This window comes from Ambystoma mexicanum, chromosome 12, assembly GCF_040938575.1.
Source record: "Ambystoma mexicanum isolate Mex_15411 chromosome 12, UKY_AmexF1_1, whole genome shotgun sequence".
NCBI lineage: Eukaryota > Metazoa > Chordata > Amphibia > Caudata > Ambystomatidae > Ambystoma > Ambystoma mexicanum.
The window spans coordinates 640,279,638-640,423,816 of NC_090936.1; the positions used below are offsets into that span (position 1 = coordinate 640,279,638).

Consider the following 144,179-nt stretch of genomic DNA (forward strand, 5'->3'; position numbering starts at 1 on the left):
GGCAGGATACATACCTGGGACTACTTGAAAGGCTATTTAAGCCATGCCTAGACAGCAAACCACTCTTCGCGTTGTTCTGCTCATAGCAGCTGGACGCTCACCGTGCCTGCTCCTGCTCCAGTCCTCGACCACGCCTCCCAGCATCCTGGAAACACCTAAGGATAGAAAAGGGAAGAAGAAACAGGTGAAAACAAACCTTACCTGTTAAAGCTGCATTCCGGATTCAGCGCGCCAACGTTCCTGCAAAAAGACATCATTTTAAATACTCACCGCGTCGCATACATCTCGGCGCACTTCTCTTACCTGCACGTGGCGCCTTCGGCTCTGCGACGCCCATCCGGATCTCCTGCAGCATTCCAGCACCTACGGGGAGATGAAGAGAAGAAAGCAAGGTGAGAAGGGGAAAATAACCAAGAAGCACTTACCTGCCAAGCTAATTCTTCTTACCTTCGGGTCGATGCCATTCCTTGGGCATTTCAGCACCCCGGCCCCTATGGGGAAAAAGCAAACATCACATTAGTGAATGCAAGAACCGTAGCAAACAAACTATTTAAAACTTACCTGCGTACAGGTAGGACTCAGCTTCTGCTTCGTGCCGGCTCCATTTCTTCGGCATTCTCGAACTCCGGCCCCTAAGGAAAAAGAGACAGGAAAAAACAGTAGTGGACCTACACCAAAACTCACCTGAAATCAGGTTTTCGACGGAAACCGCCCTCAGCCCGGAATCTTCCATTACCTGCAAAAGAGAAGAGGAAGAGTTTAGACTCAAGCTTGCCATAAACATTTACGGTACTTACCGGAACAGACAAGCGAACTCGAACTTACTATCCAGTGACGTAACTGGATCCCAACGCGCCCCTGAATCAGAAGCAGGATGGAGAGCTCGCCTTTTCAATCCCTAAGGTGAATCTCCACAGGGAATTACAGAAGGGTTGCAAGGAGGGTGAGAAGGGGAACGGGAGATCAACACAAAACCCGTCGAGTATTAACCCTTCCTTTTCGCTCACAGAAGGTTATTCATCCGAGCCAGACAAGCCAGATTTGGGAACCCAGCCCACTCCATCTTCAGGGTGCTGAACATCTCCTTCGAAGTGACCACTGCCGTCCAGACCACGTCCGCGCCTCCGTGGTAACCAGGTGAGCGTTACACTAGCATTAGGCAGAGCGCTTTTTGGCTAATCAACTGTTTATATATATATATATATATATACATATAGCGTCCACAAACCTGCACTCGGCGGAAAGAACGCACCCCAGGAACCACATAGCAAAAAACACACATGGTGTTGAAAGGGAAAGAAAAGTATATCCACTTTATGTGTTAGCCAAAACCTCAGGGAGGCGATAAAAAGGAACAGCAACACATTTCGCACTGCTTGGTCGCACAGCTGATACCAACTTCTGCATATATATATATATATATATATATATATTGCACTGCCACGATTGTGGCAGTGTAGTTATGGTTAAGTTGCTGTTTCCATAGGAAGAGCACTTTTTGGGCGGCTTATAACTTCGCTCCCCCTGGACGAATCCTCACCAAACTTTGCAAAAAAAGTATATGGCCCACTCTGAATTTTGTTTTGCAAAGTTTGGTGAGGATTCGTGCAGAGGGGGGAAAGTTATAGGGGGGGTCCCAAAATTTCTGTTTTTCCCATAGACTGAATGGGAAAAAATGTTTACTCGCGCCTACAGCCCAAACCGCTGGACGGATTTTCACCAAATTTGGACCAGGAGCAGCGGCTTGGTCCCGAAAGCGTGCTTTTGCAAATTTGGTGGAAATCCGTCCAGTAGTTTTTTTAAAAAGACAAAAGAGTAGGGTAAAAAAATTAGTGACATCTGGTTCGGTCCGCGGACGGACTTCCCTGTTCGCTCCGCGGACAGGACGGTGATTGGGCCAGCAGCTTGCGTGATGTCCGCGGATATCTGACGTGCTCTCTCATTGGATGCGGTGAAAGCGTGCAGTGCGCCTGGCTTCAGAGACGCCTGCCATCTTTCTTTCCCGCCTGAGAGGCTTTGTCAGGTCAGCAGGGGCGTGTCTGTTTCCTGTTCCTCCCACCCCCGCTCATGCCCCGTGTCTGCCCCACCCCCCGCTCATGCCCCGTGTGTCCTTCCTGTCCCCCCCACCCCGCTCATGCTCCGTGTGTCCCCTGTTCCTCCAGCCCCTGCTCATGCCATCGCACACGGTGGCCAGCGGAGGGCTGAGGAGCGAGATCTGCCGCACGAACTCATGTCCGTGCGGCATGTCCGTGTTTTTGTTTGTCCTCCCCACCCCCCGCTCATGCCCTGTGTGTCTCTTTCCCTCCCCCCACCCCCTGCTCATGCCTCGTGTGTCTCTCTTACTCCCCCCAACCCCCCTCTCATGCTCCGTGTGTCTCTCTCCCTCCCCCCACCCCCGCTCATGCCCCGTGTGTCTCTCTCCCTCCTGCCCACCCCCCGCTCATGCCTCGTGTGTCTCTCTCCCTCCCGCCCACCCCCCGCTGATGCCTCGTGTGTGTCTCTCCCTCCCCCCCACCCCCGCTCATGCCTTGTGTGTCTCTCTCCCTCCCCCCACCACCGCTCATGCCCTGTGTGTCTCTCTCCCCCCACCCCCGCTCATGCCCCGTGTGTTTCTCACCCTCCCGCCCACCCCCGCTCATGCCCCGTGTGTGTCTCTCCCTCCCCCCACCCCCGCTCATGCCCTGTGTGTCTCTAGATCTCCCACCCACCCCCCGCTCATGCCCTGTGTGTCTCTCTCCTCCCCCCACCCCCTGCTCATGCCCCGTGTCTCTCCCCTCCCCCCCACCCCCTGCTCATGCATCGTGTGTCTCTATCCCTCCCACCCACCCCCCGCTCATGCCCCGTGTGTCTCTATCCCTCCCACCCACCCCCCGCTCATGCCCCGTGTGTCTCTATCCCCTACCGCCCACCCCCCCGCTCATGCCCTGTGTGTCTATCCCCTCCCGGCCACCCCCCGCTCTTGCCCTGTGTGTCTATCGCCTCCCGCCCACCCCCCGCTACCCCGCTCATGCCCTGTGTGTCTATCGCCTCCCGCCCACCCCCCGCTACCCTGCTCATGCCCCGTGTGTCTCTCCCCCTCCCCCCACCCCCCGCTCATGCCCCGTGTCTCTCTCTGCTGTTGCCCCCCACCCCTGCTCATGCTCCGTGTCTCTCTCTCCTGTTACCCCCCACCCCCTGCTCATGCCTTGTGTCTCTCCGCTCCCCCCACCCCCTGCTCATGCCCCGTGTGTCTCTATCCCTCCCACCCACCCCCCGCTCATGCCCCGTGTGTCTGTAAACCCTCCTACCCACCCCCTGCTCATGCCCCGTGTGTCTCTATCCCTCCCACCCACCCCCGCTCGTGCCCTGTGTGTCTCTATCCCCTACCCCCCCCGCTCATGCCCTGTGTGTCTATCCCCTCCTGCTCACCCCCCGCTCATGCCCTGTGTGTCTATCGCCTCCCGCCCACCCCCCGCTACCCCGCTCATGCCCCGTGTGTCTCTCCCCCTTCCCCACCCCCCGCTCATGCCCCGTGTCTCTCTCTGCTTTTGCCCCCCACTCATGCCCCGTGTCTCCCTGCTGTTGCCCCCCACCCCTGCTCATGCCCCGTGTCTCTCTCTCCTGTTACCCCCCACCCCCCTCTCATGCCCAGTGTCTCTCTCCTGTTACCCCCACCCCCCTCTCATGCCCCGTGTCTCTCACCTGTTACCCCCCACCGCCTCTCATGCCCCGTGTCTCTCTCCTGTTGCCCCCCACCCCCGATCATGCCCCGTGTCTCCCTGCTGTTTCCCCCCACCCCCGCTCATGCCCTGTGTCTCTCTCTGCTGTTGCCCCCCACTCATGCCCCGTGTCTCCCTGCTGTTGCCCCCCACTCCCTGCTCACACCCTGTGTCTCTCTCTCCTGTTACCCCCCACCTCCCTCTCATGCCCGTGTCTCTCTCCTGTTACCCCCACCACCTCTCATGCCCCGTGTCTCTCTCCTGTTGCCCCCTACCCCCCGATCATGCCCTGTGTCTCCCTGCTGTTTCCCCCACCCCCTCTCATGCCCCGTGTCTCTCTCCTGTTACCCCCACCCCCTCTCATGCCCTGTGTCTCTCTCCTGTTACCCCCCACCCCCTGGTCATGCCCCGTGTCTCCCTTCTGTTGCCCCCCACCCCTCGGTCATGCCCCGTGTCTCCCTTCTGTTGCCCCCACCCCCGGTCATGCCGCGTGTCTCTCTGCTGTTGCCCTCCACCCCCCGGTCATGCCCCATGTCTCTCTCCTGTTACCTCCACCCCCCCTCTCATGCCCCGTGTCTCCCTCGTGTTCCCCCCACCCCCCACTCATGCCCCGTGTCTCCCTGCTGTTGCCCCCCGCTCATGCCCTGTGTCTCTCTCATGTTACCCCCCACCCCCCGCTCATGCCCCGTGTCTCTCTCCTGTTGCCCCCCACCCCCCGTCATGCCCCGTGTCTCCATCCTGTTGCCCCCCACCCCCCGCTCATGCCCCGTGTCTCTCTTCTGTTACCCCCCACCCCCCTCTCATGCCCCGTGTCTTCCTCGTTTTCCCCCGCCCCCCGTTCATGCCCCGTGTCTCCCTGCTGTTGCCCACCACCCCCACTCATGCCCCGTGCCTGTCTCCTGTTACTCCCCACCCCCCGCTCATGCCCCGTGTCTCTCTCCTGTTACCCCCCACCCCCCCGGTCATGTCCCCTGTCTCCCTTCTGTTGCCCCCCACCCCCTGGTCATGTCCCGTGTACCTGCTGTTGCCCCCCACCCCCCGCTCATGCCCCGTGTCTCCCTGCTGTTGCCCCCCACCCCCCGCTCATGCCCCGTGTCTCCCCTGTTCCACCCCACCCCCTGCTCATGCTGTGTCTCCCTCCCTTTCTCCCCCATCCCCGCTCATGCCCCGTGTTTTCCCTGTTCCCCCCACCCCACGCTCATGCCCCGTGTCTCCCCTGTTCCCCCAACCCCACGCTCATGGCCCGTGTCTCCCCTGTTCCCCTCCACCCCTCGCTCATGCCCCGTGTCTCCCTGCTGTTGCCCCCACCCCCCTCTCATGCCCCGTGTCTCTCTCCTGTTACCCCCCACCCCCTCTCATGCCCCGTGTGTCTCTCCTGTTCTCCCCACCCCCCGGTCATGCCCCATGTCTCCCTGCTGTTGCCCCCCACCCCCCTGCTCATGCCCCGTGTCTCCCTCCTGTTACCACCCACCCCCCTCTCATGCCCCGTGTCTCTCTCTTGTTGCCACCCACCCCCGGTCATGCCCCGTGTCTCCCTGCTATTGCCCCCACCCCCTTCTCATGCCTCGCGTCTCTCTCCTATTACCCCCACCCCCTCTCATGCCCCGTGTCTCTCTCCTGTTACCCCCCACCCCCTCTCATGCCCCGTGTATCTTTCCTGTTGCCCCCCCACCCCCGATCATGCCCCGCGTCTCTCTCCTATTACCCCCACCCCCCTCTCATGCCCCGTGTCTCTCCTGTTACCCCTCACCCCTTCTCATGCCCCGTGTATCTCTCCTGTTGCGCCCTACCCCCGATCATGCCCCGTGTCTCCCTGCTGTTTCCCCACCACCGTCCTCACATGTCCGTGTCTCTCTCCTGTTACCCCCCACCCTCCGGTCATGCCCCGTGTCTCCCTCCTGTTCCCCCTACCCCCCGCTCATGCCCTGTGTGTCTCTCCTGTTGCCCCCCACCCCCGCTCATGCCCCGTGTCTCCCTGCTGTTGCCCCCCACCCCCTGCTCATACCCCGTGTATCCCTGCTGTTGCCCCCACTCATGCCCCGTGTCTCTTTCCTGTTACCCCCCCACTCCCCAGTCATGCCCCGTGTCTCCCTCCTGTTCCCCCCGCCCCCGCTCATGCCCTGTGTGTCTCTCCTGTTGCCCCCCACCCCCGCTCATGCCCTGTGTCTCCCTGCTGTTGCCCCCCACACCCCGCTCATACCCATGTATCCCTGCTGTTGCCCCCTCTCATGCCCCATGTGTGTCTCCTGTTACCCCGCACCCCCTCTCATGCCCCGTGTCCCTCTCCTGTTACCCCCCACCCACTCTCATGCCCCGTGTCTCCCTGCTGTTGCCCCCCACCCCCGCTCATGCCCCGTGTCTCTCCCCTGTTACCCCCCACCCCCTGCTCTTGCCCCGTGTCTCCCTGCTGTTGCCCCCCAACCACCTCTCATGCCCCTTGTCTCTCTCCTGTTCCCCCCACTCCCCGGTCATGCCCCGTGTCTCCCTGCTGTTGCCCCCCGCTCATGCCCCTTGTCTCTCTCCTGTTACCCCCACCCCCCGCTCATGCCCTGTGTCTCCCTGCTGTTGCCCCCCACCCCCTGGTCATGCCCCGTGTCTCCCTGCTGTTGCCCCCCACCTCCACTCATGCCCTGTGTCTCTCTCCTATTACCCCCCAGTCATGCCCCGCGTCTCCCTGCTGTTGCCCCCCACCCCCCTCTCATGCCCCGTGTCTCTCTCCTGTTGTCCCCCACTCCGGTCATGCCCCGTGTCTCCCTGCTGTTGCCCCCCGCTCATGCCCAGTGTCTCCCTGGTGTTGCCCCCACCCCCTGCTCATGCCCCGTGTCTCTCTCCTGTTACCACCCACCCCCCTCTCATGCCCCGTGTCTCTCTCTTGTTGCCCCCCACCCCCGGTCATGCCCCGTGTCTCCCTGCTATTGCCCCCCACCCCCTGCTCATGCCCCGCGTCTCTCTCCTATTACCCCCCCACCCCCCTCTCATGCCCTGTGTCTCTCTCCTGTTACCCCCACCACCCTCTCATGCCCCGTGTCTCTCTCCTGTTACCCTCCAGCCCCCGCTCATGCCCCGTGTCTCTCTCCTGTTCCCCCCGACCCCCCGCTCATGCCCCGTGTCTCTCTCCTGTTCCCCCCGCTCATGCCCCGTGTTTCTCTCCTGTTCCCCCCGACCCCCCGCTCATGCCCTGTTGTGTTCTCTTTATACACCCGCCTTCCCTTTCCATGGTGGCCATCTTGGTAAAAGATTTTCCTCCCTGCACTGGTTTGGGAAGAAAAATCTTTTTTTTACCACCTGGGGTTCCCACTTTGAGGACCTAAGATGCTAGTGGTCTTCATCTATTGAAAAGGATGTTATGGTGACGTTGCACTAATAAAAACCTATGAAATGCAGTAAAAAAAAATTGTGTTACAGGGACGTTATGGTTAGGTTGCACTAATAAAAACCTATGAAATTCAATGAAAAAACTTTGTTAAAGGGACGTTATGGTTAAGTTGCGCTACTAAAAACCTATGAAATTCAGTGAAAAAATGTTGTTAAAGGGACGTTATGGTTAAGTTGCGCTACTAAAAACCTATGTAATTCAGTGAAAAAACTTTGTTAAAGGGACGTTATGGTTCCAAGTAAAACCGAAAAACCCTTGAAATTCGCCAGTTATGGTAAGCTAAGCACCCATAACTCGCGCCACCACCGTGCACTGCTAAGACTAACACCCACGACATCAAAGATGACATCACAAATGTCATTGATGACATCACTGATGACATCACATGTCTGGCTCACTCTTTTTTCTTTTGCTGACATATCTAGGCCACATGGTTTTCTTCAGTAACAGTCAGAAACTAATAAATGTATTTTATTTGTAGACGTATCCTTCAAGTAGGTTCTTACAGTAATTCCCTTAGAGTCCAGTCACATCATATGAAACATATACATAGGGGAAGACACAAGCTTGAAAGACAGCAATCCTTTTTGTGCATAAAGATAATCAATAGACTTATCAGCACTTTCTGATAGTTCTGTTGTGTTTTTATGGCTGTACATTCCCTGTATATGGTCATATTTGTATACATTGTACTCACACTACTTTCCTTAGGGTCCAATCACAACAAGTGATACATATACATAGGGTAAATAGCAGCTTTGAAACAGCAATCATTTATTTGCATGAAAATAATCAGTTAGGTTATGAATTGTTTCTGCTACTACTTGTGCTTTTTTGCTAACTTCACTTTCCCTTTATATACCCATATTGGTATGTGTTCTTGTCTCTTTGTGTTTTGTCTATAGTAATGCAATTATGTAATACATGGGTTTTATTAGCTACCTATTACATATTTCACAGTACACAAAAATCTATTAAGAAAACAATTATCATTTCATTATTCAACATATTAACATTACAAATTGTATACCTTCATCTTGTACGCTGCACACAATGCTATGTTTCTGCATGAGTAGCTTAGTATACTAGATAGAACCCCATAATAGAATGCTATTTATATCAATGCATCGTTCAATGCACTAATTAGGGTATGATATTTATTGCAATGATCCTTGACACTTTTTTCGCAACATTATAATAAGAATCCCTTGTACACATATTTCATGAAAAGTACATACACATGTGATGTCATCAGTGATGTCATCAATGACATATGTGATGTCATCTTTGATGTCGTGGGTGTTAGTCTTAGCAGTGCACGGTGGTGGCGCGAGTTATGGTTGCTTTGCTTACCATAACTGGCGAATTTCAAGGGTTTTGCGGTTTTACTTGGAACCATAACGTCCATTTAACAAAGTTTTTTCACTGAATTTCATAGGTTTTTAGTAGCGCAATTTAACCATAACTTCCCTTTAACAAAGTTTTTTCACTGAATATATATATATATATATATATATATATATATATATATATATATATATATAAATATATATTGGTGCTTTGCGGCAGAGAGGCTTCTCAAATGAAAACTGCCTTTTTTTGTTGTTGCTCAATGCGATTGATTCCCGCGATATTACCAGGAGAAGACGCAAATGAAAGAATTCAAAACGTTCAAATCGCTATTTGGAGGAGGAAAAATTATACCATCAAACTTTGGAATGAACTCCCCCCACGACCTTGCAAAGTCTAATAACGTTATCGACTTCAGAAAGAGACTCAAAACTCTTCTGTTTATGTAGTCACTCCTAAGGGAACACTGATTGTTTTGAACCAGAGCGCTTAGATGGGCTGGCCGTAGGCACTATATAAATACAAATACCAATAGCAATTACATCAGGCTAGAGGTTGGCAGTGGGAAAGAAGACAGCACGGCCGAATTTGTGGGTGGGTTGGGGAACCAGTTATGTGTAGAACCTTTTCGGTTTATCAAGGGACGACTGCAGTAATCTCAAGCGCCAATGCCGTAATATGCGTTCAGAATAAAGTGTGCGTCACTGAAGCAATGTGATGGGGAATAATGGGAGAGGGTTAGGGAGGGAAAAAGCAATTGAATGGAGTGAGGGGATCTAGAAAAAAGAAGGGGCACAGATGTTAAGTGCTTCCGAGAACGTGAAAGACTTTTGAATTTTGAGCAATTTTTCCCATCATCGTGGGAATCAGTGAACCGCTTCTCTACGACAGGAATTTCTGTTATTGGAAATGTTAACTGCTAAATTATCGCGGGAATGAGGAGCTCGAAGAAAAAAGTGTTTGGTAACAAATTAATTGTTTGTCATGGCTAGTGGCCAGGCTAGTGGGCCCAAAATAATGATATTGTTGCAACGCGCACAGAGGACACAGCCAGAGCCATAGCTAGCGAGACCTCAGACTATGCAACATGTTCGACCATGGCTGAAGGCCATCACCAGCACTGCACGAAAAGAATGTTTTACACGTTTTATAGGGTACAACTTTCATGCATCGCAAGTCATTTTTTCGATGGGTTTTTGCCGATTTCCTTTTCCTCGAAAAACATAGGGGTGTGTGGGGAAGGGAATAAAGGGGGTGGAGGGGTCAGGAATTAGTTAATTTAATAGGGGGAGTGGGATTGGGGGAACCCCCAAAAAGAAAACACACTTTTTCGATGGGTTTCTTAGAGAGAACAACATTGGCAAAAAACCCATCGAAAAAATGAACAGAGAACCGTTTTATAGAATCTTTAAACCATTGCAAAAACCATACATTACAACATTTTACAGCAATATTGTAAACCAGCTGTAAACCTGCAGTTTATTTGGTGTTTACACAGCAGGTCATTAGCGTACATTCTGTTTGCAAAGTGTTTACAAAGATGTAAACCATGTGTGGGCCCCAAGGTAACCAATTGGTGCAACATGTATAGTGGCCATGGCCTTGGCTAGAGGGCTCAAAAGATACCTATTGGTGCAACATATACAGTGGCCACGGGCGAAGGCCATGGCTAATTAGCCCCAAAGAGACCTATGGGTGCAGCATGTATAGTTGCACCCATAGTTGCGAGGCCATGGGTAATGGGCACCAAAGAAACCTATTGGTGTGGCCATGGCTGAAGGTCATGGCTAGAGGGCTCAAAAGATACCTATTGTTGCAACATATACAGTGGCCACGGCCAAAGGCCATGGCTAATGGGCGGCAACGCAACCTATTGGTATGGCCATGGCTGAAGGCCATGGCTGGTATGCCCCAATTAAACCTATTGGTGCAACATGTACAGTGGGCATGGCTATGGCTAGTAGGCCCGTAGAAACTATAGTATAACTAAATTGAAATGCAGGGAAAGATTTTTAGTTCAAAGGGAGTTAAGGTGATCATATTTAACGTGAAAAATGCACAGCTATAAAACCATTGAAATTCAGTGAAAAAATCTTGGAATGTTAAGCAGATTAGATTAAAACCCCTGAAATTCAGCAATCACATTTCGAGCAAGTCTGTGCATCGTATGACATCACTGGTGACACTAATTAAATCTTACATGACGTCCTGATGACATCACTGATTGCGTCACTAGTTGCATTATGCATGACACCTCTGGCTTCACTGGTTTTATTAATTACATTTTGAAATATGACAGCCAGGGCCACTGGCCATCAACGAAGACCAAAGACCATCGCTAGTGGCCCGTAAACAAACAATGGTATAACAAAACCCTTGAAATTCACTGTAAAACTTTAGTTAAGGTGCATTTAAGTTGAGGAGATTTAACACAACAAAACCCTTGAAATTCTGCATATGTGGGAAGTGATAACCAGCTTAACTCGTCCCGTTTCTGTTGCAAAGCCCATGAGCACATTCATATTTCAAGGGAAGGGATTCACAATGGCATACAAAATGGCATCATGGGGGACATCAACGGGAGTGCGCCAAGTTAAACTGGTCATGACTTCCCACATCCACTGAATTTCAAGGGTTTGCTATCTAAAATCTCAACTTAACTGCACCTTAACTAGAGTGTTTTTAAGTACATATATATATATATATATGCACACACACACACACACTTTAAATAAACACACAATCCGCAGAAATAACTAAATAGAAAAACACTCAACAGAAATCACCCCTGAGGAAATAACAGAGAATATGCAAAGGTAGAAATATACAGCACTCTGGTTAGTGAATTGGGGTGAAAAGCATGTAAGAAATACAGCGTTCTTTGAAAGGATATGTCCTTAGGTGTAAAAAGTACTAAAGTGACCTGACCAGACTCAAACGCCCAAAGCTGGACAAAGGTGGTTGTTCTGAGTCAATAATACCTTTCTGAGGTATGACACATCAAACCAAGTTTAAGGGCTGTGCAAGTCAATCAAGCAAAGTTTGGGTGTGGCAGTTTGTGTAGGCCCAAGCAGCGAGCGGGCATCAAGCTGGTTCCAAACCGTAGCTCAGAGCAGAGGGCTGCATTGGTTCGAAGATCAGGTCCATTTCATGAAGTGGGAACTGCTGGTTAGGGTCAGCGTATGACATCCAGCGGTACAGGTCAAAGTCTGGTGATGGTTTGAAGCTGATCCTGATGAACAGAGGTGCGTTTCGATGAGGTGGCAATTCGATATAAAGTCAGTTTGAGTCATTTGGTAACCACTATGTCAGGTTGATGCGTGATGTGATATTGCCAGCAGTCAGAGAAGAAGTCTAGCAATGAGTGGTTGGTTCGAGCCAAACAGGTGGTGGGCTAGGGCTGCAACAGCGTCAAGCTGAAGTTTGCTGTGGTTCAAAGAAGGGCTCAACAGAATGCGTATCGTGAGGGTCACGAGGGTCAGAATGACAGCAAAGATGCTGGTGACTGTATTCGCATTTCGAGCTGCGTGGTTTGATGCAGGGTTCACAGATCACGATTCTCCTCGGGTCTAGTCAACTGTTGGAGAACGGCAATGAAAATGTTGGTGCAACGGTGAACTGGCTCAAAGGCATAACTTAGTGATTCGTAGATCGGTCAAGTGGTAAAAAGGCAGTATCGGATAGTCCCGTTGGTTCGATTGCATCGAACAAGTTATAACTACAGTTCGAAGTAGTTTAGTGAACAAACAGGACTCCTTGCTGTCTTGACTCCCAATCCAGGGACTCAAGGATACGATTAGTCCTTATTCTTGGGCTCACACCATGGGGGAGGCTGGCACACATCCGGAGGGGTCCTTCGGCACAGTCAGTACCAGTGTGACTGGCATAAAGTCAGGTCCTGCAGCGGCAGCTCAACCCTAATGTACTCTGGGCATGGCTAGGGAGCAGAGCTTTCCTCTGCCTTGGACACTCAGTCTTCACTTTCAGCAGAGGGCTTTGGAAAGTCATCTCTCCCAACAGAGATCCAATTAATTCTCTCTTTGTTCCGAAAAGAAGGAGCGGGAAATACCTTATTTTAAAGGAAAGAGCCCACAGGAGATTGGACTAAAACAAGCCGCCTTTGGGGGTCCGTTACCTGCTCTCAAGACAGGAGGACTTTGCCGTCTGACATCACACCAAAAGTGCTTTGTGCTAAAGAAAGTGGAGGGGATAGGAAGGAAAGGCAGAGATTGAAGATGGTGGAATCTTCCTCTCAATGCACTGAGCTTACTCTTTCCACACTAATCTAGCCCCTTTCCCTTGTCAATAACATCAAAATCCCTTTTGGTATGCAGCATCCTGTTGTGAGGCTAGTCCTTTTGACATAGGTGTGCCCTTTGATTCCTGTTTCCCATGCCAGCACCTGCTGGGAGGCTCCCTCATTGGAGATCGGTGTTAACCTACCTCACAATGGATTAAAGAGAGGCAACCCCCAGCATTATATTCTTGCTAGGAGCAGCAGATACAGCCTGGCTAAGGGGAACAGATATAACCCTTCCACAGCTGAGCTGGGCTCACAGGGCTGCCATGTGTGATATCAATTTGATGTGGCTGGGATCCATATGATATACTAGCCACCATACCTTAAACCCAGTTATAGTTTATATTTAAAGTGTACAACTGCCACCAGTATAGCACCACTGATAGTAACACTTGCCAATAGTGATCTCTGGATCACAGGGCCTCTAGAAATCCTACATAGGCTTGCCATTACCGTTTTGCCGCATTGTGCCCCACACTATCACTGTATGAGCAATATCTGACTGCAGGAAAATTGATCTAAAACGTTTTGACCCACTGTGGGAGCTCATCAGTCTGCTAAGCAAGTGTACATTGTGTGACATGTCCTTGACATATTAGGGTCCACAATTGGCAATTCTGGGTTCTTTTCAGTCAGAGCCCACCAGGGATACGATGAGACAGAAGGACAAATAAAACACATGGCAAACAGACTGCAAAAGGATTAAAGATTAGGATTTTAAAACATTTAGATGCAAAAAATATTTCCTGTGCGACTGCTGTTCTTGTAGTAGTACAGAACATTTTAGACTCCACATCTTACATACTCCTGGAATGCCCTGGTAGGCAGAGATTCTTAGGTGTATAGCCTGTTTGGTGAACACAAGATGAGTGCACCCTACCACACAAACCTAGCACTAGGAAAAAGGAATGGTATCTGACATGAAGACATTTTAGATATTGATTAAATAATCAAAGTAGACGCCAAAACGCTGCAAATGATACCATTGTCAGAAAAGAGAATTTCTGTGATTTACATAGCATTTCATGTCCGATTCCTCCGGCATCCCTTCTCTGAAATAATAGCACTTATGAACCAATCTAGTCCTGCTCAATTAGTTGACCAAGGAAGAAGGAAGGGCTGAGTTGGTCCTGCCATAGGATTCAAACATGTGGAGTGCCCCATGTGAGAGACCGGCACTTAACTCATGAACTATCCACCAAGACACAGCTCGAGCTTGGAAGATAACAATTCCGGTTGAAAAGGCTGTAATGACTCACAACAAAGTTAAAGTGTTTTCTATAGCAGTGAATGTAAGAAAAAAGTAAAAGCATATAAAAAAATGAACTGATGATTAATAAAAATACACTAACATCACAATACTGAAAATTAATTATAAATCTGGAGCATTATCCCTTGCTATCCACCTTCACCGGGTTTCTAATTTCTGAGTCCTAAAATGTTAATCTCAAAAGAGTGGGGGTTGAAATATTAGGTTCAATCAATGCTTCAGTTAACTCTTAGGACGAGGAAGTCATGAATGTCCAAGCCTAAGCATGTGGCAGGTATTCTTAGAATTTTGTTCTCCAAATACTCCCATGCTTTAGATTTTGCGAGTAAAAAATGTAAGTAAATTGTTAGATGAGAAAGGTTGGTAGAATTTGCCTACCTTTGTTTTTGAAGTCTGGAAACGAATTGAAGACAAAGGGCCTAATTCACAGAAACGTTTTATAATGGCAAAACCCAAATGAGACATGCTCTGTGAATAAGGGCCAAAGTGTCAACTGTACTTTAAAAAAATCCCAATTTCACCACAGTGGGTCAGAGTGAATGGCTTGGAAGATGATCAAACAAAATTAAAAATATCAGAAAGTCTAAGAACTCCAAAAGATATTTTAAAGACAACACAATCTTTGGTAGTCTAATTCATTTTTTAAAAAAACAACATTTTATTAATTTAAGCAGTTTATGCAATTGCTCCAATTCAAACCTCATGAGCGGCAGTTGCAGTGGCATCTTGATTATGATTAATTGTTGAATAAAAAACAAAAGGCAGATGGACCATTGCATTTTTGAGAGCCAAAAAGAAATTGTGACCATCTGCTTTGCTTATGGTCCAAATGTGGACAATGTTCCACTCACACAATCTTGAAATGGAATAGTTTTGTACCCTACCCAGAGAGCTAGTATATTAGTGGAGATTTTAACATTCCAGTTATCACAAAAATAGATGAATCAAACTGGTCGCGTATCACCATGTGAAAACCACAAAAAACAGTAAAACACATTTTAAAGGACATTCTCTTTAAATGCTTGGAAGTACATTGCTATACGCATCAAACAGACTTTTCATTTTATTTAGAGAACTAGAACACCTGAAATGAAAGACATGATTCTACCTATATAAGGTATACTGTAATTTCCGAGCCCCTGACTGCAACTTATGCTTGCATCAGATCACGGTTTACTATGAATATTTAGAGGTATATAAATATCAAAAGATGAGAAGGACCATAAAAGACATTATTTTCAACCCAGAATTCTTACAATAGCTTCACTCAAATGAGTGGTTGTGTTCTTTTTTTTATCATGAATGGGAAATACTCAGATGCCTAGGTATTTCTCTCCAAATTTAAAGTCACATAACCAATGCCAAGGGTTAATGGAGAACTGGAGGCAAATAATTCAGTTAATGAAGCAGGAGGTGCCTAATATCTTAGATACTGCATGAATAATTAAAATGTCATGCCTGTCTAATTGTTTTCATATTTTTTATTCTTTATTTGAATTTAATTGCATTGCAATTTTTACAAAAACACTAACATACATATAAATCCCATCTGTCCACTGTTGGGTTTCTTTTCCCCATCAAATGAAGTGATCCCAAGATTTCTGCCTTTAAGTTCATTCATTTATGAGTTATTAAGGGGAACTGCAGGGGTCAAAGGAAAAACTTTCAGAATGAATCTAACTACCGCAATCACCCATGAGGTAGAGGTTCCACTCATCAGCGCAGTCCACCGTTGGATGTCATCCAATGTTTGCAAACAGTGGAAGAGAGGTGTTAGAAGCTGCTGACGCACTGCAATCAGACCAGGACAGCAAATAATCACACGGTGAATAGATTCTAGTGCCACCTCGTTCTTACAGAATCGACAGCCAGACGACTGATTCAGTCCTCTTATGGTCAAGATTTCGTTGTTTTGGAATAGGTTGAGACGTGCTCTCATGATGGTGTCTCTATAACTACGATTTGGAAATTTCAGAAGGTAAGGCTGCACTTTATTTAATTTGAAGTCACTATGCGGTGTCTCTTTGATCAGTTTGGAGGCATTTGCCTTCTCTAAAGTTCGAATCCAGTCGGCACAGAACAATTTCTCCTTAACACGCATCAGATTTGCGATGAGCTCTTCCTCCAAGCAGCACAGATCTGCCAAAGTTGTCTTAAAATGGCTAACCCATTGAGTCAGTCGTGGCGAAGGTTTAATCTTGATTTCTCTATTAATTAGACCCAACACCTTTGGCCCATTTGGTATGATTATCTTCCGATATAGCTCCACAGCTGCTTGAATTGATGACAGTGATAGTTCTCTACGAATCACGTCGATTTGAACTGAATCTGGGAGATTTAATGTTTTTTTTCAGACGATCAATGACAATCGCCCCCAGATCTCCACAGGGATGCCCAGGATGCCTTGGTACTGTATGTTAAAGAGGGGATAATTTTCCCCTTGTAGCACGTTATAGCTGCCACCAACGAAAATTGATCAAATTTGGTGTCCATAATTTTTACTTGACTAGCCAAATGTTTGGCTTTGGCTTGAAGATCTTCCGAAGAACGGAGTCTCAACTGGACTGTTATTGGTGATAGTTCCCAAATATTTAAAGGTCTCGACTTTTTCGATTGGATTTGAGTCCACAGACCATGTAAAGGACTTGTTCTTCTGATTTCGTCGTTTAAAACACATTACCTTGGTCTTTGATTGGTTTATTTACAGGTGTTTCAACACAGTGTATCTGTGCAGACTATCAAGTTGTCTTTGCAAGCCAATTCTTGTTTGGTCAATTAGTTTAAGGTCATCCGCGTATACCAAGTGGGTCACTTTCTCCCCTCCAATAGCTGGTGGAAAACATCTCAATTTGGGCTCATAGTGATGGATATCCGAGGTAAAAAAGGGGGCATCCCTGCTTTACTCCTCGGTGTGTTGAAATTTGAGATGACAAGAGCCCTGCTTGGTTTAGTCGGACTTGAATTTTCGTGTCAGGATGGAGTGCTTTCAAAGGGCCCATTATTTCTTCAGGGCATCCTAGGGCTTCCAGTTTGCTCCAAAGGAGTTGACAATCGACTCTGTCAAATGTTTGGACAAGATCCACAAACGCTATAAAGATCTGGTCTTTGCTGGAGTGTTTCTTGTCTTTCAGTATGCTTAATATCATAATGTTTGCTGACGTACCCACGGTTTTAACAAATCCAGTCTGGAATGGATCGATCGCATTGATGAACAAAGTCCAAGCTGAAAATGTTTCCAAAAGGAAGGATCCGAAGATTTTCCCTATCACGTCCAGCAACGCTATGGGTATAATGTTCTTCGGTTCAGACTTATCTCCTTTCTTATAGATTGGAACTATTACTGCTAGTATCCATGAGCCTGGGATTTACTTTTATATTATGTTAAGAGTATTCATGAAGCACAACAGTTTACATAGCATAAGAGACAGAAGCTATTACAAATTTGTCTGGCATCAAACCCTATGCATGACAAACAAAAGAGCTTAACAGAAAATAACTGACCTTCATCAACAAAGGTCTTGCTGTCTGGTATCAGAAGCAGATAATAACTGAATACATTTCCACATGACCTTTCAATGTATTATACACATACGCAATTACTGAGCTTCATAGTCTTCAAGAGGTTCATTGCACAGACAAATATATCATCTTGTCAATAGGTGAACATTTTGTTATTTCAGAAGGTAAAAATCAAAGGATGTATATAGACCAATCTTTCATGTAGACATGAACTTTGTCCCAAGCTTCGGCAGAACACCTGACTAAACTAACAAAGAGGTTTTTAGGCGAGAAGCAATATGGCTTTGTAGTGACCTGAGAGGAAACATGTTTAACCAAAACTCTGATGACTGATGCAAATTACTAGGGGAACCCACAACCCATTGGTAATTGATGGGTAGATGCTGAAAAAAGGCACTTGATCATGTTCACTGGCCCTTTGTATGGGCTGCAATGGAGGTATGGACATATTCTGTTAATGTCCTTGGGAGGGCAACCACTCTTTAGACAAACCCTCATGACACGATTGCGATTTTAGTGGACCAAAACATTTAATTGTTTAACATTTATGTGTGCGCTAAGCAGCTATGTGACCAGTTGCCTGCCTTGTTTGGTTTAGATGATGAGGTACACATCAAAAAGAATTGATGGGTTTTCATAATTGACCAATAAAACTAGGTTTGTTTGTGGATCATATATAATCAAGGTGAATAGGAAGAATGCTGACAGTAGTTACTGACCCAACACTCCAGGGTAAAATGCGGTAAGATGGCTCAGCGGGTTAAACGCTCGTTGCTGTGATCTGTGTTTGATCTGCAGGTCGCAGGTTCAAATCTTGCAAGGCCAACTCAGCCTTTCATCCTTCTGAGGTCGATAAATGAGTACCAATTTGGAATGGGTAATAATAGTAATGTATGTAAATGTGTCCTATGTAAAGCGTTTTAGACTAAAGTGCTATATAAAAAGAAATTCACATTATTATTATACTTCATGATTTGTCCATACAAAACACAGAAACAATGCCTCTGAATACCAAGAGTAAAGACGGGTTAGCCCATTTTAAGAGATCAGATATTTAGGTGTTCTAATTCATACATAAAAATGTGATAAAATCAATAGATCTGACTATCTTGAAATGCTAATCTTGGTTAATAAACAAGAGGGCTTTGGTCATACGCTGCCAGGGGGCGTATTGCCATTACTAAAATAAATGGTTTACTTCATGTTCTCATTTTCATTCCACATGGACCCATTCATGGTATCTGCTAAGTTTTTAAAACTGACAGACGCCAGCTCATCCTTTTTGCATGGAGAGATAGCATTCACAGTATTTCATGGCATCAAATTAGTTTTATTGGACTGAAAATTCACCCTGAATACTCAGATGTTTTTTTCTGGCTGTAAAGGGAAATACCTTTAAATATGCATGATACACTGTCCTGTGTTAGGGAAATGTGGGTTCATAGTTCTTCAGTTATCTACATTGATCAAACTACTATCTTAGGGATATGCATTCTTTCACCTCCTCTGCTGTAATGAGGACATTAGAACTTCTAATAAATGTGCTTGTAATAAACATAAATCAGAAACACCATATATTATACACTAGCTGTACCATTCAGCGTTGCACAGGTCTGTAGCTGACCTGCACGTAGGGGTCTGCTATAGCATTGTGTATTTTTTATTGTGTCATAACTTCCTATATTTGAAAAGCCGCAAATGTGTCAATATCCCGAAATAGCTTATACGGATAGCACAGTGCGAATGGATGGGGTTGGTCAAATTTCACCATTGCCAGTACACCGCAGACTGGTATGCCGACCTTGGGGCAAAATCTCAGCCGATCAACTATTGTGGGGCTGGAGTCAACAATCGCCAATCTCCCGAAACCGCCTATACTGATAGCAAAGGGCCGGACCCCGCCCTGTGCAGAGTGAATGGGTGGGGTTGGTCAAATTTCACTATCACGGTACACCCCTCACTGGTAAAGGCGCTATATAAATAACACATCATTATCATTATCATTATGCCACCCTGGGGCCAACATTTCAGCCCACCAATTCGTATGGGGTTGGAGCCAACCCCGAACATACAAACACACTTTCACAAATATATATAAACGGACATGTACTGTTAATATTACCAAAGGACCCAATACATGTTATTTGAGAATATGAGATCAACAACACGATCTAAGGGGCAGCAGCTGGATCTAATGAGTTTTTTTCAGATATTGCATTTTCCTTCTTGCCCTGAATTAAAAAAAAAGGCACGATTAATTTAATACTTTAAATGGTCAATTTCATAACTAGAAGCACGACAGATATTCTTTAAAAAATCCCGAACTAATGCATGCCTTATGATGTAATAAATGACAATGTTTAATATGTGAGACAAGTATTTTTTATTTATACAACAGCTATATGTATTTTTTTTTATCTTTTTGTGCTAGGTGTACCCTCCGTCTTTCACAGCAACAGTCAGGAGTACCTGCCTGCAATTTCACAATATGTTTGTCTTCGGAGGAAAGTCCTGGTTTTACCAATGTGTTGCTATTCTGGCCTCTATTTGCCAGTCATTGCCTCTGAGAGCACCTGCTCTGGTACCATATTCTCCTTTTCTTTCCATTTGGAACGCTCCTACAGAACAATGCCTTACCCATCACAAGACCAGCCTGAATTTCCGACTTTTTCAGTTGGTGGGTAGTCCAAAAAAGACTGCCACCAATCAGGCAATCTCTATGTTCTACCATGATAGACTGGGCTACTATCCTTACATTGATGAGGTCACAGGAGAATCAATCAATGGAGGGATCCCTCAGTTCATTCCCTTCACCCACCATTTGAGGAAAGCGGCTGCTGACATAAGGCACTACATACCATCCGAACAACAAGCCGGGCTGGCTGTGATTGACTGGGAGGAATGGAGGCCATCCTGGGTTCGAAACTGGGCATCAAAAACTATGTACAAAAAACACTCTGTTCAATTTGTTCAGTTAAAAAATCGATCCCTAACAGCACAGCAAGCCCATTCGATTGCAAGAACTGAATTTGAGAAAGCTTCCAAGACAGTTATGCAGCAAACCCTCATTCTAGCTGAAATAGTGAGGCCCTATAAACAATGGGGCTTCTTCCTCTTTCCCGAATGCTATAACTATGACTATAACCAAAACCCAAACAATTATACCGGACGTTGCCCAGACATCGAAAAGCAGAGGAATGATGAACTCTGGTGGCTCTGGCGCACAAGCAGTGCTCTTTACCCCAGTATTTACCTTGAAAGTGCTCTGAAATCCACACCAAATGCAGCACTTTATTCACGGCACCGGATCCAGGAAGCAAAAAGGGTTTCCACTGCCCGCAGTGAACACGCTCCTCTGCCAATTTATCTTTACACGCGACCAGTGTTTACAGATGACCCACTGACATTTCTCACTCAGGTAAGTGAGGAAGCGTATTAACAGAAGTACATTTCATTGTCTAATGACTAATCTGTTCATGTGGATGTTACAAAGTAAAACAGATGATTCCATATTTGGGCACCAATGATAATTTACCTTTGGTCAATATTCACCAAGGTTATATAATGTGCGAAAGCAGTACTCAAATGTGAGATTGCAGACCATTCTTTGAGCCAGAGCGATCCATGCAACAAAGAAAGCTTCACCCAGCAATGATCTGGCTCTGGTGCCGTGCCATCATCCTCCTCCACATCAATTTGTATTTTATGCGACATCCACATGTAGAAATGTTTGTGCCACTCTTGGAGTTCACAATATTGCAAGAAACTATATGATTATGAGTATGAGCATATAGCACATAACACAAGGACATAGCATAGCTGGAAGGGGGACATTGGTTATCTTGGTATATGCATATTGAGAAATAACACAAAAACAGCATCAGAGAGGAATATGTAACAAACATTGATTGGTGGACCAGAGAGGGACTTTGAAACATAGATACTTGGTTGCCAGTCTGTGGATACATTTAAGGAACAGGAAAAAAGATTTTGAAAATTATCAATTTGGAAATGGGTAACCAGTGCAGAAAATGTCCAACAAAAGGAACAGAAGAGGTCTTAGGTAATTTACAAATAAGCCTTTTGCCGTATTTTGGGCAGTTTGTAAGCAACTGAACAGATAACTTGGCAGTCCGGCATACAGAGCATTAGCATAATCAAGCCAGAAGTTCTTGAAGGGCCCACCCCCACCACTGCATGATCAACATGGGGAAGAAAGAGAAGAGTACACCTCAGAATACATACACTGTAAAAGTATGATCCGACAACATCAGAAACCTGGTTAATTAGTTTAATTTCAAGTTCCCACATGACTCAGATTCTTAATCTTCATTGCAAAACCGGTAGGCAAGTCGAATATAATAGGTGATACAGGGCATCTCTGAGGGTCTTTGAAGAGGTGTGAAGGACCCAATTGCATGGTCTGCCTTAGATACACTAACGTTTAATCTCAAATAGACAGGACTGAAGGTGGGAGAAATCCTTCTGGTGACCAGAGACCTTGCAGAACTCTAGTAGGAGATGTGGAAAGAAATGATGGTCAACAGGGGAGTTACATAAATGTTTAAAAAGAGGGTAGATACATGGGACTCCTGAGGGGCTCTGCATGTGCCCAATAAAAGGTTGATCTAAATGGGCCCATTTTAACGGCTTGGTACCCGTTTGAGAGGAAACTTTGGAACCAGTCTAATGAGAAACTTCAGAGTCCTACTAAATTTGAAAGTCGAGATAAAAGTATACAGTGTACTGAGGGACCCCCGGCCGGCCCATAGAGTCGGTGTCTGCCCTGCAGTACTTAAGACGAAATAGCTGCACCTCGAGATGGATGGGGGTGCAGGGTCTCTTACTCCAACACCAATCAATAAGGACAACTCAATGGTTTGGCAAAGGGGAGTTTGTTTAATGACAAGTACAAAAAACGTGTAAACATGGACATCAACAGCACTGCGACAGCCCGTCTCGCTTCAACTCCCTCGAGCTACACACAACATAACTTTTATACTCAAAACGCGTCATAATCTGACGTGTAACACTCAAAATTAACATGCAATTTTATTGGTTGGAAAAAAGGTAACTTTAGTATAGGTGCTATATCTGTATATGGTAACGGGGTAAGGGGATTGGGTAAATACTGTCAGGTGGGCATCTAAGCCCTTCCTTCACAAATGACTACTGTAGACGTCACTAAAAGTACGTCGTCTCACTGGTTCTACTAACTATAGGACCCTAGATTATTTGGTCCATTGTGATTGGGTTGGCATCAACCCCATGCATAAATCTCCACTTTGCTTAGCAGCACGCAGAACGGTCAACCAGGTGCAGGGTGTCCCCCAATTCACCCTGCCTTCCTTCAATCAATCATTACTTTATGGGCTATGTGTCAATTAGTTCACTGTGGTTGGCCTCGAAACTGCATCTTCTTGTCTCGAAAAAGTTCTGATATATCTGTCTGGGTTGGTGCCAGGCGTAGGTGTGAAATCGGGCCTATTCTCACTCAGCTGGTCACATGCTAGCACACTATGGATTCACCTCGTTTCTCTCCATTTAGGCATTTGATTTTCATTTCACCCTGCCACCTGCATTCGCTTTCTTATCTCAGTTCCTTAGAGTCAGGATATTCTGTTCTTAGCTTCAATTAAAAGTAGCTACTGTCTACAGCTTCTATCTATGTGGCCTCGGCTTTCCTGGCATGAGCTGCCTCTGCTGAGTTTCGATTCAGTCTTTTTCCTCTTGATGCTAAAATATGAAACATCTTGTGTTTGACTTGGAATAACCTGGGTTGGCTCTGCTTTTTATGCAAAGTGGATTCACACTTATACTATTGTGCTTTGTTTTGAGGTAGATTATGTACAATGGCGCTTGCCGCTCTATTCTTCTACTAAGCGTTGCAAGCCACACTATTTTCTTCAGCTTCTTGCGGTTCCAAGCATATGTACAGGCATTAGTTGGTTGAATATATTCACCATGCTTTCAGTTTAAGCTCCCTTGTGTTTCAACAATGTTCTCTTCCTTTGGGTTCACAATATCTTTATTCATGGCATTTTGTCTTTGTGTCATCTTTGGGTCGTCATATCTTTATCTGTACGTTAGTTCGGGCCTTTGTGATGTCACCATTTGCCCTTCATTAAGGATTTTCTGGCTTCTTCTTGTACAGTACTTAAGCAGTCTTCATTTTGTTTCATTTGCTGGTAGGGTTTTCTCAATGGGTACCCCACTGCCCATGGTTGTCTGGTTATTGATACTTCAATAGGTGTTATTCTTCTAATAGGCACCAGGCAGAGCCCCACTGCGGCTCTCTGCTGGTTTATTTGATCATCATATGTTACATATTTCGGTCTGAACGTTCCTGGTACTTCAAAATGGGCGACTGGAGTGCAGGCTATATTTGGGACCTCCTCTACACTCCCCCCTCTGGTCAATTCATCGACCACTTCCATTTTTTCATTTGAATTCATCTTACTTGGTTCTTCTGCATTCATTTTCATTTCATCTTCTGGGCTCACTCGCTCTTCATCTTCTGGTTCTGTGCATGATGGCTTGAAGAAGTGTCTTTTTGGCGTCCATATCTTTATCACTCCTTTCAGGCTTCCCGCAGTCCTCACATGTTCGTCTTTGTTCCATGTCATCAGCTGACATTTTCCATTTGGGTTGCAGTAGATCCATTTCCCACATAATTTTTCACTTCCTTGGCTAGAGAAACTTTGTACCCTCTGGGGGGTGCTTGCTAGCCTTCACAAAATGTCTTATTTCTTCATCAGTCAGATCTTTGGGCTTCCATCCTGGTTTGGCATCAATCATGATCATCATCCCTATGGCTTTCTTTGAAGTCTTCTGTTATTGTGAGATTATTATCTTGATAACGCAAAATCCTAGTAATATCATCACTAGCACTGCTCTTAGGAACTTGAATGCATCCGCCATCCATTGTGGAACCCATGAAAACAGTGATCCAAACCAGCTGTCATCATCAACTTCATCAGTTTCATTGATCATCTGGTTCTGCAGGTTTGTCAGCATACCTATAGCCTCTGTTAAGGTTCCATTTTCCTCGTCGTGAGAAGGTATAAATGTGCAACATGATTCTCCTATTTTGGCACAAAATCCTCCATCCATAACTGTAATCATGTCAAGTACATATCTGTTCTGGAGAGTCATCAGTCGGATGGCTCTTACTTCTTCCTTGATTGCATTGAATCTGTTTATGGTTGTGTTGATTGTTTGCAGTAATTCCCATCTGGTTATCTGCAACCATTTAGTATTTGCTCCAACTTGGAATGTTGACATGAAGATTTTCGTGAACACTGATGAGGTAAGGCTGAATAGCCAGTGTTCATATGGGATTGCATGAAAAGCTTCTTCTGATTTGGCAGAAAAGTAATTCTCTCTCTTCATTCTAGTTATCAGTTCCACAGATCTCTTCTTCCTCAGATGAGCATCTGCTTTCGGGAAACTGTCAATATTCAGGTCACTTTTCGGGATCACTAATACTGGAACGTGGACTTTCACAATCGTGCATATGCCTCCCCAGTCTCTTGGCAGTCTGATGTATGCTTTGGATCCACATGCCCAATAATGATCCATGATCACTGCAGTTCCATGAACCATTCCTGGAGCATCAAAAAACTCATCCACAGTTCTGATTCTCTCCCATATTTCCTGTGCCATTGTTTCTGAAGCAGAATTTTGGGCTTTCCAGTGGGACTATTTGTAAGGGTCCTCCTCTGTCTTCGACCCATGTTAGTAGTTTTGCAAGTTTTGGCCATAATGGCTTTCAGCCATTTTGCACAATGTGTACAGTTTCTTTGTAGAGTCCAGTGACCATCCAAGCTCTGTAGATCACCACTCCTTTCCCCCATCCATCTGCTGAAAGCACTGTTCCCCAAATCTGCATTTGGGCTCTGTTTTTCTACTTCCGTGCTTCTTCTGGAGTTTTTCCTTGGATATTTAGTCTCAGGTTTACTTCCCATCTTATTCCTGCTCCTTTAACTCCAGGCTTCTCGTATCTGATCACATGATTCCTCATATGAGCTCTGTTTCTTGATTTAATGTCTTGAACATAATCATCTTCATCGGGATAAGCTGTTTCAGTTTCCCATATTAGTGAAGCATCACTTGCCATAAACTGGCCTCTAGTTTTGCACATTTCCACGTGTGAGAGACAGTGTGCTGTCTGGACATCAATTTCTACAGCCACAAAGATCTTGTACTTTCCCATGCTATATCGTAGGAGAGCACAAACAAAGCATTCTCCTTCAGAATTTCGTCTTCCAACTTCCTTCATGTGCTGGTACCAAATGTTATTTCCCAGGTGTGTGGTGCTGTCCAGGTAATCGTTCAGTTCATTGTCGTCTTCATTCGTGTTTCTCTTGATCCTTAAGGTTTTCATGTAGTTTGCTATTACTACATCTCTGAATGCATCTATGTGGCCTTTTCTTGCTGGAGGGTTCTCGGGTATCCTGGTCCACGGTGCAGGCTTCTTCATCTGCGCCATTCAAGTGGACAGGAGTCTGGCATTCCTTTTCCTTTTTTCGTGCATTTTTTCTCTGCTGCGTGTTAATGACCATGCCAACCAGCCTGACACTGGTCCAGTGTATGGCTGTTCTGTGGGATTGGTACTTGTCCCTTCTGTTGGAACATATATGCTTGGCAATACAGTTTCTGCTGTTTTGGTCTTCATTTCCTCTTGTAGTTTCTTCGCTCTGGCTATGAACGGGAATATTAAGTCTGCTAACATTTTTGTCCTTGCGGAAAGCTTTTCTGAGGCCGCTTCTGTTTTCTTAAGGGTTTCTGTTAGGACTGCATCCATTGGCTTTTCTTTTAATTCTTATTGTTATCCCATGACGGCTTATGTGACTTTTCTCACGGTAGGAGGTCTCTTCCCTCCTGCTGCTTTGGTTTGTGGTTCTGCAGTCATTGATGTTAGGCCTGTTTTGTGTATATTCAGTGTTTGTGTGCGTGTAGTTGTCAGTGATGTTACTTCATACATTCCGTGCCGACCCTGTCTCCGGCTTTCCTTCTCGTCCGTTACCACAAAAGAGTGTGTATCATTGCTAGTCACATCGATTTCAAGTTCACTCACTCCACCATCAGATCTTCTAGGGACTGGAATTACTATATAGGGTCTGTGTGCCTTTGTGGGATTCATGTGTATATCATTAGGTGGGTGCACTGAAATTGGGACGCTTTCTGCACCAATATAGAATGCAGTTCTGTTTGTTAATGACAGTAAATAATGATGAATACAATGCATAAGTACATAATGGCTCGCTACGTATGGGGATAGCATTTCCTTCCAGAGAAGCCAGGACGCCTCTCTTCTTGTGGGAGGACCAGGTTGCTGCTCTGGGCCCCCATCTCGATCATTCACCAATGTTAATGTTAGTATTTTCTTATTCAATGTCGCCCTTCAAGTTCAGAATTCACGAGAGTCTGTTGTTAGGAAGGTGTTCCCCTTCCCCTTCTTGCAAGTGGCAATTGTCTTTTTAGTTCAGGATACAGTTCCTTTGTTAGACTATGGAAAAGAAATCAAATTAAGCAATACTTCAGTGTGTCCTTTTACTGTGCGTGTTCAAAGTAGGTGAGCTCCCAATCCACCCCCCGAATTTTCTTCATTCCTGAGGACATGCTGGAAACTGATCAGTGTGAGGAGGATGGGAAGGAAAAAACAACATGTACGACAAGTGAAGTTATCAACTCCTTTTCCTCGATCTGTCCCTCGGCGGAAAGTTTGATGATCTCCTCAGAAAACTTCTCTGATAGTTTGAAAGTTCCACTTGCAGCATGATCTCATGCAGTAGAGTTCCCATTTGTGCAATATTAGCTGGATCTTTGATGAATGTGGGAACATCAACATCGATTGGTCTCCCCACTAGCTCTGGAAAGTCAGTAACTAGGCGAAACAGAACATTATGCGCCAGTCTGCTGTCCCCTGGTGATGGAGTCATTTTTCCTGTCTTGCTGGGTTCAGGATTATGTGTTTCTTCCTTGATGTAAACAGTGTCTGCACTGTCCGTTTGCGTGAAGTGCGACCAAGAAGACTATGTTGTTTAGGAGACGACTTAGGTTTTCTGTATTCGTTGGATTTTGAAGGAATGTTAACGTATCCGTTGTTCTCCCGACAATAGATGGACAGTCTTCAATTATGCAAAAGAATAGCGTGTTGATGAGCTCATCTATTTCCGCCTGTGTTGGAAACATTTGCTTCTACCTCACTCCACTCGGGGAGTGCGATGAATTGTTCTGCAATGACAGTAAGCGGTTGCCATATTATTTTTTCGTTTTCAATATCTTGAAGGAAGTCTGCAACACTTGTGATTCTTTCTACTAGTGACGGGTATGATCTGAGCACTAGGTTGAAGTATGTAACAAAGTCCTTCGTGATGTCTCTGCTGTGGGACACCATCTATTGTCGGGAGAACAACGGATACGTTAACATTCCTTCAAAATCCAACGAATACAGAAAACCTAAGTCGTCTCCTAAACATAGTCTTCTTGGTCGCACTTCACGCAAACGTACAGTGCAGACTCGTTTGGCGTCAGATGATGGTCAGAGCCGGGTTGGTTCCGAAGAGCATACAGTGCCAATGGAAGGCAGTGCAACCATCCCCTCTTTAGAGTAAACTTCAACTTGGCTATCCTTTCCTTTAACAAGCCGTTGAGCCTCTCACAGATACCATTTCCTTCCGGATGATACGCCGATGAGTACTTGTGCTTTATACCAGGCAGCAAGCTAATCTGCTCAAAGACTGCATTTACAAAGTGGGCCCCATTATCTGATCTCATAACGTCACACACCCCCCACCTGGGAAACACTTCTCTCACTAAAAATGTGGCCGCACAGGTAGAGTCTGGGTGTGTACATGGACCTGCTTCTATCCATCTAGAGAATGGACACACCACAACAATAAGGTATCTGTACCCATTGCATACTTGAATCATGTCGATGTAATCGACATGCAAGTGCTGAAAAGGCCCATTTGGCCTGGGGATGACTCCGCTCGTTACTTTCAATGTGTGCCCAGTGGTGAATTGCTGGCAGATTATACAGTTCACCATGAAAAATGCAACATGCTCTGCTAATTTCGGTATGAACCAGGATTCTGTGAGCGTTGCTGCTAGATTCTCTTTTGACATATGCGCCGGGGAATGTAATTGCTCCAGCGCTATTTTTAACAGGGCTACAGGCATTACTGGTTTACCAGTGCTGTCTTGTCACCACAAGCTGTCAGAGGGGATTAAATAACACCCTCGATGTTTCCACAGGTTTTTCTCTTCCTGCGGTGCCTCCCCTTGGAACTCTATTAATTGGGTTTGCCCTAGATCGTTATAGGCTCCGGAAGTTGTTCAAGCAACCAACATCCTTTCATCCTTTCATGGTGCACACCATTTCCACTTCCATAACCGTCTCACTTTTGATGTCATACGCTTGGCTTCCGTGTCTGCTGTGTGATTTCCGCGCAAGATAAAATCTGTCCGCTTGGTGTGGGCGGCGCATTTCACGACCGCTATACCCACTGGGAGCTGTAGTGCCTTAATCAGCTTTTCTAATAGGGCTGCGTGCTGCACTGGCATGCCGTCCGCTCGGAGGTAGCCCCTCCTTTCCCAGCGCACTAAGCCTGCATGCACTGTTGATGTCACATAGGCAGAGTCACTGTACACCATTACTTCCTGGTCTGCGTGATTCTCAATGGCGAGTATCAATGCCAATAATTCTGCAGCCTGTGCTGAATAGTGAGATGGTATTCGTGCACTGAGAAGCACCCGAAACTCTCCATTCGCTGTGTGTTTCATTACAGCAACGCCTGTGTATCTTTGCCCATCACTTTGTTCGAATCTCAAAAGACCTGTCACTAAGGACAATCTCTCCTCCTGCCAAGGCATTTTCTTTCACCCTGGGAATTTCATCATTGAATTCTTCATAGTTCGCGCAGTCATGTATCGGCTCTCCCTCAGTGACTGGTTCTGCAATGAATATAGCTGAATTTACTATCTTACATCAAATTATTTTGATCGATGGGTTAGATATGATCACTTCATAGGCAGGAGCTCTCTGAGATTTCAATGTGCCCTTTGGTTTCTCTAGAATGGCAAATAGTGAGTGCTTGACGTAAAACATCATGGAGCATCCCATTACAATGGTTGTAGCCTTCTTTATGGCGAACGCTGCAGCAGCTAAACTTTGTTTGCATGGGAAGTGGCCTCTCATTACCGGGTCCAGATTCCTACTGTAGTATGCTAGCGGCTTGTACCCCAAGGAGGTTCTTTGCGTGAATACTGCCGTCATGACGCTGCCATTTGTGCGTGAAAACAGGTGCAATTCCTCGGCATAATGGGGAATTTCAGAGAACTGGGACTGTGCAAATCACTCTCTTGAGTTCAGCAAACCCTTCCTCCATAGCTTCAGACCATTCAATGCTTTCTTTTGTCACTTGGGCTTTCTTTAAGGCCTGAAGTGAAGGCTGTGTATAAGAGCTGTAATCGAAAACCCATGCCCTAACATAGTTGCACAGGCCTAGAAAGCTCTGCATTTGCTTTATCGTGAGTGGCTTAGCCGTGTTCATTATGGCTTCAGCCCTTTCGGAGGTCACTTTGTTTCCTTCGTGTGAGATCAACTGGCGTATGTACAACACTTCTTGTTGACAATATTGTAATTTTTCCTTGTCAACTTTATATCCTTTCTCAGCCAATATAGACAGTAGCTGTATAGAATCGTGCCTGCACTTGACTTCTGAGGTGCTGCAAATTAGGATGTCATCCACGTATTGTAAGACGACACTTTCTAATGCAATATAGCACAAATCCATTTGCAGGACTCTGTTGAAAATGGATGGGGACTCACAGTACCCCTGTGGCAGCCTTGTGCTTTTCAGACGCATTTGTCTGAACGTGAATGACGTCAGATTTTGTGAGTCACGGTGCAACGGGATTGAGAAAAATGCATTTTCCCAGTCAATCACCATGAAATACTTTGCCTCAACGGGTATATTACATAGAATTGTAGACGGGTTAGGGACTAAAGGGAACTCTGCCTCAACAATATCATTTATTGGTCGTAAATCCTGGATTAAACGCCAAGACCCCCCCCATTTGATTTCTTGACAGGATAAACTGCCGTATTACATGGTGACTCTGACGTTGCTAAGATGCCCTGGTCCATCATGGCAGAAATTGTCTTAGAAATCCCTTCGTCTGCCTCTCGGGACATAGGATATTGTCGGGCTCTTGGTAGGATTGCTCCTGGTTTCAACTTAATTTTCACTTCTCCCACCCTCTTCAAGAGGCCTACGTCATAGGGTCCGGTAATCCATACTGAGACAGGCACTTTGGCTATATTTTCATCAAAATATTTGGGACGTTTCAGTGCCAACATCATTTTCTACGGTACTTCACTTTTAATCATCTTTACCCAAAAGGTGATACTTACTTCTACCATTGTCTCTCCTATGTCTGTTTGTTCTTTGAATAGATCGTCATCGGTGACGTCAGTCACTCGATATCCTTCTTCGATGGCGATAATCGCGCGCCATTGTCTGCCCTCCTCATCGTAACTGTCAACCAACACCACTTTCCCTCGCACTGCATCTGCGTGTATTATCAAGGGAAATACCTGTCCCTCCTCCTCACGCATAGTTATCCGTGGTCTAAATTAAAACTCTTCAAGGGTTCTCACTACTTTCTCTGCAAGGCCTGGCAATCCCGCCATAATCCCACGCATGCCATATGCAAAGATTTCTGGCTCTAATGGTATGGCCCTCATGGCTGTGTGTCCCGAGTAAGCTCTGATCATTTCACATACATTCGAGTAGTGCATTCCTGGAGTGGAGCATATTATGCCCTCCTCTGTGAACGAAATTGTCATGTTCAACTTCGTCATTAGGTCTCGACCCAAAATGTTTACTGGGTCTGACGCGAGTATAATAAGGGTACATTCATTTCGCACTCTCCTATGGAGACTGGGAGTGCGTTTGTAAAGGGAACTTGACTGTGAGCTCCTGTGAAACTCTGAGTATCTATGGCCTCACCGGACAAGGAAAACTTGCCTTCACGTATGCACGAGTGTTTTGCACCCGTGTCTACTAGGAAATAATAATCTTTACCCCCTATAACGACATCCACCCTAGGTTCCCTGTGAGGGTCTGGTGTCACTGATAGGATAGAGCACATCAGGGTTCCCAGTGAGCTGTCCTAGTTATATACAAATTCGGCCCACTGTGCACTTGTGGATTTCCCCCGTTCCCATTGTTACTCCCTCTTCCAGGGTTTGGAGCTTGTCCTATGCTCATCATGTGTGACACTTGCAACGGTACTTGTTGGGCTTGTCCTTGCGGAAAACTCCTCACACTCTGTGGCTGTACTCCTTGTTGCGCTCTTGGCGCTTGTTCCACTGTGTGATTCTGTGCAATGCCCTGTTGTAAAATTGCAGGTGATTTTGCCATGCCTGCTCCCATCCCTTGGCCGCTCTGCATCATGCCTTGGTTTCTGCATGTGCGCGCCAAGTGCCCTGTCATTCCACACAGTCAACATACCGGCGGTGGTTGGATTATTTGTCCATTTGACAATCTGGGTTTCCATTTTGCACATTTTGAAAACCTCCCTGGTTATTTTGGAAGCCTCCTTGACTGCTCTGCCATCCTCTTCCTCAAAATCCTCTTCCCTGTGGGTAAAATCCTACATTGCCCTGATTATTCTGTTGCGGACTGGCCACCTGTTGCATGCTTTGTTCGGCTGCGCTAGTTACCATGGCTCCTTCAAGAGCATACTTTGATAGTTTCTTCTGCACTAGTTTCGCTTCCTCACCCTTTGGCGTTGCTTCCTTTTTACATTTCTTTTCCTGCAGCAGTCTGCAGTGATGTGCGATAGTCATCTGTATTTCAGCCCAAGGTTTAGCCTCAACTCCTACCAATTTCTTGAGTTGTTTCTGTACTGGTTCTGGCAAGCCTTGGCCAGTGGTCGAAGTGTTTGAAAAGAAGTATGTCCCCTGCTGGCCTGCACCCACTCCCCACAAACCCCATCATCACGTCCCCTCCCAAACACAATACACACCACCAAACACTTGCACTGAACCATTCCGGGACGGGACCGTTTCTTTTTAAAATAAAAGTATAGGAGCTGTAAAAGTAGAGGAGCACCACTCCCGACCACTCCCGCTCACTTCGACCACTGGCCTTGGAACAATATGTGATAAAACACAAGAATGGATTTTGTCCAAGATTCATGCGTTTCGAGCACCCATGCGTCTTGGAAATTCTGTATATAAAGTAACAGATCTTCAGAATCCTTCATTTTTTGAGTCATTATCGCTCCCATATCAGAAGTATCTGGGTAAAGTACTCGCAGTGCTTTCCATACTGCTGCTCTGCAATTGTTAAATGGCGCTCTGTCATGTGCGGTATTGATTGTGGTTACACCAGGGTACCCTGCCCCTGCCCACACATCGTCTACTCTCTCACCAAGTATGGAGACTAGGAGACCCTTAATGTCCCCTATGGCTAACGTGCTTCCTCCTGTCATTTTTTCCAACTCCTGTAACCACTTTCCAGCTCCCGATGTCAGCATTGGAAGTTTGTTTCTCAAGTTTCCCCGATCCATGTGTGGCCATGGAATATATTGTGGTCTTACGCCCCCTTGTCTAGTAGCGGAAACTGGAATGCGTAGCCCTCCTTTTCTTCTCTCATTGTTCTCCTGTCTATTGCAGGGGTGATATGTCACGCTCACCTGATTCCCACGGAGGCGCAGGTCTGGCTTCGAGTGCTGATGCTTCTTCAATGGTGAAGCGCAGGACTCTGAAGATGGACAGGGAGGGCCCCTCTACTCTGGCTTTTCTGGCTCGCAGGAATATTCCCCTGTGCGTGAAAAGGGAGTATTACCTACTGACGGAATAATGCTCAAGCCTCCCACTCCCTTCCAACCCTCCACGATACCCTTCCACGATTCCCCGTGAAGTCTCACCTTAGGGTCTGGAAGGATGAGTTCTCCATCCTCCTTCTGATGCAGGGGCGCGTTGAAACCCAGTTACTTCACTGGATTGAGGTTTGATGGGAGTTCAAAATAAGCTTGACTATTCAAGAGAGGCGCTGTAAGAGTTCTGTTGCAAGTTCAAAAGTTCAAGCTTGATAATAATGTTCATTGTCTTATTGCAGCAAGCGCTAATGCTTATGTCTTTTTCCCCTTAGGGGCCGGGGTTCGGAATGCCGGAGATATGGCGCCGACCCGAAGTGAAACGTGCAGTTCCAGTAAATGACAGGTAAGTTATGGATGAGCGTTCAGGTAATGTCTTTGCATTCGCTCATTCAAAGTCTTTGGGCCTCATTACACGGTAGGCGGTAGGGATTTATTGTTATCGGTAAGGGATTACCGGTATCGGTAAATCCCCTCCCCAATTACGACCCGGACATATCGCTATTAGCGGCACCGCTAAGTACGGTGGCACTATTAGCGGCAAGTCCGTGAGCGCGCACCCCCTCAGTCCGGAAATAGCGGCATAGCGCTAATATCACACCATCACGAGCCATGCGGACATGGCAATACCGGCATGTAGTAGACCCAAAAACCCCTTACCGGCAAGGCGCTAACACCGGCATCGCGAACCACACGTTAAAAGAGCACAGCAGTGTTCCTACCTGCCACAGGTTGACACAATCAGCACAGGTGGAGGCAATGGAGACTGGCAGCACAAAAGAGCACACCACACCCCTTCCCACACCAAGATGGATGCAATACTAGCAGCATTACATGGGCTAGAGGACATGATTGCAGTGCAGCAGCTACAACAACAGGCAGCACAGAGGAGACGCAGGAGGAGGAGGAGGAGGAGGAGGAGGAGGGCAAGACAGGCGCAGCAAGCACCACCAGTGCACCTAGTGATACCACAGAGGCAGCCACCAATTCCCAGGATCAGAGCCAGTCCAGTCAACCTAACCCCTGAGCAGATACACACCCTGTACCGTCTGGACCGGGATACCATCACCACCATTGTAGACATGATATACAACGACATCGTGAGTCTCATTGACATCCGTACTGCCATCCCCCCCTCTACTGAAGGTGGTAACTGTGCTCCACTTCTTGGCCACAGGCACCTACCAGCATACGGTAGGTCAGATGCATGGCATATCACAACCAGTATTCTCACGCACACTGAACCAGGTGCTCGATGCCCTCCTGAAGCACACAAGTCAACACATATACATGCCACGGACTGCCCAGGAGATCTCCAACACCAAAGTTGGCTTCCATTCACTGGCAGGCATCCCAAGTTGCATCGGGGCCATCGACTGTACCCATGTAGAACTGGTGGCCCCACATGCCAATGAGGTAGTGTACCGTAACAGAAAGCAATACCACTCCATCAACGTCCAAATGGTATGTGACTCCAATAAGATCATCACACATTGCTGTGCCCGATATCCCGGTTCAACCCATGATGCAATGGTCCTGCGGAACTCGACAATACCACGATACATGGAGCGACATGCTGGACAACGTTCGTGGCTACTTGGTGAGTAGCAGGCCAACCACATGGCAGTGTGATGTGATTGTGAGTGGGGGGGGAGATGCATACTCCAACTGGGCCTGATTGGGGGGGGAGATGCATACTCCAACTGGGCGTGATTGGGGGGAGGGGAGATGCATACTGCAACTGGGCGTGATTGGGGGGAGATGCATACTCCAACTGGGCGTGATTGGGGGGGGGAGATGCATACTCTAACTGGGCGTGAACTGGCATCAGGAGAAGAATGGACATACATATTTGCATCACTGTACAGTGAGGCAGCCCACAATGGACCAGACACAAAACCACATGCTAGAAGTGAGTGCCACAACAAACATATCTATCCATTACGCCAAACAGGCCATTCCAAACAACATGCACACCGCACAACACACCATTCCCCCCATTACACAAATCAGCAACATGCATATAAAAATCACATCTGAAATGTACGCTGAACAACATCAGAAATTATCCGCGCACATGAGTGCATACAAATGGATCTCCTGTAGCCATTGTAGTGAGCCACACCCGTACCCCACCACTGAATTGCCATTGAACTGCATGGGGACATCAACTAAGGAATGGCAGTGTACTAGAAGTGTGGTACTAACGTTGCCAGGGCCAGGAAACACAAATTACTTAAACTCAGGCGGGACATGGCAATCCCTGACGTATGCATGCATGGTGCATGTCCACTTGCGAGGACCACCTCACCTTCCCACATTGCAGTTACCTTGATTGCCATGCGTGCTTGGATCAGTGGATGTCGTTGAAAATGCTATGTTTGTTTGTGTGATATGTGCAGGCTCCACTTTATGTAGACACTTACACATACCCATTGTTGCACCCATGCAGGTGATCCCCTGAAGAGGTGGCTCCTTACCCCTGTGCGGAACCCACAGAACAGGCACGAAGAGGACTACAATCATGCACACACCCGTACCCGCGTGGTGATCGAGCAGACATTCGGCCTATTGAAGGAACGCTTCCGGTGCCTCAGCAGGTCGGGCGGGGCACTCCTGTACGGGCATGAGAAGGTGGCCAAGATCACCATGGCATGTGTCATGCTGCACAATATGTGTATCAGACGGAATGTGCCAATGCCCCCTGACATTGAACTGCAACCACCGTCTGAGGATGATGACGGGGATGAGGATGGAGGAGAGGGGGCTGCAGGTCATGCAGGTGGCGATGCCCATGAGGGACGTGCTGTGCGGCAGCACCTGATAGACCATTGTTTCTGATGCACATGGATTAGGAGGGTGCAATTGATGTGGAGCTGAGGGCACGGGTTGTATGGAGGATATTAACACAGTGCACCCTTCAACAATAAAGCACACATACACAATAATCAATGTCCAGTCATGTGATTATCCATGCCATTACGTGTGTATTGAGCATTATGTCATTCAAACGTGCATGTACCACCAACCCCAAACACCCTCACCCCCCTGCCCCCACAACTCCACCAAACACCCTCACCCTCCTGCCCCCACAACTCCACCAAACACCCTCACCCCCCTGCCCCCACAACTCCACCAAACACCCTCACCCCCCTCCCCCCACAACTCCACCAAACATGGTGTGCACATCAGTGCTGCATTAGTCTCCAAGTGTCAACAGTGACAGGCTGGCCCTACTTCCCTTCTCCACCACCACCATTGGGGGGTTGTGAGTCTGACCGCCGCAAGGACCGGCTGGACCTGCGCAGGATGGTTGTTGGGTCAGAGCTAGTAGACGAGGGGGTGGCTGGTTGATCTGCTCCCTGTGTGTGACGCATGCTCTCCATCGCCTCAGCAATGCGCGTTAGGACCTGCCTCACAGCGGCCATCTCGTCACATAGGCACGTTGTGTTGCTGTCCAAGGCAGCTTTCATGTCCCTTGATAACCCCCGGATCTCCTCCCTGGTCGAGGCAGCCTCGCTCACTTGCCGGGCAACCAGGGCATTGAGCTCCTCCTGGCGCTGTCGTATCAGGCTCATGCTGTCGTCTGCGGCCCTGCCCCTGTTACTCCTCGGCGCAGCTTGCTGCATGTGGCTGACATCAGGTGAGCTTGCCACGGGACTGAATGACCCATCCATTGAATCTCCGGCATGCACCTCATGGATGCTGCCATTGGATGTGTTGCATGGGCTGTGGTGTGGGGACAGCTGGGTGCTGGGTGTACGCTGCCCTTCCGGTGTCAGACATGGGTCGTCCACATCACTAATGGGTGCCGTGGCTGCTGCTTCCCCGACGGAGCTATTGGCTGCGGACGGCGTGCCTTCTGGCACTGGCTCCTGAGTGGTGGGGGTGGGTGGTGTGGGTGCTACCACAGTGTCGGATGGCATTTCGACCCTTGGTGTGGTCGGTGCGTGTGTGGCTTGTGAACCCTGGGCCACTCCAGATTTCCCAGTGCCCCTCGATGTACTGGGCCTGGTGCCTGCATCCTTTCCCTTGGCCTGCTTTTTGGGTGGTGGGGCCTGCGTTGCAGAGTCCAGCTCCTCACTGTCAGAATGTGACCCTGTGGGGGAGCAAGACAGGGATAGCATCAGTGATGGGTCAACGTGCATCATGCATATGTTGTTGTTGTTGCTGCAGTCCTTTGGATTTGGACATCTAGTTTGGACATGCAGGTTGTTGGCCAGATGGGTGGGTCATCCGGACATGAGTCAGGGTGACACGTGTGTGAGGTGCTGCATGCATGTGGTTGTGTGGGAATATGCACGGCATATATGCAGGGTTGTGTACATGTGTGTGTGATGACCCCATCCATTAGCTAATTCCCATTTCACATTTGGGGGAGGAACTCATGCTTTGCATTGCAGTGTTTTGCGTGGACACTCACCTCCGTCTGACGTTGTTGCCACACCGCACTCCATTCGGCCCACTCCCTCGATGGATTCGATGCCAATGGTGCTGGCACATGTCTCCTCCCACTCCTGCATCTTCATCGGGGATCCTCCTCCGCCTCCTGTGCCCATGGCCAGATTCCTGTTGGCCGATAATATGCTGCGTACACGGAGGCGCAGATCATCCCACCGCTTGCGCACGTCCTTTACGGTGCGGGGGGTGGAGCCCACCGCACTGACTTTCTGCGCCACCTCAGCCCAGATCTCCTTTTTTCTCAGGAGTGCAGGGCGCCGCATGTCGCTAGCAAACACTACGTCTGCATTTGCAGCCAGGGTGTCTGCCAGCATTTTCAATTTGTCGTTTGAAAAGCGTTCTTTGCGTTGGCGCGCATCAGCTTTCTTTAGGGCCTTGGGCATTGTTTGTTATTGTGGGAAGTGGTATTGCCAGTTGTGGTGTTGCTGCAGGTCCTGAGTGCAGGGGATGGCAATGGATTGTGTTTTTAAAGATGGCCGCCGGGCTCTTTGCCGTTCCTGTGCGATGACGCTATTTCCGGTTCCGGTGTTTTACGGTGACCGGTAATAGCAGTGACCGCTAATAGCGGTGACCGCTAATAGCATGCAGCATGAGGGCGGAGGTGCTATCAGCACTTTGGTCGGAGCCGGAAAGGTGCTTTTGCGCCAGGGCGGTAGGGTCATTTACCGGCATGGCCCTATGCGCGTGTCCGCTTACTCGTAATGGAACACTATTAGCGGTCTCCTGCGAGGGCCGACACGCTAATAGCGCCATGCCGGTAATTCGCATTTTTTACCGCCTACCGTGTAATGAGGCCCCTTGTCTTTTTTCCCCATAGGGGCCGGGGTCCGGAATGCCAGGAAGCGGCAGGATCCGAAATGAAATGGGAATGACCCAACAGGTAAGTCTTAGTAGGAAACTGAGCCTTTCCTATTCCCTTCCTTCTCTCATCTTGTTTTCTTGTCTTTTTCTCTCTAGGCTCTGAGAAGTGGGTGCGGATCCGGATGATCGCTGCTGAAGATGGAGGCGCCCAGGAAAGGTGAGTGAAATGCAGCGCTGCAGCGATCGAAGCGAAATGCTTTTAAAATGATGTCTTCCCTTTCAGGATCGTCGGTGTGATGTCTCTGTGATGCAGCTTTAGCTGGTAAGGTCTTCTTTCTCTCCAATTTTCTCTTATCTCCCTTTGCAGGCGACCCAGGATGCTGACAGGCGTGGCTGAAGTCCAGATGCAGGAGCTGACACGGAGAGCATCCAGCTGGGAGGAGCAGAACAACGCGAAGCGTGAGTTGCTGATCGGGTGTGGTTTAAATAGCTTTGGAAGAAGTTCCAGGTATGTATCCTTCCACCGATCAGGTATGTATCCTTCCCCGACCACACCCAGGTGGAAAGTAGTCCCACAGGTAAAGTAGTTCCATTCAGACCTCAAGAGGGCCTGGATGTAGCAGCATGGTCTGCATCAGGTAAGTGCACATTAAAACACTTGAACACATGTCTAGCTTTATGAGCCTGGCGCCTAAGGCGCCAGGACAGGGGTCTAACATGAGCCTGGCGCCTAAGGCGCCAGGACTGTGTCCAAAGGGCCCCAGCTTGGGCCTGCTGGCACTTCCCTGGGGGGAATGATGCCTGCCTCTGGGGTTGCTGGGTCGGACCTGGCTCCTTGGAGGTAGGCATCATGACATGATATTCCTGCATCGCTGTCTACCCGGTAGTGACCTAAGCCTGTCCACATAGGGTGGTGAAGACACCCCCCTCTGACCGTGAGATACTTCTTCATGTCAGTCAGACTGCGTGGCTGACTCTGCTGCCCTTGGTGCAGACTCACTAGTGTCTGACCATCTTATCTCCTTTTCCTTTGGGAGTTGCCTTTAATTTCACCTCCCCTCCTCGTTTTCTTTGCGCTCTTCCCTTTCTGAGTTGGACATTGTCTGTCCCCAGTTCACGCAACTTCTTGTATCCTCCTTATTCCTATTTATTTCTAATCTATCCATGGATAGCTTTCTATTCCCACTGCTACGAGTGAGCTCCTCAGTGTCATACAGCTGAGTGCTTTCCAAGTGCTCGTCTTCCCTCTCTCCTTGGGGTATTTGTTCTAGCCCCATTTCATCATATTTTATCGATCGTTTCTCCGATGCTTCTGGTGTCGAAGTCATCGTCAATATTCGCCCGAGACGTACCTGGTACTGAGTCGTACGCAGGAAAGAATTCTTCGATATCTTCCCAGTCTACAACTGGATCTGGGTTTTTAACTTCCATCTCCAAATACTCAAGATCGCGTGCTCTCTGTCTTCGCTTACGTTCGATATCAACGCCAAATTCCTTTCGCTTCCTCGCCTCTTCTCTGACCCTATCTTCTTCCTTTTTCTTTTCATTTCTACGTTCATCTGCCCTTTGCATTTCCTCATCTCTTCGTCTCGTTATTCTTTTCTCACGTATCCTTTGCTCTTCTTCTAACCTTGTTGCTTCTGTCTGTCTGGGTCGTATGCTGCTCTTGGGTTGAGATCGAGCTGTTTTTCTTGCTCCTCGCGATATAGCTGTTCTCGCCTTTGTCTTTCCTCCTTATCCTTTTGTCTCTTAATTCCTTTTCTTTCCCTTTTCTCTGTGTCTCATCTAACTTCTCCTTTTGCCTTGCGTCATCAATGCCTTTACCATTGAATTTCAATAAAATGTGTCCTCCCATCCATTTGTCTTTCGCAAATGCCATCCCAACAGTTCTGTCTCCACTCCCTTTCCATCTCTTCCCTTCTTTCTCCTCGTCGAGAGATGCACTTGTCTGTGCCTGATCTTTTCTTTCATCATCGCGCTTCCCCTTGTCCCTTGGGACTGCGGAGGTAATATCCCTGTCCTTATCCTTCCCTTGATTTTCGTCACTACTAGGTGTAGGTGACTCATATGCGGGGTTGCTATACCCCGTGGCTGCGTTAAGTTCCCTCAATGGGTATAACCCCTCGTCCTTACTTCCTTCATCTTTTGTTTCGGGCGGGGCAGGTGGCGCAGTAGGCGTCTCACCCACCTCTGTGCATACAATAAGTATCTAATCTGTTGGCGGCTCTTCCTCCTTTGCTTGCTTGTACATTTTCCACAATTCAAGAACGGCGAGGCGTTTTTCCAACTTCTTGCCTGTATATGTGGCGTGCAAATATGTTGTCATATGTTGTAAGACAGCTTTAGATAAAGACCCATTTTGGGGCCATGGCATAAACATCTTGTGGGCAGTACCTTTAACCCACTCGGTGATATACTTCTTTAGCTTGGGTGCATGTTTTGGCAACTGTTTGTCTAAGTGTGCTAATGGAGTTATGTCTTCCATGCTTAAATCTGTTCCCTCCCCTCTTATATAACACTCATCAATGCTTTTGTGTGGTTTAAACAACTTGTGACAATATGAGTGAGCACCAAACACTGCAAGCTCCAATCCAAAATTGCACAAAAATTGTACACATCCCAATTTACTCAAAAACATCACTTCATATGCGATTCTGTCTCAGCTAGTGAATCGCGGAAAATTTTTCACTCAGCTTAAAAATAAATAATCACTTAGGACGTCACAACAGAAAACATGTAAAACGGACGCTTAACAGACTAGACAGACACCAGCTGGGCACAAATAACTCTGCCTCTAATCATTACCCCCTCATGGAATCTAAACGAACCCCTTTGACAACGTCTTTAAACGTTGTGGTAGCCTAATTATTCCCCATTATGTGGGACTCTGGATACACGTTTCTTCTAGCCGCTATATTTAAAGCCCAGGAATAAGGCAAATCCTCTCTCTTCTCAGATTTCCGCCCTGGTAACCTCGCTCTTCTCGGGTGTCCACCCCAGTAACCTTTATTTATTTATTTATTCTCGAGTCATTAACCCTTATATATATATACAGTCATCTCTACTGCTAACTATATTTTTTATTTTCCCTTTACTTGTTCTAAGGCATGCACTGTTTGCCAAAGCACTACATTTTTTCTTTACTCACCGTTCTCATGGTTCCTCTCTGGATCCTCGGGGTTACCGCCTTCCTTGGCTCTTCGTCCGATCATCTGCCCATAGGAATGGGAAGGGATATGTGGGAAAACGGGTCCCTTCAGACCTTTACTGCAGATTTTGCTGACACTACCATTGTCTACGGGGAGCTTCACAGTCTACTCAGTAGAATGGCAAAGGACTTGTGGTATTGCCGAAGACATAGAGTTACTTTATGTCGACGGTCATTAGGTGTCTTATTTCAATTAATAATCGATAGTCGATAAACCATCCGATCTTTGCTACCAAGTGTACGGAGGGACCCCCGGCTGGCCCATAGAGTCAGGGTCTGCCCTGCAGTACTTTAAAACAAGATAGCTGCACCTCGAGATGGATGGGGGTGCAGGGTCTCTTACTCCAACACCAATCAATCAGGACAACTCAATGGTTCGGCAAAGGGAAGTCCGTTTAATGACAAGTAAAAAGAACGGGGAAACATGGGCATCAACAGCATTGCGACAGCCCGTCTCGCTTCATCTCCCTCAAGCTTCACACACAACATAACTTTTATACTCAAAACGCGTCATAATCTGACGTGTAACACTCGAAATGAACATGCAATTCTATTGGTTGGAAAAATTGTAACTTTAGTATAGGTGCCATATCTGTATATGGTAACGGGGATGAGCCGATTGGGTAAATACTGTCAGGTGGGCATCTAAGCCCTTCCTTCACAAATGACTACTGTAGACATCACTAAAAGTATGACGTTTCATTGGTTGTACTAACTATAGGACCCTAGATTATTTGCTCCATTGTGATTGGCTTAGCATCAACCCCATGCATAAATCTCCACTTTGTTTAGCAGCACGCAGAACGGTCAATCAGGTGCAGGGTGACCCCCAATTCACCCTGCCTTCTTTCAATCAATCATCACTTTATGGGCTATGTGTCAATTAGTTCACTGTGGTTGGCCTCGAAACTGCATCTTCTTGTCTCGAAAAAGTTCTGATATCTCTGTATGGGCTGGCGCCAGGCGTAGGTGTGAAACCATGCCTCTTCTTGCTCGGCTGGTCACGTGCTAGCAGACCATGGATTCGCCTTGTTTCTCTCCATTTAGGCATTTGATTTTCGTTTCACCCTGCCACCTGCATTCACTTTCTTATCTCGGTTCTTTAGAGGCAGGATATTCTGTTCTTAGCTTCAATTAAAAGTAGCTATTGTCTACAGCTTCTATCTATGTGGCCTTGGCTTTCCTGGCATGAGTTGCCTCTGCTGAGTTTCGATTCAGTCTTTTTCCTCTTGATGCTAAAATATGAAACTTCTTGCGTTTGACCTGGAATAACCTGGGTTGGTTCTGCTTTTTATGCAAAGTGGATTCACACTTATACTATCGTGCTTTGTTTTGTTTTGCAAGCCGCAATATTTTCTTTAGCTTCTTGCGGTTCCAAGCATATGTACAGGTGTGTGTTGGTTGAAAATATTCACCATGCTTTCAGCTTAAACTCCCTTGTGTTTCAACAATGTTCTCTTCCTTTGGGTTCACGATATCTTTATTCATGGCATTTCGTCTCTTTGGGTCATCCTTGGGACGTCATATCTTTATCTGTACGTTAATCCGGGCCTTTGTGACGTGACCATTCACTCTTCATTAAGGATTTTCTGGCTTCTTCTTGTACAATACTTAAGCAATCTTCATTTCGTTTCATTTGCTGGTAGGGTTTTCTCAATGGGCACCCCACTGCCCATGGTTGTCTGGTTATTGGTTCTTCAATAGGTGTTATTCTTCTAATAGGCACTGGGCAGAGCCCCACTGCGGCTCTCTGCTGGTTTATTTGCTCATCATACGTCACATATTTCGGTGTGAACGTTCCTGGTTCTTCAAAATGGGCGACTGGAGTGCAGGCTATATTTGGGACCTCCTCTACAACAGTAGTCCACCTTATCAAAGGAGGCAGATAACACCACCAGCAGTGACAAATGAACCAGATCTGAGTAGAGTCATAAGTCATCCCATGCTGAGAGCAGGGCAGTGTCAGTCCTATGTCCCAGATGGAACCCCGATAGCAGAGGCGATAGGAGCTGGTTGTTCTCAATACAGGCACCTAATTGTTGAGTCAGCATTTTTTCAAGGTTCTTGTCGATCCAAAGAAGCCCTGCAATAGGTTGATAGTTCCCCATTTCCAAAGGATCGAATGAGGGTTTATTAAGAAGGGCTGTAATAAGGGTGTGTTTTAAGCACTGGGGAACAGTTTAAGGTGGTTTTTAAGCACTGGGGGACAATTCTCTGTTGGAGGGTCAAGTTAACTAAATGGGTATGCACAAAACATCTTACAATCATGGACACCTGTTACTGTGCCACACACAATAGTATATTAAATCGATATAGTCATAACATTGACAACTCTCCTACACATTTTTTAGTGAATCAAACAACAATTGTCAAACAAACGTATTTTACTAAATCATGGGCCAATTTCTTGAAAATCCATTTGATGTTGGTCCATGGGTTTCATCCACAAGAAAGCCAACACGTGTTTCGCATAGCCCCTGATTCTACTTCAAAAGAGGTGAAGGAGCATCTTCATGGCTAATACTTAAATGTATTGTCTACAAAAATATGATATGACATTTAATTAATCACCCAAACTGAACTATATACAATATGCTCCCATCTAATATATCATTTACATTACAATGCATCTTCCCTTTTTAGTTGTACATGCTCATACTGTGCCTCAGAAATATTGTAAGACTGCCCTATTTGCAATATTTTTCATGACCTTCCATGTTGGGCAGACAGAGGGACAAATCGATATTTATTACTACACATTATGTGGCGCGTCCTGAGCATACTATAGGTTGGTAAAAATGTGAAAAATTAACAAAAAACACTAACTCGACCAAGTAATTAACTCATAACTTACTCAAAGTTATTCTTATTCTAGGTCGATCCTAATGTACTCCCGTAACTACCAATGTTGTGTTCCAATCTTGTCAAGCAAATTGACCCAAAACTTTCCAACAACTAAAGCCTTATGCTGATTCCAACTGTACCATCTCCAAACACAAACGAAATATAAACTACTGTTCAAATACTAAATAATGGCTGTTGCATCAAAGATTATAGATTAACTAAATGGGTAACCTATTTGGCCACACTTCAGGAATAGAGTTGTGCGACAAAGGCAGGAAGTACATGCGAGCTGGACCAAGTGAGCTTAATTAATAAAGAAAGGCCATCTTCCTCGGCTACGCCTGAGTACCAGTGCTTACCTCCATTAAAAAGGACGAAGACTCACCACACTGAAAGCTTTCATTGTTTTACCTAAGGAAAACATGTGTTTCATTTGTTAGCCGGTTAACTGGGGGGTGCAACTTTCTGAAGTAGGCAAGCAGGACTGGAAAAACGTCTAATAATAGAAAAGATTTTGGCAGGCTTATTAATGGCTGAGTGAATCTGGTTATGACGTAAGAAAGATCTAGCTTTCTTAATTCCTGTTTTATATAGGAGTTGTGCTTTGCTAACGTAAACCTCTGAAAAGAGAAATCATAGGGATTCTTTGTTCTTTCTACTTTTTTTGTGATTAATATCTTAAGATATTCAAAAATTATTGTGGTCAAAGCTAATATTTCGTTTGAAAAAAGGAAAAGCCGGTATATTCTGAATTGACCCCCTTATTAAGGTTTCAAAATGTAAAAATAATGTACCTTTTCAGAATTCTCTTGTAACATTTTTTGTAATCAGTCAGATGCGAAGAACGCAATGAATACATCACTTACATTACTTACAATATTGCTGTATTGAGCAATGCATTTTGGGATACTTTGATCCCTTCATCATAGTCCACCAAATTTGAAGATCATTTTTTTTCTGAGGAAACTAATTAAAACATGAAACAATGTTACATGAACTTTGCAAAACTTTGGCAACCCATGTTTTGGAACTGAACTATGACATTGGTTAATGACCATACCGTTATGGAATGCTATTCCTTGAGCAAATCCTGTTGCATCAAAGACACAATGGATGCATCCTTGAAGATATTCTGTTGGAAATTGAGTTAGCTTTTATACTTGTCTAGAGTCTACAAATTAGCCTATTGCTATGAATTCTAAATGGGTATTTTTCTTGCGACATGTGATCAGTTTGTTGAAAGGCCTATTGCTGTTTACTATGCATAGCATTCGTTTCACACATCCATCTCCCATGTTTTCGTCCCAATGGAGCAGTCTAGTCTTTTATTTTTTGTTGCATCTATAGATGTGCCTTTTGGTCCATGTTCAACATGTCTTGATGGCGTGTATCCCAACCTAGCAGAAAGCCCAGTCTAGTCCTTCCATGATCAGTATGCACACTTGTTATTTATGTCTCCCACAGTCATTGATCAGTTTCTGATAACCCACCAGATTAAGGGAAATTGGATAATTATTCTATAGTGAATTCAAATTCTAATGCACCACATTTAAAATGCTGATCACAACCTCTCCATGTTTCAGATCACAATTAAGGTGCAACATCACTGCATTCAATTCACTCCTGGGCCAAGTCTGTTACAATTGTAGTATACTGACAATTGCTGGCTTTCATTTGTAAGAGATGAGTGGAGAGTAGAGATGCACACCTAATGAAGTTATCAAGTTTCAATTTATGGGTTAATTCACAGTATAATAAATCTACTTGTAACACAAATGTAGGTGCTTCCAAGGAGTAAAGTGCTACCTTTACTAGGAAATATTGGTACTGGGAAGATTCACTGCAATTGCACGGTGAATGAACTGGGGCACAGCAATGAAGCATTTTGTAGGAACCCACCTATTTTAAGTTACTGGTGAAAGGAAAAACGCATTCTGAATGATAAACACATTTTATTACTTCGGGTGATCAAATGCATTTCGGCTCCAATAATTATAAAAATATGAATAGAAATCGCTCTTGAAAATATGGTAAGATCTCTTAAGTGCTTACTTTGCCAGACCTTTCTATAGAGCGGTAGGTAAGCCTTCGATAATTGTTTGAGAAGGTAGATATAGGGAGTGCACCTAAACAAAAGTGCAATCTAAAACAGCTGTAAAAATGTATTTATTCCCCTGTAGGCACCTACTGCAATGGGAGGGATACTTAGAGGCACTCCAAGTGAAGAAGTATAGAGGGGTATACAAAAGACTTGGGGGGTACAAATAAAATGTCGTCTTAGTTCTTGGGACATTCAGACCAGGGTAAGAGCCATTTGGGAGGTAAAAGTCAACAAACCAGCCCGCCCGGGGTCGGCAAGTGCAAGAAGTAGAATAGCAATCACATTTTTAAGTGCATGTGAGCCCGAGATTGGAAATGTCTATAGGGAGGGACATTTCCAAGAGAACCTACAGCAGGCAAACATGAGAGCCTTTCACAGGGAGGTGCAATCCGGCTGCCAGACCATTCTGAAAAGATGCCTTTTCAGCAAAGTTCTGAATGCGACGTGGCCATCCTCAACCTTTAAGATCATACAACATACAGTCTAATTCGACTAATTACAAAAGTCAATACCAAAGTGAACCTTCTATAAGAGTAGCAGTAAAGGGCTCAAGATCTGGAGATGGTTTACTTTGTCAGAATGGCTGCAGCAAATATACACTTTTATTTCATTGTTGTTTCTTTGGTGCTTTGTACCACTCTGCATGAATGCACGATTCCTCAGAGCACACATGCTGTGTGTAGATGCACCCTGTCTACAGAGCATCCTATAATATTAACAATGTCTAACAAGGTTCATTTGACCAATTTACATTGATGTTGAAACTAATTATATTGTACCACTGTATTTACAGGTTGACCTCGTGAACACCATTGGAGAAAGTGCTGCATTGGGAGTCTCTGGAGTAGTAATGTGGGGAGATCTCAGTTTTGCAAAGAACGTGGTATGTCAAAGAAACCGAGCGGCTGGTTATCTTTTCAGTGTTCATTTGTGCAGACATAGTGTTTGGCGCTGCTAGTACAGCTTCTGAATCCAAGTTTTTGTATTGTTTATTCGACTAATTGAAAATATTATGCTGAGATGGTAGATGCATTAGCTTTCGAAGTAACAGACTTCTTTAGACTAAGTGGTCACACGATAGACGACTTCCTAAATGCCAGTAAAAATGTTAAGCTACGCTGTGGTATGAAGTTGACGTAATCATTCAAGGTGACCCCACTAGTTTAGAGTAATGAGTTGAGAAGGGTGTTCTGCCAGTCAGATTAAACAGCAGACAGTTTGAAGAACATTTATGCTTATAGCAGCGCTGGACCCTCCCCTAAATCCATCATCATCCAGGGGAGCTGATTGCCACAAACCGTCAGAATGAATGAGAATGTATGTCTGTGCATTCAGAGACGTAGGAGGTGGGAGTGTTCTAGGTCGCGTCAGTTCATAAAAAAAGGAAGGGGAGGGCCTGGAATAGAGGTTAAATCCAACTGAGCTGAGGGTCTGTGTCAGAGTACAAAGTCGTGTATACCCCAAGCAATCCTTCATGAAGCCCATTCGAGAAACTGATAATAGGCAGGCATGTTTACCAGCGTGTTCTCAAAAGAATAATATATGGTAGCATACTTTGTTTGCTCTGAAAAGGTTTGCAGAATTCATTTGGAAATTATCGATTACAAATTGCTCTTTTAAATTAAAATATTTTGACTCAAGGCGCACTCTCATTAAGTCTTCATGCAAATCACTCCCTTTGATTTTCTTGGGACTCTGTGATTGATGAGCAGCACACACATTACCATTTTTTTGCAATGTGTGGGTGCCAGGGCACCCAAAAACCTGTCTGAATGTACATAAGTGCAAATGTTCCTCGACTAACCAGTGAAGCCTGATGAGGACTTTCTTTCTATGGAAAGGAATGGGTGACCTTGCCCTTGTCTAGAGGCAGCGTCCATCACTTCAAGTGTAACGGTGGAAAGGAACTTTTTAAAGATATAGTTAATCGAAAGGGGAAACGGCTTTGGTATTTAAAATATAATGCTGTTTAGGTCTTTACAGAGTCATACAAGGAATTGAAACTACCTTGTGAAATGCGACATGTCCCCACTTGTGTTGCGGCTACCTATTAACAGACAACAGTACACCTATGACTTATTGACATTTTTGCAGATTGTCTACAAATTACCTCTTCATCCTAATCCTCTCCTGATTGTAGGGGATGGTAACTTCTAGGTAGACATGTTCCCTAATATGTTTTGTGGTTGCAATGTCATCTTGAATCCCTTTAATTGTAATCAAAGAGTAACTGTTCCACTGCATTCTAAGGGTCATACATTCACGTAATACTCACCTGGTATCCGAGAGGATTTGCTAGTCTTCTGGGTCTATTCCCTGGTCAGAACACACCCCTTATATTTTATTTTCAAGCCCCACATATCTTAAATACTCCCTGCTTTTGGTGCCCCTTAGATTTACCACTTGTGATGGATTCACTTCATAAAATACTGGTCCACTGTTTTGAGCATCAAGCACTGTTGAAGTGTATACCATCTATGAAAGAAATTAAGCAATTTGTTCACTTGCACAACACAAGGCCTAGCTCCTCAAAAGTCCTCCAGAGTGAACGAATTTGCTTTAAACAAGCACTGAAATTAAATGTTAACTACATGTTTATACCTATGGCCAAATGTCCACAAAAGCAAGATGTATTCAATCAAAGTGAGCTACACTCTCCCATGACACTGAAAGCCCCATCTAGGTCAACTCAAAACTGTGAAGAAATATCACCTAGAATTTGCTCTATTTTGATGACACGTCCATGTCATGCTGCAATTTGCATGCTCCCTTTTCAGTTATCTTCAAACTTTCCTTCACAGGAATTTGGGCAGTAAGTTAACATCCCGAAGGAATGGGGCTGCCCACTGGATGCCAGGCAACCAGCCATGTTCAATGACAAACACTTTCTACCAGCAGGTGCTAAATAGGTAACCATTTTAAAGTTTGATATTGTCTTGCTGGTCCTATAAGAAAATATAGGAGAGTAAGAGTAAGAATCACTCAGGAGTGATTATTGATGATTAACTTTCTCTAAAACCACAGATATCTAGTGAGCTTTGCTCATATAGGTCTGTTCCTACTTTGGAAACACACTGCTTTGCCTTATTTCCATCATTCCCAAGGAGCTTTGGTCATGATGCTTGAAAATTATGCAGGATAAATTATGAAAACAGTGTAAATATTGGTCTGCCATCATTCCTTTTGCTGTGGCTAGAGTGTCTTCAGGGGCATCATCCAGCTTACTACTTGCGCACAAGCCCATGGAGCATGTGGTGCCTCATTTTGTTGTCCCCTATGAGTGCATGCTTTTCATTTAAATCTACCTTCATGGTCCATCAGGCCATTTAGAACAGCAAGCGCAGGCCTGATTTCTCATATCTTCTCAGTACTAATTACAGAGATGCAGTCATTCTCTGAAGCAGTTCTTTTTAAATCAGATCAACTTTCCGGAGGCCATTTTTAGCTATTTGCTGTCTCATCTGAGAAACGCAATTCCCAGATAGCTGTGGCATTGCCTTCGAGAGTCATGGTCAGTGGATTCTTGATTCAGGACTAGTTGTATGGCTTTCTTTCTGATAGCAAGTAAAGGGGAGCCTGAGTGGTGGCTTGGTGGATGGAGTGTATTGATCACATGAAATAAGAATGATATTTATCCAAGAACTATGAGATGGAAAAGAACCCAATAGAAGAGATTATAGAACATTAGATGATTTGATTAGCAAGCAAAAATTGTTGGACAATTCTTAAAGAGTATAATCAAGTTGAGATATAAAGTTTACCCCTGTAAAGTTAGAGACTGACACATGAAAGGTCAGCAAGAGAATACAGAGATCATGATTTATATAAAAAGAATACCATTATGTTCATGTGCCAACTACTCATTCAACACCATATAACTTGGATTGAAGAGCCAAAGGCTATTTTGTCGCTAATAAAAACGTGTGTCATGTAATTACTTAATTGCAACATATATTCACAAACCCAATACAAAATTGCTACAATTTAGTAGGGTTCTTAGGCATGAATTCATACATTTCTTAAAAATGTGTTTGTCATTTTTTCATTTACAGCAAAACAACATATCCACCCACCTCTCCCTCCAGTTCATCCTCCCCTGCCCTCACCCCTCAGAGAACTGACAATAACGTAGCACCTCTGCAAAATCTGGATCGGGAGCACACATCCCAGGAAGGAACACACCCAAAATATCCTTAATTGTTAAATGTTGCAGACATAACAGGAATCAGAAATCGCTATGCAGGTAACACAAAACCATGCCCCAATCCTGCCTGAAGTTCAAATACTACCCCTCAAGGTTATATCATTCATTACATTGCTCATATATTCCATACATTAACCAGCCATTCATGTTCCGTAGGAGCATCGACTAAAATCATATATGCTTTGAATTGGGATCTGCTTTGTGACACAGGGGAAAGTTTGCACTTAACATTTTATTAATTGAGGCCATCACCTGTTCCCAAAAGGGTTGAATTATCATTATAGCATTAGAGATAATGAACAATCCTCAAAGGAAAGTTAGTGTTCTAGACGCATAGAAGCCATTATATGTAAGGACCAGAATAGCAATTTAATTGTTACAATCCAATGATAGATTCTACATTTGTATTTAGATTAGAATAAATTCATTTTCTAATTTGATTAAGATCTGTCCACACCTGCGATTATACCATATAGTCAATTTTTTTAATAAAAAAAAAGAAGATAAACAATAGGTGAATGCAAGCCATAGAGGTATGACAACCACTGGGACTATAGACATGCTCTGTGTTGTTTCTAGAAAGTAACAATTGATTACGCTACAGGCCATTTAGTAATCCAATTGGTGGCAGGATTAGCCCACATGCGTGTATATGTGTAAATCCAAAATGGCACCCGTGTTTATTGATACGGAACACTGCCACAATGAGGATTACCTCCAGGAATACAGGCAAGGTAAGGGACTTCTCGGGGGTCTTATGCTATTTAAAGCACCTACTGGGGGACATTTTTTAACCTAATGCGTTTCTAAATTAACAAAATGTAAATTCTTTGCTAAGCATGAACCTTATGGGGAGTATGAGGAGGAGCTTTAATTATTGAATAGGGAACACTGGAGATAACAAAATGTGCAAACTTCAATTGGACAAAGTAAAATAATTTATTTGGGGTATATGTAGCCTGTTAATGAGAGGTAATAGAATGGCACCAAATTCGCGAAAAAATAATTCTAAGAATAGGCCTGGGTGAAATATATGTACCCACAGCAAAATGTACCTAATAGGCAATCATGATAAGAGCTGGATTCAGTACTTGGAGGAATCCAGCTATGCTAAATGAAGGGGATAGTTAAGATTACATAACAGTTAACACAAATAATGTTTATACTGTAGAGAAGGGATTAACCCATGACTGGAAAGTTACTCAAAAGAACTCATCAAAATGATGTGACATACAAAGCCATTAGGGTGAGTAAAACCCAATATTCAATGCAATTCCTTAACCGATTAATTGGATGACAACATTTCAATACCAATCATTTATTGACCACTAAATTATTTGATTTGTTTTCTCTTCACCCTTAAATCCTACCCTATGCCAACCGCTTCTTCTCTGTCCACCACATACACATTACTGCTACATGTAGAATTATCTAATGTATGTCCGGTTTTGACAAAGGCCAGAGGCCGAAACACATGCTAACCTAAGGACTAACTTTAAATAAATGTGCCTGGCGCAATTTGTGAAGTACCAACAAAATGTGCTTGTACTTTTACTTAAGGAGGAGGGGTTATAACTTCCTGGTTACTTCACGAGCGACAGGCAGCTCGGAATTTCAGGAGTCCCAGGCACTGAGTGACTCTCCCTAAAACCCCAGGTTTTTTCTCTTAAGTGAATTATCCGACATGTTCACCATATGTGGGCCCAGTCTCCCCTTGCCTTGCAATCCCTCAAACACTTTCCTGAGACATCCGGGAACATCTGTTGTAACCTCACCGGGGTGTAATGCCATTGAAGCAGGACTTTGTACCAGACTTCATGTATCTGGATGGATCTGGTCTATTTGGGACTATTGCCCCAGAGAAATTCCGAGTCCTCTTGGCTCACGCTGTTGACCTGCCTCCCGTCCCACTTACCCATATAGGGTCATTGGTACAGTCTCTGCGTCATCAGAAATGATTTGATACAATGTGGATACCAAATGCTTATTCCCGGACTGGGTAGTAATATTTCTTTCAAACACTGTGAGCTGTCTATTTGCAGCCAATTTGTTGTGAGCATGTGAAACCTAATGTCGAATCTGGTAGTAACGTAGTCTGTCTGCTTCCTGCAACACAACATTTTGTGTGCACTGTTCAAATTACATCACATCATGATCCTGCATAGCATCCCTCAAACTCAAACAACCCGCCTCTTTCCAGCACCTAAAGGAATTTCCCACCAGGCCCGGGGAGATCTGCGGATTACGAAACAGAGGTGTAAATGGGGCTTGGATTGACGATATCCGATTGCGTTTCACTAGATCATACCATATAATTTCCATCAATGGTAATTTGAGATGTATGTATGATTCCTGGTCTATCCGCTCTGGGTAGCCATAGAACATCTGCCTCTGGGGAGCCCACCACTGCTCTATCCATTACAACCCACTGCTTCTTTGCATTGTGCGTAAACCACTGCTTAATCACCCTCAGTTGTGCTGCTTGATAGTAATGATAGAAGTCAGGGAGTGATAGACCCCCCTTCAGATTGGAGTCATTAACAGTTGCAAGGCTACCCTTGCCCTTTTATTATTCCATATAAATGCCAACAGAAGCCTATTCAGTGTGTAAAAAAAAAATAAAAAAAGGTCCTCGGAAGTGGGATCGTAAAGCTTGAACAAGATATAGGGACCTCGGAAGGTTCAACATTTTAATTGAAGCCATCCGACCCATCCATAATATGTTCAGGGAGCTCCATCTAGTAAGATCCTTTTTAGTGTTGTTCAAAAGGTGACTATAATTCACCCCTTATATGGAATCTAGAGTCTATGATGTCAACACCAAGGTATGTAATTATGTCTGTCACCCACTGAAACAGAGAAGACTCATGCACCTACTCTAATTAATCTCCAGTCAAGGAGAGGTTCAAGAATTCTGATTTGCTCATATTAATTTTCAAGGCCACCAACTTGCCAAAAGCCTCTACCTCCCCACCCCACACTGCTACCTTGGTAGGCAAAGTGACCGGATCAGAAAGGGCCAGGAGCATATCATTGGCTGAGGCTATTACCTTGTGTTCGTCTCCCCCAAACATTATACCCTTTTACCTTTGTACCCTTCCTCAAGCGCTGCAAAAATGGTTCCAATTATATAACATACAATAACGGGGAGAGGGTAACAGCCCTGCTTGGTCCCTCTTTCTAGCCAAATCTGTTGCGAGAGTTGACCATTGGCCACCAATCTAATGCCAGGAGATCAATAATTGACCCAAACCATGTGTAAAAACCTGATCCCGAAGGCTATACGACCCATAATACTGAAGAGGAATGACTATTCACTCGGTCAAGCGCCTTTTCGGCATCTAACAATGACAAGACAGAGGGAAACCTGCGTTTGGAAATGTATTCCACAAGATGACAGACCCTTGCATATTATTGGACGTTTGGCGAGATTTTATTAATCCGGATTGATCCGGGTGTATAAGTTCCGGGAGCAGTGTCTCCGACCTAGTCGCAAATATCTTTGTATATATCTTGGCGTCGATGTTAATGGGGGCAATCGGGCGATAGGAACTACACAGCATGGGTGTCTTTATTGACCTTTGGGAAAAGGACCACTTTCACTTGATCCTTAGAGATCGAGATACCCCCGACCGTCCCAAAGGAGTTATTCAACGCTGTTAACTGTTGGGCAAGAATCGGTCGAAATTTCACATACAACACAGCTGGAAAGCCATCTGGACCAGGCACTTTGTGGAGGGGGAGATTCCTAATAGCAGTGCCAACTTAAACTTCAAGAATATCCCCTTCCAGTGACACTCCCACAGGGTTTTCAATATAACCCTGTCTAGACATTCCCTTTGGGGTCCTTCCGTAGGGCAGTCAGATGAGTACAGAGCCCCATAGAAACTTTTGAAGAGTTTCAGGATCTCCCCTTTCACCGTTATAGTGTCCCCGGTGTCAGCACAAACTTTCAAAATAGTGTGCATCGCTACCTTATGTCTAAAGTGCATGGCCAGTAACCTATCCGGACTACTCCCCCTCACATAGAATAAGTGATTCGTATTAAGCAAACTCTTCTCAGCCCACCTGGCGCTCAGCAGCTATGATTGGCCCCATATTTCCCTATATCCTTTCAGTGTAGCCTTAGTCAGTTGATCCCCCATTTTCAGCATGATCTTCAATTGTGCCTCCAAGTCTTGTTCTAACAGTCTACTCTGTTTGTCCCTTGAGACCGTCAGAGGGATCAGTTCCCCCCCATATCACTGCATATCACTGCATGTCTCTGGAGTATAGCTCAGGGGCAATGCACTCGTCTTGGAAGCAAGACGACGCAGAGCAACACAGGTTCAATACCCGGTTCCACGCTTAGAAACCTCTGGGTACTAAACGCGTTATAAATAACCTATCAAAATCATAATCATTAAATGCATCCCACCAATTTCGTGAACATTTTGTGAAAATAAGCCTTAATGTTCTCGGCCACCACCTCCGTCAGAACCACGTCTTTAATAATATCATCTGGGAAGGACCATCGTCATAAGCGGATCAGGTCACAGAATATATCCAAAGATGACACTAATGGAGCGTGATCAGATAGAGAGATGGAGCCACTGTGATGTCCTTTATTCTGCCCACTAATTCCACAGAGACCCACATATTAGCAATACGTGCGAGAGATCGATGCACATGAGAATAATAAGTATATCCCATCTCCCAACCCCTACATGTACGCCAGGTATCCACAAGCCCCAAATGAGAGATTCAGGTTTTATGGACTTGATATGGGGTCCCTTATCCTGGCGAGCTAGCCCCACAACGATTCGCTTCCGGAACCCATGCCAGATTAAAATCCCCTGTCAAAATTATATTAGACTCAGTTTCCAATTCTGCCAATACCACCCATAGATAGCCATTGTCCGGCGTTCGGTGCATAGGCCGTCAATATCGCATAAACTTGGATTCTTTCTTTAAATGTTCTTTTATTCTGTTATAGTCAACAAATTAAGACTATTTACATAAAGAATACAATTAAGACAACGCAGTAATACAATTCAACTCTTTCAACAGTTTCACAATTTCCATTGTCAACAGTGTTTCATGTCCTGACACCATTCTCTCCCAGAAAGAAGGCATTGTTAGCCACCAGACTTTATAAACAAATCTAGGCAGTTTCATGACTCTCAATTCCCATGGACCATCACAGTCTATTAGAACATGTCTCGGAGTCTGTGAACCAGTTCCACCACATAATGGGCATAGATTATCCATGTCCTTATGCCTGATATGTACGATTTATCTCGTAGGGAACAGATTGAGGCGGAGTCTCAAGAAATATGATCTCCTATAAAGATCCGGAAATTGCCTTAGATAAATATGCTGCTAACCACTCGTTTTGTCCAAACATGACAGTGACCGAGACAACGTAGACCTACGCATCAGTGTGATCGTATTAATCCAATCCGCCATTTTCAGAGACTTTCACATTCACATTTGAATCAGGTCAATTTCTATGCGTTCACACCGCGTGAGAATTTCAAACACTTGAGCTTCCAATTAACAATTGGTGGTTCCCCTTAGAAGTATCCTACATCTTTGTACAGAGAGTTCTTAGGGGGGACCAAGATCAGCCTGTACAAAGACACTAACCGCCACTCCATCAGTGATCTCAAAGACTGAAGGCCCAGTTCATACCTCAAACAGGCAATTGCAATACATTTAGGCACGTCTAATACATTTGCCTTCCAATCATTCCGAAAATATTAGCCTTGACACTGGATTTGCATCCAATCCATATAACGAGGAAGGAATAACCTTGCCATTGTAGAACTTTATAACTGGTGTGATGGAAAATGTACAGTACATGTTTAAGATTTTTTTCATTTGAAAACCTAACTAGTATTTTCCCCTCCAAGATTGCTGTCAAATGTACCTTGGTTGGGAAAGACCGCAATTTGGAGCCCAACTATGTGACTTCATTAGCAACTGGAATTACTTGGTCCTCTAAGCGCCATGCAAATGAGTGATTAGACTTTAGTGGAGGCTTACATTTCACCATTTTAGACTTTAGAGGATTTATCTTTACTTTGTTCAACCTTGCGTAATCCTCCATTGCTCCCAGTAACCGTTGCAGACCTATCAGGATATAATCTAGAAGCACCATATGGTCCACAAAGGCAATCATTTAATTCTCTCCTTACCAACTCTAGAACTTGCCAACGTGGACCCTTCCAGACTCTTCGCTAGTTCACACAAACAGAGGTTGAAAAGGAAGGGTGTAATTATGAACCCCTGCCTAACCCCTCTTTTGATCTTAATTACACCAGATAACCTGCCCTTTTTGACCAACCTTACCTGTAGATGTGAATCGTTGTGCATCTCCACTATGATCGCTAGCAGCATTTCTGCAACCCCCAGCTCTTCAACTTTACCCACAGGCCCTTTCTGTTTATTGTGTCAACGGCCTGCGATAAATCAATCCAGGCCCCATAAAGCGTGGGCCCTCCCTTTAGAAAGCACCTAATGCACACAGTACTCATTACCAGACCATTCAATGATGTTGAGAGACCCCTTCTAAAACCAATTTGATGTTTCCATAAGATTCCACTTGACACTGCCCACATTTCCAATTCTTTCACCTGCAAAAATATGACTTTCCGCGTCCAAAAGCAAGATCAGGTGATTTTTTTCGATCCGCTGCTCCCCCTTTTTGTAGACTCGGTCAATAATAGATCTCCTCCATGAACCTGGATTCCTATTTTGAATAACAAAAAGAAATCTGCCTTGCTTGTCCTCCCTAGTATCCAGTATGGTACGGTCGGCTACCACGTTGTTTTCTCTCTTGCGTTGGCTTGAAAGACAAATTGGTAATTTCAAAGGTGGTACCTGTGTCTGTGGCATTTGCGAATATGGGTTTCTTGAAAGATGAGAAAGTCCTGTTTCTCTCGCCTCAAAAAGTGTTCCACCTTTCACAGTTTAACAAGCGAGTTCAAACCCTGTGTGAGAAACCTGAAAGTGTCTCACTGACTAGTCCCTGGGAATCTGTCATCCAAGTGGCCAGGACACGGCCATCGCTATTGGATCCAGTTCCTAGGGCGGACTAGTGTGGGAGGATCACCTGGATGGGGTGTCTTCAGGGCATGGAAGTGGGACACCTACAGGTGAGATGCGGTACCCCCTTCCTTATAACACCTTTTCCCCATCCTATGCTATTAGGATATTCAGAAGCTCTATCCTTCCCCACCTTTCTGATACAAACACTTTCTTACACCATGAAAGACAACGGACTAACACCAGGGCCGTTTACCTGATGTGTCCCAACACAAGACTCAGGCAGAGGCAGGCAATTGACAATAACTAGACACACCTGACAGCCCTTTCCCTTCCCCACAGGGGAAGCATAAGACGTAGAGCACAAGAGCACACTTTCAGCAAGGCAAAAAACACACGAAGAGGCAGCTATTCCAAAACGGCAGTTCAAGAGAAGGAGAAAGGCAACGAGACTGACAAGGACGACAAGGAGAGAAGTGCTCTTGCCCTTTTTGACCCAGACCCACAAAGCCTCCGAAAGAGGAATTGTAAGACCGGGAACTAAAGCTATTGTGTGGTGTAACAGATGTCAATGGTGTACGGAGCCCTCCCACACTGATAACGAAGGCGGAGGGAGGTGCTTGCTACCATGGCACCGTCCTTGATTCCAGAGACAAGAAACAACAAGGAGTTCAGCCCAGCCAGTGAGTCGGAGGGAGAACCGATAATAAACTAAGTTGTGCTGAGCAAAGGTTGCAAACGGCAACATGATTTGAACTAATCTGTTATAGAACTTTTCAAACCCAGGGAAAAACCAGCTGCAGAGTGGTCTGGCGCTTATTCAAAAGACTCTGTTGGTCACCTTTTGTTAAAACTACAAATACCAGGAGACCCTTGGAGAGCCCGATGTAGGAGGTCAAAGTGGTCATACAAGGGGCGAGTAAAACCCCTTGTACACTCTAAAGTCTTTGACCCAGAACCCAGAGGATTGATGGTCTGAACCCGATCGAGGGAGGCTATCGTAAACAAATAGGAAACCAAAGTGAATTGATGGTCTGAGCCCCATCGAGGGAGGCTAACATAAACCAAGAGGAAACCAAGGTGAATGGATAGTCTAAGCCAACCGAGGGAGGCTATCGTAAACTAAGAGGAAAGCTAAGGGAAGTGAATCTCGCATTTGTGATAAAGCACAGCGAATTGTGTAGGATGAACTCTGCGAAGCCTGAGTGGGGGCTTTAGAGAAAGCCTGACCGAGAGCTTTAAAGGAAAGCCTGACTGAGGGCTTTAAAGGAAAGCTTGACTGGGAGCTGAGATTCGGACTTGGGTAAAGTGAACAACCTAAGGGGTCTAGAATGAGTTTCTGATGGAATGGAGTAACTGGCAAATGTGAACCCGGATGAGGGGTGAAGCATGATAACCCTGTGAACATTGTGTTGATGAGTGAACCCGGCTGAGGGATGTCCACAGTGAAAAGTTGTTTAAAAGGATATTGAGACTTGTGAATACTACAGGTGAAGGGATTGTGAACAAAAGGCTTTAGTGAACCCGAAGGAGGGAGGCTAACATTCAAAAGGATCGGAGGCCCATCATTTTCCTTTTTTGCAGCATGGATTGAGCTAAATCCTGAAGGAGCTGGACCTATATGCCATTAATCCTAAGGGAGCCCGCTGACCATGCCGCCTTCAGTATTTCCTCTTTCTTCTCATAGGATGTTAGGCCACTAACACATCTCTTAGCCATGTCCCTGGCTCCTTCCTTTGTGGGTCCACCCTATGAATTCTGTTTAAGTGCACCCCATCTGGGGGGACTTCCAGAAGCAAATCTGCAAAGAAGGGTTGCATTATTGCCTTGAGGTCCTTGTCTAAAACATCCTCTGTTATGTTTTTGAGGCATATGTTCGAGCACCGCACTCTGTTTTCAAGATCCTTGCATTGAAGATCTAGATTATGCGACAGCCGAGAAAAAATGTTCCAGAACCTCGTCCATCTTCCTCGAGTCTTCCTCGAGGTTTTGGAGTGCCATTTTATTAGTGTCCACCCTTTCTCCTAGCTTCGTACGTTCCCCTTTAAACTCCTGCATAGAGCTTTTCAATTCTGATCGTAGAGTCGCAAATAGTTCCTGACTCGAGTCCTTGATTTTCATCTGAAAGTCCGAAAGGCATTGCACCAGATCCTCTTTGTTTACCGCTATGATGGGTGGCAACGAATCCTCAAGTCTTGTCTCTGCAGAAAGCGAGGAGGTTTGTTTCTGTGACCTTGTCTAGTCTATTTGCCAACACTTGCTCAATGGGCTTTCCTCACCCGGAAGCTGTTGCTTCAGACGTGCCACGGTCTCCTTCCCATAGGCATGAAGGATTCCTGTGTGCCATGCCCCCCACTATTGTCTCCATGCAGCTTCCTCACCCCAAAACCTCAGTACAGTTCTGTAACAGTCCTTCAGGAGCTGCCAGGGCTTTGTGTCCCTTGTGAAAGACTGCTTCTTTACAAACAATGGGTTGCCCCTTTCCCTTCAGCCACCTTCCTGGGGGTCGCTTCACTCTTTGCATCCGCCTGGCTTTGCAGCTGAAGTGGCACCTGTAATATGTTGTTACCTCCAGTCGCTGCTCTGATACTGTGAACCTTACTCACCTCCCCCCATCAAAGTCCCATCTGCCTGTCACTGTGCATGCCGCTTCTTCTACTAGTAGTTTTGGGTGATCCGACACGTGATTCTGGCCAGTATGAGATACGCAATGTAGATTATTGGCCCAAGTGATGCCTCTCCCATGAGGGGCGCAAGGGTGGCTAAAACCGTCTGTGCAGTGCCGACAGCCGTGTGATCTTTCCACCGTTGTCATATGACAGAATCAGGGAGATGAAGCCCCCAGGAGTCAACCATAGCTGGGCACCGCCATCTCAGTAGCTTGTGCAGAGGGGGCGAACAAAGTATCCAGACAACCCCTCCTGGGGCTGCCACATTAATGTGATGAAAGGGGCACGCTGCTCTGGCCATTTTGTGCCCCCAACTCACTGCTTCTGAGCCAGCCTGCTCCTCCCAAGGACCGACATCTACCTAGGAATGTCGAGCCTTTCCGCCTTTCTCTGCGTGGAACACTCGCTGTAGTATCGTCCTTCTGACTGCATCCGCCGTGTCTGCTCATCTCCATTGGCAACAGATGCCTCTCTCGGTAGTACTTGAAATGTATTGTCGGGTGGTAAAGGCCCTTTTTCTTTACAGATCGGGCCGATGTGTGTAACTTGCTAGGCCATCTCCAGGACTCCCGGTGGTCCGCCCAGTTCCGCACTGTAGAAAGGCATAACACGGTCCCTTTCCTCCATCTGAGGGTTGCGTAAAATAGGGCATTGCCTCTGCTTCCAACATCGTCGATCCAGTAGTACTTTGCCGACACTGGGGAGGTAATTATATGGGGGGCAGTAGCACCTTACACATCTCTCGTTTCTGGGAGGGGCGGGCTGTGTTGAGCTGAACACATCTTCCTCCCAACCGACACCATCTTGGAATTCCCAAATTCCAACATTTTAATTGAGATTTGTATAATGTATATTAATCAGGAGACACATGAAATTGAATTTTCTATGCACTATGACGTTTTGTAATAGATATGTATAGATCATTGACTTTTGGGTACATTGAACTACCAACACTGAACATAAGACAGAGAAGTAGTCCCTTCTTTCTTTGTTACATGTTTAATATTACCCAGTTAGAAAGAGTTAGACTATTTGGTTTTCCTTGCAGATACTGGGTTAGCCGAGTTTTATTATAGCAGTAAATATAATAGAAGCTTTCAAGTGACTGCAAGAGTATGGCAGAAGTGTTTTGTAGCGCCACTACTTTTCTGTGCACATATATTAATTATATGGTCTTGGAAATGTATACACTTTCAGCAGATCCCCCTTAATGGGAGGAAAGGGTGGGTGGACAACATTAAATAATCTTACTATTTGCAGGTGATGCAATATTGGTTTTGAACCCCTACTGGCCCCCGAAAACAGTTTTTCTTCTTGAAATCTTTGTGCCACAGTTGACCTGAATGAATAAGCTTTATTTCATATAATTACAGAAAGTATCAATGCAAGCAAAGTTAAATATACATATAAAGACAGTTACATCCAAAGAGAGAATTATAAAAGAATAGAAGTATAAAAGGAGCATCAACTTTTTAATGTTTGTTTTACATGAAATTAGGTAATTCAAAATGATTTGTGCAGGAATATTGTGTCTAAGCATATGTTACATATTCTCTACTGGGCCTTAATTGTCTGTGCCTAATGTGCAGAGCCTTTTTAAGAAATGTTGATAAGGCCGAGAACAGATCCCTTGTCATCAATAAACACAAAAAAGTTGGACGACATTGCCTCCGATTGCGCTTCCTAAGAATCTGGTATAATATAGCTCTTCTTAGGGGTTTGTACGCTTGACAAAAAAAGAATATGAAACAGGCTTTCAGGGATATTGGGACAAAAAAGACGCCCTATCTGTGCTGTTATCTCCACAAAGACAAACATCTTAGAGCAACTTACTTTCAAGTCAAAGGAATTCAAATGTAACCGTGTCAGATTATATCTGATTAGAAGCATCTGTTTAAAAAAGAGTAAATAGCTGAGAATGCCCACTTCAAATGTTTGGTTAATTCTCGAGCTTCCCTCTCTGATGAAAATTCTCTTGACCTCAGCAAGTATTTTTTATTGTGCTTTTGTAAAAACTAAGGTCAAGAACCAGATGGCTAGAAATCTGGACTTAAGTTAGTATTTGTCATACACATCGAAGTCACGAGAATCTACCCCTTATCAGATTTGAGCAAATTTGCAAGAAGTACATTAGAGTAAAAGGAAAAGGTTTTACTTGATCTTCTATTTTTGAATACAAGGAACAATCCCAAAGCAACGCTGACAAAGTCCTAGCTCCTTATGGACCGTTAACTTTGGTGCTGATTTTGGTAAGGATATTGAGCGTTAATAAGAGGAATTGTGGGGGTCTCTGGACGTCTGTGGCACTGTGCAAACCCCACACTGCCATGCCATAAAGTGCTACAGATCTAGCCTTTGCATGAATCCCTCCTATTGCATGTTTCATTTTGGTAAATTATTTCTCAACATGTGTGCCATCAAAGCAATTATTTTTCACTTTACACCTCATCTTCCTCCCAAATACCAAAACTGCAGTTTTTACCAGGTTGACTGACAAGGCCCTTTACTTTGATGTAATCTGAGTAACTGTTAATCAGCTTTTGTAGTGAGTTGGGAGTCCATGCTGCGAGAACAGTGATCCGCATAAGATAGGGTAGGGATTTTTAATTTCTCCAAATGTGGAAAGTCAGCGATGACCCCACAAAGGGTTCCATACAGGGAATTCGTAAGTACATTGAACAGAAGGCGGCCAAGAAACAACCTTGTCTCACTTCTCTCTTAATAGAAATGGTACTAGACTCTCTGAATGAGTTGCCAAATCTAACTACAGTGGAGTTACTGTTATGAATGCTTACGTAAATTACGGGACATCACAAGTTTGCCAATGACATCCAAAAGGTGGGGTGATCCGGAGTCGAAGGCTGCAGCAAGATCCGCAAACTCATCATATGTTAATCTTTTGCGAACATGGATCTGGCTGCAAGTTGATATAAATTCATGGTTTGCAAGTCTGCGCACAGGCTAGCCCTAATGCTTAGCAGTGTGATAGTGAAGACTTTGTTGCCATAAGTCCAATTTTGGAGCCACTCAAGAAGAATGTTCCTAAAGATTTTTGCAACGTTATCAAATAACGATATCAGTCTGTAATTAGCCAGGTTTGTTTTTTCACCTTTATTATGCATCGGGCAAGATATTTACTTTTTCCCAGGATTCAGGGTAGGGATTTTTCATTACAAATATATTAAATACTCTTAATAAAGGAGGAACCTAAATATCCTGAAATGTGAGGAAAACAGCAGATGGCAAAAATTCAGGCCCTGCACTTTTGCCTGCTTTTAGTGATGATATTTATTTTGTATATCTTTAGTTTCAAACAGGAAAACTTGTCCTAAAGATTAATGTTAAGAAAGCTAAGTGTATGGTACATCATAGAAGATGTGGCTGATTAATTATGAACGGAAAATGTATTAGACCGGTAGCTCTCTGATTACCTAGGAATAACTTTTGAGAAACTGGTCATGGAAGTAAACAATTATTTAAAAATGAACTTATGCTAGGAAGGAGTAATGGTACCACTGCTGTACTCTTAAGGAAATAATGAGGCAGGTGCATTAATCCATCTGAGGGGGTGTATTGTGCCCAACAACCGGGTGTAGTAGTCTAGAAATATGGAGCAGTAATGGAGTGAGTAATTTAGCTATGGTCGAAAACTATCTTCTACAATTGCTGCCAGTGCCTACCGGCATCCCCGATAGCTGCTTTAAAGTTGGCACTTACTCCATTAAGTTTAGATTACGTGATTCAATTTAAACCTGTACCTCTCTGTTTATGGAAAAACAGGGGAGTCTTCATCATACATACACTGAAGTTCTATGAGGTGTATTGAACACTTTAGAAAGTTATATTTGGTACTGGATCTTATTTTAAAACTGTAATATAGTGTAACGCTCACCTGATTCCCGTAGCGGCGCCGGTCTTGACTGGGCATATACCGTATCTTCAAAGGTGATGTGTAACACACGGCTGGCTCTTTGGGCTAGACCTCTGTGCACTGTATGTCTGGCTCGAAGGGTAAGATGTCTGCAGATAGAAAATGTGGGATTAATGAACTGGGTTATTGAATGTCTCTCTCTTCTTCCCTTTCTCTTCTCCTGTAGAACCCCAAAGGTTAACGCTCTCACCTTAGGTAAGTGAACGCCGTGCTCTCCATCTGCCTCGAGGCAGGGTGCTGTAACCAGTTTCTTCACTGGATAAGGGGAGCAGGCCTCTTGACTTCAGAGGACTGCTGTCCGTCGTTTACTGCACGAACGGTAAGTTTCGAGTAATTCTAATGTCTTTAAAGTCTTTAGTAATGATGTCTCTTGTTTTGCAGGGTTCCGGCGATGGCGGCTGGCGGGCTGAAGTGAGTTGAAGATGGAGCCCGTGTGATGAATAGAAGCGCCTGGAAGCACGTAAGTAAGCGCTTGTTGCTTGCTTCACGATGCGCTCTAACTGTCTTTTTATTTTGCTTGTACAAGTTCGGGGCGGCTGCAGGGTGCCGGAATACCCACTGGGTTAGTGGAAAGGAGTAATGGCACGTGAGTATTAAAGTTCCCCAATGTCTTTAAACGCACCTTGTTTTGTCTTTCAGATGCGGGATGCAGCGCCGAAGGCCTCCGGAGCGTGCAAAGAGTTGGTAAGCTTTTGTCTTTCAGATGCCGGAATGCAGTGTGAAGACTTCCGGAGCGCACGAAGGGTAGGTAAGCCTTTGTCTTTCAGATGCCGGAATGCAGCGCGAGGCGTTGGTGACAGCCGATGGACCAGGTAAGTGAAGAGCTGTCACTGAAGACCGTAATGCTAACCTGTTCTTTCTTGTCTTTATAGGTGTTGCTGAAGACTGGATTCAGAATGGTAAGCCTTTTTCCTTAGGCCCAGGATCAGATGCAGAAAACACGATGAGCGTTCTGCTGCTGAGGATGCAGAATAACGCAAAGCAAGATTCATCCATCGGGTGTGGTTTAAATAGCCTCCTGTAGTGCTTAGGTGTCTCCTTCCACAGCCACGCCTAGGTAAGAAAAGAGTTCCTGCTTTCCAGAAGAGTTCCAGTGTTCTGAATCTAGGGAGTGGCTCCTGCCCCACCCAACAGGAAAAGTAGTTCCAAACAGAAGAGGATCAGAGACTCAACTGGCAGGCAAGTAAGCAGCATGGTCTGCTGCAGGTAAGTCCACCCAAGCATTATGAGCCCGGCGCTTCCAGCGCTGGGACTGGGCATATTTATGAGCCTGGTGCCACTGGCGCCAGGACTGGGTCCAAAAGGTCCCAATTGGGACTGGTTGGCACTCGGAACCTGGGTTATGGATCTGCTTCCAAGGGAGTTGGGAAAACCCTGACCTTTTGGAAGCAGAGATCATGACATATAGCTTGTATGTTTTTTGTTGTAGTCTTAGAGTTTAATTTATTTAGCTGCTATTTTGGAATTGTTGCAACTGTATTGATTATATATTTATTTTAGAAGAAGTTTTAGATCAAATTGAAGAACTAATTTTGTATAGATCTTGACCCTCATGTGTTTGCCACTATCCTGGCGGAATTATCTCCAGGATACTTGCAAATGGTAATACCATTTCTGGCACTCTGTCCCGCAGTATTACCATCGGATCACGATTGCGGGGTTGATGGAGTTAATCCCCATTCATGCAGTGCCATAGGACACCATCAGGGATTTGCCAGTGTTACAGGTGCCAGTATTAACCCGGCACCGGGAATACCAGTGGTTTTTTTGCCAGTAGGGTGCCAGAATTACTCTTAGCTGGAGGTAATTCCCCCGCCCCCACTGTAAACCTGTAGTTGGCCAGTGCGGTAACGTGCCAGTATACTGCACCGGACAACTTATAATGAGTCCCCTTGAGTGATTATTATGAATTATAGCCTATTGTAACCTGTATTTATTTATTTATTTTGATATTTATTAGGCACACCGAACCCAGGGGCATCTGGGCTCTAACTTAGATGTAAGTATTTGCTTTTTAAGCACTTTTAGGATAGAGATTTGTTTTGAAGAAATGTATATCTTCTTCATCATTAGAACAACACTTTATTTTGGCTCAGTTATTCTAATCTTTAAACCATAATGAGATGCCTGGCCTTCACCCTTACTCTACAGTTAGTAGTCTAAAAATATGGGGCAGCAATGGTGTGAGTAATTTAGTTATGGTCGAAAACTATCTTCTATTTTTGCTGTCAATGCCTACTGGCAACCCTGATTACTGCGTTAAAGTTTGAACTTACTCTATTAGGTTTAGATTACGTGATTCAATTTAAACCTGCACTTCTCTGGTTACGTAAAAAAACAGAGGAGTCTTCATCATTCATACAATGAAGTTCTATGAGATGTACTGAACACTTTAGAAAGTTATTTTTGATACTGGATCTTACATAAGCTGCTAGTCTTGAACAATATTTGCCACAGTGCCCTGTTCTTGGATCCAGAAAAGGCTACTTCAATGAGTAATGGTATAATAAGTCGTGTTTTGATTGGCCTTTCCAAGATATCTCTACATTTATGTTTCAGATTTGAACTCTGACATACTTCTATGTTAAAATATTCTTCACACAAGAATCTTAACTAGACTGCATTGAGCCATGTTTTACTAAGCAGCTTTACTGGGAAAAAATAAACCAAACCTATCTTATGCCACTGTGGCACGAGCCAGTTCTATAGCACAAGCCTGGCTTACAAGGAAAACGTATTTGAAAACTGTAATATAGTTTGTATGTTTTTTGTTGTAGTCTTGGAGTGTAATTTATTTTGCTGCTAGTTTCGAATTGTTGCAACTGTATGGATTATTTATTTATTTTGGAAGACGTTTTAGATCAAATCGAAAAAACTAATGTTGTATAGATCTTGACCCTCATTATGAGTTTGCTGGTATCCTAGTGAAATTACCTCCAGGATAAAGGCAAATGGTAATACCGTTTCTGGCACTCTGTCCGGCAGCATTTCCACCGGATCACGGGTGCTGGGTCGATGGAGTTAATCCCCATTCATGTAGTCCCATAGGACTTCATGGGGGATTTGCCAGTATTACAGGCGCTGGTAATACCAGGTTTTCTTTGCCAATAGGGTGTCGGGATTACTGTTAGCTGCAGGTAATTCCTCCACCCCACTGCAAACCTGTAGTTGGCCGTTGCAGTCACGTGCCAGTATACTGCACCGGCCAACTTATAGAGGCCCCTTGAGTTATCATTATGAATGATTGCCTATTGTAACTTCCTCCATGGAGATTTGTAATCTGGATTTTTTTTGGATCTGATCATTCGCTTTTCAAGGACTTTTAGGAAAGAGATTTTTTTAAAGAGATCTATATTTTCATCATCATTACAACAACACTATATTTTGGCTGTTATTCTAATCTGTAAACCATAATGAGATGACTGGTCTTCACCCTTACTCTACAGTGAAGGGTCACTTTAAAAGGCCATGTAGTGGAAACAAACATGAAATCAAAAGACTTGGGGCCTGATTGACAGAACGTTTTCCAATGGGATTGCACCATTATAAAATGCTTCTGTGAATCAGGCCCTGCGTTTCTTGCTGTAGCCCTTTGCAGGCTTTCAAAATCTTGTACTAAGTTTCATAACATGAATTTTGTGTTGGAGGGGAGCTGAACCCGTGGGCCAGAAGGGAGTGTGGCTGTTGGTAACCAAGAAACAAGCCAAACCATTGAATACAGAGATTTTCTAACGAAGAATTGGAAATGGCAATAGTAACTGATAGTCATTCTGAATTCTGTGGCTAATGAGGTCCGATTTTGTGAATTTTAACAGAAGATGAATACCATTTTAATTACTTGTGATTTGTTTTGTTTGTGTTCACAGAGAACTTGCAGAACCCTGGATAAATACATGAAGCATGTATTGAATCCATATATTGTTAATGTGACGCTGGCTGCAAAAATGTGCAGTCAGGTCTTGTGCCATGGCAAGGGAGCCTGCACCAGGAAAAACTGGAATGCCAATAGTTACCTTCATCTAAACCCACAGAACTTCACCATCAGGAAAGGAAGGCATAGGAAGATTTCGGTAATTGGACACCCAACCATGGCAGACTTTCTTCAAATGGCAGAGGAATTTGAATGCAGCTGTTATTCCGGCAACACTGACTGTCACCGCAAAGGCAGAATTCAGATCCCTAAAAGCGCCATTATCTGCATATCAGGAGACATATGTATTCAAGCAATACCAGGTAATCACGTGAAATTCGTTTTGCGCCACACACATATTGTTAGGAAGTGTAGGTGACATCAATTGGTGATCCAAATGTCAAAATGTACACCTGGTAAAATGTTACTTATGAAGCTGAATCCACTGATGTACAATTTTATAAACAATTGTAATGAAAGTCATAGATAATGATAAAGGGGTCAACTGAAAACACAGTGATAATGAACAGTAATCAACATGCTTGTTATGAGCTATAGGTGGGGTGAGAACAGTGCCCATGTCTAGGGGAGTATTCTAGAAATTAGATGGGGCCCCAACCATAAACCGTTCATAGGACGGGAAATAAAGGGCTGTTGTAATTTCCCCACAATGGACCCATGTTTTCCTTACCACCCTCTACAACTCCGCCATGTGTAGCCTCCAGGTTCATCCACGAGGTTTAGAACCCAACCGTTGTGGCCTCAAGGCTGTAACAGCTTGTTCATTCCTTAACCGTCAAAGGAGTGTAGCGTCCAGCTTGTTTCTTGGCTTCACCTAACTAAAGGTTCATCCACCCTCTCCCTGCCTTAGGGAATGGGTTGGCGCAGATACTGTCACCCTCAAGACACAAGATTCTCTCATAGGCTAACGACATAGATGATATCCTTTGACACTCTTCTGCCAGCAATCATGTTTTTACCTTTGCTTAGGGTTTGTGCCAGGAAGTATCTTAGATAACCAGTTCAAGGGGAAAACAAAGCTGTGGCCCACGAAGACGTCCTATGTCTGGTGGGTTACAGTCAGGACTCCCAGCAGTCTTGTGGTGTGCATTTTCCTTTGCTATGGGTCTGGTTCCTCTCCGGCTGTGATGTACAGCCCTCGGTAGGTTTTTCACTTTCTCTCTTGGTCCGGTCTCTGCCAGGGCCAAGGATATGGCTCTCAGCAGGCTAAGAGTTCCCACTTTCAAGCTTCCCTTTCTTTTCTCATCCAGGTCCTGCTCATCCCTATGGTTACCCTTCTTTGCATATTCGCCATGAAGGGGCTAGCATGTTCTAGGCCACTCCTGTCTGCAAATGCACATTTAAAGGGGTGTTGATCTTGATTATTGAAAAAGAAAGTAGAAGGGGCTGCTATCAGTGCCAAAACAAGTTCCGCATTTTGCTACCTAACTCACTTAGACAATACCTTAGAGTTTGAAGATCAATTTGGACCTAATAGATCAACACTAATCACGTAATAGATCGTTTTAAGTCTAAAGGAATGATCATGTGACGTTGTGAAACTATGCCAAACCAATTCCACATTTTGCTACATAACTCACTTACACAATATCCTAGTAAACACAAGACTGCTCATTTAAGGACTTGCACATACATATGAATGTGTTTATTAGCCCTGTGTGGGGGGAGGGACACATAAGAGTAAACCAAGACTAGGCATGCAAAGCCTTACACTTGTGTATAGGTGCGTAATAAATGCCATATCATATATCGTATCATATCATGTCCAACATTCAATTGGTGAGTCTGACATTAAAATGTGTTAACTACGAGCTATGTTGCCAAGCATTTGGAACAACACATGGGTTTGAGGATTTTATTTGTATGAAGATGAGAGTGTTTGTCAGGATGATGCTAGAAATACCTAACTATCACATAATATGGAGGGCATTACATCAACTGACACTTAACTAGAGCATGACCAAATATACGATTATGGTGTATACTGTAACTGCAAGATACCGGATGATAAGTGGGGAAAGGAGGCACCACACAAGACGAGAAAAATTATTGTTAAAGGGCCACTAGGATCGCATGTTGTCGCTATTCATGGGGTCGACCGCGGCATTCCGGACAAGCACCTAGAACAAGGTTAATTTAATCTGCAGTAGACGTGTGGTGATTGTGCAATGGACTGAGGATAACTTTAGACCTACCAATGGGTGAATAAGCACGTAAAAGCATGTGACTTGGACGGTCGAGAAGACCGTTCAGGAGAATGTCTTGAGTGCATTGGCCATGAATTACACATAAGCAAAAATTCACTATTGTGCCAGGATGAAAAGGGATCTTTTAATTTGAATACACAAGTCTCATTTGGAGAAAGACTCAATTATTTGACCTTGTCGCTTCCATGGCACACATGAGGTCCAGGAACTAGGTAGCATTTTGTTTCAGCTATGCTATTGACATATGGAAATTACTGTGAAGTCACACGTTTAACGTGCAACATCACAGTACCTTTAAAAGAGTTTAATCCCAACATGTGAAACCATCTCTACTGTGACAAGAACACAGATCAAGAATCATTTCAAACCGCAACTACACTCTCAACCAGAGAAATTGGCGTAATGAGGCACAGACTCCGCATCCACCATCCACCAGTGACAGATCAAAACTGTCACCAAGATAAAGTTTTCTCGATGGCGGGCGCTCAGCAAAACTAGCATTTTTGACCGCTATACCGAAAATAGATGCTGCATTATAGAAGTAGAAGCAGCCTAATGGAAGTATGACCTGAAGCACTCTTGTGAATAGCTGTGGGAAATGCTGCTTCTCTCTGAGTAAACCACTGATAGCAGCTGGAACAGTGACATTGACCATAAACGTGGGTTCATTATAGTGAGAACATTGGAATTAACGAGAACACAAAGAGGGATAATTGCTTCTGGGATACAGAACGGCTATCCAGTAACTTGAAGAGAGAGCATTTTTAATAATAAGGTGAGGACAGCATAACGAGTGGATTAATGGGTGCAGCACTTACTGACAACTCATATGAGTTTAATGGATGTGTTAAATGTGCACTAATTCAACTGTTTTGAGTTTTAAAAATATTATCTTTTAGAGGCTGCAATATATTAAAATGAATCCGATCTCTTAGCTGGGCCATTGGGACATATTTTTTTATAATTCCCACTATTGTTTTACATACACAATTGTGTATTGAACGCAAGAGGCGATTGACGCTGACTTTACTCAATAATAATCTAGAAGCTATAAGACATTTATAGAAAGCCAATTACTGATAGTGTTTCCCTTATTAGTGGGTCAACAGGTAACTATGTATAGACTTTTCACAGCTAAACTATTGGTGTCAATGCGTGCAAACACACGGTGTAAGAATAGGCTGAGGATCGGTTAACCTTCAAAAGGTCCAGACATTGATGGTAGTTGGTATGGAAACTGCACATGGAACAAGGTATTTTTTTAGTTCACTGAGGAATTGATATATTAACACAAAATCAACTTGAAGCACAATTGTCACCATGAAACTGAAAAGGTGCTGACATTTTGTGAAACTTTAACTCTAGTAATGCAATTTGGCCACCACAATTTTAATTTCCAGAATGACACTAACTGGTGTAGGGATGGTGTTGGGCCGTTTTTGGCACTGTTTCAACTGCATGTTAGAGACTTTGTGACAATGGTATGTACCAAGTACATGAACAGCTTATTAATGACATTTCTGAATATTTTCTCCCTTTTTCCTGTTCATTTCCCCCCTTTTTCCCCTTACCCATTTGGTGTCCCTTTTCCTTGTTTGTTGGTAATTGTTATTGATTTTGACAATTGGAATATACTTTCTCGACTTGGTTATCAACACAACCGTATGGATGTATGGGTATTTGATGTACATTATTATTTTTGTACCCCTCTGTTTTACCACAAATTCCCTTTTGGTAAATATCTGGGTATGTGTTGAACCGTGGACATTAATTATTTTTTCAAATCCAAACTGGTTTATGACAAATGTATGTTGCACAATGTAAATAGCCCTGAAGAAGACCTTCTAAGAGGTCGAAACATGCGTTGGCTATAGCTATGTGTATTTGACTTATATGAACATGTACAGATTAATAAATAATGATTTGGACTGTTAGGGAGAATTCTCCAGAATGGCTAATTTCACTTACCTACCGAGTCCCTCAGCAGCTTTGCTGGATTTCTAGGATTTATTTTTTTCACCTGGTAAGAGTGTGAGCCTTTTCTCCCACTCTTACATGTGTTTTGCTGTATGTGTGTTTAAAAATGTTTGTGTTCATAGACTGTGGAGCCTCACCTACTCCACAGGCATCTTTTTACTGTGTGTTACACAGCACCTTCAGTGCAGTGACACAGGGTTGTCTTTTTCAGACTTCCCACTTTAAACTCCATTTTCCGGGACTAACTACTGTCTCCCAGAACATGTAAAGTTACCATTGACTTTATTAGTCTTTTTAAATTCACAGACCCAGTACAAACTATCTTAGATAGAGTTCTGGAAAGGGTTAATAGTTATCCCTTTTTGTCTTTTTCGCATAGAACATTATTTCGTTCCCTTTTCATTAAGATTTGGCGGGTGGCAGTGGTATCTACCCTATTTTTCCTACCACGGTCTATTTAAATAGCCTTGGTACTGTTTTAGGCTATTTTAGAAGCCTCGAACTTAAACCGGCTGGACCACATTTACTTTTATTTGGTTCCGGCTGGGTTTATTCGCCATTTCTTTTTGTAAAAGTCTTTCTCGTGTTTTACTCTGCGCGCCAAACCAGGTTTGGTTCCTTTGTTCACCAACCTTTGGCGGGCTTCTGCACAGAAGCCCTCCTTAGGCGCCTGAATGTCCGAGAGGGACAGAATGTGAGGGAGGGGTTTGAGACTCCCTGCACAGGGTCTCCTTAGAGACCCATGTCACACTCTGTGTGACTGGCTGTGGTGACTGTCCCGCTGGGACAGTCACCCTTCTGTGTGATTAACAGCCAGGCTGTGTGAATGGGGAAAAACTGCATAAAAAGCAGGTCTCTGGGACTGAGAAGGCAGAGTCACCACTGGATCGAGAGAACTGAAGAGAAGCTGACAGAAGAGGACCTCTACCATGACTGAACCTCCCGGTGAAGCCCTGCTGCGGGTCCGAATCTCCAAACTTCGACGACAGGGAAGATCTGCAAGGAATCTTCTCCCCTGGAGCTGGTGGGACCAACCAGTTTGCCAAAATGCAAGCCAGGCCTCCCTCCTCTGGTCGAATTTGCTGTGCACAGCTACAGTGAACCGGATAGCCAGGAGGACCGGACCCTGCTTTTTTTAAGGAGCGCATCATTTGTCTGTTGCTTTGCTCTGCTGCTGCTTTCTTCCCTGGGCAGTGCAGGACCCTCCAGTCTTCCTACTTCGTGTCAGTCTGACAGGCGCTTCAGGAACCGTGAGCCTGCAGGGCCTGCCAGGAACGTCTGCATCAGCTATGGCTTGTCCTTCTCTATTCTTTAAAGTAACTTTTCGTCTGACCAACTTTGTTCTGAACCCTTGGCAGACTTAACCGCGAACTACCCTGAACTGTGTGATCCTCTACAAAGACTTTGGTTCATTGACTTTGGCCCTGGCGTCTTGATTTGATTTCCTCACCGTAGTTGCCTTTTCTAGGTTGCTCTGCTTACTTACTTGTTGGTGCTGCTCAACTTTTGTCTAACTTTGTCTTTCCCTCCCTTGTTAATTGCTGGAGTGACATTTTGCTCACACTTCATTTTGAGCTTAACTTGTCCAGAAATCATTGGGTGGTGTGTAGTGTATTAAGATTGTGATTGTTCAACTGTTTGATAATAGTGAACTGTTTTTATAACTGACGTGTAAATAAATGTATATTCTTTTACTCAGAAACCTTGAGTCAGTGTTTGTTTGAACCATAATAATTGCTGTCCTTTGTGTAACTATTGATACTGCTCACTTTACTCTTGAGATAAGTCTGGCTGCTCAGCCATCACTACCACTTTACTGTGTAGTACAGGCTTGTGAATTTGTACTGTCACTTGTAGTCTTAATTGTCTGTGGTGCTCCCAAAGGGTACTGCATATGATTCTGCCTAACACGGACAGTGGTTCATAGAAAGCTTCAGTAGCCCTATTTATTTGTATTTATTTATTACATTTGTATAGCACACAGCAGCCCATGGGCATCGAGGCGCTGTTACTTGCGGGGAGCTTAGTTACAGGGTAGGTACAGCTGGAAAACGCATTTATACATACGTTTGTACATTGATACATTAAAGTACATCATCGATTTATAAGTACATTTGAACTTATCCAGCTGAGCAGGTGATTATGGTGTGTATCAGGCGAAGAGAGCCATTTTAATTGATTTTCGGAAAGCCATGAGGGATGCCTCGCCCCGAAATGAAGGGGGTAGGGCATTCCCGTGTGAGGGAGCGAGGTAGGGGAAGCTGGCGCTACCTGCTCTTGCTCTCTTTACCATGGGCACGCAGAGCATGTTAGCGTACACGTCTGTGGTGAAGAGGAAATGGAGCTCGCAAGTTCATTAGGTCAAGCCTCACCTCACCAGCTAGAACACGAGCTTTTGTTTTGTTCGTTATTGCACACACCAGTGCATTTTTTTGTGTTTCATAATTTTTATTCACTTTAAATAAGAACATAATGATGTACAATAAATCGGTGAACTGAGAAAAGTACATCAAATATTCAAAGAACATGTCAAAACCGAGTAAAACAGAGAGTCAATAATCCTGTTGGGAGAATATTCCACTGAGGAGCTACAACAACGTGGTGCTATCCGTGTGCCTGCACCTTTAATCCTTAAGCCAACCTACTTAAATGAACTCCCCGCGTGGAGCGCGGCGCGGAGTTCGAAGCAGAGTTCAGTCCGCTCCAGGAGCGGTGAGGAGCAGGGTGTATATCTGCTACACGCGATTATGAAACGTACTACATTGAGTGGCGAACAATGCCGGCAGGGGCCCCAAACGCGGCATAAACTCTTGCAGCAACGGCAGCGACTCGAGAATCAAATTGACCTGATGCTGGAGGTAGGCACAATAATGCATAACACTAACATTGACACTGACAGCAAATCAGTAGATCCAGTCCACACGGGTTGTCAGATCCCCACATTAGCCTCTTTAACATCGTTGCTCTTAAAACAACATGAAACCCAAGATGGCATTAACAACACAACTGTCAGTGCAAGCCGTGCTATAAAGGTCCCGAGCGTCCCGAGTGTCATAATAGAATGTGCCAACAATGCTGAAAGCCGCGTCTTTCTCCAGCAAAACACGCAGCCACTTCAGGGCCCCCACCCTCCTCAACCTATGTTGACGCGCAGGAAACACCCTTCGACTTCGATATCCCAGACACTGGAGTTAATGAAGAATCTGGAAAAGCTTGGGAGACGGAGTGTCACCCTGAATTAGAGGAGTCAACAACGCCTCAATTGTCTAATATACCCCCAAGAAACAATCAAACGAACTTGAAGCTGTAGGGGCAAATGGAAATACCACTAATTCAAGAAAAAAATCTGTTAGCGGAAACCCTGCCCCAAATGTGTCCTCCATAAAAACTCCATTCACTTTGCCATGCACAGCTGTATTTGACGTTGCGGCACGCGAGGCACGATTGACAGAACGGTTAAAAGCTGACTACTCACGTATTCAAGAACTCCTGGAAGCAAGCTATATCCAGAAGTACGCTAACACTTCAAAGATCAAAGAAAATTAGACACAAATGAGCCTTGGGCTCTTCAAAGAAAACACGGCTCAAAGTCTGATCCATGAAACAGTGCCGAGGCAAATGATGCCACATCCTAGCTCTAGACCACAAATTACCAAACAACAAGTGGATTCTAGAGCCGAAATAAACCTGAATTCCAAAAACGCACCACAAGACGACCCAGACTTTCCGCAAACAGTGTTACCAACCGGACAAACCGAAAGAGAGCTAAAAGAAAACGTGTCAACAGCCGCTAGTGTACAGATTCATAATAATGTACTTGCGGCAACCTCAATTGCTTTGCCACCGTTTATGAAGCTCTCTGAGACATTAAATGATACAATTCAAGACCAAAGCTCACTACTAGTTACAATTAACAACAAGTTGCTGATCCTGGAAAAATTCACTGGAAGATTCACACGATTATGAAGCAGATACTTCGAGACAATGGCAATCTCGTTTAAACGAGATAACAAAGTGTGAAGCCTGTGAAAAGGCAGATCTAGTCGAAGCTGTTATCGAATGCACAAAGTGGATGAGACACAACGTATCCACTCGGCAAGCATGTAATCCTTACATTTGTCACGGCCAAAGAGAATCATCTAATACGAACCTGTTACCTAGTGTAACATCTTCACTGGCTATCAACACCATAGGACAAGTGTTCCATACGTCTTCGATCTCAAAATCTAAAACACCTACTGTGCAAAAGGAAGGGATAAAGATCCCCAACATATTTGTCTCATAGATGAACATTTAAGCCATAATGCTAGAACAATCCAAGAGAAAGAGCGAACATGCGCCTCAGCATGTCAAATGATCCAAGAGCATGCTGTCTCGAAAACTGCACCACCACCGGAAAATGCCAAGGAAAAACCGAGCTTAACGAGTCAAACAAAGCAAACCACAATAAACAAAGCTTCCTTTGGAATTTTCACTGGAGCTGCCTTATCGATTCTGAAACCTACCAATTTGTCCACCACCTCAAAAGGAAACTCAAAGGAGTTCACTCGAAAAAGTATTAGAAAACCAGCAGCTAAAAGAGCCCGAGCACTCTCTTAACTTATGAGAATTTTCTACCTACTCTGTAGATGAGGTGGAAATTGTTGTCGAAACTGAAAAACCTGTCGACAAAAAGCAGGGTCAACAAGAAACACTGCCCAAAGAACAAAAAATGCAAAAAACATCATCCAAAGCCCATTTTAGTGAAGACGAAATAAACAACCCAGAGAGCTGGAGCGTGAAGCTAGGAAAAATGGATCGTGGACAAGGAAATCAGCAAGATCAGAAATCTCAAAAAGTTATTAGACACACAAGCTCACAGATATCATCAAAATTAAATCCTAGACAAACAAAAGGACAACTGCTACAAGATGAACGCTCAACAACTAACTCAAAAAATGAAGTCTGGAAAATACATCTGGAGAATATCCTATCAGAAAAAAACGAGGTCAACCTAAACAGGAATAATATAATTAAGCTATTGCATAGTATTACAGCGCTCCGGACAATTAGATTAGATGACATTGCGATCGTTGAATACAAATCAGAAAGCTGTTGATTGGGTGATCCGACACATCAGATCAAAATTTGGCACAAAATCAATAATAAAAGCCAAGGACCATCGTCTATCTTTTGGATTTGATGTAGAACCACACACCGACTTGGAAGAAAGGCATACAGAGAGTGAACGGCAAACAAGTACACCTCTCATGAACAACAAAGACGAGACCTATGGAAGCGATTGAATGATTCATCAGAATTAACTATGAAACAGCAGTAAATGTCATCTAATCTCCATAACGCTCGACATAAGGCATCCCCTCAAAATCATAATTAGCATAAAAAGGAAACGACCGACGACGTACATCTGTTGACATCCTGGAACACCGAGGCTTTGCCCATCTCTTTCGAGACGACACACCGATAAACGAAAATCACTTCATAATCTGTCTTCAAGAGACATGGATGCGCACAATTCCAACCTGTGACGGATATTCAATATATCAAAATGTCGCAGGAAAAAATGTATTTCGGCGACCATATTCAGGACTAATTACAATGGTCAAACATAATAACAACTGGAAAGTGCTAAATACATTTAATCCAAATCTATTTACACAAGTTACGATTCTAGAACAAAACAACTTGATGCAATTAAAAACAAAACACCTAATAATAATAAATTTATACTGGAACCCAGCTATGATTTCACAAAACAAATTAATTTCTTCAGTAACCAAAGAAATTGACAATGGTCTATTGATTTTCGAAGATCCATTTATCCTAATTTGTGGTGATCCAAACTTCTCATGGTTTGACGAAGCTAATCAACTGATCACCGAAACAGAACATAACCAGTCAGAATCTTGGATAAATCGTGGCCAACATTGATCAGACGAGATGGCCTTGAGACAGTGTGTAATGTTAAATGGCAGTATTGACGGAGACATTCCAGCGGCTAAAACATGGCATAGAGGCACCAGTACTAAGACACTTGATTACATCTGGACCTTGAGAAACCTGCTAAGCAAAATTGCCAAATTAACAACAGAAAAAACTGTGAAACGTGATAACGACCCATTATTGCTTTACTGGCGGCGGCCCACAGAAGACAGTTCTGCCAGATACATGCCAACTATTGCCATAAATAATGGAAACAAAAGACTTTGAATAAGCTTAACTCAAATAATAAACTTACCAGCCACTTTAGAGGGCTGTAATGAAAATGGAATTGGAGTAAACTATGTACCGTTGCTGCAAAAATTTAAAACCAGAACCAACGGTAACAAAACTGAGCTACTGACTCCAAAATACCCCTACAGTATTACAGTAGGTGAAGAAAAAAATATCTGGCAAATGATTAGAGACTCATAAGGAAAACAAAAACAAAAGATCAAGCAGTCTTGATAAAAAAACGATGGCAAGGTTACCGGAACTGGCTTAAATCCTTTAAAACAGTCAGAGGTCAAGATCAAGCTGAAAAACGCTAAAGCTAATTTTGTTAAAGGATAGCCGTCATATATGGGAAATAATAAATACTGGCCAGTTAAAACAAACATTCGCCATGCCAAATGGAGTAAATGCCGCAGATTGGGTTAAACACTTGTCAACTGTATTCAAGTCTCAAACACCCACAGACACGTCATCTCATTTGCAGAAAGCATCGAGTTGGTCTGTGATAGAAACACATAAAAACATAGAAAAGGCCATTCCAAAACTAAAAAATTCAAAAGCCCCGGGGCCTGCCGGCATTTCAAATGTAACACGTAAACTAAATAAAACGGAATGGGCCTCCTTCATTAAGATCTTGTTTGAGCAGATTGCAAGAACTAAAACCCTCCCAGACACTTGGAGAAAAGCAGTGCTGGTGCAGGTGTTCAAGAAGGGCGATAGAAGCGATCCTGCTAATTAACGACCTATCGCCCTTCTTGAGACCATGGGAAAAGTGTTCGCAACTTTCTTGCAAGTTAAGTTTGCAAAATGGGCAGAAGATGCAGAAGTGATCGACAAGCGACAAACAGGCTTTACTAAAGGAGTAGGAGTCTAGCTAAATCTGATGCTACTCAATATAGCCAAACTAGAAGCTATGAAGAACAACAAGCAACTGTTTGTTGGATTTATTGACCTAAAATAGGCTTTTCTCTGCATTAACAGAAAGACTTTATGGAGCAAATTGAAAGCCTGGCGATGCCCTGATAACCTACTTCAGCCAATAATGGCATTGTATTCAAAAACATCAATCAGAGTAAAGCTAAACAAACAAGGAGACTTAATAGAAGAAATACAGACTGAAAGAGGAATAAAACAGGGATGTCCTTTGGCGGCACTCCTATTTAAATTGTTCATCTCTGATTTACCAAAGGCCCTAATGCAACCAAAGACCTTACCCCCAAAAGTCAACAGGGAACAAAACAGCTGGGCAATTTATGCCGACGATATCGTACTCCTAGACCAAACGCAAATAGGTCTACAAAGACTTCTTTTAGCCTTACAACGATATCTGAAGGAAAAATGCGCTAGAATTAAATGTACAAAAATCAAGGATAATATCCCTGGATCGAAAATTTCAACAACGATCTAAGAAATTCACCTGGAAGGTAAAAAACAAATCAATTGAACAAACTGATAGAATACGCTATCTCGGAGTCATCTTCAACAACAATTCAAGAATGGATCTGAAAACAAGATCTGCTGTCAAGAATGCAGATGTTTGCCGTACAAGGAGCCAAATTGCATGGCAAGTTCGGCAAATTTACATTGTCCCCGGTACTAATATTCTACCTGCAGAAAGTAGTACCGGCAATAACGTTCGGCAGCAAAGCTGGCTGGAATATAAAAGCTCAATTTTGGGATCAACTAGAAGCAATATTTTGGCGTAAAGTGTTGAAACTCCCTCAAAGCCTATCCGTGATTGCCATCCGATATGAGTTAAGTATAGAATTGATTTGATTGATATTGATTGATATTTTATTTCTATCACGCACGTACACAAGTGTTTCAGAGCATGACAAGGCAAGGGAGGGGAACAGGGGAGAACAAAACAGTGATCTTACTCACTCGGCCCAGTGACATTGAGAACGCGCAAGTGCATGGGAGAGGGGGAGGGGAAAAGTGCATGGAAGGGGGGAGAAATGGAAAGTGCGAAGCAGAGGTGAAACAGATAAATAACAATAAATAAATAATAAAGGCAACAAACAGTGGTAATGCAGCCAGCAATTTGCAAGTACTAGGTTTAAGGCAGCAGACAGGGTAGGTCTAATAAGTGCAGGAAGAAAAAGGGAGGGCCGTATGGGTACGGATACAGACCCCAGTGCAAGGGGTGACCCTGAGGCAGTCCGGGAGGGTGGCAGGCTGAGCAGGTACCTGGACCCGAGGACAGAGGGTGGCCAGGTGCACGGTGCCAAGAGAGAACAGATCCGCAGGGGAGACAGGGAGCGAAGGCAGAAGAAAAGAGAAAGGTCTTGAGGTGCTTCAGGAACTGGAGATGGTTCTCTTCAAGTTTTAGAGTGGCAGGGAGGCTGTTCCAGAGGGAGGCCCCAGCCGAAGACAGAGATCTACCCCCAGCTCTTTTCTTTGAAAAACAACTGACCCTGAGGGAGTTGGAGGTAGAAGAGTGAAGAGCTCGAGAGGGGAGGTATTTGCGGAGGGACAGCTGAAGGTATATACACTATACGGTACAGTTCAATGGAAAACTATATCAACTTTGCGTAAAATGCGACTGGAACCAACAGTGAAATCCTATAAGATTCTAAAAGTGAAACCAACGTACATTGCAAATGACCTGTTAAAAATCTGGGAGGGGAAAATACTAAAGATATTAAAGGAAGCAGATATATCCATGGAACAAGTGTTACAGATGTCACAAATCGCAAAAAAAGCGTTTCGCCTTTGGCATAAGATTATTAATGAGGAAAAACGCATGAAAATTAAGACATTTTGTGATTTCGGCCTATCGTTGCATGAAATTGGTGTCCTTCCAAAATACCTAACTAAATGTCCTTCACGGTACCACCAAGATCAATTCATCAGACTGTGTTTGAACCTCTACAGAACTAAAGCGATATCGACACAGAAGCGAGATGAGGAAACAGATAATTTGTGCTGCTTTTGTAATCACTCTGTTGAGTCTATGAAACATTTGGTGACTGCCTGCAGAGCAATCTCAGCCTTACGCACGCTACACATTGGGAAATACGCTCCTAAAAACGATAACATGGAGGAATGGTGGAGCTATTTGATTTCCGGTGTGAATCAGCAGTTGACTTGTGGAGTTATACATTTTATGGACAAAATTATGTCAGATCATCCATAAAATTATAACTCTTTAGCAAATTATTCTATTGTGTGATGCTACAGTCTCGGCAGTAAAGAAGCGTGCACCAAAAGACTTAAGCTGAATATGTTATGACAAAAAGTTTGTTTTTCAATTCAAAACCAAGTTATAAATAAAAAAATAATAATAAAAAAAGTTAGCCTAGGGTGTTCTTGTTTACCTTGTGGAGGTAGAGAGGTGATATATGATATGATATTTTATTTCTATCGCGCTCGTACACAAGTGTTTCAGAGCGCGACAAGGCAAGGGAGGGGAGGGGAACAGGGGAGAACAAAACAGTGATCTTACTAGGCCCATTGACATTGAGAACGCGCAAGTGCAAGGGAGAGGGGGAGGGGAAAAGTGCATGGAAGGGGGAGAAGTGGAAAGTGCAAAGCTGAGGAGAAACAGATAAATAACAATACATAAATAATAAAGGCAACAAACAGTTTTAGCGCAGCCAGAAATTTGCAAGTGCTAGGTTTAAGGCAGCAGACAGGATAAGTCTGCTAAGTGCAGGAAGAAAAGAGGGGGGCTGTATGGGTACAGATACAGACCCAAGTGCAAGGGGTGGCCCGGAGGCAGTGCGGGGGGGTGGCAGGGTGAGCAGGTACCTGGGCCCGGAGGACAGAGGGTGGCCAGGTGCACGGTGACAAGAGAGAACAGATTAACAGGGGAGAAGGGGAGCGAAGGCAGAAGAAAAGAGAAAGGTCTTGAGCTGCTTCCGGAACCGGAGATGGTTCTCCTCAAGTTTTAGAGTGTCAGGGAGGCTGTTCCAGAAGGAGGCCCCAGCCGAAGACAGAGATCTACCCTCAGCTCGTTTCTTTGAAAATCGACTGACCCTGAGGGAGTTGGAGGTAGAGGAGCAAAGAGCTCGAGAGGGGAGGTATTCGCAGAGGGATAGCTGAAGGTCTTTTGGACCCAGGCCCCAGAAAGCCTTGTGGACAATGCAGAGGGTTTTGAATTTAATCCTTGCATCCACTGGGAGCCAATGGAGAGATTTCAGGGCTGGAGAGATACGATCCCAGGGCTTGAGGCCAAGGACAAGTCTCGCAGTCCTGTTCTGGATTAGTTTCAGAGGGAGGAGAGTAGAGGCAGGTAGATTTATAAAGAGGCTGTTACAATAGTCCAAGCTTGAGAGAACCAGAGCTTGGGATACCATGAGCTTCTGGGGGAAGGAGAGGAAAGGCAGAGTACCTCTGAGGAGGTGCAGTCGGAAATTTGACGTTTTAGAGACCTCAGAGATGTGGGCAGAGAAGGAAAGGGTGGAGTCAAAGATGACCCTGAGGTTCTTAGCCTCGCAGGTGGGGGTAGGAGGAGGGCCAAGGGAGGCCGGCCAGAGAGCGAGGGGAAAGGAGGGTGAAGGTGTGCCGATGAGGAGGATTTCCGTCTTGCTGGAGTTCAGACAAAGATCATTGGCGGCACACCAATCTTGAATGGCAGTAAGGCAATCAGAGATGAGAGAGGGAGAGGAGGTGGCAGAGGGCCGCCTGAAAATGGTGGTGGAGGTGGATCCTTTGCGATAGGTAGTCAGGTGCGGAGAGGTGGATGCACTTGTGGGTCAGTGTCAATGTCTTGAATATTATCCTTTCTTTTATTGGTAGCCTGTGGGCTGATTTTCTGGCAGCCGTAATGTGCTCCCCTTTGGGGATGCCCTTGGCTGCGCGGAGCGCATTGTTCTGGATAACTTGAAGTTTTTCCAGATTTTTTGTGCATGACCCTAAGAAAAGTACATTACAATAGTCTAGCCTCGACCCAGTAATGGCTCTGGCTACGTTGGTGCAGTTCTATTTGGATAGAAATGGTCTAACTGCGTTAATGAGCTTCACATGGTACGCAGCTGAAGAGGTAATTGCATTGACTTGTCTATTCATGGATAGGTTGGAGTCCAGATAGACACAGATGGTTATGATGGTTTAAGACCAACTGGGATTGTAGACAAGAACAACATAGATAAATTGGGAATTAAGGAGCGCATGGAGTATTGCTAAACCCTTTCTGTAGTTTGATCTTGATTATTCCATTTCTCCTGTAATGATTATTCCTTTCACTAGTTTGAGCCATGGTCTTGTATTGGTTTTTCCCTATTCTGAACAAGGCTTAGTCAGGCATCTAAGTGACTTGCTCATGCCTTCCTTGTGTTTATAAATATTCATTCCCAGTCTGGTCAAGTGATAATGAAACATCTCTGTTGTAAGGTATGCAGTCTCTCTCTGCCCCATGGGTAAGATTCTGACTGAGACATGTATCAAATTAGTAAGCTTGGCCAAGGTTGCGAGCACCGGGGAGAGCTGCCATAACCAATGGTCTCCCACTTTCCTGGCCTTAAGCACAGTAAAGCTCATTATGCAAGGGATGCTCCTATTAATGTTATCCCTATCCCACTCGTAACTGAACCAAACTATTAAGGGGGAAGAGTATCCCCTGTACAAGCATGGTATCCAGTGGTCGAAGTGGGCGGCGTGGTTGGGAGCGGTGCTCCTCTACTTTTTCAAATTACATCTGACTGTTCCCATACATTTATTTTAAAAAGAAACCATTCCGTAATGGTTTCGTTTTAAAATAAAAGTGTAAGGAAGAAGTTAAAATTTGCACTTTTAGTGTACTGCACTGAAAGGTCCCTTAAACAGCGGGTGCATGTGTCTGGGGGTTTGTATCGTGCATGGAAGGGGGCGTGGTGATAGGGTTTGTTGGGAGCGGGGGCAGGCCGATAGGGAACATATTTCCACTAATTCTTTTCATACACTTCGACCACTGAGGGTATCCCCTTCATTGTGGTACAGTATGAAGGATTTGGGGGCAATGGTGGCACCAGGACTCAAGGGCTAAAAACTGTTTGTACCTCAACCCTGCTGGGCTCCTTCCAAATGTGCAGTGTTGTGACCAAAGAGGCTGTCTCGCTGGTTAAGGATGTCTGGAGGGTGGCAGAGATCAGGTCTTTTAACCCCATTTCTTTCAATGGACTATGGGCTTCTCTATAACCTGGCACAAGGAAGCAGGAGAACCTCTCGCACCTTTGTATTCTCATTGTCCCTTCTCTGGTTAACACTTCACTTAACAGGTCGACCTATCCAGTCGCCAGAGTCTCAAAACCAAGTCTGAATGTGATTCATCACAAAACCTTTTCCACCACGTTTCCCCTATTTCCATCTTAATTGTGTAGTGTTTGGCTCAGACAGTCAACACTTCTTTCCTCTTTCTGTATTCCACGGTATAGACCTCTAGGACTATAGGCACAAATTGCTCTACCATTTGAGGTTTATCTGGTAGCAGGCCAACCAAACAAATGGTAAGGGCCACTGATAAGGCAGTATGTTCTCCTGGTCAGATTATTATTGTATTTATTGACCACAGACCTAGCTTCGGGAAGCAATGGAGCACTTTGCAAACATGGGGGGAATGGGGGAGAACACCACAATAAGCAGAGAAACAAGGGAACAGGGAGCTAACAGGGGAGGGAAGCAAGCTATTGACAAGCAACCATGGGAGAAAACAGTGGGAACAAATCTCCCAGGTAGGGTGAGAATTGGAGGGTGTGTGAACCTAGGTGTTAGGGGGGAGTTATTCCTTGAAGTGGAGGGGTTTGCCCTCCTTTCGGGTCTGTAGAAGTGAGGGGTTGAGTCTAATGATGATGTGGAGAAGGATCCAGTCTTGATGTGTAGATAGACGAGGCCTGTCTAATGGTTCTTTCCTTCCTGCACCAGTGAACATAAAGTCTGCACATGTATTTACATATGGTGAATTGTGAATTGTAGTCTTCTGGAGGTAATCAGTTTCTCAGTGCAGTAGCTTAGGCACTTCAGGGTGCCAGCCTTGTAGATGATCAGCAGGATTTGAAGATACAGGCTTGCATCATGAGCCAGTGCAGTTCAATGAGGGTCGCATAATGTGGTCAAATTTGCAGAGTCCTTTGAGTCATGCTGCAGCATGTAGGACACATCTCAGGGGTTCCAGGTTAGTCGCCGGAAGGCCTTCAAAAAGGGAATTGCCACCATCTACAAGACTTTGACAGCAGATCTGAAGTTGTGTTCTGGAATGAAGGGCTTTTTTCTGCAAAAGAGAAAGTTGTAATCAAGCCATTTGTGTCTTACTAGCTATGTGCTGTTTGAAGTAGATGTGTCTATTGATGTCGAAACCAATGAACTTGGCACAGGTGGCTGGGATGTGAAGCCCTCAAGGCTCATAGAGAGCCAGGTCTGGATGTCTAGATTATCGGTGTTGGTAAACAGTAGGAATTTAGTCATGGGAAAAGTTGACCTTGAGGTCAGCTCTGGACATCCATGACTGGATAAATGTGAGGCAGGCCTTGAGCCTGTGGATTTTTTCGATGGTGGATATCTTGAGGTAGAGCTACTTGTCATCTGCATATCTGTGTGGATGTTGTGTGGAGAGTTCTGAACATTTCCATGTAAAGACTGACGATCACGGCGAGAGAATGGGTCCCTTCAGGACTTCACTGGTAATACGTAGTGTTGGTTATCTTGTAGGATTTGAACCAGTTGAGGACAATCTTGTTGATCCCAATGCAGCAGTGTAGATTGTTGGTGAGTGTCTGGTGGTCTACTGTGGCAAGTGCTGCTGAGAGGTCAAGGAGAAGCAGGAGGCAAGGATGGCCATCCTCAAGGATTTTAAGGGCATCGTCAATCACCTTGATGGTAGCCATTTCCAAGCTGCATCTGAAGGAGGTTGTTGTCTTCATTGTGTTGAAAGAGTTGCCTGGCTACTGCTTTCTGAAGGAGCTTACCTAGGTTGAGTGGAAGGGGGTTTCGGGGTAGTTGCTGAGGCCATTAGGGTCTAGTGTTTGTTTCTTGAAAATTGAACGTTTTTGCCCGGTATTTAGTGTTGATAGGAGGGTGCCTTGAGTTAGGGAGCACTTGATGGTTGTCAGGTAAGGGAAGAGTGCTTCAGTCAGAAGGGTTTGGAGTAAGGAGGCAGGGAGGATGTCGTCTGTCTACGATGTGGCCTTAAGGGATGCTAGAGTGGCCGTGAGGTATTTCATAGTGCGTGTCTGGAAAGATGTCTAGGTAGTTATGGTTTTGAAAGATGAAATGTGTAGTCTGCTGCCAGTTGCAGTGTTGGTGTCTGTGTGTTGGCAGATCAGGCTGTTGTTGTCGATAAAGAGATGATGGTGGTGAATTTATTGATGGAGTGCTGTACAGGTGGGTCATAAAGAGGGTTGATGCAGTGCTTAATTACTTTGAGGAGGACTCTGCGTTCATTGTTGGTCTTGGCTATGTTGTTTTTGTATTAGTTGTCTTTCACATTGGTGATCAGTCGTATGTGGCAGCATAGAGATCCTTGAGCAGGGTGAGGTTGATGGGCTGCAGGATTTTTACAAAGTCTTTTCTTGTTTTCTGATGGTTCATTTTTTGAAGTTGAGTGTATCAGGGTATGAAGGGTTTAGACTTGAGGGTGGGTTTCACTGGGACATGGCGGTTGATTTTGGTTGCGAGGATGGTAAGCGAGTCGTAGTCCTGGTTTGTCAGAGGTAGATCAGCCCATGTGAGATAAGGCAATGTTTTCTCCTGGTCAGATAGTATTTCAGGGAATCTATAGCCCATTTCATGGTATAGCTTAGATCTATTATTGGTTAACGCTGATGTGCATGATCGCCTGTTCCATCGCTTTCTTTTCTTTGGATAGGACGTCCCCTAAGCTGATTATGAAGGAATCTGTCTGGGGTATGAATGGCTTTGGGATGTCTGGTATGATGGGTGTGTTTCACATGGTGTCTTGATGCTTTGAAGATTTGTTCCTCTTTAGGTGTCAATCTGAGGTGGATTGGTTTATTTTAAAGTTAATCTATAAGGGTGGCAGCAATAGTAGAGAAAACAAATATAAGCCTACTATTGTAGCCCACCAGACCCAAAAAACTCAATGACCTTTACCGTCTTCACCCGTGGTCTGTCTAACTAGTCCACTCCATACAGAGAACCCTAGATATTTTACAGTAGGTGGAGCCAATTTAAATGTTCCTGAGTTTGACAGACCAGATCTAGTGTTCCTACCAAGAACTGCTATGCATCACATTGTTGTGGCATTGGTCCCGGATGGAATTCCCCTTGGGGTTTTTGCAGTGCATCCATTAGCTTTTGGAAAGTGTTTGGGGCTCCATGTAAACCCAAGGGTAGTACTGTAATTTGGAATAAATTGTTCAGAGTGGAAAAGGCTGTATCTCGCTGGTCTTGTGGAAGGGGCACCTACAAGTACCCACCTCGTTAGCTTATATGTAGAGATCACAGTGGAGGACCTTGGTTATTCAATTAGTTTGTCGTTCCTTGTCATGCAATACACATTGAATTTTGAGGGCTCACTGACTTTTCAGAAGTCTATGCAGCACCTCCAGGTTCCATCTGGCTCGGAGACAAATATGATGGGTGAAGAACAGTGGCTGAAAGATCATTCAATCATGAAGCTGTAGTATTATTTTCAATTTCACTTGTTGGCCATGTCATGTTGAACCTTAGGCAGTAGCCTAGATCAAAGCAAACCACTTTCCATGTTGGGTTTCTATTGTAGCGTAAAAACCCTGACCACTTCCTGCAAGGTCAAGGAAAACACCTACAAATAATTCTACTATTTTATTTATTTTTCAAATTTTCGTAATGCCCAGTCCCAGAGGTACCACAGCATTTGGTACAGTAAAATAGGAGGAAACTTTACATAACAGGCATAGGAAGAGATAGCGGTATACTACAGTTATTACTCATATTTGTCAAACAACCAATATACATAGTATAGCCGGACAAACATACACACAACAATATTTTTGCATATAACATTTTTTCATCCAAACAGACTACAATCTTTCCCCAGAAAAAAAAGGAATCCAGGCCCAATTTGGTAGACATGGGTTCAACAGTGTGGATTTTTACAGCCGGACAAACATACACACATTCAGCTTTATATATAAAGATTAGTGCTCGAGCAAGAGTAATGCAATTGCAGGGTGAGAGGAATTGCCTCCTCAGAGAAATAAGCCTTGCAGTGTAGGCAATAGATGATACAAGGGCATTAATATGTCTGGTCATGCACAAGTCTGCTTTGAGGTGGACCCCAGAGTTTTGATGTGTTTCAAGACTGGGATAATCGTGTCGTTGATGCAGAAGGAGGAGAAGGAGGCATCAAGGTGCTTGAGTCAGTAAGGGGAGCCAACAAGGAGGAGCCCTGTTTTATCATCATTTAAGCACAAGTAATTTTGGATTGTACTGTAGACTGCATTAATTGTGGCAGAGTCACGTAAATGATCAACGGTAATATGGATGAGTATTTGAGTGCCTTTCACAGAAATGTGTAAATGATCTCCCGTGAGTCAAGAAGATCAAACAGAGGCTTTGTGTATGTGTTATAAAGTGTAGGTGAGAGGCAGGAGCCTTGCGGGACACCTAGTGGCGCAGGGATGCAGTCCGACTCCCCAATGAGGACTCTAGTGGTGCGACCACTGAGGAACCATTTGATCCAGGCAGTGGCTTCAGGAGAGAAATGGAAGTGTTGGCTGATGTGGTGGCATGGGATATTGTGGTTGACCAGATCAAACGCAGCAGAGAGATCTAGTAGAAGGAGGATAGCTAGTTTCCAGAGTCATGGATCTTATCCATTTATATTTTTAGGTCGAATAGGGCAGTTTCTGTACTATGCTTGGTGCAGAATCCCAATTGCTTTTTCCCGAGAAGGTGGTTTTGCTCCAGGGACTGTTGGACTTGTGCATAGGCAAGACGATTGAGAATTTGAAATAGGAATGGGACAGTCGTGATGGGGCGGTATTGGTGGGAATTAGAGGTTTTCTTTAGGAGTGGTGTGATCCAGGCAGATTTGATATTGGAAGGCATAGTGTTGGACAGGAAGGAGGCATTGGCAAACTCAGTAATGATGGGGGCAAGCGTGGTTGCACAGTTTCACTATGTGGGCAGGGCAAGGGTCTCCTTTGCAATTTGATGGTTTAATTGCTGAGATAATAGACACCACTTGTTCTTGAGTGACTTGGCAGAGGGCGAATGGGCGATATGAGATGCTTGGGTAACACTAGGTTGGTCGAGGGTATCAAGCATGGGAGCTTTGGTGGCAATTAAGGCCTTTTTGGCACTGATCTTTGTGAGTAGTGTCTCAATTTTGTGTATGAGGGCATCTTGAATCGTATGTCTTTCCCAGTGAATGAGCTAAGATCAGGGAGGTCATCTTGTTCCGGAACCACTGTTTGTGTTGAAGCCATCAGTTTAGAGGTTACCTTTTTCCTTCAAGGACATGAGCCAAATAACATGGCTTTTTAAAAAAAAAATGTTGTGTGCATAGGTTAAAATTTTACTTTCACCCATTAATTATACACATAAATAAACACTGATAAGTATAATCACAGGCCTAAAAAAATAAATACATTATCTAGAATTCAAATCTAAATTCCAGTATACCATAATATACACAATAAAAACACATAATAAGGTATTTATCTTTAAAAAAAAAATGTCATTTTAAACATTATCATTATCAGGACAATCACACTTTTCTTTAATACTAAGTTCATTTTGAAAAGCCTGCCAGACTTTAGTCACTGGAATTATCATTGGCATACTATGGCCCTCATTACAAGTCAGGTGTTAAGGGTTTAACGGCGCCACCGGCGCCGTTAACCCTTAACTCCTGATTCACACTTTAACGCATGCTTTTTGCAGGCGTTAAAGTCCAAGGCCCTCATTACAAGTCAGGCGGTGGACCATGGTGCTATTAGCTTAGCGCCTTGGACTTTAACGCCTGCAAATAGCAGGCGTTAAAGTGTGAATCAGGCGTTAAGGGTTAATGGCGCCGACGGCGCCATTAAACCCTTAACGCCTGACTTGTAATGAGGGCCCAAGGCGCTAAGCGACCTTGGTGCTAATTACGGCACCGTAATTTGCGGTGCCGTAATTAGCGCCTTCCCCATCCCCATTATCCCCTATGGGGCAAAAATGGGAATGGGGAAGGGCAAATGGTAAATGGGGAATTACCGCCCACTCGCCTTAGAATGGGGCGGTAATTCCGCCATCCACCATGGCGGAATCCGGCAGGGACCATGGTGCTAATAGCACCATGGTCCACCGCCTGACTTGTAATGAGGGACAATGTCCTGAAACACAATTTTACCAGCAATGTTCCTTTTCAATATTTTGTAAGGAATCAATGTGCTTCCTATGATATGATTTTTTAGTTATAGTGCGCCTATACACAAGTGTTTCAAGGTGCGACGAGGCAAGGGAGGGTAACAAGGGAGGACAACACACCGATCTTACTAGCCCAAGTGACATTGAGATTGTGCAAGTGCAGGGGAGAGGGAATGGAAAAAGTGCCAGGGGAAGGGAAGAAGGAGAAGTGCAAGACATAGGATCAAGACATCGGGAAAAAAAGAGAGTGCAGCCAACAGGTGGCAGTGCAGGGGTTACGTGCAGACAACAGGTGTTAGATAGTTGCAAGTAGGGGGACTGTAGGGTTGCAGATACAGCCCCAAGTGCAGGGTTGCCAGGAGGCAGTGCAAGTGTGCAACTGGGGAGGGCAGGTACCTGGGTACGTGGTTCAGAGGGTAGCCAGGTAACCAGTGCAGTATCAGACAGGTGATCAGCAGGGAAGTGGAAGATAGAAGGCAGAAGCAAAGAGGAAAGTCTTCAGCTGCTTCCGGAGATGGTTCTGCTCAAGTTTCAGAGAGGCTGTTCTAGACAGAGGTGCCGGCCAAAGAGAGAGATCTGCCACCAACTTGCTTAGAAAAGCGACCGAACCTCAGAGTTGGAGGTGGATACGTGAAGAGAAAGCTATAGGCATAACATCCCACATAAAATGTCTGCATAGCTAAACATTCAGTTAAAACATGGCATATTGATTTGGTTGAACCCTTGTCGTTAAATAGCCTACAAGCTCTTTTATTCTTTTGGGACACATTTATTTATTTAATTGTTTTTTATAACGCACCTAATACCATACCTGAGTTCGACTTCTAAGCGCGAATCCAGGATTCGAACATCTGTTGCTCTGTGTGGTTTTGCTTCCAAGACCAGCGTGTTGCCCCTGTGCTATCCTCTGTTCACACCCCTGTAATTGCCAATGCTGGGAGTTTATTTAACCTTATTAGCATGAAAACCCTCCTTAATGAGGGATCAGGAAAATTGTACAGATACCTTTGCAGTGTAAAATATTGAAAGTGCATTTTAAAGAAAGTGCTTTATGATTTTAACCTGCCCACATAATCCACATTCATTGCCCAATCCCATACCTGTGCCTGCTTCTTCAGGCTGACATTTAATGAACTCAAAACATCTGCCCAATTGGGTGACCACAATATCTGTTTAAAGAATAATTTATTTCTTTTCACGAATTCTACTAAAACCAGACAATTTCCTTTCAGAATTTCGCTTATAACCGAAGACAGCAGAGACTCATTCACAGACCACATGATATTTATGCATACTTTCCCCTTTTGGATCTTTCTGAAAGTAGATAATGCTATTAGGCCTACTTCCAATCTAATTGCCTGAGTCGGCATTGCATTATACAACACTTTGAATTGTAAAAATAAAGGATTTATTTAAATACAAGTAGGTCCAGATAAATCTAGGGGTAAGTACTAACACATTATATGAAATCACAGTATAAAAACACAACACTATACTTGAAAGTGCATAGACCCAAGTATAGACCTTATTTGAAGTACCTAACAGTAGTTCTAGGGAAGTCAAAACCTTGCCATACACATTCAGTATAGGTCAAGCCTATTCTTGGGGAGTAAAAACCAATGGTTACTTTTTACAGTTACATTCAGTAATGCAAGGGCAGTAGACCCTTCCAGTTGTATAATGATTCTTAGCACAAATCACATAACCAGTCAACTGGACAATATACTTTTAGTGAATAGTGAAACACTTATTCTAGGTGCAGTAAAAACCTATAACTACTTTTGTCATAACGCAGTTATACCAGGTGAGTAAAACCTAAGGATATAATATACAATTACAGGTGCTTCTGAAATCAGTGAACCACAGATAGAGATAAGCAATAACTCTTGTAACTTATTTTTGGATGGCACACAGCTAACAAAAGGTAAGTAAAACCCACATACTTATTAACCAATTAACCAACCCACTACCAACTTCACACTCTGCATACACCTCTCAAATTCTAACCAAACACAACCACAAACCTACAACACAACAATCCGCACAAACTTCACTACACTGCAACAACAAAACAAAGCAAACATAGACCCGCACAACAGCACACAACGTCTTCCGACAGTATAACACGCCAAGCCCAGCCAACGGAATTCCGAGCTGAGGCCGCCAACAGCACATCAATGCTCTCTTGCACTTCTCCAGTACACCCTCACTAACTCCCCCCACCCCTCCTTTTTTTCCAGAGCCTCCAGGGGACCACTCCAGTGATGGCAGTGTGCGGTACAAATAGCCATTAACATTAACATTAGATAGACCCAATATTCTGTGTCACAGTAGCCCTCCATAAACAAATTGAAAAGGGCTGGTGCAAGCACACACCCCTGCTTGACTCCTCTTTCAATGGAACACCGATCAGAAAGCTCCATCAACCCGTTCATTCAGACACACGCTTCATTGCCACAATGCAGCATTTGAAAAACACGCAACATATCTTTAGGCATTTTCAATAGTTCTAATTTCACCCACAATTTACCGCCGTCAATAGTGTAAAATGCGTCTGCGACGTCCATGAAAAGAGCATAGCAGGGAGGTCCATTTCTCTTTCTCGCTTTTTGGATCAAAGAGTTCAAAATTAATATACTATGAACAGTGGACAAAGCCTTGCGGAATCCTGTCTGGTAGCAGCTTAAAATATTATTTTCATCCATCTATTCTTGTATATAATGGAGGACACAGGTCACAAAAATGTTACATGACACATCAAGTAGCGACAATACTCCAATATGTCCTGGCATTGCCCTATTTCCCTTTCTATGCACAGGGATAAAATGGGCTTGCTTCCATGAGTATGGAATGCTGCCCGAAGTTAATATCAGATCAAATAACGACTTTAAGATATCTGCCCATAGCAATGGATTCACTCACATAACCTCATTTGAAATATCATCAGGGCCGGAGCTGTAGATGGGTTCAAACTTTTTATTATCATAAATATACGTTAATGTGTATCTTAAGTTTCAGGGGAGCATCCTCAAACTGGGAACAGCACGTCTCCGATTTAGATTTCTCCTTCAAAAAGGAACCCCACTGACCACAGGCTATGTAACATACATCGATCATTTTCTGTTTTAAAATATATCACATTTTCTTATCCCCAATATATAAGGTATAAATATTGCCAGTCTTTATTTGACATAGAGGTCCAGTACCACCTGTTCCAATTTCAAGTTCTATTTATCACTTTTTTTAATTTCTAGTTGTCCAAGCCCGTCATCCTTCGCATACCTCCAACTCCCTTAAGGTCAGTCGTTTTTCAAAGAAACGAGCTGGGGGTAGATCTCTATCTTCGGCTGGGGCCTCCCTCTGGAACAGCCTCCCTGCCAATCTGAAACTTGAGGAGAACCATCTCCGGTTCAGGAAGAACCTCAAGACCTTCCTCTTTGCTTCCGCCTTCGCTCCCCCTCTCCCCTGCTGATCTGCCCTCTCTTGGCACTGTGCACCTGGTCACCCTCTGTCCTCCGGGCCCAGGTACCTGCTCACCCTGACACCCTCCTTCACTGCCTCCTGGCCACTCCTTGCACTGGGGACTGTATCTGTACCATTACAGCCCCCTGCCCCATTTTTCTTCTTCATCTGCACTTATCAGACTTACCCATTCTGCTGCCTTATACACTGCAATTGCCACAAGCTGGATGCTCTAACACTGTTTATTGCCCCCATTTTCTATTTATTTTTATTTATTATTAATCTTCTCTCCTCTGCTCCGCACTTTCCACTCTCCCCCTTCCATGCACTTTTTCCCTATTTCCATTCCCATGCACTTGCGCATTCTCAATATCACTGGGCCTAGTAAGATCGTTTTTGTTGTGCTGTGTTCTCCCCTCTTACCCTCCCCTGCCTAGTCGCGCTCTGAAACACTTGTGTAGGAGCGTGATACAAATAAAATGTAATACCATATAATTCCCAGACCAACGCATTACCTCACCAACCTTCTTACTTTCTTTTTCTCTGCCGCCATCACTTCATCATAATCATGCAGGTGACTCCTACCTTCTTTCACAGCCTGAGTCTTACCCTTAAGCCTATACTTAGAAGCAACTAAACTTATCCACTCTTCAATTTCATCAGGCATCCCCAGCATGGCAAACCTCCTGTCCAACAAATTTATATATTGCGTTATTGACTGCACGTTATTGTCCGAAACCAATAATACGATTCAATCTCTCATTTACTTGTATCATACCCACTTTATACATTACTTTCAAGTGGTCACACCCTAAAGTCAGCATAATAATAACGTCATTCCTATAATCGTTAAAGCTGAACATCAGCGTCACAGCCTCTGCTAACAAATCATCACATCCAAAAACATAATCTAGGGTGGCGGTTTTTCGTCAATACATTTTTGGCAGGAAGGATTATACCTGTTTGCCATTTAACATATTAAGCTTTAGATCATAAAAAAGCGTGACCCATGATTGAGCCACATCATTAGGGCAGATTTTCCTTCCTCCTTGCTTCGCCAATATTAAGGCCCCCTCCTACACCATGGCATAATCACAGCAACTAGCATTAAGATCATGTCCCACCAATATATTACTGCCACCCTTCCCTACTATAACAATTGACAACAGTTCACACATTTACAATTGTGTATCCACCGTATTTTCCTGGGGGATCATACACATTTACAATCATTAAATGGCACTCATCCAGCCACACTATTTCCACTGCCAGCACATTGGGAATGTCTCCAATCAGAGTAATCTCATTGGCTTCATATCAATTTGAACATAAAGTTCCGAAACCTTCATATGGACACCCTATCAAACCTCTACAAGCAGGTTTATAAAAATGTCTAAACCCATCAAACCTTGCTTCTCCGAAAAGCCAGGTTTCCTGGAGCAACACACTATCTTCCACCCCCAAGCATCAAAGGAGCCCTTATCATGAAATAGATGCTGGTAGCCCGATGTGTTCCAGATTTCTCTATTCAGATAGCCCTCAGGATTTAAACCATGCCTTACGTAAAAAGCACATCAGCAAAACCCCAAAATCATGTGCTTTATTGGTATCATCGACTACCATCTCCTTGCCTCTACTTGTCTTTTCTTGACCCATTTTATTTTGCTGGCCAATTACCACAATGGAATTAAGATTGGTCTCTGATTTATGTATTTTACCCTTTCCATGAGCAATGAATTTAAAAACGTCCACCTGACCAATATCAAAGCCCCATTTAGCTTGAATCAAAGATACCACTTCTGCCACAAAAACAAGCCAACGTGGAGCTATAATCCCTCCAGCTGTTCAAAATACCTGAAGCCTGAGCTTTTCAACACACATAGGGAAGGGAGTTGACTAAATAGCTGTAAAACACATCCTCTATTTGCTGGCTGTTTGACGTTCTCAAACAGCCTAGTTTTTATAACCGAGGTTGGGGGTCATATCTTTATTACAGGGGCCGGGGACCTCTCCCTTGCTTCCACCACATGCTCCAGTTCTTTAACACTGGATGCAAATGAATAAAAGTGTCCCACAGAAGCATCTATGCGACACAGGACTCCCGTAGCCAGTGACGCTGCGACTCAGATTACCGCGGTTGGAGCATCCAACAGAGCCCCCAGCATCCAACATGCCTCAACGCAGGGAAGCAGAAAGGCCCTCACGCTCTAAACTGGAGTGCTGCACAAACGAGCACAGTGCTATCTCCAACCTACCCGAACCCAGTCCATCAACTTTGCAAGTGACCCACATGCCATACCGGCCAACTTGCTGAAGGTCCTCTTCATCCCATGGGATATGAAAGGGTTGACGTCCAGGCAGCCTCAGTGGAAACCCAACACAACAACAAAGGTAACAAGCAAGATGTTGTGGCAGCATTTGAAGCCCATGTAGAGAAGGTGCTAAGTACCCCCACCTCAACCACTTTGCTCAGAACGCCAATATGTTGGAAACCAGAGTATGTGACATATGTGGAACAACTAAAACGACAGAGGCCAAAGGAAATCCTAGAGGCTAGGTTCCAATTGAGAAAACCATACATGCATTCAAGACAGTATGATAGCTGTTTGAACGAAATCCCAGAAGAAGCAGAATGCCTGACTGACGAAGCAGAGTGGTGTCGTCATGAGAGAGCCGAGTTGACATACAATAGAAAAGATGCAGACACGAGAGAATGCGGATATTCTATAAGGCATCAAGAAAGTATCAAAGATGAGCAACATCTTGGGCTCAAGATGAAGAGGCATATGCTACAGAAACAATGAAGATATTAAGCCAGTTCACAACTGTACAAACGCAAAGTTACGCAAGCAGACAATGTTTTCAATGAGGCTAGCTTTATAGTGAATAGATTGCGGCAAGCGCCAATGTATGGATACATCGGAATAAGCAAAGAATGGATGCTCCCATTATGAACTATAAAGTAGAGCTGAGCTAAAGAAGGAAGGCCATCTTTTCCAAGTGTGGCGCAGTTAGAAAACAAATGGATTACAAACCAAGTTCAGAAAGGCGAGGTTGAACGAGCCAAGAAGCCAAGGTCATATGTGGCCGAGAAGAACAGAAACTAGTTACAATCTTGTGAAGGAATGAACCTCCTGTTCAGAAGCTTGGAGAGAACAAAGAAGACATCAGAGACTCATTGGAAAAGTCTTTTTAAATACAGTCAATTTTGTAGTCTTCAGTCACGTGAGGAGAAGGAGTTGGACGAGCAGGATGGTCACACCTACGCACGAGGGCAGAGTGTGCCTGTACTCCCCTGTTTCTTCCAGAGCAAAAGAACACTCCCAAACACTGAGGTGATGTTCTAATTTGTGGGAAGCGGATGTTTAAGACTAACTCACCAGCACCTGGCAGTCTGGTCTGCGTGTGGCTACCGTGGGCCGAAGGATGCTGACGGAGGTTAGAAGCCAACCAATGATAGAGGAATATATGAGTGAGGGTCCTATAATTAACTAGCCAGTACGACATTGTGCATTTAGTGACGTTCACAGTGACCTGTTTTAAGGGAAGGGCTTAGTTGACCCACCTGATAAGAAACCTTTAACCTTTCTCACGCCCGTTAAACGAGTATGGATTGTATACTTAGATATTCCCTTAGACCCAATCACTCTCTTCAGTAGATTTTTGTAGTTTGCCATGTAGGATGATGTTAGTAATATGCAGGCTGTACGTCACCTATGACCAGATTTTAGTATAAAAGAGTGCTTTTTTTAATAAAGTTCATTGAGACCATGCTGTGAGACATCCGTTGATGTACGTTGTACTCCCGGTTTTAGATAATTAATATTAAAACTGTTATCTTTTTGCCATCTTCCTGAGTCGTTTAGTTTATTGATGTTTGAGTAACCTCTGCATCCCCATTCCTCTCAAATGTATTGCTGACCTATCTTAAAGGGCTGGAAGTCCTCCAGTTCACCCAGATGCCAGGAGGGTGACAACCTCTTTGCTGACTGGCACCAGAGTGACAAACACTCAGACATCAAAGATCATGCTGTAGATGCGGGATGGCATTAACACACGTGGGGGTATGTACCGCCCTGGCCCAGAGGTGTTACAACTGCGGAAAGGAAGGCCATTTTCAAACTGTGTATGGGGAAGGACGGTCATTCTCAATGAGTAGGACAAGCCCCATGTCACCATGGTTCCAGGGACCAAGCCTGCTCCACCTTCCCAAGGCCAATGATGCCCCCCCGTATACTACGGTGGGCCACACCAATACGTACGAGCCATGGAAGACATGCAGGATGATGCCTATTGGCAGGATGAAGAACAGTTCTACCCTCATCCGGAATACAGGGATGAATATGAGGCCATTCGACAAGTCATACTCTCTGTGAAATCAACATTCAACTACAGTGATGACATTTTGGTCTACGGGGCATCACAGGAAGAACACTAATCCCGCGTTGCTGAAAGTCTGTGCTGCACTGCAGACAGTGGGCATCACGTTGAACCTAGAAAAGTGCAACATCAATAAAAGGAAGCTAAGGTTTTTGGACATATATTCTTGGATGCTGGCATGGCCCCCGATCCCAACAAAGTGAGCACCATACTCAACCTGCTGCCCCCTACACAGGTGGCTGACACCTGCTCATTTCTTGGCATGGCTGACTACTGGGCCAGATTCCTCCCACACTGCACCACTCAAATGGAACCCCTCCGATGGCTCCTGCAAAAAGATGCCGTATTCCAATAGACACCGGAATGCCAGATGGTTTTGATGATATGAAAAACTCGCTGGCCAGAGACTGGCTTACTTCTATCCCTCCTGACACATGGAGATCACAGTCAATGCGAGTCTGATGGGGTTGGGGCGATACTCGCTCAAACCATGAACAAACAGGTACAGCCCACTCACACCCCTCGTGGTTTAGGAATTTGCATCTTTCCATCTTTTGAAGAAGAGGATATCGAGGCATTTCATGACTGGGAAGAACACCTAATTAAAACATCGAATGGGATGATGATTAGAATCATCAACCAGGCAGCAATGGCATATGAGAAGATTATAAAAGAAATAGAAATAAAAGAGAAAATTGAAAAACTTAACTTACCCGAGTTGACCTTTAAAAACTACCAAATCCTTGATGAGTATATTACAAACTATACTAAAGAACTTAAAACAAGAAAACAAACAACATTTATACGTGACTAAATGGACTATAAAAATGGAGGAGTATACACATTTCATAGACAATATGACACCAAGAGTGATTGGAAATCCAAACCCAAAACCCAAAACCCAAAAAGTAACAAATATGGGAGCAACCACGGAAACATCAGACTCAGAAACAAAGTGACAAGGGCAATGAAGACAAATCAGCAACACCATTAGAAACACCTAGCTTAGCTGCCACAACTCAGGAATGCCCTTTTTTAGAGGAGTTCCGGAGGCATAAATATACAACAAGACCCAATATACAACAGAGGAGAAATACAGCAGACACAGGAACCAAAAACCCTACAAATCTAAATACTTCGACCAAACAAAGAGGGGGCAAGGGGGAGGCTCATGCAAATGAAAGAGAAAATCTAAGAGGAATGCAAACAAGATCCCAGAGAAAAACAAACAGTTGAATCTGGTCCTCAACCTCTCTGACCTTTAAATTGATACAAACCTTGTCTCAGCACTCAATAAAGGACTATCGTTCAGCCCTACAAACAACTCTAACGACTTCCAAACACAAGTGGACTTATTCAAATTTTTCAGGAAACTGAAATTAAAAAAGCATTTTGAAGAAACCCAATTAAAAAAAAGGAAACACAAACAATACCGCCTATTTCAAACTTCACAGAGGACCTAGTAGAAAAAACAATTGATCTGTTGAATATTAATGAAGAAGACAGATATCTTCCATAAAGCTGTGAGTGACGATTTAAGATACAACTATTTAACTAACAGAAAAGTAAAAACATACTATAACTTAACACTGAAGGAGAAATAAGCCTTGGACGAGCTAGCAAGCAATAACAGTATTGTCACAAAGATGGCAGACAAAAGAGGAAATGTAGTCCTCATGAACAGGACAGATTATGTGAATAAAGGGTTAAACCATCTAAGCCATAAAGATTGGTAATAAACTTTGGAAAAAAATCCATTATTGGATCTACAGGCAAACTCAAAGAGGATGAGCCAACTGTGGCTAGAAGAGGGACTGCTAAATGAAGAAGAAGCAACACACATGGGTTCAATCACACCAATAATGTCAATAATATACTTTCTTCCTAAAGTCCATAAAGAGTATGAATTGTTTCCAAAATGCAGACCAATAATAAATGGGATAGGATCCCTAACTGAAAGGATCTCACAATATGTCGATATTCACTTGCAACCCTTAACAATGGGTCTATCCTCATTTCTAGAAGACAAAGGGAATGTAATACAACAACTTGAAGAAATTCTATGGGAAGAAAACTATATGTTTGTTACACCTGACGTAGTTTCGCTCTATACGAGCATTAAACACACCAAGGGCATTGAATGTAGGAATTCTTTCTAAAAACAAGGCCAATCTCTTACATAAAACAAAAATGAAATGATCTTGAAAATGCTAAAACTTGTGTTGGAAAATAAATGTTTTACCTTGACTCCACTATCTTCAAACAACTACAGGGAAAGGCGATGGGTGCAAAATTTGCGCCATCCTGCGCACATTTATTTATGGGACATTTTGAGTTAAACCATGCCTGGGCACACAAATCATTGTCAGAGAAGAACAACATTGTGTATTGGGGGCGTTACATTGATGACGTGCTTATGATCTGGGATGGCAATGAGATAGACCTCATAGACTACGTCAACTTTCTGAACAAGAATGAGTACAATATACATTTGACAATAAAAACAAGCCCAACAACCATAGAATTCCTAGACTTGTAATTATACATAGAAGGAGGCAAAATCCAAACCAATCTATTCACTAAAACAAATGCAGTTAACAGCATACTGCACGCGGACAGTAACCACCCCACACACATAATAAAAAACATCCTCTAGGGAGAACTATTAAGAGTGAAAAGGAATTGTAGCTCACCAGAGAAATTTGAACAACAGCTTAAAACTACATTCTTACAAAGGGGATACCAATCAAAACATTTGGATCAAACATACCTAAAATCACAGAGTGTGACGAGAATAACTACTGAAGGACAAACCAAGAAAGCAAGACAAGATGCTCAAAGTCAACTACATACCAGCATATAGTCGTGACGCAAGAACCACTAAGAACATCCTCAAAAAGCATTGGAATATTCTGAAAACTGATGCTAGCATAAAGAAATACATTGAAGATGATCCATCAATGACTTTCAGAAAAGCACCAAGGCTAAAAGATATGATTAGCCCAAGCAAACTAAGACAAAAGACACCGAACAGTCGTAGTAGCTATCTGAATGTTCCATCATCGACAGGAATGTACAAATGTGGGAAATGAAAAATCCTCCCTCAGATGTTAAATGGAACCAAAGAACAAATGCTACCGAATGGAAAAAGTATCAAACACTTTATAAACTGCAATAGCAAGTCCATGGTTTATGGCATTATATGTGCATGTCAAAAAATGTACATAGGTAGCAAGACCATACCCTTAAAGATATGACATCTTGAACATCTACGATCGATTAAAAACAGCGATCTACGATATCCACTTTCTATGCACTTCATTCTGGAACACACAAACAAGACATGAATAAAATCAGATTCCTAGGATTGGAAAAAGTGGAATCTCCACCGAGAGGTGGCAATAGAGAACTCCTGTTATTCGGAATGGATATGTATTATGGATACTTGCATATCTGGCCTCAATTCGGAACATGAGATGGCGTACTGGCTTTAGAATAAGCCATACTGACATTACTTTTTTCTAAAAAAATTGTGATCTATAAACTTACTATTGATTTAGGTACTTATTTAGGTACTTAGGAAAGTTTGTGTAAACATGGTGATGCATGGTTTTTGAAATCCTACATTTATATATACACTTATGATTGCAAAAATGAATGTTCTATCCATACAGTAATTACACTGCAAACAGTGCATTCTATCACTAAGCTCAATTAGAGAATTTGTGGACACATATGGAGTCCACGAATCCATAAACAAGGCAGCCATAGACCTAAAAAACCAATAAGCATACATAGCGTCTGCTTACTGAGTCTAAGATACCAGAACAATAAATTAGCAATAATAAGTGCACTTTTGTAGAACATTAACAGTTTTTGAGGATGATGACTTAAATATCACTTGTGTCAAATAAAAATACCTGAAATGTTGGCATAAAGAAATAAAAACTATGGAGAATGCAGTAAAACATGACCAAAAATAAATTATTTGCAGGAGTGCCATTCTAACATGGCCGCAACATACGCAAAGTCAATAAAACTAATAATTAAGTGAATTCCACAGCGAATTCCACAGCGGCGACATATATACATATCCGCCATGTGCGTACATTCGATGACATCAAGCAAACATGCGCAATGACGTCATTTCCTCCGTTTTGGAAGGACACCGAGGACAATCGCATCCAGGAATACTTGCAGTAAGGTAAGGAGAAAAGGTTTTCTGCACTAGAAGCCCTTCTCTACACTTTTTTCATTTTTTTCTTTTTCTGGTTTGGACCTGGCCTCGGAATCAGAACTCTATTGATAATGGGGCACAGAGACAAAAACCTATAAAAAGGCATCACAGGAACAAAAGTAACAAACTATAATTAGTTTTAAAAGGGCAAACTTAGCATCAGAGAACTATCACTGCTGAAACTGACTAGCCTCACCATTCCGCTTCCCTAACAACAGTGATACTAAATGTTAAAGTTGTTGTAAGCAAATAGAAAATGACATCCTAACTCATGGCCACACATTTATCCTTAGGAAACCACTTGATCACAAGGAGAAACAAACTGATAAGAGCTACAGCAATAAGCAGATTGGAGGAACTATAAGAATCTGTAACAAATTGATCAGGGTAAGTACGTAATAACTGGTAATATAGTTGCCAGTATATTAAAAGATATAAAACACATGTTTCTAAACAAAATGCAAGATAATAGCAATTGTGTTACAATTAATACTTTTCCTTGACAGTTTCTCTCCTGAGGAACCTTGGAGATGAATCCATGGAGAAACACGTGTTGAGAGGAAACTATGAGGCTAGATAACCAATGAGAAAAATCTATGAAAACACAATTGATGGGTGGTACTAGAACCTAAGGTACGAGAGGAAATTATGACAAGAAACTATGAGGATAAAAACCCAATGAGACAAATCAATGAAAATACAATTGATGGGTGGCACTAGTATTGAGAGGAAATCAACCTAAGGCATTGAGAGGAAATGAAACAAATGAGACCAATCAATGAGGATACTATTGATTACTTAAAATGAGGGGCGAAAAAAGCACTGTAAGAAGTTAATTATGGATGTATGGTACCCTGAGAGTACCTAATAAAGAATGGAACTCTGAGAGCAATTAATGAAACTGAATTTGATATGTGGAACGTCTGTAATCTAATATTAAAAGAACTTAAGCAAAATAAATACATGTGAGTATGTATTCTATGAACAAGTATAGCTAGCGCACTGCTTGAGTGGTTCAGATCGGAAGTAAAAAGCTGCTGTGCATTATTGTTACGGTCACAATAAACTGAGCCTTAACGTGCTGACAGCTAGACCAAGCCGGGACTTAAAGGACTCACCCCGGGACAGATCCGGACTCCACCTGACTCTTTTTGTAACAAAACAGCCCACTCACATTGTTGCCTATGCTAGCAGGGCCCTCTCGCCCACAGAACATGCATACTCTCAGGCCTAGAAGGAAATCCTTGTGGCCATTTGAGTTTGTGAACATTTCCATGACTTCATTATCGGGAAGCATTTCACGTTAGTGACTGACCATCAGGCATTACTGTCATTGTTTGGAAATCCTTGCACCAAGATGCCCTCACATATCGAAATGGGGGATCCGCCTACAGGAGTACGACTATGAAATCGTGTACAGGCCGGGAGCAGATCGCAATTCCGCAGACTACATATCCAGGCACCAAAATGTCCAACAGATAACCATGCAAAGAAGAGACATTGAATGCATCAGATATGTAGCAGCAAATATCATGCCGCTGGCTTTCACCCTGGACGAAATGGCGCATGAGTCACTAACTGATCCATCAATCCAACAGGCCATCCACCTGATTAACAGCAATAAGTAGAAGGACCACCACCGACTGTTCCACAAATACCCAAAGACAAGCAAGATTGATAAAGGCAAGCTGGCCAAAATACACACCGAACTGGCAGTCATGGACCACTGAGAGGGTATAAACTAGTGGCACCCCCATCACTTAGAAAGGCAGTCATTCAAACGGAACATGAAGGTCACAGGGGAGCAGAAACACAAAGAAAAGACCTTGCAACCATGTATGGTTCCCAGACATCGACACCCTAGTAACCGACATGGTACGACACTCACATGTCAATGCACACCACACCAGAACCACCACTGCCACTGCAGCACACAGAGATCCCCAAAAAGACTTGGCACAGGGTAACGGTTGACTTTAAAGAGCCGATGGAAATGGGGTAGTATCTATTAGTATTGATAGACGAGTTTTCCACATTCCCCATCAAGAGAACACCCACAACAGCCTTCCAACCGGTAGCAGCCATGATTGATGAAGTGTTAAGTGAGTGGGGAATTCTGCACACGATCAACTCGGATAACGGGGCCCGTTTCAACAGGCATTACTTTGCAAGATTTGGCAGACACACAGGGTTCAATCATCAGACAAATTACTACACCATGGCCCGAGGCAAATGGAATGGCTGAGAAGTTATGTCATCTATAAAGAAAACCATTCAAAGGGTGCAGGTGGAAGGCGATCCAAGACATCAAGCCCTCTGTAGGATGCTGAGGGATTACAGAAACCCATCACGAGGCCACAGGCAAAATACCAGCAGAGATTATGATCGCCTACCAACTGAACACGAGACTGGTTGCAATACCAGTGGACAGAGGAGACAGAGAAGTGAAGGAAAGGGATGCAGGCAGAAAGCACCAGGTGAGAGAAAAAGCTGGCAACAGGATTGGGGCTTGATTGAAAGAGTTCAGGCCAGGAAAATAAGTCCTCATACGGCAGAGAACTATGAGGAAGACCAACTCCTGATACTCCCCCATTCCTTTTGAGGTCATAGATATGAAGGGCTTGTTGATCTCGCAAAGGGCCAAACCTGCAACTAACCAGAAATGCCTCACATTTCAAACATCTCTTCCAACCTAACATGGAGGAGGCAAACCTTCCTACGAAAGAAGCAGTAGGAGAAGATCGGCCATAAAGCGAAACCACTGGTGCGAAAGGAGGGGGAGGCTCACAACAAGGAGAACAGTCAACCCAAGATGTAGTGGTGCAGCATTAGGTGAGAATCCAGCCACAAAGGATAGCTCGGGAGGATAGCTCAGCGGCAACGTGCTTGCCTTGGAAGCAAGACGACATGGAGAAACACAGGTTCGATCCCCGGGTCCGCGCTTAGAAACCTCTGGGTATTAAGTGCGTTATAAATAACCTATCATATCATATCATATCAAAGGGTCATCAGACCACAGAGACTGGTGGAAAAGTGCTGATGCGATGTAAGGACATTTGTGCGGGGTGATTTATGGGGTATTAGCTTTCCCCTTGTTAGCAGTCTACCGGTCCTTGCAGATGGACCACGTGTGAGGGAACACGTGGGTAGATGTAGGAGGGGCTGAGAGGGAGACGACAGTTCCGGTTTAGATAAATTGGGCATAGGATGCACTGAAAAAAAGTGAACGTTTGTGCTTTCCAAACCTATCCCTAGTTCGTGTGGTTTGTGAGTCCTCCATGAGTGTGTCCCAGGAAGTTAACACTCTTATTGAGTTCATCCCTCCTTCAGAATGTCTAGAACATCTCCAGGCTCCCATCAGTAAACTCATTTGAAAGAGGAAAACCCATCAAGCCTGATGAATGTATTTTGACAGCAAACAGTTCAAAGTAGGAGCTCATCCCAGTTTTTGCTGTTTTTATTAGTTTTCACTGTATATTTTTCAGGATTTGGCTAAACCATTCAGTATCTAAGGTTTTGATGCCCAGTAAATCTTTAAGCTATGAGATTCAACATAGAACTCCTACCCATATTCATTAAAATTTCCCTTGGGAATTCTACACTTCTAAAGTATGGGAGCAGGTGTTTCTGGGATCTTTTTCATAGTGTTCTACTGTAATGGGCAGGTTCTAGGTAGAGTGTGTGGAATGACCATTATCACTAATGTGTGCTTGTTTCCTTCATGGGAGAATTCTAGCAGTCCCATTATATGCTAAAAAAAAAGGGCCTCTTAACAAGAGGGCATTCAGGGCTTTAGCCCAGCTGTTCTTTAGAAAGAAGCTGCAGGTGGTGAAATTCTTCTTCTGAATATGGTCAAAAGAATCTGCAAAGTACCAGGTCTTGTGTTTTCTCCATACCCAGGTATCCTGTTAAATGGGCATGTCCCATCGATGTCCTCTGAAAGTTTTGGGGAACCAGTAGTTGGTCGTGGATTCTACATCTAAATTTGACATTGTTTTTGGCTCTGCCTTTTTATTTATTTTTAACAAAAAATGGGTCTGCCTGCTTTCTCTCTTCCTGGACTTCCTTCTATCCTCTCTGGGAGAATCCTGGGATTGAGAGTCCAGAGGCAGTTTGGTAGAATTAAAACGCTGTCTCTCGACTACTGTTAGTGGGGGATGGAGGGCAACACGGTTGGCACCTCCTCTGCCCTGGGAACTAGAATTTTTTCAAGTAGCATAACATTTTCCCTACAAGCCTCGAATCAATGAGACCTCTAGGGAATGATTTTGGCCCAGTCCCAATTTAGGAGCAATACCGTCTTAGTTTCTCCTGAGGACCAGTATGTGAATCCAAATAGGGTCTGACAGGGGAAGCACACTGTCCTCTGCACTATTTAAGGCCATCTGGTTGTCCAAAAGTGGTTTGGAATAGGATACTTGCATTGGGGGTTAGTCTGACCACCTTAATGATTGGCACTGTGGAAACCTTATCAAAATGTACCGTAAACAGGCGCCAGGAAGTGCTAACTCAAAGGTTTGTGGTGATTTACCCAAGAACCAAAGCTCTACTTGTCCCTTGCTCAGAGTCTGGCTCAGGAAAGGATCTGAGATGTATACCTCACTAGGCTCTTCACCTTGTCTCAGGTCTGCTTTCGGCCAAAGTCTGAAATCTAGCCTTCAGCAGGCTTAGGATTCTTGGTTTCATGCTTAGTCTTACCCAAGTTCTGCTCCTACTTATTTCGGTGGTGACCCTCTGGTGAACTGACAACTTTTAGAGAGGCAAGTATCCCTTTGTGGGAGGACTGTTTTCCCTGCATGGAGTTACAGTATTAAGGACTCTGTCAAACATGGGGCTGATAGTCCAGATGCTAGACTGCGGAGAAGAGGCCCACCAGTGTTTAGGCCCACAAGTTGCATTGTTAGGACCAAGGAGGATGTCTCTCTGTGCGATATTGTGTAAAGGTATTCCAGTGGGATAGGGATCAAGTCTTAATATACCCCATGGCTATACAGTGGAACATGGGGAAGTTACCTTAAATCCACTCAAGATAGCACTATAGGATGTACATCCCGGACTACCTCAGGAAGCAAGAGATCGGGTCAAGCCATGTGACTGACTCTGCTGCAGTCATAACAGTTGCTGGCCACTGTCTGGTTAAAAGAAAGTTTCCATTATTGGTTTAATGTTAATCCTAGTCCAAGTGTGGTGAATACCAACCTGTGTTTACACTACCACTGAACACTTTCACTAGCCCAATAAATGAGCCAAACAGTCTGAGATATATCTTGGTATCATATAACACAATTTTTGAAATTTTCAAATTTTTCCAAATATTTTAAATAATTAATCAAAATCACCATTCATTGTAAATTTAACAAATAATGTAATGTTCATGAGGCCCAAGGCGTTTCGAGAATGTTCTCTTCTTCAGGGGCAAGTTATACATTGAATTAATATCTAAAAAGACATTTCAAAACATATCATTACTTATATTGAAATCATTATAATTTCATAGTAGCTTCATTCCATTTTCATCTTTGACCATATGCTCATTATATACATGCCTTCCAATACATGTTTTTAACCATTGTTAAATCACAATTATACATAAACAGATAACCTTCTCATCAAAAACATTATTGCATGTCCTGATTAATTCCAATAACAAAATATGTTTGTCCTACATAACACACACCTATATTCTACTTAGGTATACCCAGTTTAGTAGTTTTAGAATAATTCTTAATGAGGGTGGGTTTGTTTCACTGACCTTGATGTTCTAATCTGCTAATATACACCGTGGGATTAGGCGCAACTCCGCCACCTTCTCCTAGATGTTTACGTGTTCAATATTTGTTTGATCTGGAAACCTGCCTGAAAAACAGTTCTCATAAATTTTTGGCATTCGAGATATCCTATTTTCTAAGATAAATGAGCACGTATTCTTACCCAAATTGGGCCAGTACTCCTTAGACGCTGTAAATGGTGGCTGTTGCTTAGACAACATTGAAAATCATCCAGGGGGTATGTTTTTGTCTGAATCCCGAAAAATGTGTCCCTATGGAGATAAGATTAATCTTTTCAAGTTACAATTGTTAACTATATTTTATTCAGCACCTTTAACCAAAGCGCTGTCCAGAGGATGAAACACAGTACAATAAAAATGAATAAATAATAAAAGTCAGAGAGCAATCCCTCAGGGATTTTGGAGTAAGTAAGACTTAAGGGAACCACGGAATAAAGAGTAGACAGAGATAGAATGGAGAGAAAGAGGAAGAGCATTCCAGTGAAGAGTGTCAAGGAGTTCAAAAGAGCAAAAACGGGGTTGAGCACAGGGAGGACGGGGGCGACTAATAGAAACTGAGAAGGAGAACAAAGAGAACGAGAGGAATATAGAAAGACATTAATGCAGCCAGACCATGAAGAGATTGGAAAACAAGGCAGAGAAAATTAAATCTGATTTGAGAGTAAAAGGGTAGCAATCTCCTGTCAGTTCATTACTGTATGCTAGTGGCAGTTGCGCATAACAACACAAGCACAATGCCCTCCTGAGGTGTGAATTAGCATACAGCACTGTGACTTCTGCCCCAGTGCAAGTTGTGGGACTGGACCTGCGCTTAGCTGGTACAGCACAACTGGCACACATACATTAATTTCAACACACTGTGAATCTAAATACTTTGCTGCAGCACTTGTAATCAGGGCTGATGCACGTATGCGCATTAGTCAAGCATGTGTGATAGCATGGCAGGCAGCACATTGGCCAGAAATGGTTCCATGCTGTGAACCACAGGCTGAGGCAAAATGCAGCAAGCAGGCCAGCTATGGAAAGAGGATCTCCATGCTCTGGCTAGCCTGGTCTCAGAAAGTGGGTAGGAAAAGAAGGTGGACAGTTATTAAATTAGTGATCAACATCTTTACCAGGGATGGCCATGACTTGTAAGATTGTCATAAACCCCTAAAAGCTACAACACCAATGATGAAGCTACTGGTTTGCAAACAGGGAAACCTGCCACGATATCCTTGTCTAATAACACGTTGTTTTTTTATTTATTTACAGACTATCCAAAAATGTCCCTGGACCAAATTCTCTACGTATGATGCCAACAGGTGATAACAGCAATTGAACGAGTTTCAGCAATGGTCTTCATGGTATACAAAGTAGGGGGTACACCTTCCACAAAAGAACTTAAATGATCCACAACAAAGTGTGACGGAAAGCGAGGGTGCTGCTAACACTGGTCTATTTAAAAAAATTTAAAAAAACTGAAAGGAGGGGTCTTCAAGTCTCCATGGCGTCCAACCTACAAGCGCTGATGGATCCATCATAAAGAAGACATTGTTGGAAACTACATGTTAATGAAGAAGCGCCAATGCCAAAACAACTACCAAGACCTATGAAACAGAATGGATGGGTACCCATTAGGTTTGGCGTCTTCGTAGAGAACTCTTCCCAGTAGCAATAAACACATTGATCTTGAGAAGGTTGTTAACCCACAAGAAGTCCAAACTTTGACCTAGCAGCTCAACACGTGTCTGAAACTGGTGCATCCACCTACTGAGCTACCTTGCCAACTAACTGAGAGTGCCGACTGCGGAAGCTGTACATATTGCGATAGTAATGCACACCTGTGGACTTTGATATCAGGTATTACAACAGTCATTCAAATTGCATTATCGCCTACATTTTCAAACATGATGGCATGCCTATGAAGTTGCAAATTCCGTAGCAGGTAGATTACCTAAAGTTATATTGCACTAAAGGAACAGGGCCATTGATGTTACTGGACCTCATCAGAGCATAGAAACGCCCCCTGCTATTCCTGGTCCTAATGACCATTAACCATTGGCAATGTTGACTCCTGTCAGGCACCCTAGACCAATCACGGATGGAAAGCTAACGTTGCACGTGGTGTAGTAACCCCTGCTTCCACAGGGATTCCTTTTATTAAGGACTAGATCCCTGCCCACTTATCGAAGAATTGTGGCACGTAGTTCCGCCGCCATGATTACGCTGTATGTTGCAACGATTCCATATACACTTCTTGTCCGAATCCAGTAAATAAAGCTCACTCCGATCATTTTGGAAAAACGGAAATGAATTTATAGGAACATTGGAAAATAGTGGGCCTCATTACGAGTTACCCGGTATGGAAATAACGGTGGTGGTAAACCATACCGGCTGATCTCGAGTCCTGCAGGCAGAGGTGTCATTCCCGCCAGGTCTGACCCGGCGGGTTTAACACCGCCCGCCTGCAGGCGGACGTGGAAACACCTGCACCATCACGAGATGGTGCCGGTGTTTCCATGGTCCCCATTCCCATTGAGTCCTGTGGGACTCAATGGGAATGGGGATTTACCGAATTCCGCCTCCGGAATTCCCGGGTTACCGGGGTTGTAATGCCCCGGTAATTCCGGGAATCACAGAGGCGGAATGGTAATACTAGTCCGGCGGTAACCGAGCTGGAAAAACCGGCTGGTTACCGCCGGACTCGTAATGAGGCCCAGTGTTTTTGTGTAAATCCACATAATGGAAGATCACACTGTAAACCAAGAAATGTACGTGCAGTTCAACAAGTCCCGTTCTTCCCTGACCGCCGGTTGTTAAGACCATGGAGTGTTGCAGTGCTTTTGCCTTGGAGAAGCACTGCAGAGTTTCCATTCACATGGAGATTCGGGATTGGATACTACCGCAGAATGGTACTAAGAATCTCCCAGCTCAATGCCTTGGATCACCAAATTGGGACCCCTATCATTAAGGGGTCTCCCCTGATTTCAAGAAATAAAACTGTTTCAGCTGCTCACTGATTAGCTACACCCCAGATCACTAATCAACCAGCAAAGGTATTTCAACCATTTCCCCATGTTTACATGGAAATTGAATTACTATGTAGAAATCAGCACTCTGCCTCGTGAATTTAACCTTCCATTGTCCTGGCCATGCACCAATGTTCCTATGCATATAGCTGGGTTCAATGCTAGACATGTAGGGGGCTCCAGAGAAAGCATATCAGGGGTGGAAAATAGAACCCCATGAAAAGGAATGCGAGTTCTATAAACAGCTAGGCATATTTATGGAACACATGGTGGTAGTGGGTGCTTTCCACCCCTAAGGCCATCTTGCAGAACATGTCATTGCATTAAACAAATACGTAGTCCTATTCTGAGAAAGAAATGAAGCGTAGGGTTGGATGGACTTCAGATCAGCATTTACCCCTAAACTTCAGAGGCCTCATGGCATACGGAGACGACCTTACTCCCTCATAGCTGGAGTTGAAGCCCTCCATACTAAGTCATCCACCTGTCCTTGTACCAGAGAAACTCTCCCCCTCTGGCCCCCCGCACACCTCCCCTTATCCATTTTCCTTTAGGCTTTCTTGGCCACACGACCAGTACTCATCTTCCAACCATCTGCATCCCTTTGCCTGGCATCCATGCAAAAAGGAGGAATTACTAATGTATGGTCTGTTTGGCCCTGTTAGTGCCAGTAGATCTTCAAACCATTCTGTGTCACCCTCTATCCTCCTGACCATATCGCATCCCATCGGCACAATACTACACAGAGTCCAAATCTCTATTTACATTGAATAGCACTATCTACCTCCTGGACCCTCTGTCTCCCCCTCTCAAAATATATAACCACTGCTTAAAAACTGCATTTAGGTCACTCATGGCTATATTATTTTCAGTAGGAGCTTAAAAGTACGTGTTTTGAGTTCCCATGGCCTAGTATTGTTAATTATACTTTAACACTGTTTTGGTAACTATTTGCACTTTATCTGCTTTTGTTGGTTTCTACCAGCCACCTAAGTGGACATCATCAGTTACGACCCCCCCTCCCCCCAACTCCTCCTAGTGATCCCACTGGTCCACCCTGACATCTATTTTCCACTTCAACTCCTATACCATCATGCTCATACTTATCCTAACTGTCGCCTCCCTCTAAGAGCCTCCACTAACACCCCCCATGACACTGTGCTGGGAGGTGATGGGGAGAGAGGCAGGAGGAGGAGAAGTGTGATGTTGGATTTTGTGAGGCAGACGGGGAGGTGGGAGAAGTTGTGAGTTTAAATGGAGCTAAATAATAATTAGTGGGTACGGTGCACATCATCCTATAGGATGGGGAAGCGCCTGCGTGGGTCCGCCCACGCCTCCGATAATTAAGAAGAAGAAGAAGAAGCCACTTTAGCTACCATCCATACTGACTTTGCTACCTTTTCCATCCCCATCAATAGGAAAGGCAGTGGCATTGGCCTACTAAATAGCAAGGGTGTTCCATAAATCCCCCTCCCCCATCATATTTGAGCATAACTCTATCCAACTTCCTGCCCTAACACCTCTCATTATCCGCCATCTATCACCCACCTGGCACCCCTAACCTCTTTCTTAGAACTAAATCTACTACTCCAAAATTATCCCAGTTGATGTCCAGTGAGATAGATTGAAGTCATACAGTTTTACCAACATTAACAATGCCCACAAATTACAGCTGCACTCGTCTCTGTTGGACCAGTCTACATAATCTTCCACCCCACTCCTGTGGTACCACCCTCTTTTTATCCTTTACACTAAAACTCCATCTGATCACTCACTGTATTCACTTTACTATCTCCATTCTACCCTCACTCACACCCTCCCTCATTCATGGCCCAAATGAAATTCTGCTCCGACTTCCTGGCCCCATACCTACTAAGTTGAGTCCTTCGTCCAAGCCTGCTCTCCTCCATTTTCCCACTCCATTGACCTTGCCTTTGTGGAATTTTATACTACACGTTCTACCAAATATAATGAACAGTAGCCTGCTTGTTCCTTCACCCTTCTAACCCCCAAGCTCTACCATAAATCTTTACGGCCATCTGACAGCTGAAGGCAACCATGCATCAACTTTGTGTGATGGCGCGACACACAACAAATACTGACTCTGGTAGTAAGTCCAAGGGTGTTTACTGGGACTTTACAAATAGCTTGAGCCAAGGGTTCTCGGGTAGTTCCCAGGGCTGAGCGGGTTCTTGGGACATTGGTGCTAGGGCAGCCCTTCTCTCTCACCTACCCGAGCCGTTACCCTCCTCTCTAACCCAGGCGTCCTTAACAGGTGTTAGTACTATCGACCGGTGCCACCTGCTGTCTCTGCTCTTTCTGGGGCTAAGTATGACATTCACAAGACGTGGGAGAACTATCTCCATTGGGGTTGTCTACCTTCACCTGACCTATCCTGCTTAGTAGACTTAGGGAGTTGTGGATGGTGCATTCTTTTACCCAGTGTCACTCCTACTTCTCTCATGCCCACTCATACCTGACCCTTCACTTTTTTTGGTCTATACAGATGCTGCCCTCCCACCGTCCTACTGTCCCTATGATCTTTCACTCTGCCTTTCCACCTCCAACCTTTGTTCTGACTTCTCCCCATCTATCACTTCTTACTGTCGCTACCTCTGTAGTTCCTTTCCTCTCATGCTACTTCCTTGCCTCTTGCTATTCTTCTTGTGATAGGCTCTCTCTCTATTCTTACTACTAGCTACTCCTATTCTGCCACTATCGTCACTCCTACTACTCTTCTTCTACTCCTGCCCTTACTCCATTATTAACACTATGCCTTTACTTCCTTTACCTCCTACTACTGTCAATCTATTTATCTTTCTACTCATTAGAGCGCACTATCGCCTCCTACTCCCAACTACTACCTTCGCTACTCCTACTCTAGCTCTACTCCTTACATGCTCCACCCTCACACACAACCACTCCACAGACCCCCCTCCTCATAACAGCCACTGCACTCCTTTAATTCTCGCCTACTGTCCTCACCAAACTAACCCACACTAGAACACTCACACAGACTCGCTTTAATACCCCATCTGCTCCCAAGATTACCCACTTAACTTACCCAATCACTTACCTGGCTGAGGAGGTGTGACATGGGAAGTACTGGTATGTTTTAGAAAAAGGGCTCGTAAGGCCCTGCCCCTTTCTCCATGCAGTTCAACTGCATTTCTAGATTGGAGCCTGACGTGGCTCCCTGGGAATAGTATATCTTCCAGGTGTCCTTGGAGGCCTTTGCCCCTTGAAGGTTTCCCGGGCGCACTAGTGGTATAAGAGGTGCCTTCATAGAGGTCTTACTTTAATCAATATTTTCCCTGGTGGTATAGCTGAGGTGTCCCTTCCCTGGCTCCAACAAACACTCTCTGCTGGAGCCTGGGCTTTTCCCAGGATGTCGCACTGACTCAGAGTCTCTGCGGCATATTTTTCCCTTGGGGCTGGTGTTGAGCTAAATGCTGCACCCCATGGCATGCTAGCCCTTGTCGTTAGGGGGCCCATGGTTGCGCGACTCGCCGCTACGTCCTGCTACCCTCCAGCTGGCATCCTTCCCCCTGCAATGCTGGTGTGGTGGCTGATGCAGCATGCTCACCGGCCCCACCGCCAGCATCCTTCAGGTAAGGAGGGATGGGAGGGGGTCTGCCTTCACTTGGGCACCGGCCAGCTTGTTGGCATGGGCTCCTCTCTCCATCAAACCCCCTCTGATTGGGCCTGAAAGCAGGCCCTGTCACATTTGACAATTCAGCAAATAATGCACTCTTACTCTTCTTAATGCCTACAAAGACTCTGTCCTTGCCCTAAACAATGCTGTTGACTTTTACAACGTCTTACTACATTGACTTTATAGCATCATCTCTCAACCTTAGAAATTCTCCTGCCCGAGGTATATACCCCCATAAATAAATACTCCCCATCCTGTTGTCGCCACACTAGTGGATTTGCCTTACTTCTCCATGATCACACAAATACATGACATTTGGCCCACATTCTTCTTTTCTTCTTCTGCAGCCTTTGATACACTTCCTACCCTCCCTTCTCTATCCTACTTCCCACTTAACTCCCTGTTTGCACTCAGCAAATTCATACTATTCTCTCACTGACCCTTAGCAACACAGATAATCAAATAACTTGCGGCCATCACTTCCTCCTTACCCTCTCCCATCTCCCCTCTCTGCAGGCATCTTCACATTTGTTATAACATGCCCACTGATGTCCCCCATAATGAAGAAACACCCCCGTCCTTCCAATCCCTCTTTCCATCGACCCCGCTACTTCTTGCCCCATCTGAACCTCCCAATCAGACTTCTGAACCAAACACGCAACAGAAACTGCTATCACTCACATCCAGAGGCGTTGCTGAGGGCCAGGGGGGCTGATGGGGCTATAGCCCCGGATCTTTTTGTTGTAGCCCCGGATAGAAGCTCAGGGACTGCAACCAAAATGCTAGCTAGCCCGAGTCCTGCCAGTCCCGACATTAGCTTAGCCCCTGTCCTTTTCCAGACCTAGCAACACCCCTGCTCACATCAGAACTTTTACCCACTGCACATTCCTCAGGCGTCCTTCATTCCCATCCTTCGCAATCTGTCTGCAACGTTTGATACAGTTAACCTTCCCTCCCTCCTTATGACCCTCTGTCTCCTCCCCGGGTTTTAGGAATATCACTCAACCTGCTGGCCTCTTACCTCCATCTCCACACTGGATGGCTCTTCATCCACAGTTCTCTTTAAATTCCGGTTTCCCCTCTGCATTCCTGTTATTCAATAAATACGATGTTGACGCTGCTGATGTGTACTGGTGTGAGTGCCACAACAAGGCCTCTGTTTTATCAGGATCAGGATCACTTTGGAAGCCATTAGGTGACCAGCTTCTGCCCCCACGTTAACGTGACCATATTCCAGCGATCAAAGGCGTTAAACCCTTTCTCATATGCAACTTCTCTTTTCTGGTTTTAAAATAGTGCCTGTTTTCATGTAAGCCAGTCGATTTTAGGGCTGGCAACTTCCAGGAACATGGTCATTAAGAAATCCTCTAGGTTTTCCCTTCTGGTCCCTCCTTTACGATGTCTGAATGTATGGAGCCCTCAGTCTAGCTTCACATCTTGGCCCCACTTCTCCTCCATTAGTTGCCTCACCCTGTCAGTTCGGTAACACACTGTTTTCTCAACATGATCTTATTTGTGGGCCCGCTGCCTGTCCCTCATTCAGACCGCATGAGCACAACTCCTCAGGCAGTGTGATGAGCGTAATGTGAATGTGGCATGCGCAGTGTCCATGCACACAACTATGACCTAAGAAAGAACTGCCAGTCACAGGTCCAACTTGGCACATTACTCACTAGAATGGCGATTATGCATTATGCACTGGAATGCACCATTATACTCTAGAATGGTTTTCATTTTAAAAATTGACAAATCTAATTTGAGAAGACTTGTAGAATGGAGATGGTTGCCTCTGAATGACGAAAGCAAAGACTGAGTTGATTGTGTCGAATAGAGCATTGAGGTAGAAATGAGCATCATGTTGAAAAATAGTCAATATTCTCACACGAGCTGAGCCCACTGTTGGGTGTACGACCTTCCTACTTAGTGGGAATACGTATATTAAATAAACCAAACGAAGGTCCAACAAGGTGAATCAGTGTACCCAACCCAATCCTCATCAACCTCTGAGAAAAGCCTTGTAACAAATATTGGGCAACCTCAAAGTATCACGTTCATACTTCGTTTAAAAAAATAATAAAGTTATTATACAATACATAAATACAGTGGTATTACCACCCTATACTTACATTTAAACAATTGTTGAAAAACATACATCCATTTTCCACATCAGATCGTACAAAAAGTAATACTCCAATTCGTACAAAGATGATACACTGTTGTGTGCTTGGCACATTGAAAAACCTCAAGTCACTATGACCTGATTGCTCACGGCGTTGGTCATCTAACCCCCAATCTCATACTATGATTCTCTTTGGCCAACTTATATACGTTTCTGTCCTCTGTGGCTGTGCGCTGCCAGACATTCATCAGGTGCCGAAATGTGTGTTTCTTTAAGTGGCTTGTGATGAATTCCACTGTTCTTTCATGCATGCTTTCCCGAGGAACCCTGTAGAGAGGGCTACACAATTAAAATTACACACATATATATATATACTGCAATGGTCTTATAACTCAACCTCACTTTACACCCTCCACCCCAATGGTAACAGGTTAGACTTAAAATAATCTACGTGAGTGGTGTTGCTGCTTCTTAATGTTTTCAACTGAAAATGCAACCATTGGTGTTGCTCTAGCTGTATCACATGTACCAGCTTCTCTTCATTCTCCTCACCTGAAAGGAAAGTACAACTCTCTTATACCCATTGTCGTTTCAACAGTTAAAGTTTAAACAATCTTTGGAGTAACCCTGTATATATTTAGCATTTGTTAGTGGCAAACCTCTCTTCTTACCTTTTTCATTGGTAGGGGTTAGGATATGTATGTCCTTTCCTCACTGTGTAATCATCCTGTCTTAGTTTCAGTCAATGGATGATCCTTGTTGGAATTATCCAACTAGTATCACAAAGCTCAATTAAGAAGGCAAAGAGGGCCTAAATGTATCTTAGCCCAACCGCGGTATCTGAGCTCCACTTACTCGAGTCAGTAGCTCACATCAGAACGTGCTGGAAAAATGTCCTCAGGTGTTCACCCCACTGTTGTAAAGGCCTTGTCTAGCCTAAAACAAACCGAATAATGTAATTAGGCATATGCTCGGGAGGTTTGTGGTATGGCACAACATTATTGTATTCTAGTGCCCAATGGATAGTGATGGGGAAAACCCCTTACCTGAATCATATGGTCAGTGTTTTCTTTTCAAAGCCGTCGCGGTAAAACAATGACACCGTAATTTCCGCTTTCTTAAAAAAAAGCACACAACCCTAATGACGTAATCGCGTCACGCGTTGACGTGGTTATCGTCACACTTTTGCGCCAATAAATCGCAATGTGCATGGGTGCTCAAGGAAATGCCCAATGCGCATCATAAGTGCAAAAATGTGTGTGACAAGGCCAGGGTGCCGTTACTCAGAGCCTTCTACTTGGGAGCCTCACTCTCTGTAGGGAGTTATCCCCACCAATGCCTGCCTATGAACCAAAGCGGACAGCATGGCAAATGATACCATTTATGTATCTCCCCAGTACACAGAAATAGTTGTAGTTCATATATTGATTATTCTGTGTGGACCACTACGTGTCTCATAAACTAGTACCATCGCATATGTTAGTGTACAGGGCCTATACAGGCCATCAATTACCAGATGTGAATTACAATAGTCACTTCCAACACTGCACATACATCACATTATATGGATAACTGGAAAAAAGGTCAATGCTTCCTCATCATCTATCCAATATAAGCATTGATATACAAAATATATCGAAAATATTGTGATTATATTCATGGTTCATAAATTTCGATGTTTTATAATTTTGCAGAATTCATCACGTCTTAACCACAGTTGTTATAACCCCTATAGAAAATGCACAATGGGAATGATAGGCACCATAGCCTTACTTGATATTGTGTCACTCAATATTCTCCTTGAGACCCGATATGTGGCTATTAGTCAGGAAAATACGTTTCTTTTCCAAATTGACACATTTCTTATTCACATCATCGGTGACTTGCTTCTCACTTTCTTCAAAATCCCCCATTTAAAATTGGTAACAGCATTTCCTTTTTCCACAAAATGTTTCAATAAGGGTATCAATTCGATTTTATTCTTGAGGCAACTCCTGTGCTCTACCATTCTTGTTTTGCACTTTCTATAGGTGTTTCCACTGTAGATACATAGGCAAGGACACGTAATCAGTTAGTATGTTCTTTCAACATCCACTCTCGTGGTAAGCCCAGATTTACAGATAGCACCTTCTTGGTTTGTGGGCACATCACGCAGTGCCCACAAGGCAAACCCCAAAGGGTGCATTGTGTCTAGGGGTGTCTTTTATCTGTCTCTATGTCATTTTTGATGATGATATTACGCATGTTTGATGATGATATTACGCATTTTTGATGATGATATTACGCATGTTTGATGATGATATTACGCATGTTTGTGTTCTTTTTAAAGGCTACCAAGGGGGTCGGTGTACTCATAACCTTCCTCCAATTTTTCTTAATGATACTTTTAACCTTGTATGACAAGTTGCTAAAAGTGCTCACAGACACGAGTGGAGTTTCTTTCTTGTTATTCATAGAATCTGACTTTTTTTCAAGTAGAGCCTCTCTATTGTTATTAAACCCTCGCTTGGCTGTTTGTTTAACCAATTTAGCAGGATGCATAGCCAGCCACAATTGTGTTGTTGCATTCACCCCCTGCCCCAAAATAAACACCTTGCAGATGTATTGAGCTGTTTCCAGGGACTACACTTCTGGAGGTCAAGAGATGTGTCGCGCCTTGAAACACTTGTGTATAGGCGCATTACAAATGCCATATCATATCATATCATGTATTGTATGGTGAGCATACATGGGTGTAATACCTGGGCTCCACCATCTTCCCCTCACTTGCCAATGCCATACCTCAAACAATCGCCTGCTCTCCTGTGACCCCACTGCTCCCACTCTGCTAAACTAAACTATTCAAGCTAAACTAGTCACCTGCCATCCACCAGCTCCCTCAGCACTGTGCCTGCTCTGTCAGGAAAGAGTGCCATGCTCAGTGGTAGGTTTGTCAAAGTAACAGACCTATGGCCAACAATAGTGATGTTCTGAAGGACCAAGGCAAGCTTCACAGCCTTCCCAACCTTCCTCGGTTTTAAAAAGACCTGTGGAAGGCAGAGAAAAAAAGATTATTCACTTCTGTGATGTCACAGTGAATAATCACAACCAGGTTTAAACGTACATGCTATGTATAGTGGTTTTCCAGTGAAAGCCGTCCCCAACAAATAAATGATAAGGCAAACCTACTGAATGTAGAGAAGAAGGGCAAGTCTCTGAGCTGGTGTGTTACAGGGCTAAAGGTATGGCTCCCGGTTCTATGTTATTACATCAACGGTCTTTTTTACGATATTCTTTCCCTAACCTTTAACGAAAAAAGTCATCTACATTTTTTTTTAGGGGGGAGGGGGCTCCCCATACCCTATTGTTTTGATCTACTCCCAACCACCTGCACCTTATATGCACTTTCCCATTCCCCCCTATATTTTTTAATTAGGTTTTTCATAACATTTTCTTTTTAAAACCCATCAGAAAAATGTCGGACGATGTAACAACGTTATGCGATCACTCCCCATTCGGGATGGTGACTTGGTAAGGGAAACAGTACGATTCTGCCATTCTATATCAGCCTAAAAACACCACGACTTGCCAAAGCCGTCAGTTTTGACTTCTGTAAGGCCGACGTCTCCCCAGTCATATTTGTAACATTGCAACATTGATATCTTACCATTTTCTACAAATGGATCTCATAAAATTAATTGCATCACAACTAGTCTGACTTTTGTTTACAAATATGTTAATACTAGTCTTTACCTTTTTTTATTCAAAAGAAAAAACATACAATCTCCGTCACCTTACTCTATAACATAAACCACAGGCAAAACTATCCTCTTTAGAAATGCGTGTTGTTAATTACAGGTCAGTTAATCTGATTTAACCATAGTGCATGGTCAGGTGTGGTGAACTGTATTGAGAGACAATTTTACAAATGTCAATGACTGTTCTGACCATCTGACTTTAGCACAACCAGGTAAATAAATCTCAGTCTAGCTGAGGGCACATGCATAGCCATTGAACAGCTGTGAAATGGGCCAGCAGACTAATCTCCTTAACCACCGCCTTCACTAACTAGAAAATAAGGTCAGCAGGAGCCTGTGTCCCCACAGACCATTTCGTTGGAATTGATAACAGGCTGGTTATAATGAACACATTGCTAATATTAATTATTTGTTTGAAGCCGTTTGCTTGTGCACACAGTGTTCTCTCCCTGCACCAATAGGCAGGATGTGCTCTTCAGATGTTAATGAAGATTCCAGCACTGTGCGGCAAGTGGTCCAAGTAGCCTTCAAGTGGTATGCAGCCAGTGCCCAATGTCATTGGCTGATAACCAACGGATTGACATAGCATTGAATTTAATTCTCGTATGGGCGGCATATTTTGTAGTTCTGACTTATCAGTGACATAAACACAGCGTTACGCATTCACAGTACACCCATAGGAACAACGCTCCCACACTTTTAAATCCTTATCATTCACACACTCACACTTCCCACTTGCTCACACCACTAGACCACCCCAACCCACAGAGTGTTTTGCATGCTTCCCCCTATCAGCATTACAGCACTACCAAGTGATAGTATCCATCCTCAGACAGAACGCAGCCCACCACAAACCATCCCTTTTACTTTCAAGGACAGGAATGCCAGACTCAGACAACACACTTGCCCATCTACTCTGACCCATCCAGCTAATGGCTCTTGCATACATGCCGGTGACACCAGCCACAAGTTAGACACCTCCTCCAATCTGAGCGCAAACGCTCAGCCACCCCCACCACAACACCAGACTCCATAATATCATGTACAGGCTCTGCCCCCGTCTATACAGACTCTGCTCCAGAACCCACCTCCAAAAACACTCAGACCCAATCGGCCTCCAACTCCCAATAACCACTGTCTCAACTCCCCCTAACACTCCTCTTAGCCCTCCCCCACCCCTAAAATCCCCCCTCTCCCCTCCCAAAACACTTGCCTGTGCTCTCAGTAATGCACGCTCTATCTGTGCACATGCCCCTGACATTCACAACCCACCATCTGAAACAAACCTAGACCTATTAGCCTCAACTGAAACCTGGCTACACAATGCTGCCAGCCCCCTCCTCTCCCTTGCTGTACCCACTGGATTTTCCATCCTGCGAGTCGACCGTCTATCGGTGTAGTCCTCATACATAAATCCACCATCCCCATCAGAGCCTCACCTTTGCAGCAACTGCCAGGCTACAAAATCGTTATGGCCAAATTTGAATCCTCCCCCCAATCCACCATTAACTTACTTCTCCTCAACCGCCAACCCTCCCACTCTGGTAATCTAGAAACTAACACCCCTCCCTCCTCATCTCCCCATTCCTCAGGTCCAATACAAAATCCATTCTCTTAGGAGACTTCAACATAGGCCACAACAATCCCTCTGACCACAAGGCATCCACCCCCAATTCCACCCGGGAAGAGATGAATTTCACTCAACTAGTCTGCTCTCCAACCCACGAAAAAGGAAGAATCCTCGACTGGATTCTCACATGCAACACTCACCTCCAAGTCTCCCCCCCCTTTACCCTTCCTTGGTCAAATCACTCATTGATCCCCTTCTCCCTCACCACCACCACCAAAACTATCCCTATCACCAGCAAACCCCGTTGCATCACCACCAGGCACACTCGTACGCTCACAGCCGAGCTGCTGACCTCCTCCATCCTAGCCTCCCTCAAATCAGACCCTAACAATTCTACCCTGAAGCCATTCTTGCATCCTCCAACTCCACCTTGCTCTCTGCACTTGACGAACATGCACCCTTCAAAACCACCTCCCATAAAAAAAACAAAATCCATAATTGGGACAATGATGACCTAGCCTCCCTCTGGAAAAAGAAACACGCCCTTGAACACCTCTGGAGAAAAAACCCTACTCCTGCTAACAAAGAAACCTTCCAGTGCTCTGCCAACATCTATATACTAGCCATCATTGACACAAAAACCAACATCTTCAACAACAATATCTCAAATGCATGTTCCAACACCAAAAAACTCTTCAAAAATTCTTAGAGAGCTTGAATCCACTATAACTCCTTCCGAAAACTTCCCTAATGATAAAGCCTGGTGCACTCTTATCCAATCCTCCCTGGATACCAAAACACGGACGCAAAGGGACAAAGCTATTCATACAAATCCCTTCTTACACCCCTGCCACCAATCCAGGTCAGCTCCTCCATATCTACAATCTCTGCTCCCCAGTTTCAATTCTCCACCATCCCCCCCTCCTGAAGTCCTCACTACCCTTCAGCACCTGAAAGCTTCCAATTGTGTTGGCGACACCTGCCCAGCCCACATTGTCAAAATGTGCACAGAAGCACTGGTCCCTACCATAGCTAGCTTCATAAATGCATCCTTCACGTCCAACTCTATTCCCACTGCCATCAAGGAAGCATGGGTCACACCGCTCCTGAAAAAACCCACTCTTGACCCTACCATCCCTACCAACTACCGCCCCATCACCACTGTTTCATAGCTCCTAAAATCCTGGACTGTACTGCCTATTGACAATTGTAATTACATCTTTAAAGCCACAATTTACTAGCTTCCTGCCAATCAGGCTTCAGATCCAGACACAGCATGAATCGGCCCTCCTTGATCTCAAGATCCAGCTCGACCACATTAGGGATAATGGCGAGCTTGCTATCCTCCTACTGCTTGACCTCTCTGCAGCTTTCGACCTAGTAGATCCCAAAATCCTCTGCAAACACCTTACCACCACCTTCCACCTCGCCCCTGAAGCCACCTTATGGATCCAATCCTTTTTAGCTGGCCGCTCCACCAGGGTCTTTGCAGGCTCTGAATCTGCGGACCCCATACCTGTCTCCTGCGGTGTCCCACAGAGCTCCTGCCTCTCCCCCACCCTCTATAACATGTATACTAAACCACTCTTTGACCACCTAGACAGCTTCGACATCCCATATACCAACTTTGCTGACGATACACAGGTCCTTCCACCCTATAACTTCGGGTAGGCCTAATTTTTTTAACCTACCCGCATCCTGAAGAAGGTTGCATTAAGTTTTCGGGCTCATTTGTAGCTTTTTACGACAACCGAAACATATGTCGATTGTATCAAATAAGCAGAGTGCTATTTGATTTGTATATGAACACCAACGTAGAATGGAAATAGGTGTTATGAATTGGTTTATTGATTGACTATTTTTTTTTTATTTGGTAATGTGTGCGTGAATGAATGATGATGATATGAATGGTGGAATATATATGTAGATGTCAAAACATGTTTGCATTTAAGTGAGATGGTGTATGAATTAATACTGTGAATACCATATATAAATAAATATATTTTGTGATACTGATAAAATGAACAGTGTCTATATGAAGATAGGTTTCAGTCTAAGTTGCCAGATCCACTTTTTTTCCCCATCAAAGCCTGCATCGAACTCAAACTCCTTGCCATCACCTATTGCTGCTTACACAACTCTGCCCCCTGACCTCACCAACTGTATCACCAAGATACACAACATGCACAGTCTCCGCTTCTCCACCACCACATCATCCTTACACAGACATAGATTTACTCGGAAGAGAGCAGGGGGCTCCTGTTTCACCACCACCGCTCCCACTCTCTGGAACGCCCCTCCTCAGCAGATCCAAAACATACCTACCTTTGCACTATTCCGTAAGAAAGTAAAACCTTCACTGTTCAACAAATATCAGTAAAAATCTGGATTGGCCTACCTACTCTGAACCTGACGCACAATCTATGATTTAATGCAACCACCCTATTCTGTATGACTCACATTCTATGCTGTAATGCAACAACCTTATTCTTTATGACTCATGTGCTATGATGTAATGTAACTACAATACTGCTTTCCATCGAGTCCCAACTATGTACCTTTAGCGCTGTGATACCTCTGGGTCTGGGCGCTACCAACAAATATAATAAATAAAATAAATATATAAATGTTTCTCCCGTGCCTTCCAAAATGATGCTCTTACTACAGTCAGTAACTGGAATTAAAACTATAGACCATTTTTTTTAAATTCTCTGAATTTTGAAGTACCTTGTCAAATACTGACCTTTGGAATACCAAGGTGCTGAGATGATTGTTTGAACCTGAAGTATGGTGCACAGTTCAATAATGCACTCCTCTTTTCTTTTCCTAGGTAAGGCACCCTGACCTTCTACAACCGGTTTCAACACTGGATGCCATGTAACTTCTTCGCAACATCTGACAAGGCTGGAGCCTAATGAAGAGTCTGCTGGCCCTGCCAGCTCCTGTTCGGCTTTGTTGAACCACCACATCGGGTGCTCCTTCTCTAAATAAGAACTCTTCATAAATTTCCATGTGGTGCCCCTCTAGCCACAATGCAGCATACAGTGCAGGAAAAAGGTTAGCACAATAAAAGACAGCTACTAATGCTCCATTAACTCTTTTTACCTCACTGACAACCCGCAATCTTCTACAAAACGTACATTTACCGAAATACATATGGAGCCAACCAGATCTGCACTTTAATACTGAGGATCTACCTTAAATTGTACATCCACAAAAATCATTGCACCCAGTCTCTCTAATTAAGTTTTCTCAAGGAAATTACCAGCTCTGGTTTGGTGACAACTCTTAGTACAAGATGGGCTACACTTTGGAACAGTCTCTCCCTGCCATCCAGGGAATGGCGATGCTAAGGGGAAGGGGGGGTTTCTTCAGAAGGCTATATAAAGAGCATCAATTCAGTGCCCAATATATGCTGTTCGTTTATTTCTCTTATATTAAGTGGAATAGATCATCCTTGTTTATTTAATATATTTAACTACTGTATGTGTGCCATTATCCTCTTTATACTATTTCTGTCTCAGGAATCCAATTAGATACATTGTGTGCTCATTTAATTATACTGGAAAATGCATTAAATGAATACGGTAAACTAAACTGTCTTTGAAAACTAAGGTTACATCATAAACTAATTAGATTTTTAATTTGTTACATGAATTTTGCAACTCGATATATTTTCATTGTCCTGAAGGTCTATCAATGTGGAATGCTGTGTCTTGTGGAAGTTCCTAAAAATCTTAATGACAAATTAAATTGGAATAAATAAAATTGCTACTAATTCCCCCTTTTTCCGCATGCCCACAATACAAGTAACTTTTAGCACACACACTGCAAATGCTACTAACCTTCATAGCCACATTGAAGCAAGCAGCATCAAGCAAAATGACACCCTACAGCTGAGGGAGGAGACTTCTATAGCACTAGACCAGTCGGAGCGCCCTGCACACCCTCTGGAATGCAGACCTTTGGGATATGTACTCACTTTCATGCGTCTGAGCATAGCATCTAGCTGCGACATACACTTTGTAACACATTTGGAATTTGACATTAATACATTGATTGAAAATATCTATTTTGTTTAATTGTGTATTTTTATAAGTAATTGGGCCTCAGTACGAGGTCAGCGTGTTGCAGCCGACCTCGCAACACTGTTCCGCCACCTAACATCCCGGTGGCACTGGACCATTACAAGTCGCGGCAGCCCGGGATGTCAGGCGGCGGAAAGTGTAAGTCCCCATTCCAATAGGACTCCACAGGAATGGGGACACAGAAGCACTGGCACTGTTGCTAATGGTGCCAGAGCTTCTGTGAAAACCATGCCTGCAGGGGCTGGTACTCCCAGCAGGTCAGTCCTGCCGGGAGATCCGGCCCCTGCAGGCAATCCCATAGTCTGGCGGTCCGGAAAGTGTACTGGTACGTTGCTACCGGCACCCCAGAGTTAGACATTGTTTCTTAAGATGACTTAACTCTCCTTTGCAGGATTTTGACTAATCCAATTTGTTTTCTCAATTCTTTTTCCCTTCTCAGAATGACATTATTTGTATCATTGCAACACTGTCTCTGAAAGTCAGAACCACAATTCCCATGGTTCTTTAATAACGGTCAGGGTCACTTGCTCTCTGGTTACTGGACTTTCTCTGGTTGACATCTCACTCTCCTCTTGAAGTGATACAATTGCAACTGAAAACATAAAAGATTTTTTTATTGTCTCTGGCCTAGGCAGTGCCATCTCTCCTCAGCTTCTGAAGAGTTAGGACCATAGCTCCCCCGTAGGCCTTTATTTATTTATTGGATATTTATAAGGCGCTTATACAACAAGACAGTGTTTCAAAGCGCCACAAGAGAAGGGAACAATGGAGCAAATAAACAATGAAACTGACAATTAATAAATAGAAAAAAGGCAGCGGTCCTAATAGGCCTTGTGACATTCGAAGCGTGCACGTGCAGTGAAAATAAATGGAAAAGGGGGTAGTGGGGGTGAGTGCTATTACGGTCCCCTAGGGGCGAGGGCCAGTGGTGCCCATTGGGGAGGCACCAGGTAAGTGCGTGGGTGGGGACATCCCAGACGAAGATGGAGGTCTATTGCCCAACGTGTAAGTGCAAAGCGGAGACAAAACACCCGCCAGGCAGGTGTGGACCCGAAGGGCAGTGCATGGGGGGGGCTGGGGACAACTGGATAGAAGGCCAGGACCCTATAGGCTCATGAGAGACCAGGCTGCCAATCTAAGTGGCAGAGGGAATGGTTAGCACAGGAGGGAGAGAGAGAGAGAGAGAGAGAGAGAGAGCGAGAGACTGTTCCAGAGGAGGGAGCCAGCTGAGTAGCAAGATCTGCCCCCAGCTCTCTACTTCGAGAAGCATTTGATCCGCAGAGAGTTGAAGCCAGAAGATCGAAGGGATCTGGAATGAGTATTTAGTGAGAGAGAGTTGCAGATGGCGTGTTCCCAGGCACCAGACAGCCTTGCGGACGATGCAAAGGGTCTTGATTTTGATCTTTGCAACAACCAGGAGCCAGTGGAAAGATACGTTCCCAGGGCTTGAGGCCAAGGATAAGTCACACAGCCCTATTCTGGATTAGTTGAAGAGGACGGAGCGAAGAAAGAGGCAGATTGATCTCTTTTTCTTGTTAGCACTTTTGGGTTGTTGGAATCATAACTCCCAGTGTATAAATATAATTGTTTTCCCTTTTTTGCAAGGCCATTCGCCTGGTCAGTACTCTTTCCATCGACTTTCACCTGTAAATGTTTCCCCTTGCAGGTCAGATCTTGGTGTCTTAGACTCTTCCTGCTCTTCATCCAACTTGCATTTCTAGCTGCAACTCAGCTGGGATAGTCACCTGATCATTCAAAGAATAAATAATTCCCTCTTCCATATCCCTGTCAAAAAAGGAGCGGTTCATTCCAATGTATATTTTCTGAGTCTATTTAACTAGGACCTAGGCCTCAAACATTTGTGTCCATAACCCAGAGAAACTTAAAGTGAATGCAGATGTAGCATGTACAATTTGATGATTTGAGACAAGGGTGAAGCCTGGCACGGACCTATATGTTTGGGAGAGCAGTTACAAAACAACCCACTATTCGTTCTCTCTCTCTTTTTTTCTCCCTCTCTGAGAGAGAGAGAGAGGGAGTTGGTTATGGGCATTCTCCTGATAGTGAAAGGGGACTAGTAGTTCCTTCCAAATAAACAAAGTCTGACCTTAGGTGTGTTTGTGACTCCACCTGAAGGATTAAGGCCCTTGGAAACCCTGTCAACTAATGAAGGTAAAACTTACAATGTGGACAATAAACTACATTAACCCCAAAATTGAAATTAAAAAATCTGAGCCAGAAAATGTAAAAACATATTAGATTATCAGATTTGGAAGCTGTTCAGGCCGAGATTCATTCACACAAAGCATAACCAAGGTAAGTGGGAAAGCGATTGGCTTATTGGGGCCTTGGAAGTCTTTCACCGAATCCATGTCTTCTCAGCAGAGTCTGAGAACCTTCCAAATTGCGAGGTAAATGTTTCTGCTTAGGTGTGAGCACAGTAACGGATAATAGAAAATCTGACAGTCTATAAAGTTGGAATAAAAGAACACACCATTCACTCGCAGACTGCTAAAAATGCGGGCGCTACCCAAATTTTGAGTTGGTCAGCTTCCCACTGTAACTTCATCTGCTTGGTAGTGGGTGGATGCCTCATCTGACACCCCCTGTAAATGGAAAAGTGCAGAACCGCTGTAACCTGGAATGCTTTCCTAGAGTCGCTGCTTCTGCTCCAGGTTTCAGCAGCATGGGGTTAGCTTGCCACCAGGCCCTACTACTCTTAGGTCAAATGCAGCAGCCACAAGGGAGCAGGGGGATTCAAAAGAAATACTGCTAGAGGTAGTGCACATGAGCATATGTTACATAAATGTTATGACCACGGTCTCAAGAATTCAGCGACAAGCTGCCATACTTCTCTCGATGCTACATGCATGCAGCACAAATAAATCTGAGGATCTCAACATGTGTTCTGCAGGATGCCACCAGTGGCTCTATGGATTCAGAAAGCAGTTTTGTTGAATAAACTAAATTACAGTCAGGTACACCTCAATTTCTACTCACTTTTCTCTGTTTAACTGCCTCACACCGAATTCCATTTAACTCTGTGTTCTCGGGCGTCACAGCTTGTTTCAGCAGGACACCGTTTGCAGAGGCAATGGGAAAGAACCCCTATTAAAATATTATATGTATACATTGATGAACATTCATGTAAGGATATTCATGAGTTATTTTATATATGTGTAATGTGGAAGAACCACAAAGGACACCCACAGACTTTCTAGTTGATTGGCCGGAGATTGCCATGACCAGAAATGATTTCTTTTCAAGAACAGACTATTCCATCAAATCAAGGGTACATGCATGGGGGCTACATTTGTCCCCAACATAGCAAATTTATATATGGACTTATATGAATGGAGTTTTGTACACAATCCAGGCAACCAGTTTTTAAAATACATAGCTATGTGGAAAATATATAATCAGTGATGTCATTATGATATGGCATAGAACAACAAATGAACTTTCCCAGTTCCTGGCTTAATGGGTGCACTCTTCACATTCACTTTATAGTTCAACATGAGAGGGAAAGTATCCAGTTTTTGGAACTGATCATTTTGAATGATAATCAGAGTCTCAAAACCTCACTGATAAGAACTGACCATAAGGAAGTGATTGACGTAAACTTTCAGGATGGTAGCTGTCCCAATGCAGTAGGTTGTTTCTAAGTCATAGACTGAACTTTATCATTTTAAATCACTATATGATTGAAGGTGATCAACTACAATAAAAGTTACGTGAGAGAACACCCGAAATGACCATTAGAGAAGCGAGAAAGAGAGCCCATAATACCCACAGAGAAGTCCTGCTACATAATCAAGAAAAACAGTATCAATCTAATAAAATCACATTTGTCACTACATACTGTCCACGCAGTAACCTATTGAGGAACGTCATCCCAAAGAATTGGCATATTATACATCATAATTTGCAGATTGACAAGACTCCCCTTTTTTACTTTCAATAAAGGCAAAAATGTATGCCAAAGATCCGTCACCACAGATTTGGAACCTCAGAAACTCACATTACCAGAACTTTGGGGACTCCCGCAGGTCTGACGGCACTATCCCTGTGGTCATTGCACTGCATGTGAATTTACAATGACTGCATTTCTCACCCATGCAAGAATCAAATGGGAACTGCAGTTTCACTGAAATTGTAACATCAAGAATGTGGTGTACGTCCTGTACTGTCCTTGTAACATGGTATTCATAGGATACACCACACGTAAGATATCCACCCGACTTACAGAACATTGTTCACACATCAGGACAAGTACTGCCTCAAGTAGAATCATTGAACATTTTAATGAGAAACACCATTCAGCAGAAGCATTACGGTGGTTGTTCATTGAAAGAGGAAAAACATCACGCACAAATAGCAAAATCACAACATTTCTCAGAAAAACGGAGCGATACTGGAACACAATGACAGATTCTGTAAGGCATGGACTCAATGATCAAGATGAATCACTTAACGCAGAATTAATTACACATGAGTCTTCAACACATTCATTATAGAACATGAGCTTTGGTTCATTAATTCTAATTCTCTGCATAGAGGCACACATAAAGCTCACAGAATCCTACAGATGTATGTGACACGTGAGACTTCAGTTCCCATTTATCAGCCCTATAACCTATTAATGCACATATTATAGTACACACAACAGGCTGATAGTGAACCATTTTTACTACCATAACATTGTTTAACCCAAGCACACTATCGTCACAAAAGTAGGGTACTCCTTTAAGTCCTTATAAGCACACCAGGGAGGTTTTGTTGACATGCTAGTAACACGTTTTGTTACCTCTAAAGATGTAGACATTTTGTTCTTGTTGTTTAGCTCTGCTGGAGGGGGGGGGAACACCCGTAACGCAGCATGAAGCAGGGAAAGAAAGAGAACATTCTAAAGGCAATAAAAGACAGAGAAGGGGGCGGGGAGGAGAAAGTATGATGAATATTCCGGGTTAGGGCTAGAACCAATAGAAGATCCACAATACCCGCACCCGCCTAATAAATGGTACGCAGACATGAACTTCACTGCAAAGCAAACAACTAATGAGAGCTACTATGTGTGCTCTCTTATCCCCCATGCCTCAGGTACTCCCAAGGTACTCCTGCAACAAGAGTCACCCATTGCAGATGCCCAATGTCTCCTTCATCTCGCATTATGCAGAATAAAGAACACCTTCCAGGCACACACAGTCTCTTTTGAAATGCTACAGAACGAAACAACATGCCACTCAAGACCAAAAAAAGTGGTGTGTTTGAAGGAGCCATTTTTAGTGAATGAAGGAACATCGTTTTCGGACAATAAATGGCAAGAAGAGCAAATCACATGCAAGGCAGAGGTACTACAAGGGTTGGCAGTTGAAAAATTGCAGTGTATCCAGAAATATGCGCTCCAATATGGGCCCAACACATCACAAAGCTCACTTGGGTCACAGCCCTGCAAAAGCCCTTCAAACTGCAAAAAGAAATTACATATGAACTGTGCTTTCTTGGAGAATGAAAAATAAACATGGGCACAAACAAGAACTGTAACAAAATGCTCATCATCCCAGAGAGGAAGAAGGGGACAGCTGCATTAATGGATACATACTGGGTTTGCGATAAACAGGCATACTTGCACCTCCCACAGTCATGGAGGGGCACATGCTCCCTGGCAACGCTGCATTCCGCCCTGATGGTGGTCCCTGAATGTCATATCCAATATGGGAAGGGGCTGTCAGCCGTCCACGAACCAGAGGCTCCACAACCAACCGATGAGGCCCCAGCGTATGCCCTATCCGCGGAGAACCTGGATAGCTCAGTATCAAGAAAAAGAAGGTTGTCCAATTATATATCCAAGGCATCCACAGAACCTTTGGCGTAAATTCCAGACAGGTTCCGGTTGTTCAATTACGCTGAAACATTTTTCGCCTCCCTCATCCCAAGTATCCAAGCACTAGCCAATGCAAAATGGCTCCAAATTACATGCTGCGAGTTGATCCAACTAGCCAATGACACAGAAGAAGGATTCAACGTACTAAAGGTGGAGCTAAGGGCCCTACGACTAATGACGATGCAGAACAGGTACATCCTAGACCTGTTGATGGTCATGGATGGAGGTGTTTACCAAAAAATCAGGAGCGCATGTTGCACTTTCGTACCTTCTGCAGATGCGGACAATGGAACTCAGTCGCACGTTATTTCAGCCATGCACAACCTGGACGAACGGTTGAAGGAAGAAACAGGGGTGCAGCCCAGCTCGTGGTTCGATGACATTTTTTCATGAGTAACTTCCAGGCTCGGGATGGCTGTTAAACATTTGGTACCCACCATCATTTATTTGCTCCCGATTTTCTGTGTGTGCCAGCTGGGTCTTCGGTGTTACGCAGACGCAGCACCCAACAGTGCCATGATGATGGTGACAATGGGCAACGCTAGGGGAGTGATGCAGGTGACACACGAGGCACAGGTAAAAACAGGAGAGGACCCAGGGCCTAAATATAGAATGGTACCACTGTACTATGATGGGTACATAGTAAACAGATTATATCACACTACAATAAAGGAGCCCTGCACACAAGCATGGTATAAGGAAGTATGGGTGGCCTTGGAGGGGGATGGGGGTGTATATATATGACCTGCACTCCTGATGAATATGCTAGAGCTGGACAGAGCCTCTGTGGAGTATGCAGGGCCTAGCTGCCATGAAAAGAGAACATCCGGGTGGGACGAAGCGGTGGCTGAGGAGGAAGAACGAAAGAGGTTTACAGCATTCATTACTTAAGTAACAAAAGGGGGGAATTGTATGGAAGGAAGGGTCTTCAAGGCACCTCTCCCCTTCATTCTCCCCGACGTGCAGACGATGACTCGTCCAGCGGCCACCCCTGCACCTGTGGCAAGGGATGCAGGGTGGCTGCAGGTCAATACATGTGGCTGCAACACCCAGCCAGCAGCATAGTACCAGACTCCATTTTGTGGCACGATCAGACTCCATTTTGAACATAATAATTTAGGCCTCACAAACACAAGCATTCTGCAGGGCTACAGCTCTCCCCTCCTGATCGCGCACAGCATGCCAGGGACTTCCCTCGCCCTCCTCTCCTCAGCCTCCCTTCTGCAGGCCTGTTCCCACGGGAGACTAGGCACGAACAAGTTACATGACAAACACTGTATCTTTCACCTTCCGCAGTCCATCATTGACCTGCAGATAACCGGCCGAAATTGGGGTTTGAGAAAAACAAGCTATCTCCATAAAACTTGTCCTGTCCCCTCACAGACCCCACATTTATGACACATGCTGTGGATAACCCGCCAAACCCTGCTCCCCGTTTGAAGTGCCAGATACACATACATGACCCGTGTGCCACCCTGATTTCACCCATACAGGTAATCCCTCTGAAGGGACTATACATTCACTTCTGTTGTTGTATGCCACGAGATTGATTGTATATATTGAAATAAGGTGACCCTCACCCATCCCAGATTGCACGCAGAGCCATGAATTGTATATTTAAGCCCCTTGTCACCGAGCAAGGATTATTGGTTGTTACAGACTACACAAAGCAATATATGATATCAATGATTTTCTAAAAATTTACGATTCCCAATATACTCACTTAGCATTGCAATATGTATGGTTTATTATGATGTGTGTCAACTGTATAATAGAGTGTCCCTTGTAGCATGTGTACCCCCCCGCAAAATGCACGAGACATGGCACAACAAGCTGCAGGGCCTTCTCTCCCCTCTCCTGCAGCGCCGCACACGCAGCCCCCACCTCCCTCCCACCTCAGGTCGGGCTAACAACTAAAGGCCCTTATTTCATTGACAATGTGATGCTGTAACTGTAACCTGTCACCCCTCCACTAAGCCTGCACCAGGCATCTGCCCTTCCCTAAGCCTCTAGACCCACAATAACACCATAAAACTTGTTTCATACCCCGAGACCTTGTCTAAAAGAAATATGGGCGACAAACCTCTCATCCCACCACCTCGTGATGTACCGGCTAAAGTACCCGCTGACCCGATGGTATCCCAGTTCACCCTAAGCCCAACTGACCGTAGAGGCCATATATTTTCTCTTCTACTAACATACTACAAAGATGTCCCCCACTCGATCTTACAACGAAGAATGATAGATATATCCCTGGCTGTGCCCCTGATGAGTCACCCAATCCATGAAAGCTGCTAACCTATTGCTCACTTTGTGTATAGTATTTTCTTTAGAATGATGAAATACTCACACCTAGAGTTATGTGGTATATTTCTTGTGATGTTACAATAACGATTTGTAGGATTTACAGGGAATCATGAATTACAATTAACACTGTGTAAACGAGTGCGATTGAACCCTGATCGGCCCATAGAGTCAGAGCTCACTCTCGAATGCTTTAAGACAAGATAGCTGCACCTTGAGGTGGATGGGGGTGCAGGTTCTTACTCCAACACCAATCAATAAGGACAACTCAATGGTTTGGCAAAGGGGAGTCCGTTTAATGACAAGTACAAGAAACAGGGAAACGGGGAAACATGAAGATCAACAATGATGCAATGGTCCGTCTTGCTTCAACTCCCCCAATCTTCATTCAAACAGCAATAGTTATAGTCAGAATTCCTCATCATTGACGTGTAACACTCAAAAGTGTGTCATGCAATTCTATTGGTTGGAAAAGGTAACTTATGTATAGGAGCTATATCTGTATATGGTAATGGAGTGTGAGGATTGGATAACTCTTATCGGGTGGGCGTCTACGCCCTTCCCTCTACATTAGTCATGTAAAACGTCACAACAAGCACGACGTCCCATTGGTTCTACTATCTATAGGACCCTAGATTATTTGATCCATTGTGATTGGGCTGGCTGTAACCCTAAGCATAAATCTCCAATTTAATTAGCAGCATGCAGAATGGTCACCTAGATGCAGGATGCCCCAAGATTCACCCTGCCTCCCTTCCATCAATCAGTACTTTAGGGCTATTTGTAAATTAGTTGGCTGTGGCCGGCCTCGAAACTGTTTCTTCTTGCCAGGAAAAGTTATGGTATCTCCTGTTTTGGGTGACATCAGACATTGGTAGCTCTTCGCGCTTGGCTGGTCACGTGTTAGCACACCGTGAATCGGCTTTGTTTTCCTTCTATTTGTGCATTTAATTCTTACTTTCGGCCGCCACTTGCCTGGGCCTCCTTATCTCGACCTTCACTGGGCAGGCTGCTCCGTTCCTTAAGTTTCGATTCTCTGAAGTTACTATCCACCTCCCATTCTTGGTTTGACCTCGACTTCCCAGGCGCAAGCTGCTTCTTACTGAGTTTCGGTTCAGGCCTCTCTTCTTGCCTTTTGCTAGAACACAAATCCTGGCCTGTTTGACCCTTAGTAACATGGGTTAGTTCTGCTTTTGTATAAAGTGGACTCCCACTTATATAATGTGCTTCGTTGAGGTAGATTATGTATAATGGCGCATGCCGCTCTATTCTTCTAATAAGAATCGCAACCCGCAATGGTTTCTTAGCTTCTTGCATTACAAGCATATGTACAAGTGTTAGCTGGTTGAATACTTTCATCCTGCTTTACAGTTACGTTTCTTAATATTTCAACATAGTCTCTCATTCTAAGTTCATGCTATCCTTATCCATGACGTTTCGGCTCTGTGTGCCATCATTGATTGTCGTTTCTTTCATTTGTGAGTCTATCCGGGCCCTCGTGACGTCACCATTCATCTTCAATTAAGGCCTCTTGTGTTTCTTCTGGGACAGTGTTTAAGCAATATTAATTCCATGTCATTTGCTCGTATGGTTGCCTTAATGAATACCTTACTGTCCATGGCTGTCGGGTTATTGGCATTTCAATGGGTGTTGCTCTTCTGATGGGCACTGGACAGAGTCCTACTGCGACTCTGCTGGTTTATTTGTTCGTCATACGTCACATATCTTGGTGTGAATGTTCCTGGTACTTCACAATGGGCGACTGGAGTGCAGGCCACACCGGGACCTCCTCTACACTCCCCCATCTGGTCGGTTCATCAACCACTTCCGCTTCCTCCTTGGGGTTCGTCTTACTTGGTTCTTCTGTATTCATTTCGTCTTCTGGGTTTCTACATGATGGTTTGAAGGAATGTCTCTTCGGCGTCCATATTTTCATCACTCCTTTCAGGTTTCCTACTGTTTTCACATGTTCATCTTTATTCCATGTCATTAGCTGACATTGTCCACTTGGGCTGCAATAGATACATTTTCCTTCATAATTTCTGCGTTTCCTGGGATACAGAAACGTAGTTCCTTCTGGTGCGTACTTGCTGGCCTTTACAAAGTCTTTTATTTCTTCATCAGTTAGGTCTCTGGGCTTCCATCCTGGCTCGACATCAATCATGATTTTCATCCCTTTGGCTTTTTTCGCAGTTTTCTGGCATTGTGAGATTATTATCTTGATGACACAAACTCCTAGTAATATTATTACTAGTAGGGCTCCTAGCAACTTGAATGCATCCACCATCCATTGTGGTACCCATGAGAACAGGGATCCAAACCATCTGGGTCTGTAGGTTTGTCAGCATACCTATGGCTTCTGTTAAAGTTCAATTTTCTTCGTCGTGAGAAGATATGAATGTGCAACACAATTCTCCAATTTTTGCACAAACTCCCCCATCCATAGCTGTGATCATGTCAAGTACATATCTGTTCTGGAGAGTCATCAGTCGGATTGCTCTTAACTCTTTCTGGATTGCATTGAATCCCTTTATTGTCAAGTTGATGGTTTGCATTAACTCCCATCTGGTTATCTGCAATTATTTAGTGTTTGCTCCAACCTGGAATCTTGGCATGAGGATTGATGTGAACACTGATGAGGTGAGGCTGAACAGCCTGTGTTCATATGGGATTGCATGAAATGCTTCTTCTGATTTGGCAGAGAAGTAATTTTCTCTCTTCATTCAGTATGTCAGCTCCACAGATCTCCTTCTCCTCAGGTGAGCATCTGCCTTCGGGAAACTGTCAATATTCAGGTCACTTTCGGGATCATTAGTGCTGGAAAGTGGACGTTCACTATTGTGCATATACCTCCCCAGTTCTTTGGCAGTCTGATATATGCTTTGAATCCACACGCCCAATAATGATCCATGATTACTGCAGTTCCGTGGGTCATTCCTGGAGCTTCAAAAATGTGTCCACAGTTCTGATTCTCTCCCATTTTTCTTGTGCCATTGTTCCTGAAGCACAATTTCGGGCTTTCAAGTGGCACTATCTGCAGAGGTCCTCCTCGGTCTTCGACCCATGTTAGTAATCTTGTGAGTCTCGGCCGTGGAGGTTTGCACAACCTCTGTGAGTTTTCTATTGCCTCCTTGCAGGCTCCAAGGACCATCCATGTTCGGCAGATCACCACTCCTTCTTCCCATCCGTCGGGGGAAAGCACTGTTCCCCAAATCTGCATTTGGCCTCTGTTCTTCCAAATTTGAGCCTCTTCCAGAGTTTTCCCTTGGACATTCAGCCTTGGGTTTATTTCCCATCTTATTCCTGCTCCTTTAACTTCAAGTTTCTCGTACCTGATCACGTGATTCCTAGTGTGGGCTCTATTTCTTGTCTTGATGTCCTGGACATAATCATCTTCATCAGGATAAGCTGCTTCAGTTACCCATATCAATGAGGCATCACTTCCCATGAATTGTCCTCTGGTGTTGCACATTGCTACGTGTGAGAGACAGTGTGATGTCGGGACATCAATTTCTACAGCTAAGAAGATCTTGGACTTCCCCAAGCTGTACGGTAGGAGTGCACAGGCGAAGCATTCTCCTTCTGAATTTTGTCTTCCATCTTCCTTCATGTGTTGGTACCAAATGTTGTTTCCCAGATGTGCTGTGCTTTCCAGGTAGTCGTTTAGTTCATTATTCAGACCCTCCAGCTTATAGCGATTTTGCGATCCTGCAAAATGCTGCAAAAACAGGCGTTTTGTGCAAAAACAGCATTTTTTTAAAAAAATTAAAACATTTTTTTTTTACATTTTTTTTTAAAGTAATCTGCAAAAATTACTGTTTTAAAAAAAATAATACTCAGGGTGCCAGGTTCTCAACTTTTTTTTTTTACACATGAAATGAAATGCGCTAACACATCTCATCACTTGCACCCCAAAAAAGTGCATCCCAATCCACAAGGGACACATGAATGGGCACATTTTATATGCGCGCCCATTCAGATGGCCTTTTCACCTCCTTGATCTAATAAAGTGGCATTTCTGTCAATTTAAAAGCGCATCCCTCATTTCCAAGCAAGATGCACTTTTAAATGTGCAGAAATTGTAGGCAACCCTACACGCACAGGATGTGGGGCTGCCACTGCATGACAGGGTCTTTCCTGACCATGTCATGCATTTCTTTTAAGGTATGACCCGCTGCTGTGTCGCTTGCATTTCTGTTCCTCAAACACGATAAAAATGCATTTTTTGGGTCGCATTTTACATCGGCAGGCACCTGGAGGACCTGTCCCTGTGAAAGGCGTTGGGAGCTTGCAGAACACTGTCGGGAGTGCGATTGTATTCAAAGTACTGCCCATTTTGATGACAAAAATCTATTGAATGTTACAATTTGACCTATTTCGTCCAGTACTATTCGATCAATTTTTATAAATACTGAACATGTGTTGCGAGGGTGTCACCCGCACCCCATGTTCAGTATTTTTGGTCTAGGGTGGTTGCAGAAGTGTTTTGCCCTTTTTCCTCAAAATTGGAGATGGGGACAGAAAAAAAAAATAACAAAAAAGGGACCCTGCGGAGTCAGATCCGACTCGCGTTAGAGGGACGGATCTGGCACCGCAGGGTTGCAGGGGAAGCGGCAGCGACCAAGCAGTTAAGTAGGGGAGCGGGTGGGGTGGTGGTAAAAGGTACATTTTGGGTTGTTTGGCTGAAGTGCAGACCAATTTGCAGAGAAATTGACTACGGTCAATTCCGCCGCAAATAATTACACTTGGGTCAAACAACCCATAACACCATTCAAGGCAGCTGGCCAGCGCACAATTTGCGCTACAGCTCAAGCCTGTGGAAATGCGCCGGTCACCTTTGAGAATAAGGTGACCTGCTCATTTCCAAAAATGGGTTGTCTAAAAATATCATATCCTCCGTTCTTTTTTTAAATGCCCCATTATTTGAGGAACTGGGTCAAAATCTACATTTAAAAAATGTTTTAAAAATGGTTACACTATGAGAGAGAGGGAGAGTGATGGGTGAGATGTGAAGTGATAGGCAAGAAAGCAGAGGGAGAGCAGTGGGTCAGAGGAGGAAGCTCTGCACAAGAGAGCAGAGGAAGCAGTGAGGCGGTGGGCCAGACATCTGAGAGCAAGCAGAGGTACAGAAAGTAGAGGGAGCGTGTGGGTAGTGAGCCAGAAAGCAGAGAGCAAGCGGTTGGCCAGAAAGAGGCAGTGAGCTGCAGATTGGGGAAAAGGATGAGGGAAGAGTGCGATAGAATGGGAGAAAGGATGCAAGATGCAGAAGCAGCACAAAAGAATGAAGGACTGTATACTGCGGGAGGAATTGTAGAGTGTAAAGGTGTGAGTTGGGAGTATGATTTGGAGTGTGGCAGGGGCTGGGCAGTGCAAATTGTGACTTGACAGTGTGACCCAGCACATGAGTATTTGTATGACAGAGTGAGAGGTTAAGGAATGTAAGTTGTGATGGAGAGTTGGTGAGATGTGTGTTGGTGAGAGAGGTGTGTGGGTGTTTGGGGGATTTGAGAACATAGAAGGGGAATATTTTCAGCATTACAATTGATAATGATCAATTTAGTTAATACTATTAAATAGGCATGAACATTAAACCAGAAATGTAGCCAAATGAAAAACTGTTCTGCCAAGCCAGAGACATCTGGGACTCTTCCTATTAAATTAATACAAAAGATAGATAATAATGATAGCCTGGCTCTCTTGTAGCCTTGCACTCTGCCTATTTCCTTCAATGTGGCAATCTTACACCCTCCAGTTAATACAAAATATCCCGCAAAAATGCCGCAATAAATAAAGGTTTGTGCCGCAAAATTTGCCATTTCATGCCGCAAAATTTGCCATTTCATACCGCAAAATCCTGGAAGGTCTGATTATTATCTTTATGTAGGCTTCTTTTGATTCTTAGTGTCTTCCTGTAGTTTGCTATGACTACATCTCTAAATGCATCTGTATGGCTTTTTCTTGCTGGAGGACTTTTAGGTATTTCGGTCCATGGTATAGGTCTCTTCACCTGCGCCATTTGAGTGGAGAAGCATCTGACGGCTTCTTCCTGGTCCTTATACATTTTTTCTCTGCTGCGTGCAAGTGCCCATGCCACCCAGTTTAACACCGGTCTGTTATATGTCTATATTGTAGACCTGGTGCTTGTCCCTTGTGTTGGACCATGTGTACTTGTAGATTCAATCTCTGTCGGTTTGTTCTTCAGGTCCTCTTGTAGTTTTCTTACTCTGGTTACGTGCGGTAGTAGAAGATCTACTAACATTTGTGTCTTTGCGGTGAGTTTTACAGAGGCTGCTTCAGTCCTCTTGAGGGCTTCTGATAGGACTGCTTTTGTTGGCCTTTCTCTGATTCTTCTCGATTCCTCTCATTATTTCCTGGGACTGGTTTTTCAGCAGGCAATCTCATCTTCTCTGCTGCTTTTGTTTGCAGTTCTGCAGTTATTGATACTAGGCCCCATCTTGTGTGCATTCTCTGTGTGTGTGCGTGTATGTGTCAGTGCTTTGTCTTCATTCTTTCCGTGCCGACCCTGTCTCCGGCTTTCTTGCTCATTCATTACCTCAAGTGTGTATGTATCACTGCTAATTACATTCATTTTCATTTCATTTACTTTACCATCAGATTTTCTCGGGACTGGAATGACTATATAAGGTCTGGGTGCTTTTGTGGGTTTCATGCGTACATCATCAAGTGGGCGCGCTGAAATTGGAACGCTTCGTGTACCAATATAAAATGCAGTTCTTATCGTTGACAGAAAAATAATGATAAACACAATGCATAAGTACATTATAGTACATAAGTAGGGTGGCAGCACTTTCTTCCAGAGAAGCGAGGGTGCCCCTCTGCTTGTGGGAGGACCAGGTTACTGTTCTGGGCCCCCATCTCGATCATTCGCCAAGTGTCAATGTTACTGTTTTCCCCCACTCAATATCGTTCCTTGAACAGTTTGTGTTATACAGTGTGAAGTGCTTCACAAGTGTCCCCCCTCTTGCGGAAGGTAATTGTCTCTTGATGCGGGATGCAGTTCCCTTGCCAGACTATGGAAAAAATAGATCAGACTAATACTTCGGTGAGTCACTTCTACTGTGCAGGTTCAAAGTGTGTGAGCTCTCAGTTCACTCCTTTAATCTGGTTCAATGCTGCGGCTGTGTTGAGCTCAAGTCAATATGAAGAAATAGAGAAAATGACAACAAATATAACAATTAGGGCTCTTGACTTTGCTCCCTCAATCTATCCCTCGGTGGAAAGTTTTTTCAGAATCTCCCCAGATAGTCTCTTTGATGATTGGAAAGTTCCACTTGGAGTATTATTCCATGCAGGAGCATTCCCAATTGTGCAATATTTGCTGGATCTCGGATGAATGTGGGGGCATCAATTTCTATAGGCCTCCCGACTAATTCAGGAAAGTCAGCCACTATGCGGAAAAAGACTCTGTGCACCAGTCTGCTGTCTTCTAGTGAAAGGGACATTCGTCCTGCCTTGCTGGGTTCAGGATTATAACTTCTTTTCTTGACGTGAACAATGTTTGCACTGTCTGGTTGCGTGGAGTGTGACTAAATAACTAATTTGTTCGACAGCTGGCTCAAATGTTCAGCATTTGCTGGATCTCGGATGAATGTCTGTGTGTCTGTTGTTCTCCCGACAATAGATGGACAATCCTCAATTATTCGAAAGAAGAGTGTAGCGATGAGTTCATCTAGAATCGTTTGTGGTGGAAGCATTTATGTCCTTATCACTGTACTATGGGAGTACAATGAAAGCTTCCGCAATGGCAGTAAGCAGGTGTCTGATTACCTTTTTGTTCTCAGGATCTTGTAGAAAGTCTGTGACACCGGTGACCCTCCCTACCAGTGACAGATATGATACTAATACTAAGTGGAAGTATGTAACCACGTCCTTTGTGATGTCTCTACTGGGGGACACCATAAGTGTTGCAAAACAAAGTCTTGGTACTGGATGGATCAAGATACTGTATCTGCTTTCAATATAAGAGTCCTTGATCAAAGTTTGTTACAGTCTTTTCCTCAACAAGGCTTAAGTGTGACTTGGTTCAAAAGTTCATGTCATGTCAACAAAACGTGCTGTTGATTATATGCACAATTATCTTCTTCACCCTGCAACTAGGATGCACAGTGTCCGTTTTTATGTCCTTATCCCCTTTTGTCTAGAGGAAGTGTCCAAGTGAAGCCACAACTTGCAAAAGTTCTTTGTCTTTTCTTCGCTGCTCATGCGTCCTTCTTCCTCATCATGGATCTCGTCTGCACGTGCTGTGGTTCTTTCCCGTCGACTGCAGTGTCTTCGCTGTTGGGTAGAGCTAGGTGTTTTTCTCCGATATAGGGCTTAATGTCATTTAGAAAAATCCATGCTCTCCTGCCCTTTAACTTCACAGCTGACGGAGTGCAGTCCTCCATGATGAAAGGATCATTGAATCTTGGCTCGTCCCACCTCTTCCTCGTGTGGTTCCTCACCAGCACACTATCTCCAGGGAACACGAGTGGAACACGTAGATCTTGAACTGAGTCTGTTACAGTGTTCCCTTCGGTGTTCTGCGCTGCGCTGCGCTGCACCCTTTTCATCATTGTTGCAGCTGGTCTGAAATTACAGTAAGGCTGGATGTCATGCAGTTCAAGTACTTTTGCATTTCGGGTCCTAGGACCTCTTGGGTTGACTGGGCATCACATCTAGCTCTGTCTC

The 144,179-nt window shown here is 44.2% G+C and overlaps 1 protein-coding gene across 1 annotated transcript; it reads left to right on the forward strand.

The window, feature by feature from the left end:
* The first annotated feature begins 20,001 nt into the window (after window positions 1-20,001).
* LOC138514646 (hyaluronidase PH-20-like) lies at window positions 20,002-86,409 on the forward strand. Its single transcript, XM_069630085.1, has 5 exons — window positions 20,002-20,931; window positions 47,619-47,708; window positions 68,525-68,891; window positions 69,559-69,730; window positions 86,220-86,409. The coding sequence occupies exons 1-5, from the start codon at window positions 20,002-20,004 to the stop codon at window positions 86,407-86,409; spliced, it is 1,749 nt and encodes a 582-aa protein (XP_069486186.1).
* The last annotated feature ends 57,770 nt before the right edge of the window (window positions 86,410-144,179 follow it).

What these genes read in the sequence shown, in the direction of transcription:
- LOC138514646 (XM_069630085.1), top strand. Translation starts at nt 20,002, where the DNA reads ATGTTTGTCTTCGGAGGAAAGTCCTGGTTTTACCAATGTGTTGCTATT. An exon ending in CACTGACATTTCTCACTCAG is followed by an intron (nt 20,932 to 47,618) that starts GTAAGTGAGGAA and finishes CTGTATTTACAG; the next exon opens with GTTGACCTCGTGAACACCAT. An exon ending in TCAGTTTTGCAAAGAACGTG is followed by an intron (nt 47,709 to 68,524) that starts GTATGTCAAAGA and finishes TTGTGTTCACAG; the next exon opens with AGAACTTGCAGAACCCTGGA.